At 43.5% G+C, this 144,179-nt stretch overlaps 1 protein-coding gene across 7 annotated transcripts; it reads left to right on the forward strand.

Moving 5' to 3' along the window:
- Positions 1-409: 409 nt before the first annotated feature.
- CYRIB (CYFIP related Rac1 interactor B) lies at positions 410-98,221 on the forward strand. 7 transcript variants are annotated; one of them, XM_075415551.1, is made up of 15 exons: positions 21,997-22,134; positions 23,150-23,289; positions 55,132-55,210; positions 67,994-68,030; positions 69,472-70,064; positions 80,312-80,394; positions 87,403-87,524; positions 89,224-89,329; positions 90,381-90,517; positions 91,160-91,237; positions 91,337-91,453; positions 92,554-92,633; positions 93,787-93,913; positions 94,725-94,795; positions 97,424-98,221. In XM_075415551.1, coding segments are annotated over exons 5-15 (987 nt in total). In that variant the 5' UTR covers positions 21,997-22,134; positions 23,150-23,289; positions 55,132-55,210; positions 67,994-68,030; positions 69,472-70,062; the 3' UTR covers positions 97,488-98,221. The 7 variants fall into 7 exon arrangements, with proteins under 7 accessions (XP_075271665.1, XP_075271666.1, XP_075271664.1 ...); XM_075415550.1 differs by lacking the exons at positions 21,997-22,134; positions 23,150-23,289 and adding an exon at positions 410-496; XM_075415549.1 differs by lacking the exon at positions 23,150-23,289.
- Positions 98,222-144,179: the final 45,958 nt, after the last annotated feature.

Below are 144,179 nucleotides of genomic sequence, written 5' to 3' on the forward strand. Positions count from 1 at the left end.
CCGCAGCCGGGCGGCTGTTGGAGCGGGTTGGTTTTGGTGTGCCCGCATTTAAAGCTCGCAAGGTACTCCCGCAGCTCGCTCAAGAACTTTCCTACTCCCGCACCTCGCTCAGGCTCTGCTCTGCCTGGGGGCAGGGGCATGGCCGGCTCCTCATGCGGGTGCCCCCTCACCCCCCGGGACGCGGCCCCGGGCGGGGGCTGAGGCACAGGCTCGGGCCCGCTCCCACCCTACCCGGGCCCGGCGGGCCCCCCTCGGCGGCCGCGGAGGGCAGCGCCCGCTCACCCCAGCGCCACCTGCCCCGCGGGGCTGCGGAACGGGGGCCGGGACCAGGCGCGGCGAAGGTGCTGGAGCCGCCTCTCCCTCCCCCCGCGCCGCTTCCTTTTATAGCGATGCGGCACCGCGCCCGCCGCCCGCAGCCAACCTGCGGCCGTGACGCCGCCGCCGCCCGGCAACCCGGAAGGCCAGGCTGCGCCCCGCGGGCCGCCCCGCCGCCCAGGTAGGCTGCCCGCGCCCCCCGCCGCGGGCGGAGCAGAGCCGAGCGGGGACGGGAGGGCGCGGCGGGAGCGGGGCGGGGGCTGCCGGCGGGCGGCCCCCAGCCTCGGCGCCTGCGGGGAGCAGGAGATCGCCTGCGGGGAGCGGGGCGTCTCCTGAGAGGAGCCGGGGGTGCGCGCCTGAGGGGAGCGGGGGATCGCCTGAGGGGAGCGGGGGATCGCCTGAGGGGAGCCGGGGGGGAGCCGGCGGCGTGCGGGGCTGAGGTGTGGCTCGCCCCCCGCCCGCCCCCCTGGCGCAGCCCCCCGGGCCCTGCGGAGGGTGCTCGCCGCCGTCCGGGGCAGCCCTGCCCCTTCCCGGCCCCCTGCCCGCGGCGCCGGGCCCGCGGTCAGGCCGCGGGCGGAGCCGATGAGGGCAGCCGGGGGGACCCCCGCGCCCAGCCCCGTGTCGGGCCGCAGGCCGGAGCCACCGCCTCGGCGTCCCTCAGCGTGTGGGGGCTGCGAGGTCGGCCGGTGCAGAGAGGGCTTCGCTCATGGCTGCGAGGGGCGCGGGGGTGACAGGGCTGGGGACAGGAGACCCTCTGTGCCCGGGGACCAGGGGACGGAGGCGACGGATCCAGCGAGCGGTGTAACGGTCCTCACACCAACCAGCACGATCTCCAGCAGCTGCCAGGTTGAAACTGAACAACAGTTGGCTGGGGTGGTTGGCATCGGGAGGAAGCCACGGCTTGGCGCTGCGTCCCGTGCACGATGGGTGCTGCTTTATGCTCCCTGGGTCGGGAGCCTCGGCAGCGATGTTAACCAGCTGCTGCTTGCACCGAGCTGGGTGCGTTGCGTTTGATTGTCCCCTGATGCTCGGACAGGTGCTGGGCTGGAGGCTTCCTAGTCCTCATTATTCATGTAAATCTTGCACCTGCTACCAACTAAACATCTAAAAGTTCAGCCCAGCAGCCAGAAACGCACTGGATGGGCAGGCAAGGCGGCGAGCGCTTCTGCTGTGGGGGCTCAGGTACTTCCTCACCTGGGTAGGGACAGTGGTGTGGTCGTGATCGTGACTGGGTGTGAAAACTACCCCTCTCTCTTAAGCAAGCTGTAGCATTTCAAAAGGATTCATGGTGAAATAGAGAGGAAATAGCACAGAGCAATCCCTAAACCACGAAGAGTAACTGGCTGTATGGTTTAGAGTGGTGTTACCCTTTTGCCATTTAAAAATGAACTCTTGTTCATTCTTTAATGTACATGACCCAGAAAGCCATTATATATATATATATACACACCAAACATATAGCTTTTGTTTGGTGTTTGTTAGGTGTGTGACTGAAACAGGAGAGAGCCCCTTTTTTTCATTAGACCAAAGCAAACCCCCACATCTGCACCCCAAACCGAGAAGTGTTTTGAAGAGATGCGGGATTTCGTCGGAAGTACAGCGTCGTCTTTGTTTCAGTGCTTGACTCAAACCAAGCCTGGCGAGAGGCTGCCGCCAGTTTGACGTCAAGGATGCAGGGAAGCATTTGAGGTGCCTGCATGAGCGCTGAGGGACCCTCCTGGCTCATTCTGGTGCTTGACCCTGCACGGAGGAGCTGCTTGGGGTGATCTTGTCTCTGTGAGAGGCTGCACTTGCATGGCTCCAGCTGCCTTCGCCGCTCGGCGGGGCCCGAGAGGCCCTGCCTGTCCGGGCAGCAGGATGGTCTCAAGCTGCTGTTGCAGGCAGCAGTTCCTACCTGCTGCTTGCCCTCGCTTGCTTCGAGCGCTGACCACACCCAGTGGGTTTTCCGACAGTTGTCACCGCTCGCTTTCCCAGGGCGCACCAAAGGCCGGCGGTGCGGTCCCTCCATGGCTCAGCAGGAGAAGCACCGCTTGCGTGATGGTGTTTCTGAGCAGGTCTGAGGCAGTGCTCTGCACAGAAGTGCTCGGATCCAGCAGGAACAGTTACCAGAGTGACTTTTAAAAAGGTTTCCAATAAAGCCTAGAGCATCCATTTCTCTAAGAGAGATCGATAGTTCAGGCTGCTTGGCAGGGAGCATGGGCGATGGATTTTCAATAATCTGCACGACACAGCTCAGGCTTGAGGAAAAAATAATTAGGCCTCATTCTGTGCCTCTAAATGTGAGTATGCCCAGTAAGAGCAGTGGAAGAAGCCGATGTGGTGAGGGTAGCTTAAAGCTTAATGCCACCTGTAGTGTGGGAGGGCACGGCCACTCTGAACTGCAGTATCTTTTCATTCAAAGGTGTCAGAGATAAATAGTGGCTCAGAAGAGTAAAGACTGCGTTTGACTGAGATACTTCCTGTGCTTGTTGGAGAAGAACAAGGCCAAAAGTATTTTGAAAGTAAAAGCTTATTTCCTGTGAAAAACTCTTGCTGAAGTGAAGGGCGAGATTGTTTTAGAGCTGGAGTCACAGCTGCAGTGATCCAGGCCAGCCACACTGGCACCTGGATGGGGCTGGCCGGCTTGGTCTGAGGCAGAGTGGAGGGCACCGAGCGCTGTCCTGTCTGAACCTGCAAATGGGGAACAGGCCCAGCATCATGTGCTCCTCTTGCTTCACTGGGAACAGGAAGAGAGGCTGGGTCCTCTGCCTGCAAACAGCCGTGAGAGCTTGATTAGAGTCTGCAGGTATAAACTGGCCCTGCTCTGGTTGACTACATGCATGCTCCAGAGGCTCAGCTGAGAGCCAGCGTGGGTCTCTTGGCCACCCAGGCAATGTAGATGCAGGAGTGCTGTCCCATCACGGGTATCGGGACTGGTGCTGTAAGCTGCGAGTCATTCCCGCAGTGCTCTCTCAACCCTGACTTAGGAGGGCTTGTCTTTGAGGTTAGCTCAGTCCAAGACCTATCCTCCCAATCATCCGGTTTAGGTTTTCCTTTCGTGCTTACCATGGCTGTGAGCTTGCTTATCTGCTGAATCACTGCCCTCGCGCAGACCTGCATGGTTCCACCGGGAGCCGAACCCGGCTGGCCGGCTCCCCGGCGCTGTCTGCCCGGCAGCAGCACAGCTCTGGGGGAGGAGGTGGCCGGGAGCGCTGGGAGCAGAGCGCAGCGCTGACAGTCTGCTGGAATACCGTTGCTGGAGCAGGGATTTCAAATCCGCAGTCAGGCCGTATCTCGCAGTGGCTAGAAAGCGCTTTGCGCAGTGTCTGCAGGTACTCAGCTGGTGGAAACCTTTGCTCTGCACTGCGCTTGGATTTTCTTTTGGTGCCCGAGTTCTATTACTCTCCTTGCTGGGTATGTTTTAAAACTCTTCCCCCCCAGTGTTGGGTTTTTTTGTTGGTTTTTGAATGCTGCACGCATGAATTTATTCCCTGAAGATCTTTCTACACCAGAGATGCTCAAACTGAGTGTATGTGTGACCTTGTGATATTAGGTGGGATAAGTCTAATAGGTAGCTTTGGTTTCCATTCCCAGCAGTTTTTGACATGGTGCAAGCTGCTTTTCTATCATCAAAAATGCAATTTTTATAAAATGCTGGGTTTGATATCTACTGTAAGATCTACTCCAGGCTATCTAGTGGACAAACTCTTTATTTCGCAAAGGCTTGCTGGACAGAAAGGGAAGAATACCAAATCTTCTGACTACAGCAGAAAACCAGGAATTGTATCTGAGTCTCGTTTAAACAGTGTTTGTCTCAGCCAGAATTAGGAAACCCTCCCTGCATCTGCCTTGTTCCCAATCTTGAGGTCAAACCTCCTGGCCACCTCCCTCTCTATTTAAGGAAAAAATATAGACGCTAGTTGTAATCTGCGCTGTGAAAATCTAATCTGTGACCTAATTTGTTGTGATACCATGAAGAACCTGTCAGTAGCAATCACTGTAACCTGTGGCACAGAGTCACTGCCTGCTTTCCAAGAGCACTCACTCGTCGTAGCCTCAGAGGGAGCGGTGTCACGCCGTGTGTACGTTTGGGCTCCTCCACTGCCACATTTGGGGAATAATATACAGACAAGTCTCAGATCACTTCTGTTACTCTTTTAAAATGAAAGTGGCACGGGCAGTCGAACTGTTGTGTGGAAGTGAACCTCTTCTGCAGGCGATCCCGGCGGAACAGGCCAGTTTGAAACGTGTGGGAAGGAAAATGAGGTGCAACCAAAACCAGACCATTTTCTCTGCACGGTGTAATAGCTGTTTACCTGTTAATCACTCGTTCACCTTGTCTGTGGCATCGACTTGGACACAACCAACTCACTGGGTGAGTGGTTAGAGGAGTGACTTGTCTAAATAGCTCGGCACCAGTGTGAGCTGAGGTTTCATGGGCTAATTTTCAGGGGGCAAAATTAGCCGGCTTTGGGTACAGCCCCTTTGAGTCAAGTTTGTTGGCCTTTAAGGAAAAAAAAATGTATCTTCTGTAGTGTGTTACTGAAACCATAGCACTGCCAATCTTGCTCTGCAAGGCTAGAGGAGGAAGGAAGGTTTTACAGGTTGGGAATGTGCAAATAATAGGCTGAGTAACTGGGAATCGTGTTCCTAGGTCCCTGCACTGCTACATCTGACAGAGAGAAATCTTAGCTGAGGAACCACTGCTCTATCAGAAACAGACAGCAGAGCTGGGCTTCCGGTTTGATTGTTCTAGAAACAACAGTTCCTTTTTTTAAAAAATATTATCTTTAAAGTGCTTTACTTGAAAGTCCTAAATTAAAACGTGTAGGGGTATGCAGTCTATTAATTACTGCTAAGTTCCATGTCCATGCTTAGTGAGACACCATCAGTCCGTCTGGACTTTGGGTTACCAGCTGGGCTTTTGGGATCCAGTAAGACGCATGTCCAAAACAAGGCTATAATCCATGATCTGACGCCTTCCCTGCTCCCCCTCGCAGGAGCTGCCTGTGCTGCTGTTAAGGCATTAGCTCTTACGCTTTTTGAGACTCTTCTTTATTTTCAGTACTTGTACACGTCTTGTTCCCTAGCATACATCTGGTGTACGTTAGCACAGAATACATGCATCTGTGTAGTGTTTTGTAAACTCGGTGTCCTTTTACCCATTCTGGGCACTCAGTGCTCAAGTTTCAATGTGTTATTTGTTGATTTTTGTTCACTCCAGGCTTTTCCCTCCACCCACTCACTTCCTCTCAGAAATGTTTCCTCACTTCACCACTTTCTCACACGTTTCTGGTGCAGCGTTGCCGCCCGTTGCGGGCAGGCTCAGCACTTCATCTGCTGCTCACCTCTGCGTGAGATGGGCGACAGATCGGTGTGCGAGCACAGGAGCAGCGGCAGGGAGAAGGTGCTTGCACGCATGGGGGAAAGGGTGTGGCAGCAGGGAGACAGGCTCCGGGTGGAGGTGTATTTTGGGGCAAGAGGAGCAAAGGCACGGTGGAGAGAGTGACGGGAGAAGAGGGTGGATGGTTACACGTGTGGTGAAGGGACCAGGCGCAGCTGGGAGACGGCAGGGCAGGTAGGTCTGGCACGTGTGCAGGGTTTGAGGAAGGTGCATGTTCCAGACGAGCATGCAGCCAGGCCAGCGGCTCCGCTCCCTTCCTCAGTCCAGCACGGGCAGGCTGGTCTGCCTCCAAGGCGGCTTCTTGGAGCTTAATAGCATGCTTCAGTGTGCAGTTTTTTTCCATCCGCTTCTTATTTCTAGCAAAGGTTTCCCTCCTCCCTTGGACAACACCAAATTCTTGACCGTGTGGGGTGCATCTGGCAGCTTACAACCTGAAGAGGAAAAAAACCGACCGTGAAAATAGCATGTCTGTAGGTTTAAATTAGGCAAGGGCTAAAATTAGTAAGAACAGGCCTGTCTGTGGCTGTGCAAACCATCAGAGAATTAATATTCATCTGATGCTGAGCAAGGCAGGCAGAGGTTTGCCTTTCATCGCCTTGTCCCACTCCTATCCTTGCAGCTTCTCTTCCCTGCAGGACTCGGTTGCTAGTCAGCAGAGAGCTGCACAGATGCCGCTAACCTTGTGCCAATACCAATGCTGCTTTCAATGTGAAATGTTATTTCAGTGTGAGATGTTAGCAATAGCAGAGTGTTTTTACCCCACTCCCTTAATTTCTTTGCTTGGCTGTTATAAATGCACCGTGCTAAGGCCACTTGTCAGAGCCCTGGATGTGGCCCGAATCCCACGCTGGGGCCCGGGTCCACCCACCATTTCCTCGGCGAGAAAGGTGCCCCCAAGACACTTGTTCTCGTTTCCTCTCCCCAGCTGTGGTTTACTTTCCTCTGCTGTAATTGTGTTGCTGTTAATGGGGCTGCAGTATAAACCAGCCGCTGAAATAACTGACATCAGAAGAATAATTCTAGATTGGTTTGGTTCTTTGCAGGTCTGTTTTTCATTTTACATCCTGGTATCGCTTTCATTTGCAGCATGACCCATGAAAACAGGTTTATTTGCGCAAGTTAAAATGGGCAACAGACTGGTGGGAAAGCATGGAAACTTGTTTGCGGAGGGGAAAATCAGAGGAAAAAAGGATTTTGAGTTGCTGGGGAAGGCAGTGGCGGGAGGGGTTGTTGAGTTGTTTGGCCCTGCTGGTACAGGTGACGTGTGGCTGCCGGTCTTTGGCCAGGGGGTGATGTGTTTGAGAGAGGGGAGAAGAGCAGGAGTCTTCACCTCTTTCCCCCTCCCCTGGGAACCGCAGAGCCGCTGCCGAAGATAAACTCCTGGGAGTGGATGTTCTCCCACCCCTAGCATATCCAGAGGAATTGGAGGTCACTTGGAAATCAAAATTAAACAATGCCTTAGTGCAGCTTTGAAAAGTTTACTCAAAGGGCTGGCGTTACTCCAGTGCGGTTAAACTGATGACCTCCCTCCCATAACAGTGGAAGAGAGAGGGCTCTGGCTGGGCTGTCAGCAGCCAGCGGTGACTGCAGAGCTCTGCGCTGGGCCGCAGGGCTGGATTCCCGCCCCTCTCACCGCGCTCCCATCGGAGCACACTGGGTGCGAAAGCAGGGAGGGCTGCACTGCGTCAGGCATGTTGCTGCCCAGCAGCCTCTGGCCAGGACCGTGCTGGGGGCTCGTGAAGCGCCTGGGCTGCTGCCGGCCAGGGGCAGCGCTGAGGGACCCTCCCGAAATGGGAACAGCCCTGTGGTTCATAGAATCATAGAGTGGTTTGGGTTGGAAGGGACCTTTAAAGGCCATATAGTCCACCCCTCCCCTGCAGTGAGCAGGGACATCTTCAACCAGATCAGGTTGCTCAGAATCCCATCCAACCTGACCTTGAATGCTTCCAGGGATGGGGCGTCTACCACCTCTCTGGGCAACCCATTCCAGTGCCTCACCACCCTTGTTGTAAAAAATTTCTTCCTTATGTCCAGTCTAAATCTCCCCTCTTTTAGTGTAAAACCATTTCCCCTTGTCCTGTCACTACAGGCCCTGCTAAAATGTCTGTCCCCATCTTTCTTATAAGCCCCCTGTAAGTCCTGAAAGGCCACAATAAGGTCTCCCCGGAGCCTTCTCTTTAACAACGCCAGCTCTCTCGACCTTTCCTCATAGCAGAGGTGCTCCAGCCCTCGGATCGTTTTTGTGGCCTCCTCTGGCCCTGCTTCAACAGTTCCATGTCTTTCCTGTGCTGAGGGCTCCGGAGCAGCGGCCCACAGAGGACCTGCAGTTGGCTTGTTTCCCTGGGCCGTGGCTTCTTTGAGCTGCCTCGCAGAGGGACGGTTGTCCCTCCGAGGGGCAGCTTGAAGGAGACGTGGTCCAGAGAAAGAAGGCCCCAGGGAGCCCACCTCTGTAGGCATCATCCAGCAGCATGCTGCTGACGGTGGACAGCTGTTGCCATCAGGGTAGAGTTATGTGATGGATGATTTATGTTCCCCCCCAAAGCTCAGTGTTTTGCCAGAGACACAGGGACAGGGAGTAGTGTGGCGGGGAGTACCTCTGCAGTCTGCAGTCTCCAGGGATGATCTGGGTTTTCATGGTGGTGGGTCTGGATTAGTCAACAAAATGTAAAGGGAAAAAATAGGAGCCCCATTCCCAAGACTGTTCTGCCAGTCCCAGAACTGAGGAGGGCAGATGCTGCTGCCTCTGAATCCTAACTCCCTCTGAAGGACTAGCCCTATGACCAAATATGACCTTCTGGGCATCTGGCATCCTGCTTACGTTGAAGCCTTAGGAAATATTTACTGTATGCGGCAGTGTTCTCGTGTTAGTGCGCTCTGGGTATCACAGATATCCACTGGCAATGGCCTACAGCAGTCTGTCAGATGAGAGCATTGGTAGGATTCCCCGTGAATGAAGAAGCTGCTCACATCTCTATTTAAGGATTGAGACCAAGTTTCTTTCCCAGGATTACCGCTTTGAAAGGAGATTATTTGTTTTAGGACTGGCTCTGAGTTGCAAAGCTTGTACCAGGACTTCTTGTGCCCAGGATCCACAGCTGGTCAGACATCCTGGTTATTGGTGTTACTGTCGCTGCATTTATGAGCAAAAAGTGCTTCAGGTCCACTTGCATCTGATCTAGATCTGCTGCTACCTAGCTGTATGCCTGGACGCAACATGAATCCTAACACCTCTAAAACACAGTTATGCATTGGAGGGATGATTACGCCTGGGACTTGTAGCTGCTGTTCACACCAAAATAGTGGGTTTTTAAACTGGTTGAGGGTCTGTTTGGTCTGTCACCTTTTTTTCTTAAAAATAAACTGCTTGATGTGAGAAGCAGTTGGTGGATGTACTCGGAACTCTTGGTCTGCAGGGCAGTGCCGCCCGGGTGGAGATTGCAAACCCTTGTGTGGGCCTCCCATGAGATCACGCAGCTGGTATGGGACCAGTAGCTTCTTCCCTCCCCAGACTCCTGCAGCACGTCAGTCAGTTGGAGGAAGCACGAGGGGGGAGTGGGGGCCCAGAAGGAAAATACTGTGCTTGAGGGAGCATGTGGAAAAGTACTGATCCTGATATCCTTGTGTGCCTGCTAATCCTGCTGGCAGGCTGGAGCGCTTATCCAGAGCCCTTGGAGAGGACCATCGGACACAAGGCCACCAAAAAGACTGTGGCTTATCAGCACGTTGCCCAACGCTGCGCGGGTGTGGAGCTGTTCCTGGGCAGTTGTTTTCATAGAGCTGAATATGGTCGTTTGCATATTGCATGGGGTTTGGGCTTTTCCTCTTCCTCTTAACTCTGTTGGGCACCGTTGTCCATGTGTCTGCGAGGGAAGTAGTGTTCTCAGTCAGCGCCCAAATTCGTGTAACTTCCCCTGGGCAGTGGCTCCCAGAAACGCACCCGCCTCTCCGCCGGCCCTGCCGGGGAAGGGCAGAGCAGAGGCCGCTCTGCATGGGGACCGCGGCGAGGAACTTCCCCTGCATTTGTTCTGCTCCCCTGGTTCCTCATGCATGACATGATCTGAGTCCTCACGCTCACCCTGTCATGGGACATTCACCATCTGGGGTTTCTGCAACAGGGGATGCTCGTGTCCACTTGAGAGGAGCCACCGGCTTCCTCGGAAATCCCCCTGTGAAATAATAGCACACACCCCATCCAAATTATTACCCACATGTCCAGCATGCCCCGGCTTCTCGTCAGCCCTGCCACTGGGGAGACTTTGGGGGGCTGCCAGAAGGTGTCCTTGCTGCTGGGGGAAACCAAAGCCAGCCCCCACTGGCCCTGCCTGCCATGGGGCAGCACAGGGGGTGGATGCCCATTTCGCTTCTCTCATAGGATCACAGAATAGTTTGGGCTGGCAGGGGCCTTAAAGATCATCCAGTTCTAACCCCACTGCCATGGACAGGGACACCTTCCACAAGACTACGCTGCTCAAAGCCTCGTCTAACCTGGCCTTGACCACTGCCATGGAGGGGGCAGCCACAGCTTCTCTGGGCAACCTGTGCCAGGGCCTCACCACCCTCACAGTAAAGAATATCTTTCTTATATCTAATCTAAATCTGCCCTCTTTCAGTTTAAAGCCCTTACCCCTTGCCCTGTCACTCAATGCCCTTGTAAAAAGTCTCTCTCCAGCTTTCTTGTAGGCCCCTTCTGGTACTGGAAGGCTTCTCTAAGGTCTCCCCGGATCCTTCTCCCCTCTGCTGGGAGCTGTACCACCTGCTGAAGTACTGGGGGGCAGGTGGAAGGTGAGCCTTGCTTCTGCCCCTGGTACCCTGCTTGCAGCCATGCCAGTGCATCCCAAGCCTTGCTCCGAGCGCAAGTGGTGGTAGTTAATGCCCAGCTGAGACCCAGCAACTTGCCAAGCTGGTCCTTCTCCGAAGCTGCTCTGGGCCTGCCCTACCCTCTTCTGCAGGATGGAGCCCAAACCAACACTCGGACTTACTGGGTTTTGTTAAGGTTTTACCTAGCAGGATCTCAGTATCTGTAAGGCAGTTGTAGATGTGTCCTAAACATTTGTTTAGATCGGCTTTCTCACAGAATAATTTCTGAGCTGGAAGAGTGGCCAGAGCCCCTGCCTGGGAACCAGGCAAGCTACCCCCTCTTGGTGTGTTTTGTTTCGTTTCCTGCGCTGTTTTGTTGGGCTGTAGTCCTACTGTGAATTTCACTGACATCAGTAGAACACTGGCAACTCCCCCAGGTGGGTCTCAGCAGGATCGGGGCTCTTCGGAGATGAAAGCATAACTGAGTGCAAAAGACGTGTGTTCAGAGGTCACTGCAACTTGGTCCCTTTATCCCAAAGCCTCCATTTGCCCTAGACACTGTTATTGCAAGTGCAATAGGTGAATTTAGGTTCCAGCCCCAGGAGAGGATGTACTGGTTAATACAGAGAACTTTAGAAATTGCCCTTCCTCTCTCTGATGTCGCTTTAATCCCTTGAGTGTACAGAGATTAGAAGATATTTGATGAATGCACAAAACATTCATTGCATTTCTCTTACATTTCATTGCATTCTCTTACATTTCTCTTCCAGTATCTAGCTGACCTTAAATCCTGAATGAAATGAATTTGCATTTGTTTCTAAAAATGTCTCATTTTGGGAATCAAAATGTCAACACATTTGAAAACGGTCCCACATGAGACGTTTGTATCTCCTGGAGTTTAAATTGCTGGATCAATTTCCCATTAATACTAAGGGTGTTTAAAGGACAAATTCTCTGCTTACTGCAGTGAAAATTTACCCCGAGGTATGACATTCCACCTGCCACTGAGTGTAAGATTGTTGAATAGAATGGACTGGAATAGCTAGATTTGCACATACTGGTAACAAAAGAGGGTGAGCAGCGGATCCGTTTACGGAAAACCTTTCCTCTTTTTTTTTCCCCTCCTCTCTTTTCAGCCATCAAAACTTGCATCCTCTTTGCAGTGTATATTACTGCACTATTCAGAAGCCCCTACCTGAATTTGGGCACAGTTTAATCATGTACCATACGAGTGGATAAAGAGAACCCTGAAGAGCTTCCACTCAAAAGGGTGTGAAGAAATGGGTGCACCAGGGTATATCCAAGGTCTCACAGCTGAGCAGGAGCCGCAAAGCCTGGCTCCAGCCTCACTGGCTCCTGCGCTGGACCACAGAGCTATGAGCCCCATCGCGTGCTCTTCTGGTTGCAGCTGTGCCGACTGACAGGGCTTTGCCACAGCTTGTCTCCACTCCTCAGTGTTGCTCTGTCCTGAGTGAGAAGAAAGGAGGAGGACAGTTGGCAAGCCTCGACCCCCTCCTCGTCAGATGAAATATGGGGGCAACTGGAACAAGCGAGCAGCAGGCTGAAGCAGACGGTATAGCTGCAAATAATTTGAACCCAAGGGCAAGGTGAACCTGAGCCTGTGTTAAGTTAACCCGAGGAAATGCCAACATAACCTAGGAGAACATACCATAAAATTGGACCATGCTGTCCTTCCCTTGCGCTGTCACGGAAACCAGATGCCAGGATGGAAAAGCACCAGGAGCTGAATCAAAAAGCTTCAAGTGTCAGAGAGGCCTGCTCAGCCCTACCTTCTGCTGCGGCCATCTACGCTTCCCGGCATTCCCTGATCTCTTGCCAATTCCCATCAACAGCTGTGGTTTGTGGTTGTAATGCTAAGCATTTGTCTCCTCTTTCTCCTAGCAGACCTGCATCAAAGCTAGATGTGGAGCATGTAGCAGTTTGGGAGTCCCAGGACTCCCAGAACTGGCCTCCAAGCATGAAATCAGACCCTTCTTTACTGCTTTATCTTCTCCAAGGTCTGAGACACCGCGAGTGTGGGTTTGTAAGCTGCCTTGGCCCATCTGATGGAGTTTGTGAGGAAAGGTTACAACAAAGTTCTTTGTAATACATTATTTTGTTTCTTTTAAAGAACAAGGAAATGCCAGTAGTCAATCTAAAGCTGGATTGCCAGCCCAGAAGCAGCCTACGTACTGCACAGAACATAAAATGTTCTTTGCTCTACCATGCTTATTCCCACTTTCTCTATGTATCACTGTTGAGACTGCAGTTTGAGTAGGAGCAGCTCCAAGATGTAAGCACGTGCCTGCTAGGAATCCCACTCCTTGTGGGAAAAGCCCCAGAAGTTCATTAGGTGTTTAATAGCTTCCAGTCGCTGCTGTGCTGGATGGACCTGAACTGGTGACTGAGAGGGGAAAGGTTCTCTCGCACATTTACAAACCCTGAGGCATCTGTTCCCTAGGCACAGATTTGTCTAATTTCCCTAAATCACTGCTGACCTGCCCTGAAATGATACTCTCATTCCCTTAGGAAATCCCTTGGGTTGATATCAAGTAGATACAGTTATTTTTGGGTTCTTTCCCAGCGAGAGTGCACTGTATTGCTCTGACCCCTACACACCAAATAAATATATCATTGGGCTGTAGTAAAGGTCCAAAAAGCTTTATTGAAGGGAAAACGGATTATTAATAATTAAGGGTAGTTCAGTGTATTGTTTTTGAGCCAAGTAAAGCTAACAGGGCTTTTTTGTAGCAGAGATGAAAGTGTAGAATATCGAGACTGAATTGACTGCAACGTTTAATGGCAACATAAAAGTCAATTAATGAATTGCAATGGTTAACTCTGCATTAAAGTGAAACATGCAGCTCACAAACAATGTATTAAGAAGTTTTAAAGAATACAAAAAGCAAACAGATAAAAAAACCTAACCCAAACCCCTTATTGACTAGTAAGTGCCTGTATTATATTTTTCCTGAGGGACAAACTCCTATTTTTAATTCTTTTATCCTGCAGCTCTGGATGCATATATGTATGTATGTGTGTGCTTTTCCCTTAGCACCTCTCAGAATTAAATAAAGCCTCTACAAGAAGTTGATCAGTAGTTAATAAAATTCTCTCAGGGCTTCCTGCGATTTCTCATGGCGGGAAGGACAGCAGTTCAGAGAGAACAGGCATCAGCAGATGCCTTTGTAAGAAAGGCTCTAAACAAGGAGTTCCAAACTGCTAGGTGTTTGAACCGCCCCATGTTATTTATCATCCACCCAATTACAGTTTCCTAATTTAAAAGTATAGTTTCTATTTCTCTGCAACAACAGAAGAACATAACATGGAAAAGAGAAAACTGAATCAGGGGATGGAATAGCTGTGCTTCTGGAGGATGAGGAAGGTTTTAAAATGTTCTGCATTGAACAAATGAAAGATTTATTGCAGAACAAACCTGCAGCCATTCCATCTCACCGACAGTCCCTATGTAATTCTGTCCCTTTGCAGCCTTTCCAAAACCACCCATTGCTTCTGAAACTATTGTCCAAGCCTCTGTCTGACATGAGGTCTTTTCCTGCACTGCGGTCTCCAGCCCTCTGCCTTATCCCATGGTAGCCGTTCAGTCTTACAGTGGGGACACATGCCCCCTCTTTGTCCTCTGGCCACATTCGGGTCCTCTGAGCACAGTCCCCTCGGTGCTAAACCCAAGCTTGTCACATTCGTCTGCAAAACCTTTCATAGGCTCAGGGCCAGAGTCTGTCATCTGAACGGTGGTGTGTTAGGCCTTAGGACAGAAGTGACCCCATTAAAACCAGTTAGAAGCATGCATACTTAGGGCTGTCTTGCTGCCCTTATGTTTCTCTCTGCTCTCACGTGGTTCCCCAGGCCTCCTCACATCCCTGCTTGAGCTGGTCTTCTTGGAGCAAACCACAGCAAGGTTATATTCTCTGCATCCACCCCTACCATCTTTTGAAAATAAAATTCAACAGATAGATAAGCAATTAAGATTAAAATAGTAATGGGAACGTAATGGGAGCATGAAGAAGCAGGTACCATTTGCCTTTTCTTGGAAGAGAAGAAGATATACCAGAAAAATAAAGCCCTGTGAAGTGTGTAACTAATGAATCCTAATTTTCTCCTGATTTGGGTTCTGTGTGCCCTGCATTTCCCACTGCAGCTTTCTCAGTGTGAAACCTCAGGGCTCCTCCCTGTTCCCAGCCCTCCTCTTCCTTGCTGTCCACTATTTTGCTTCTTTCCACTTTTTAGCTTGTTCATTGCCTGAGACGGGACTCATTTAGAATAAGGAGTAGTGTTATTGTTAAGGAGTATGATGCTGTATTTAAAAAACCGCACTGATTCGTGATGCATTCCTGTAGAGGCAGCGTGGTCAGGGTGGGAAGCTGCGTGTTCTAGTCTGATCATGAATACAATACGCACCTAAGCTCTGACCCCAGGAACCCAGATGTCTCAAATGGGACTGTATCCAGGGTGGTATAAATAGGCACAGAATGTTTCCCAGCTCATGCGTGGGGTTTATCAGCTGGACGTGAAAAAATACTAGCTTTCCATCAATTGAGTAGGCTCAGAATAAGTTTAAGTAATTGCAACATGCAATGTCAGCTTTACTCCCTTTTATTGCTAACTAAATATTAAACAGCTGCATCTGGTTCTTGATTTAGTCCTAGGTGCCATGTTCACGCTCAGGAAAAAGGAAGAGAAGGATGTCTGGTGTGTAGTGTTTCAGTTGCTCAGCAAAGGAAGTGTTTCAGTGCTTGCCAAAATGCTTTGTTTTATGGCAGCCCTCATCTGCACCCAGTCTGTCCCTCACAGATTACAGTATGGGAGAAGTCCTGGCTGGTCATTTCCTCTGCTAGCAAACTCTTTGCAGTTAGAGAGACTTGCTTATGGGAGCAGTAAGGACTCTGTTTCTGTCCTTCTAGCTCCCCAGGCTTCTTAAAATGATTGCTCTGAAAGGCTTTATTTCGGAAACCAAGTACACATACCATGTGGGTGATGGGTGACTGGGAATTTCTTATCCCACAGAAAAAGAGTGCTACCTACCCACTTCACATGGGGTCACTGGGTGGTCTACAGGAAGATGTGTGTACTGATGAGGAAAGGATTTCTTCAAAGTTCTTTACATTCAGCAATTGGGTGCGCTAAGATTATTTTAATGTCTGCTGCTCTTTGGAGCATATTGATGGAACTGCATGAAAGTAACAGTGTAATGGGATACAGCAAATGGCTGTATCGTAACAGCGTTGCTGTAAAGAGGTAGATACAGTTGGTGAGCCAATAACTAAATCATAGTCTTTTTTCTCTCATTATTCAGTAGCCTTGTACTCAGCATCACTTGGGTCACAAATGAAGATGAATTTGGTTTGTAGTAGCTCAAGTGAGTATTGCAAAACCAGTCCAGGTTTTGATCAGCTAAATTGAATCCTGCTTTTCAGACGGGAACAAACAGCCCGCTCCTTTCAAAACGAAGTAGAGGTGCAAGGACGGAACAGTGGCAACAGTGACGCTGCAGCCCCGCGGGGTGCTGAGCACCCCCAGCTCGCAGTCCTGCTGCCGGAGATGGAGGAGTGCGTCCGATGGGATGCAGCCCCAGGGCTCAGCTTGTCCTTGCTCTCGTCTCGCCCAGCGATGCCTAACACTGTTGTTCTGTGAAGTCCGTGTTTGTTCACTGGATTTTGAAATTGGCCCCTGAGACTGACACTCTCCGGAGCCCTTCCCTGAGGTGCTTTAATTAACTTACCTATTTCCCCACGGAAAGATTGCAACATCCCCCGCGATCTGAAGAGGAAACTAAGTACTGTTGTAGCAAAGGAAACAGCTGAGACAAAGTGAAATGGTCTCTTGACAGTGCCCTTGGCAACACCTAGACACAGCCCAAAAATCAGTTACAAGCCAAATGCTATTCTGAGGGTTTCTGATAACAAATGAATTAAGCACTCTGGGGAGAAAGGAAAAAAATAAACAATAAACAAAACCTCCAATGATTACATCACTACAAAGGATGGGACCAAAGTGAAATACCAGTCTCATGCTCCTGAGGTAGGCAGAATTCTCAACGAAATCAATGAATGTTTGTTTCTATCAGGGCACAATTGTGTTTGCTCAAAAAAAAAACCCCAAACCAAACAAAAAAATTGGGTTCTTTTCCAGAGAGTAATGAAACAGTCTAGCCCTCTTAAATATTGCCTTCCCTGTTCTCTGAAGCATTGATTCTGTCCATTAACTGGAATACTCTTACGCTGCTGATTGATGTGAAACATTTTGTGCGGGTGGGGGGAAAAAAGAGGCTGGTGAGAAAGTTCCAGTTCAGATACATGGTTTATTTCCTGCCGTGGTTCTGGTGGTTTACTTTGTTTTACAAACTGGCTTGACCAAGAGCTAATGGGAGGTCAAGGGAAACGCCTGCTGCCCCGCATCGCCCCCTGATTCAGCAGCCTTCCCTGACTTAGTGAAGCCCTTACTTAAGTGCACTAATTGCTACTCGGAGTGAGTAAATCCAGTGAGGCTGAGGAGCTGCTGGAGAAAGGTGCCCTTCATGCGAGCAGAGGGCGTGACCCAGCACCTGCTGAAGTGACGGTGGCTTTTCCGCTACGCTGAGCAAACCTCTGCCGAAGAACGGGTGTATCTCGGGTTTTTCCTCACCTGAGTGCCGTACATTCGGAAGCGCTGTCTGCGGCCATGGCCCCCTGCACTTGGTAATGCTGGATCGTCCCGCCCGCTCAGCAGGCCACTCCTCTCGCTGGCTAGCTCACCTCTTTGCTCGCAGCATAGGTTTTACCACTGTGGTTACTCAAAGTACTTCTCAGTGCAGTGGTGTCCATGTGGTGGTCGCTGAAGAAATTCTGTATTTCACAAACTTTAATTTCACAATCTTTAATTAAAGATCTCAGTGTCCAACACCATGTTCTGCTCAATTCTGTAACAGGTCTACTACTCTTAATTTATCTTTCTATTTTCCAGCAGAGATAAAAAATGATTAGAATAGCTGCAGTTCCTCTTTCCACCTTCCTGTATGCTTACTGGTCTACAGCCTTCTTTCTAATGCAGGCTTAGCACCTGCCATTTTCTCTTTATTCCTCTTTTTGCTTCCCTGTCTCATGCGGGTGAGCTGTACTGTTGAGGAAAGGCAGCAAAATGTGAAAACAAAAGAGCTTTACACTGTAAAATCACCATTATCTTCAATCAGAGTCCAACACTGAACCCTCCTGCATCATTTGACTTAAAGTTAAGTTTAATTTCATTAATGGAGAGTGTGCTGCATCTATTAGCTGAGGCTCCCCATATGAAGAGGCCGTGCTGATCGTTTGCATCAACTGATGAGCAGACTCGAAAATAATCTCAGACTTTGTAGTGGCAGAAGAGGAGATGACTAATGTGATTAGTCACGTGAAGGGACTGAGGCACAGCACGAGGAGACGACAGACTTCCACCAGGTCTGTCAAGAGTAAAAAGAATGAACTTCCGAAGCGCCTCGGTTCCCCCATTTTCCACCTAAATGTAAAAATGACCTTTGGGGTGGGAGGGAAAGGCATTTTGAGATTGGGACTGCCTGTCTCCATGCAAGTATAAAACATTGTGATTATTTGGCACTACAGTATCTGGAAGCACTTCAGGCATCCTTGTAAGGATCCAGGGATTTGACCTTGGCTTTTTGTTTTGTCTGCGCTTTTCGAAATTTATGTAGATCATTCATATTGTGTTGCAACTGTTTATATTTCTGAAGAGCTACATTTATATCAGAGGATTTGTACTATCCAAAACGAAAGCCCTAAAGGACACTGTAGTGTGAATGTGACTGCTGCTGCAATCCCTCATCTACTAGCCGTGCACTTGAGAAGGTGGAGAAATCTGGGAGGGGGAGGGCAAACCCCGATGTTAGCTTTATCCAAACTGAAAGGTGATGTAAACCACAACAGTGTGGCAAAGGATCTCCGCAAAGCTGCCTCTCTTCTCTGTTCTTGAAATTTTGCTGTAAGAAATCTCCTCTCTTTAAAAATTAAAAAATAATCTTTGGATATAGGATGTTTGCTTTCTGTTTTCATCCACGTATTGGAAAAGGTAGTGGAGTCCTCCCCCTTTACCCAGACAAGCAAGGCTGCTATCAGTGGACAGTGCGCCCTGATTGTCCCTGCTGGGTACAGATGGGAGAGGATGACGATGACTCCCTTGTCTCCTTTTGACTTTCTCCCCTAGGCTACCATTAAGCTTAAAAGTAGCCGAAGTATCCTAACTGTGCATGGCACCTAAGGGCAGGTTTCCTTCTGTGGCTTTACTTACCTGTCTGGCTGTCTATATATAAAATAAAGTCATCTTTGTCACTAGTATATATGCACATGTATACAGTACATATACATCCAGCAGCACATTTGGAGCTCAGTAATCTTTGCTCTGTGAAAATGCTCTGACCTGTTTTCTTTCCTAAGTGTCAGCTATTCCTACCTGGCAGCAACAGTCCTACTAACAAAACAATCCACTGGCATTTAGCAGCATAAAAGCAGTTATGTTCTGTTAGCATTCCTTTATTTTATGATACTAGCTGGCAAATATAATCTCTAATTTAATTTTTTTATATGTAATAACCAGGTGCCTAATACCAGGTAATAATGGTAAAATAATTTTCTATTCAGAAGAAGCAATTACGAAATTAAAAGTGAAGGCAAAACTAACAGAAAATTGGTGGGTTTTTTAGTCATGCAACATTTTCCAGAGTGTTCAATAATTTTTTATGCTTCAATTATTATGTGGGATGTGGGTGTCTTAGTATGCAGCTGCTGTTAAAGCTTCGGTGATTCTCAGGGTCTGGGCATTCTTACTTGTACTTCTGAAAGATGAGAGATTCAAATTAACAGTACCTTACAATTCTGGAGAGCTCTAAAGTGTAAATGTTGTTATAAACCTGCTTACAGAAATTTTCTTTGTCTCACCCCACCCTGCCAAGCCCCAAGCAGTTCATAATTTTACGAGCATCAAAAATCGTTCATCCCTGAGGCTGGTTGTATGGTTTCCTTAGCTCTGTGTAACAGGACGAAGTTCGGTGGTACGAGAGGTGAGAGCCCCCAGGTTTGTATGAAGCACGGTAAGGAGTCCAATGCAAACTCAGACCGTGGTTCTGCTTCCCTTGAATTCAGTTCAGCAGGACCTGGATCGCTTCCCGCTTGGCGCACAGACTGCCAAAGGTCTGTAGCTTCAGAGAAGGAGATGTGGTAGTGACCTGCCATCATCTCAGGAAGGAGGGTGCATTGATCCACACCTCAAAATTTGTATCCGTTAGTTGCAAAAAATCCTTCCCGTAGCAGAAGTGAAAAGTCATGTCAAGCACTCAGTTTAGCTTACCCACTTACACAAATTAAGCACAAGCAGAACTGGGACTTCTCCTCTTCTGCCATTCTGCCCATAAGCTGCTTCTGTGAAAATCTCATTTCACGTCTTCTTGGACATCTCCTGTTAGCTTCGATCTGCGCTAACCTCCAAGAGCCTCCAAGGCTTGCCTGAGCACTGGCCTTTCTGCGCTTCGGTGAAGGCAGCAGACAGGTACGTGGTGTACCAGCCCTGGTCTTGCCTGCATGTTACCCACAGACGGAATTTACAGTGCAGTGACTTCCTGAGTTCATCGAGCAGGTTTTGGAGCTGAACTGTACTCACAAATGGCTCCCTTTATATCCCAGGATACTCTTTTATCTAGAATACTTTGAAGTTACTAGTGTAGTGAATCCATGCATCTTGAATCCTACCACGTTACAAGAGGGACAAAGTTTAGCAGTTTTGGTCAACATACATACAGGTATGAAAATAAAAAGAAGAGAAATATGTTGACATATAAATAAAACTCTGAGGTCCTCTCCACTTTCGTTCTTTCTCAAAGTGGGTTTGGGGGAACTTTGTATTCACTAATATTTGGCAGTTACCAAACTGGTATTTGGCTTCTGAAGAGAAAGTAGCAGAAGTGGTTAGACTTTCAGGGGCTGTGTTTGCCTCTCTCAGATTGAATAATCACCTTTGCCAATGACAATGCTCTACTGTTTGAGGCTGCAAGGACTCTTGTCTTGCTGTATCCGTATGCTGCTGTCTGGCTGTCCCGCTCGGTCTCTGAACTGCTCCTGGCGCAGCCTCACCGCACGGGGTGTGAGCTGTCCCTTGGCTTCAGAAGAACCTATCAATGTGAAGGCCAGGTGAGACGTCATGGGAAAATTCTGAAAAATCATTGTCTAGACTCCAGGTTACTTTGAGAAAAAAGCAAGCAGAACTTTTAAGTTTTCTTTCTCTGTGTGTATATGTGTAATTTTACTAAAGAAGCAAGCCCTGAAACAGGGTGTTTGTGCTGTCCCTCTGCTTTGGCCAATTTATCCATACCAGAAGCAGAAGTAGTTCAGGGTGTGCGATGTGCCAGTGTAACGACACCAAAATCCGAGGGTTGCGATCCGGGCAAGGAAAGGTGAAACCTTCATCAATAGGATGTGTACATAGAGAGAAAAGTACCCAATTAAGTCCATGCAATGCCCTTAAAATGTGATTTTGTCTTTCTTAACACATTTTGCATATCTTTTACGTTTTAGGGGAGATGGGGAGCGGTACGGCATTGGCCATGAGAGCAGGGGAACATTGCTCCTGTGCGGAGCTCTGCAGCGCAGAGCTCACTGAGGGATCAGAGAATCATCGGATAGCTTGGGGTTGGACCTTTGAAGGCCGTCTAGTCCAAACCCCTTGCACGGGCAGGGACATCTTCAACTCGATCAGGCTGTTCACAGCCCCATCCAACCTGACCTTGAACATTTCCAGGGATGGGGCATCTACCATCTCTCTGGGCAACCTCATTGTAAAAAATTTCTTCTTTATATCCAGTCTAAATCTCCCCTCGGCCTTTCCTCACAGCAGAGGTGCTCCAGCCTTCGGATCACCTTTGTGGCCCTGCATCCCACCTGCAGAATGTAACTTTCAACTTCTTTTTTTTTTTTTTGCTGAGATCTTACAGCATGATCCACCTGGGGAGACATTAATGCGGGACTTTCAGCCCGCAGCCCTGCTCCTCACGAAGAAGCAGCCTTCTTGTCCTTCCCATCGCGGCCTTGCCAACAGCAGACGCTTAAACCCCCCAGCCAGGCCTGACAAATATCTCAAGACTCGCAGCGCTGGCTGAAGCCGCCACCCACACCGTCAGGCTCGTGGCTTTCAGGCGCTGCTGGCGGGCCCGGGGGGCTCAGCGCTGCGGGAAGATGGCTGCCCCTCCCCGCGCGGCCCCTTTAAGGGGGCTGACCCACCCCTCGTCTCGCCCGCCCGCCTCTCTTTCGCTCCCCCGCCCCTGCTCCAGACACTCGGCGTCGAAGCAGGTGCATGCGCAGTGCGCTGGCAGCCCGGCGCGCCTGCGCAGTCACCTGCTGGCCGCCCCCCCTTCCCGCCGGTACATCCGGGTCACTGTCCGCCCGCCCGCACGGCCGGTCCCCCGTGGCGCTGCGCCGTCCCCCGGCTCCCCCCCCCCCCCCCTCTCCCAGCGCGGGCGGCTCCGGCGCTGCCGCCATCCGCGCCCTCCCCTGCGCGGGGCTCCGGGCACGCCGCGCTCGCTGCCTCCGGCTGAGCAGGGGGAGGCGGCGGCGCCGGCGCCGGCTCCGGCTCCCGCATCGCCGTCCATCGAGCGGGGCGGCTCGGTGAGTGTCAGCGGCGCGGAGGGCGGAGGGCCGGGAGGGGCGCCTCGCTTCGTCCCCCGCCGCCCCGTCGGCCTTGGAGTGCGACCCGCTGCCCGCTGCGGCCGGGCCCGCTGCTGAGGGTCCGGGGCTCGTCGCGGCTCCCATCTGTTGCTCTCCCGCCTCTCCCCTCAGCAACTTCCCTGCCCTCCCGGGTCGGCTCCCTCCCGGCTGCCGGCGCGGGGCCGGGGCTGGCGGCGGCCCGGGGGGCGCGGGCGTAGGAGAGCGCTTGCGGGGCTGCGGCGGTGCGGGCGCGTCCCGCGGCGTGGCGAGCTGCGGGGCTGGGGCTGGGGTGGGTTCGGCAGCCGGGGCGGGAGGGTGTTGTTCTTGACCCGCTCACGAGGCAGCCGATAAAATCAAATTTCATTTGGGTTCTGGTTCTCCGCGGTGCGGTTCGGGAGCAAGGGCGCGTGCGTCTCTGTTCTGTTGTGTGACTGTGGAATCTGGTGTCGTGTCTGGCGTGGGAATGACATGCAAGAAGTTTCAGATATCAAAGAAATCAAGAGACTGTGCGTTGCGAAGTTGCTGGAAGGATGCTTCTTTTTTCTTTTTCTGTTCTGTTGCATCAAGATCCTGGATCCAAATGTCAGAGACGGTGTGACAGCTGTCTGTCTGCTGCAATAGCAGAGTCTTACTAACATTCGAAATCCGTCATTCTGAGTTCCTCAGAATGTGGTATGGAAGTGCAGGTGTTGATTAGCATGTATGTTAATTCTCAAACCAGTATAACATTTTCTAGATTGACTGAATAATCTGTGCTCTCACCTGTTACGGTTTCTGTTGTTATAAACTGCAGAGTCTGTTTTGGTTGAACTTTTTATTTTCCTATTTACACAGACAGTTTGCTGTCTTTGTTCTCTGACAGTGTGGACTTTAAATATACTTGTAAATTAATGATCATTTTGTATAGTAGGTTGCGATCGATAGGGGTATTGGACAGGAGATGTTTAGCAGTTAACCTGAGGTTTCTGTTGCCAAGGTTGGAACGTGAATCCAAACATAAAAGTTTCCCCTGAACAAACGTCTTCGTTTAGCAAGGTGCGCAGTTGGACTTCGCAAAGCATAACTTCAGCTCTGCGTGGCAAGCTTAACAGCGAAAACCTAGACTGCGTGAATAAGGTACTGCTCTTCCACGAAATAGGAGTGTTTGTTGTCTGGCGTACTGCGAGTGTTCCCTTGTTGAAAGAGAAGCTTTCAGGAGGAGAGTGGATAGCTTTTTATCCAAGTCGAACTGTCAGCTTACTTATTGTGTGTCTTAGCTGTCAGAGAGTAGTGGCCGTAGAAAGAAGTGATCCCATGATCTGTTTTAAAATGTCCCTGTCGACAAGTACCATGGTTGTATGAAAGTAAGGAATGAATGGATCCTGTCCGTTACACAACTTCCATTTGCCGTCAGGTGCTCTAGATTTTCTTTTTGCAGTTTAGCTGGGGCCACCTGAGGCTACAGATTATGGAAGACACTGTCGACTGAAATTCCCTGTCTCTGCCAATGAATCCTTTCCTGCAGGAACCTCGCTGACTGTAGAAACATGAGGATAGCCAGTTCTGTTCTTGCACACGTAGCTGTCCTGTGCCCTTATTGGAGTTCTGCGGGAGTCCTGATGTCTGTGTAAACAGAAAAAGGAAGCTATTTTTTGTTGTGACTTTCAGTAGTTGTATATCTTAGCAGAAAAATTAATTGAATGCGATAGCTAAAATAGTTTAGGGACAGTTATGTGGGGAACTTAAAGTGTCTGTCACCAGACTTCCAAAGGTGCTTACTAGACACCTGAAATTAATATTGTGAAGAGACAGGAGGGTGGGGAATCTTTGTATTGCTAACTGCTAAATTACCGAGTAACACAGTAACAGAAATTGGTTCTGTCATTTGGCAAGGCATATGCAGGGGCTACTTCAGATTCCTGTAGCTGCTTAAGCATGTAAAAGCAGGTTTTTTCCCCTTGCTGTGTATCTAGGAGAATACGGAAATACAAACAGCCTATAGTACCCCTGTTTTTTGTTACTGCTTGCCAGCTGAGGGTGTAGATGGAACGTACCCTGTAGCAGAGACAGGCAAAATTAAAGCTTAAGTACAAGAAGTCAGAATTGGTTTTTACGCAGTCAGGTTTGTGTGTGTTTGTTGAGGTGGTTTTGTTTTGGGGGTGTGTGTGGGTGTTTTTTAAGAAATAATGTTGCGAGTGTCAATCAAGATTATTACCTTTGCATACCCTTACTAGAAACTTTCTCTTCTATAATTACACCAAGAGTTTTAGTCATTGATGTAGATGGTCTTAAGCTGAGAAGAACGACTCCTGTCTCTTAAGGTAATGTTAAGTACCCTGAAGTATATTATAAATCAATTGTATGGGATTTAGTCATTGTAAAAATGTTTGAAAATACATCTTCAAAGCTGAAATATTTTGAGTGTTGTCAAATTGCATCTCATTGACTATCAGCTGTCAAGCAAATGTGCCACAGGCGAGGTGCCCAGCCTGAGTGAACATATGTGCTGAATCCACACAAGGTTGGAAAGTCAGCACCATGCTCCTGTGCTTGGTGCCAGGATGCAGGGAGTCATCCTGGTAGTCGCTTTGGTCCAGCTGAATCCCTCCAAGTCTATCAATGTGGCTGCAGAGCTGATGAGAGCAAGGGGCCGGAGGGTGTGAAGGAAGCTGTGCTTGCGCTGGAAAGAGTGAAGTGCTGGGGCATGTGAAACATTGGCACTACTTGCTAGCTGTGGCACCTGAAATAAGTGCATAAATTAGGCAGAGTAAGATTTATTTCAAAGTATTTTCTGACTGTAAATGAAGGCCAGTTGTATGTACTTTTTGATATCTTTTCTAATTCCATTCATTTGCATGTATCAAGAGCACTTATAAATAAATGGATGGTTCTCTTGCATACCTCATAAGTCTTCGTTTAATATTAATCTATGGATACATAGCCTTTACTTAAGAGTACTAATATTTCCTTCCTTGTGATTGTGGAAAATTTAACACCTCTAACTACCCAATGTGGAAAAGTCTGCTTTTCTCATCATACGTATGAAGGCAGGGGCTTATTTGATTGAGTTTAATTTCAGGATGTCTTACAAAGTCACCTCAGTTTCACCCTTTCTGTGATTCGGGAATGTTCTCCCGAGTGCCACAAGTCGGCTGCTGCACCTGGCAGAATGTTCAAACTGTCTAAAATTTGCTGAGGGTAATAGGCTCTCTTGTACAGTTTTACACTTGCAATTCCAGTGCTTACGGGAGGTATATGTATTGCAATTGTATAAACAGCAGAGCTTAACAGAAACCAACAACAAACAATGAGCAGTTTTAGAATTGACTAGGTAAAGCTGAAAGTATTTTTAGTTACAGCACTTTCTCCTGTGTTCCCCATCTCCTGTGGTTTTAATTGCGTTCTCCTTTTTAGAAACGGCATTTTGCCTTCTCTGTGACATGAAAGCCTGATGCATAGGGAATACCTTCACTGTGGAAATTGTGAAACCGGTTACAGACAAAGCATATTGAAAAGTGCAAGTAAAATGGTCCGTTCTTTTGCCTTTCACCCATGATAATTTGAATAGATGTGAGGTGAAGGCTCACAGTGTCCTGCTCAGTATGTGTATATGCGGCTTATGAACTCGGATCTGTTGTTACAACCTTTATCATTAAGTTATGCCACTGTCTTCGTTTGCTGTTGTTTACTGAATCAGATGGTCTTGGTGAAATGTAATTTATTTCTGGTTAACTGTGGAAATATTAATGCTAGCCATGAAATTGATTTGTAAAAGGACTTCTGGTACCAGGCTTATAATTTTTGAATGTTCTTTAACACTACTTTTTCAGCACCTAGAAGAATAATTTGTACATTTCTAGTCCCTAGACCAGTAGTGGCTGGTTTGTGTGTATCAGGTACGATTGCTTGCCTTACTTGCACTAGCCTAAAGTTCTAGCATTGCATTTGGGAAATGATGTATGACTGACCAAACCCAACATTTTTTTCTACTGCACAAAATTGTTGTGGAACTGTAGGAAAAACTGTAGACTAAGTACCTCTGAAACAAAGAGATTGTAGCTATGTACCATCTTCAAGTGTATAAAACTGGTTTTGTCTAATGTTTGTATGGGAGGATTGATTTTTATTCTTTCACTCCTGTTCGTTGGAAATTATCTATGGTTTGTGGTCTTGTTTACTAAGCGTTAGGCTGATTCTCTGGCTTGTATCTGTAGTAGTTGGGATTCCCAGATGGTCCCCGTGCAAATAGTGTAATTGGGACTGGGACAGCTTAGCTTGTGAGATGGAGTGCATTCAGTTTGGTGTGGCTGTAGCTACAAAAATAGCGTGCTTTGCAAAACAGGCCTTCTGTCTGCCACCCACACCAAAGCCCCAAAGCTTGATCCTGTAGGCAGTTCATACGTTTGTCTGGAAGGCTGATTCCCATCAGCAAATGCTTTACCTGAATCAGTGACCACCAGGCAAAAAAAAAAGTTTTGTAACAGTTATCATTTTTATGTAAAAGAAAGTGCAGCAGAAAACTGTCCTAGATACATTTTTAGAAGCACTTTTTGCTTCAGGCTGCGGGGCTTAACCGTTCCCCGGTAGCAGGAGGCTGTTCTGTGAGCGAGTTCTGTTTAACTGGCATAGTTCAGAAGACTCTCAAATTCAGCCGCGAGGCAGTTCTGGTTCTCCTTCAGTACTAGGTGATTAAATTAAATGGAGTGTTAGCGTGAGTAACTTTTTCTGGTGTACTGTACAAGGTAACAGATGAGTTCCTAGGAGCCCTAGTTGTAAATTAGCTGACTGGAAAGCCCTGTTTCTGTGACTGGTGGCTCTAGCAGTTGTGTAACTTCAAAAGTTAGATGTAATTGCATATGCTTCCAGTCAGGTGTGGCGCTGGATGGTGGCTGGTTCTCCTTTTTCTTACAGCAGTCTTGAGGGTAACTTCTTTACAGGGAAAGGGATTTCTTTCCTTTTTGTGTTGGACAGCAAAGGTGTGTTTTTCTGCTTCTGATGTACAAATCAGTTTGACCTTTCTACTGAAAAAAAAAAAAGTAGTTTTCTGAATTTTAGTCCTGCTAGTCAGGGGCGGGGGGGGGGGGGGGGAACCTGTGAGAATTAAGAAGAAATATATTCATAGCTTTTTTTTTTTTTTCTCTAAACAAAACCTTCCTGTTTAGTGTCCCCGAAAGTGAAACTTCTCAGGCAAAGTGCATTCTGGGCATGAACACCCAGTTAATTTCCTTTTGTTACATTTGCACCTTTTATATGCTGAGACATATGGTTATTTGAAACTGTTCCTTCTTAATGTGGAAGTGAAATATGTAACTACCAGACTTCATGAGGTTTCATCTCAAAGATAAAATTGCTGACCTTTTATATAAAAGAAGATCATATGGACAAGGCAGAGCATTATGTGAGGATTGCTTACAGATAGTAATTAATGGCTTTAGAGTTTAGATTTCCTGCTTGTGTGTAGAAGCTTATGTGGAGAGATGTGGATTTGTCAGCTGAGCAGGCAATGAATTATAATGATAGTTTTGAGACTTGTTGCTCTGAGTATTTCTTGAAGATTACTTGCTGCTTGTTGCCGTGTGAGCTGGCTAAAGTCATGTTTTCTCAAACACTGAAATAGTGCTTTAAATGCTTTAACTGTTCTTACCTTTGCATCTCAGAGTCCAGAGTTGAATTCAGTTCCTAGCAGTAGTAACAGAATAATGTGACCTAGTTGACATCTCCTACCTTGAATTTCGGGAGACGATCTTACAAAAGCTTTCAACGAGCCTAACAAACCTCAAGTTGTTTTCCTGTCTTATCTGAAGTTTCTGGTTTTAGCAACGTTCAGACTTCTTATGGAGAAACTATCTGTTGTTCTGTGACCATAATTTCTTCATAAACACGGGTAAAATCACGTCCCAGTAGGGAACTTACTGTAGGTGGGACTGGCAGTAAAGTCTAGTAAATGGCAGTGTAAGAGACTATTGATTAAGATCTAATACTTTGAGCAAAAAATGTTATATACTATTGATAATACTGTGTCAGGTTTTCAAAGGAATTTCTGTCAAACTGCTTCAGTAGCTGCCAAAAGTGAGGCTTGAGAACAGATGTTGTAACTGCAGTCTTAAACTTTTTTGACAGCTCTTCATATAGCTCTAGTGTGTCTCAGCTTTACAGCAGAGTGCTTTTGCAGGGCTTATGCCACTTGCTTTGCTTCACTCCCAGTCCCTAGTCCAGAAAGGGCCTCAATTCGACCCCGTTACAGTCCTATGAAAACTCATGCTCTAATAAACATGTATCCCAGCCAGGCAGCATGGGAGAAGAAGCAGGTTTAGATGGAGATGGCAGCTGAGGTGAGGAGTGATGGCAATTAACTAGCAGGAGGAGCAGCTTTGAGCTGAAAGCAGGGAGGAATATTAATTAGAATCTGGGACTGATTTGGGGACAAGCTGTTCAAAAACTAGTGGAGAGGTTGGGTTGGGAGCTTGTTGGCTGTGTGGAGAATAGCGGTCAGGTACCGAGGGAGCATATGGGAACAATGCTGCCTCTTGCCCAGCAGCTTGGGGACATCAAGGGCAATGGGGGCTTGCTGGACAAAAAAAAAAATACAGAAGAGAGAGGTGATGGGGAGGAGGCTGGACAGGAGAAGGAAGAATAGAAGCTGGGATTTTTTTAAAGAAGGCAGATAGGTCTGTTGGACAAGGAACTCGGGATGGTAAAAGTAGAGTCAGAAAAACTGTAAGAAAGGGACTACAGTAAAATAAAACATACTGAATTTTGTCCATTGCTGTTTGTAGCCATCATGTCTTCACCACTTCAGCTTAATACATATCTCTAAGTGGTAGAAGTTGGTGTTGTGAGCAAATGGTTCTGATTCTGGTGATGTGCCATGTAGCTATGAGGGTTAGTTGTCCAGGCTCATCTCCTAGCTGAGAGTTTATACTTGGCCTCTTCTGTTAGGCTGTGAAGCAGTGCTCAAAAGTAAAGTAACTGCAGGGGAAAAAAAAAAGCAGCCTTGAATGCATAATGTATGCTATTTCTCCCATTAAGTCCCTTGCTTTATCCCCAGGATGATGTGGCTGGTGCTAGTTTGGTAAGCAAGTGCTGAATAGTTTCATTGCCTAATACCTTACCATGTTCTTGCTAGATTGCTCCAGAGATGCAATTAATTTCCTCTTGGATAATCTGGTACTGCTTTCTGTACAGTTACTTATGAGAATGGTCTAGTGAGATGAGGAAGTGGTTTGCTTCCTATTTTACACAGGAGGAGCAGAGGCAAGAAGAAAAGTTCACCTAGTTTTGCATGATTAGAAATGACTGGAACCTGAGTCTTTTTAGACTAGTTTACATATTGCAGCCACGTACCCAGCGAACTCACTGCTTTTCTCTTGCTATGATTCCACTTTAATAATATATTCTAACTTCACAGCTGTTGCTGGTGTTGGTTTATAGTCTCTTTGGACATGTAGCTACTGTAACCCAACTGCAGAACATGGGAGCGCTCAAGGTTGTTCTGTTCACCGCAACAGCAGAACATGGCCATTTCATTTTTGTCAAACAGGCAAAGTTATTTCTTGTTTCTTCTTGTGTAAATATGTTGGTTGTTCAGAGAAATGAGGAAGTATTCATTCTGGTATTGTGTGACGCTCAAGAACTCTTACTCCGGTATTAGTAACTCCCACAAACTTTTGCTATTGATGCAGACGGTGGTGTTCCCTGCATTCCTTAGCTGTGCTGCATTCACGCAGCTTTAGGGCCAAACTTCCACGTGTTGTAAAAAACCACCTACTTTTAGTGTTGAAATGTTATGGAAAAGTTGAAGTGATGGTGCGGCTTTATTAACAGAGCTGTGGACAATGAATTCCTTTCTCTCTTTTATGGTGAAGGAGGGAGGAATGAGCTAATCTTTATTTTTCAGGTGGGACTCTCTCCATCGTCTGCATTGCTCTGCCTAGCTGTTTAGTTTGACAGGTAGTTCTGTCCTACTCTGGCCACTGGCAGGAGGAAGCGGAAGCTCTTTATGTTTTGTAGAGCCTTGTGGCTTCTCAGGTTTCTCTTTAGAAGGGAAATGTGTCAACTAATGTAAGAAGTATAAAGTGGCTGTTTCATGGGTTTTTTTGTTGTTGGTTTTTTTTTTTGATCCTCCTACTAGCTCATCACTCAAGGTTTTTCTTGGGAGCTGCTTTTTAAAGAGAAACAACTATGAATGGGGCTTATGCTGGTTAGAAAAATGTATAGTATTTAAAAAAAGAAAAAAGTGTTTACTCCTGAGTAAAGAAAAGAACAGCAGCCTCTGCTGATGGAGCTGTGTTTTTTTGCCTTTTCTTGCCAGGCCTACTGTGTTGGCTTGTGTTCAGTTAATATTTGGCTGATCAGCTTTGCAGCTAGCAGGAGTAGGAACGCAGTTGCTATAGATTAAATTTGGTGGAAACTTGCTTTCTCTTGAAAGCTTTGCATTCACTGGTAGCAAATCTCTTTTTTTGGGTCTTATGGTAGAGATTTTTTCTCCCCTGTTAGGGAGGGGAATGATTACAGGAGTGCTTTTGATCTGAAAACTCAGTCTGTATTCTGGGTTTCTTAGAAGCTGGCTTCTGATGTTACATCGGGTAGGTGACAAACATTACTGTTCAACCTTGAGTACTTTTATGTGGAAAAGGACACACAAAGATTTTAAACTAATTTTAAGCAGGTGCTGTTTTCTGGACTTGCGTAGGCTTTTTGTGTGTTTAGTTATGTGATCTGTCAGCTCTGCCCACCTTTACCTCTGTGGGTGGATTTACGCTATTTAAGTATCGTCAGTTCAGGTAAGAATTGTAGTGATGCCTTATAAAAGAACATGAAGTGCAACATGCTGAAGCATAGCTACGTGTGGGTGAGTCAGAGAGCTGGGAGCAGCAGTGCTAAAAAAGAAAAGGAAGTACAGTCATGATAAAACTTTGTTTGGAAAGGAGAGGAAAAAAAAAAGAAAAAAACCCAACAACCATCTGTCTCCAGAGGATGGGAACGCCATAAGGTGATATGGTTCGTATCTTATAGTTACCCCTGTGTGTATAGATTTTTTTATATGCATGCGTGCATATATGTATAAAAAACATGTGCACCAATGTACTTGCATATGTGTTCACACACTGTTCAGTATAGTTAGCTATATTATATCTCAATACAGTACTCAAGTAGGGCAATTTGTATCCCAAGCAAATCTGAGCTGATGTAGAATGCACATATACTTTTAGGAAACTAATATTTTAATTGCTGGCCAAAATTCTTAAGTGACTTTTGAGCCTCTATTTTGGTATACCAGTGATAAAGGCTTTCCTTATGCGCTTGTTCCATCTGTTTAGGGCAGATCCTCTCTGGACAGGGACAAGCATGCGTGCGCCCACTCATAAGGGCACGCTATGTGCCGCTGACAGTTGTCAGGAAATAAAAAATACCGAGTACAATATAGTTCAGTTTTCACAATGTGTTGGCTTTACAGCACTGCCAGAATGATTCAGTGCTGTTTAGTTTTGTGTTGTTGATATATATGCAACAGCTTCAGAAAAAGAACTAAAAATCACTTACTAACTTCAAGTACTTTGTGTTTAGCTTCCACATTGTATAGCTTTAGCTTCCTCAGAGAACATGTCGTCTTTGGTCTTCGTATTTTTGCATGTTAAAAAAAAGGTTGGAAGCCAAATGCTTTCTTTAAAATGAAGACCACAGTTGTTGCACTTAGAATTGGTCCATTTCCTAGTTCTGAATCAGTGTTAGAAAAAAACAACTAAATGTATTTAGTCCTAGTAAAATGTGTTTCTTGGCAAAAGGGTTGGGTGTTTCATCTTCATCAAGATGTTGTAAACGAGCACAGATTGGATTTAGCAGTTCAAGATATTTCTTAACATAATCATAAGAAAAATAAGCTATTTATGTTGGTACTTAAGTGTCTTTTTTCAAGGACAGTATTCAATCTTAATTTAAGCTAGTGTTACAACTCACCGTCGGAAGTTCAGAGAAAGAAAAAAATTTAAAAAGGAAGACAGTAAGCGAAAGCCTTGTTAGAGATGTCTGAGTAGTCATCTTAGTATTGTATAAATACCCTAATTCTTTAAAGTACATTTTGATGCTCGTGTAGTTTTTGTTTGATTTAAAGCTGGTTTAGTTAAGGTATTCCTTTTTCCCCTTGCCTGAGGAGGTCCCAGAGTACTGATTTCTGCACTTCATCTGCTGCCCTTCGCTGAAGGAGGGCACCTCATGAAAGTGTTTTTTCTCTTATCAACCAGTTACCGTGTGTAACATCATCTCTTCCTTACTGCTGTCAGCTGTGCTCTGCTTCGTAAACTGCTGAGACTGCTATTACAGGATGGGCTCGGAACGGAAACACGAAGGCTGTGTCCTGCCTGTGAACAGTGTAACAGAAGTAACTGGAAGGTAGGGTTCAGTGCTCTTGGTTTACGTCTGGTCAGATAGTTTCGCTTTTATTGCTCTGTCCTTTTTAATCCTCTTTTATTTGGCATTTATGTAGAAAGCTCTCCTTGCTTGTGCTTCAGGAAATATCTGACATAGGTAACATTCTTCATGTTTTCTTTTGCTTTGACCAACCACACTTTTCTCTGCTTTATTGTCCCCTGAATACTCATAAAAACAAAATATTTAGAGTAACTGCTACTGGTAGCATCTAATTCGGTAGTACAATAGCTCTTGTTGTTATCCTAGTGCTTCCTTCGTTTTGTGTCGTTAATACTTGTAATCATCTCTATAAAGATGAGGCTAGAACTGTCTGAAAAGGAAATGGTTTTAATTTTGTCTTTGAACTTCCCTTTTTTTCCCCCGTTCTCCTGACTGAGCAGGTTCAGGGACCCCGGAAGCGTGCTCGCTAGGGTCTGTTCTTCATCTCTGAATGCAGGGCCAGTTGGACCAGAAGTACGGACAGGTTTCGTTTGAACTGTGCTTTGGAATCAGGGAATCGGGGACAGGTTGTTGAATGGGACATGGTTTTGTTTTTTGGTGTTTTTTTTTTTTTTTTTTTCCCTTTATGCTGTGGTTCTCAGGGTTTCTCAGTACTTGTAACTGGGGCAGACTGTGTGCATGTAGTAGTCTGGTTTTCTGACAAATACTCCTTTTGGGTCTGAATAAAGTTTACTGTGCAGTAGCATACTTTTATTCTTTGTGAAGAGCCATCAGCACTATTCTTACCCATTCCAAAACAGTACTTCCAGAAAAAAAGGATAAAATACTCACTTTTGCAGTGAAACTGATCTGCAAGGTCAGTACTTTAAGCTTGTCTAGTGTCATTTGAACAGAACAAATTTAGCATTTCTGATTTTATTTGTTAACTGGGATGAGTATTGTTTGTCATAAGCTGCGATTAATACCTGTTGAAAGATGCAACTCTCATCTGTCAGTGCCTATTGTTGCCTGAGACTTTATAATGCCATAGATTTCTTAGTTATGAGAGTGATTCTGAAAATATGGCTGGGCTGTTTTAGTGTGTCTTCAACAAGTTTGGAAAAGGTGAGCTGCTTTTTTAGACAGGTGGGTTCCCTTTCCTCCCCCACTCCAAATTTTGTAGGCTAATTATGAAAAGAAAACCTTTTGGGGAAGTTTCTTTCTGACACAGTAGCCATATCTGCAGCCCGGAAACTTAGCAATTAATTCCTCCTTTGCAGTAGCATCTGTGCCGAATAGTTGACTCTGTGTACCTTGCAAAATGGCATTGATTTAATCCTTAAATGGAAATAGTGTGGTCATGTTTTTTAAATATGCTGCATTGTTGTTTTAATAGCTAGCTAGACTTTAAAGAAATTATTTTCGAATACATTTCTTAAAGCCATACCCCAGAACTGTCCCATGCTCAATGAGACCTTTTACAATGAGACCTTTTACAATTGACTTACATGTATTAGTTTTATCTAAACCTGTGCTTATAGAAAACCAAAGTACGTATTAAGATTGAAACAGTATATCGGGGCCTTTAGCCTATCCAGAGCAGGAAGGATGGAAATGTGTTGTCTAGTCTATTTGCCTGGTAAGAGGGGGGAAGTTCTGCCTGCTTATTGTATTTATAAGAAAATTTCTCAATTTGCATTTGTCTCATTGCCCAGCTTCTGACTCACTGGAAGGCGTGGATAATAATGCACAATCTAATGTGTAATACATAGAAATGTACTATTTATAATATATTGGTATATTATATATATTAAATGCACAATATTAAATACTATGTGATATGTGAGTAATTGTTGATTTCAGAATCTGATAGATGGAGTATGCAGTTGCACTGACAAAAAGAACTGTACCAGCAGAAATGGAGTGTTATTTCACTGTCTTTGACTGAGGTGCTCTACTCCCAATTGCTTAATTATTCTGATGATACAAGTGTGTAATCTAGAGGATTTGAAGAAGTCTGTCCATTTCAGTGTGATGAAATGAACTGTAATAGTACATTGCATGAATAGAAGTAGCCATCTAAAGCTTGAACTTACTTATTTTAAGTTTAGCTTTATTTGCCCCTGTGTGTGTACTGGTTGGGCTGTGCAAAACAGACTTGGGAAACTGGTCGAGACTTCAAGCAGTTTGTGGGGTTCCAGTAGCTTTAACCAGGAAACTTACCCACGTTAACCCAGTTGAGCTCGTGTTGCTACGATAGAGGAAGTAAGGGAAGAACTGTTTCTTCTGCTGACAGTCATGGCTTAAAATATAATAGGCTAAAAACTTTATTTGATTTGACGCGCTAGAGAGACCAAAGGATACAAATACAGATCTTAACGTTGTACTGAACTTGCTGTTTAGAAAGGCATTGTCTTTACAGGTAGTTGAACTTTCTGCTTTTTCCTGTATGTGAGGTTTGGGGGTTTTTTTATACAGTAATTTCAAGGAATTTGTTTGCACTGATTCACTCCTCTTAAATGCTAAAACCTTTCATTATCTCTGAAGTCCTTTGACAAAGTTGTCTGGCTGTGAAAAGCACCAGGCTTTCCTTCTAACAGGCAAAAAGGTGTGCAGTCACTGCAGAAAATGAGCCAAAGAATTGAACTGTGGCCTGTGTCAGTGCTGTATGTTCTCTTGAACGCGAGGCTTCTCTATTAAAGAATTTTTTTCTTTTTCTAATACGATTTGTCGGCTTTCTAGAAGGGAGACCTAAGGATGTGACTCAACCTTGCAGAAGGAAGGAAACATGAAATGTAGGATGTTCTCCTGTTCTGAATGTACAGCAAACCTCTGCAGAGGGCTCAGTATTGTTGTTAAATAAATGTACAACTGCTGTACTCTGCATGGAAAGTAGGGAAAGCATAGCTATGTCTGAGTATTGGCTTCATGAAAAAGACATTGCAGTTAATGATTTCTTGCATGGAAGCAGAACAAAAAAGCAACATACCCTCAAATTTAAATAACTTCAGTCCAAAGGAGTGAAGTCCCGTTCTTCCCTCTCCCACTTTGTTAGGACGTGGGAACAAAATGCTCTGTATCCTTGTTGGTATGAGATGGGAGTTTGAGTTGGTGGATTCTGGCTTGCTGACACTGGTATGCAAACAAGTAAAGTGTGGACAGGAGGACAATTATACTGCTAGTTTTTAATTTTTATAGATACTTGAATGATTTTGTCATTTATAAGTCTGAATATGATGATTCCTGTCATCTGTTGATCCAGAATGAATTTGTACTCCTTACAAATTTAGAAGCAAAAGTGTAGCAAGCTTCAATATTCATAGAATGGAAACATAGAATGGTAAGGGTTGGAATGGACCTTAAAGATCATCTACTTCCAAGCCGCCTGCCGTGAGCAGGGACATCTTCCACCAGACCAGGTTGCTCAGAGCTCCATCCAGCCTGGCCTTGCACACTGCCATGGAGGGGGCAGCCACAGCTTCTCTGGGCAACCTGTGCCAGTGCCTCACCACCCTCATGGTGAAGAATTTCTTCCTAATATCCAGTCTAAATCTGCCCTCTTTTAGTTTAGAGGCATTCCCCTTTGTCCGATCACTACACACCCTTGTGAAAAGTCCCTCTCCATCCCTTCTGTAGGCCCCCTTCAGGTACTGGAAGGACTATTAAACTTCTTGTTTTATAGTAGACTTTTTTTGTCTAGAAATAGTGTGCTGGCTAAGGAGTACAAGATTCGGCAGCCAAACATTTTGTCTTTTATTCCACTCATTATACAGATAGTGTTGAATGGACTTTCCATAGTCATAGGAACGATATCTTTTTCATGGTAATACTGTAAGGGTGTGGTCGTTTTTTCTTCCCCAGACTGGGGTATGGACTGTATACTGAAGTACAGTTTTATAAGAAGTAAAGAAACAACAGCAAACCCCCAAAACAAGTGCCCACCCAACAAAGCACAACTGGTGGTCCCTCTGAGCCAGGGGAAAGGCTTGCACAGCTAAACAAGTGGTTTTCCTGGTATTTATTGCGACTGAGGAGAGTGGAAATTCCCAATACTTTGGGGGTAGGAACAAAAGGGTGTGATGTGATTGATGGCTGATCCAGGCCTTCTGCACTGTATGCTTACTCTTGGTCTGTTGCACTGCTTGATCAATCTACAATTTGAGTCATAGGGTAAGTGAAGAAGGGGAGACTTTCAGGAAAGCAGAGATTGGGAGGAGAATACGTGGCAGAAGATGGACGTTGTTAAAGGTGCAGCCTTGTTGGCTTGATGTCGGATTAATGATCTGTTCAGATGCCACTCTCAAAGAGTACAGTCATCCAAGGTGCTAAACTTTAGCAAGAGATTAAAGAAAACCCATGAAGCCTCTGAAGAACAGAATAAATTCAAATAACTCAAAGGCTGAAGAATTGAAACCAGCCAAACAAAAATCCACCATATCATGATAGCCTTTTTCTGCTTGGTTGCCAAGATTGAATCTGCGTGAATTTCAGAAAATGGTTGACCTGGTTTCTTGGCTAGTAAATATACATGCCTGCTTTCTGCAAAATCTGGTCACAGACCGAACTAATGTTGAAGGTGATTGAAAATCCTAAGAGTATAAAGATAGGATATTAACCTAAACATTTTAGGCCTTGGTTTTAAGGAATTTAAAAGGCGATGTCATAAAGGTATATGAAATAAATGATACAGTACAGGCTCACAGGGAATGAGTAACTTCTCTTCATAGCACCTGAAGCTGGCACCCAGTTATCAGGCAATAAGTGTGAAAGAAGTCAGGCTTTTGTTTTATCCCCACACAGTACCTAATATGGACTGTGGCACCTGCTGTCAATATTGGTTGAGGAGGCTAAAGATGCGTGCAGATATAACTTCTAAGTTTAGGCAGTCTCTGCACTACTTTTGAAGTGATCCTGGGGAGATTTCCCTATATACCTGCTTTTGGACTAGGAGAGCATTTGGTGTAAATCGTTTTGACTGGTCATTCCTTGCCAAAAAACACCCATCTGGAGTCATTAAATGTGAGTGGTAGTGGGTGATGGTCTATGCTCAGTGTCAAGATCCTTTAACTTCTAAGGAGAAGGTTCTGGGCTTTTGTTTGTCCTTGGATTTTAGCAAGTATAAAGGCAAAGATAAGATATTCCAGGAAAAAAAGGTTTCTGTTACAAAGAGGACATTCAGCTTTAAGTAACGCTTGATTTTATAACTTCTGTAAAAATAGGAACATAGGTGTACTTACTCTTGTATCAGTGCTGAAAATCAGTGTGTTTAAAGTTAGTGGTAGTGCTGGTTGTGACATTGATTGCGATTTTTTGACACCAAAAAGTAGGGAAGCTAGTCTCCTTAGCTTGATAAAGGCCACTAGATATGAAATCCCATACCTCAAGAGCTGCTTTTGAAGTAGTCCTGAATCAGGATCTAATGTCCTTCCTGTGGTAGTCTGTTATTAAAGATGCTGAATGATTATTCATTTATCACTACTCTGTGTGGAAGGTGACTTTGTAAAGCTGCTGATGTGGGCTCTTAATCAACACAGGAACGCAACCCCCCCTCCCCTATTGCTTGCATACTTACATCAGCCTACTAGTTAGCATCTCTTCTCTGCAAATCCAAATTTTGTGACTTAAGATAAGCTTCAGTTAGAGTCTCTTTTGGCACTGTGTACAGCAGGAGAAACAGGGTAACCTGCTGAATGGAAAAGAAACAAGTTCTCGCTGGTTTTGTTTGTGTGAGGTTAAGAGTGCTAAACGGAGGGGGGGAGAGAAGGGCAGGAAGAATGTACTTGCCGATTAACGGCTACTGTAGTTTTTCGGAGCTGCACTTAACATTATTCACGGTTAGACAGTCCTGTTTATTGTGGAATTGTACAATTCTGCATAAAGATAATACTTTACTTACTGTGCAGTTACTTTTCCAAGACAGTTATGTTTTTCTTCCCTGTATGAGAAAACTGAAAAACCTGGATCGTTCATGCTGGTCTGCATGAAACTGGACTTGATGGATTTTGGTGCTTGAAAATGGGATTTCTCTGCTAGCGGGTGTAGTTCAGATTGGGGTTTTAGTTATAGTGATTCCTGTTTGTATTAAAATATTGTGTAAAGTGACTTTTTGTAGCTATTTTGGTGGCTTCACTTTTTCCTGAAGTTAATAGCCTATGTGTAGTTTAGCATACTACATGAAAAAACAAGGGCAAAGGTGTCATGAAAGCCATTATCACATAACCCTCCCCATCTCTGTTATCCCTGCTGTGGGTTTAGTCCCACCTTCCCACCCCAGTGCTGACTGGGAGAACCTTGCGCTTGCTGGGTAGGTTTGGAAAGGTGGTGTTCTGCTTTTCCCCTGGCTTTTCTGGCCTGCTGGGCTGGGACGGTGGCAGGTCTGTCTCTGCATCCCACCGCAGCTCCTGGGGCCTCATCCTGATGGTCCTGAAGTGTTGTAGGCTCAGGACTGCATTGGAGGTCTCAGGGACACTCTAGTCAGGGGTGAGCAGCTCAGCAGGCAGTAAAGAGTGAGCTGGTGTAGCAGTGGGAGACGGCTCCACCGCTGCCACCAGGGTCCCCAGGCATGGGGACGCTGCTGGGACCATTCTGGCTGACCAGGGAGCAATCCAGTAGTGTCTCTGTGGGCAGTGGAAGGTTGTCTGCTGGATGCCCGATGGCTTGGATGTAGGTGACAGCACAGTGGCTGAGGACATCACTGCCCAGGAGGCAGTTGCTGCCCCGGGGGTGACCATGTCAGAGAGGCTGAGCCATGTAAACTGCCTCACCGTGTCCTGGTCCCTGGGAAAGTGCTTAAAGGGTGCAGAGTGTCACGGTTGGCTCTGGGGGGTCCCAGGGGCTGCCCAGGCTGGAGGGGTCCCACAGTGCAGCACCCAGCAGAAGTGCAGCACTGTGGCTGAGCATGGAGGTGGGTGGAGGCAGGTTGATGCTCATCCACTAGATGCGGAAGACCCAGGGGTCGAAGACCCAGCCACGTGGAGCCATCTGCAGACCCGCATGGATGAGTGGGAGCTGTGCTGAGCCGGGAGACCCTCCAGGGGCACCGGCTGAGCTGGCCCTGATGGCCAGTGTACCATGATCACCAGTGTCCCCTGGCTCTGCGCCAGGCACATGGGGACCTTGTGTCTGAGGTGGTCCCCACGGAGTGAGCTGCTGTGCCAGTGGGATGGGGATTGCATACGTAGTGCTGGCAGTTAGCAGAACATCCTAAAGACCCGAGATTTTGCTGATGGATAGTTCATGTTAAACATAAGCCCTACCAAGAAGTTAAACAGTGTGTTGTTTCAGGTTCAGATGTGTTTCAAAGTGATGTTGTACTTATGGTCCTTTCAGAAATCTGTTCCAAGTATGACTTGTCTCTGCACCGTGGTCATTATTTAAGACCTTGCTTTATTAACCCCTTGTCTCAAAGCAAACTTGAGGTAAGTATTGGCCTGCCCAGATTGTTCTGACAAACTGTTTTGTTTAAAGATAACTGGGAGACTTATCTTTGTAGTGGCTTCATGTTCACAAAGAAACCCAAACCAGAACTCTAAACTCTTATCTTAGTATAAAACTGACATAAATTGTATATTTAACTGAAACAGTAATTTGGCAATGGAGTTTTGGTTACTGAGCAGCAGCCTATTGTGTATGTGGGTAAAGAGGAGCAGGAAAGGAGAGGTGGAAGGACCGACTGTGTGGGGGATTGTTGTGCTGGCTACTGTTAAAATAGCTGGCGTAGTGCTACAAATGATGTCTGGGGAAATGAAAGAAAACTTACATATTCCAGCAAATTCTTTTTGCTGTTATCTCCATTATACACTGAGAATGTTTTTTCTTTTATATCTCAGTATTCATTAAGCACCATTTGATTGGATCTGACTTTAGATGGCTACATGTAAAACTGTCTCGTGAGAGTGTTTCTTCCCATGCTATAGCTCGAAAATATGTTAAGTAGAAGGACTAGGCTCAGCTGTATGGAGGATAGGGTGGAAGGTTTAAAAAAAAAACAACAACAAAAAAAAAAAACCACACACCAAAACAAAAACAAAAAAAAACCTCGCTGATAATAAATCTCTGATCTGTAAACTCAGAAGATAAGATGGTCTAACTGCATAAGCATTGTGTTCCTGGTGACAGAACTGAGTTTTCTGGGGAACTTCCGAGTACTTAACAATCTTGGGGCTGTTTACAGTCTTTAAAGGATAAAGCAAATGGGAGAGAAATCTTTGTTTTTTCTTAGGAATTGGGAGGAGTTGTGCTGAATAAGCATGGAAAGTAAAACTGGAATGTGTTAGAGTACGTAACAGTAATGTGGTGATTGACTGTCGTGTGCTTTGAGTTGGGGGCTGTGTGTTCTGGGGACTGGAGTTACTCTGAAGTGTGGTCATTTGTAAGAATGGTAAAGCCTTTAGAATAAAAGAAGGTTGATGAAAAATTGTGGTTTTGACTCTAACCTGCCAACAAGAAAGCTGAGATTATTTTTAGTGGTTAGATGGAGGAAAGCTGTAAGTGTATGCAGATATTAAATCCTGCAAGTGCTTGACAGGCAAAACTCCTCTGTTGTAACACAGAAGTTGATGAAAGTTTGACTCCAGTAAAAAGACAGGCTGCTACCTAACCCGTAACTACTGCTGCTTGACTGGAACCAGTTACAGTTCTCTTCTCATTTGTAGTGTGGCTCTAACTGTGTTCCTGGCATGACAGCCTCTCCCCCTGCCCCCCCCTCAGTTTTTATAATCTTAGGGTTTTTTTAGCGGCTTGTTCTTTCTTGCAGCTAACCTTTTTTTGTTCTACAGCAAGAAAAAATGTCTTCCTGTCTCCCCTGGGAGATAATGGGGACAGGTGATAAAGTGGTTAATCCTGCCTCCTACCACTACCTCTGTCTAGTAGCTCCTTCTAAGCTTAAATAAATTTATAGCAGTTCTTGTGAATGTTTATGGTTCATTGTGTTCACTTTCAATTTCAGGTTTTAAAGTCTGTATATCTTGAGGATTTTGTTCTGATGGTGTCAGGCTTGTAAAGAAGTGGCAATAACTCTTACTACTTCAACTCTGATGAACTGCCATCACTGACAAGTTACTTATGGGGCACCTGGAAGGGTTATGTGTGTAAGTGTTAAGAAATTCCAGCATCCTTCCTGCTTTTCGATGGTCTCTAAGGAAAAAAAAGCTGATGATTCTGGCCAACTGATCTTTCTTTTGTGGAGAGGGGAAACAGGCATTTTCAGGTGTGATAACAAACCAGATCTTTAAGCTAGGAACCACTTACTGTCTTGTAAATACCTTTTGAAGGATGTCCTGCCATCTAAACTGTGAAGGCAAATGCTTTAAATAAGAGTTTGGCGATAAGTATAGTCCTGTGATCTTTGTCGCAAGCAATCTCTACTGTCAGTGTGAATTCAGGAGTAACATGGGATTGATTGCCTTGATGCCTGCCTTTGAATTCTGTGCATTTGTGCCAGTTTATTTAAAATTAGTTTTGTATGTACTGTAGGATATAATGGAAGACTCTTCTCACCTGCAAGGAGATGTTGCATTCACCCTTTTTCTTTGCAGATGCTTGTTTATATAGGTACAACAAGGTTGCGTTTACAGTTTGTGTGCTGTCTCAATACTGAAAGCATCCAGGAATGGCATTCCTTGATTTTGTCTCCTTTCTGCCATGGAAAGGAACAAACTGCCAAGACTTCTGTGCCAGTAAATAATACTTTTCTGTATTGCTTTGTGAGTATAGCTATATAGAGACAGTGTAAATTAAAGAATGCTTTAAAACCAGAAGTACATTATTCTGGACTGACAGAGAGGATACTAGGTCTTGCTTAACTTCCCTTTTTAGTCAAGTAACAGTGGTAGGCTGAAAGCCTGCCTGCACTTAACCTTAATACAATACAGCTGTAAAAATTAATGTTTTGAATAGTTCTGAGTTAAGAGTTTTATAAGAACAAGGCTGGTAGCTGCAGATACTTCATTATCCCTAGCACCTCAGGTAAGTTAAAAGTTGACCTCATATTTGAACAGTTTGCCCATGAAACTTTGGACAAGGACTTGCTTCCATATGCAGAGATTTCTTCCATTATTGTATTATTTTGGCCTGGTCTCTGTTCCTCAAATAATTGTAGGGCAGTTTTTTATGTCTTTCCTAACCAAGCATCTGGAACTGCTTCGTCTCTGCCTTCAAAAACGGAGAAAAAAAAATTATGCATGTGACAGGTTTTGGGTTCTGTAACTTCAAATAGTGTCTGTTTTAGTGTCTGAGCATTATTTTTTAAATAGGGAAACATAGACTCGGTTAGAATTTTTGAAAGCAGAAACAAAATCTTAGAGGTCAGTCACTTCAGAAGTGCTCATTTTTCCTTAAAATATCCAGTTAGGCGTGTTTGAAAACAGGGCAGAAATAAGTTTTTGTGCTTCGACACAGGGCTGCAGGCTAAGGAAAAGACTGGAAGCTGCGGATTTGCGTGCTGGGGTTGGTGTTTATAGTAGTGACTTTGAACTGTGTTGCAACACTTGAGTGCTTTACTGATTTGAGTATTTCTGATAACAGTACTTGCGTGTCAGAGAAACCTGTTGAGGGTGAGTGAGCGTGTGGCTTGATGGCAGGTGAAGCTCTCTGTCAACAAAGTCATGAACAGTGACACAAATAATATAACTTATTAAAAACGTTAATTCTTCAGCTTTCAAAACATGTTATTGTTAAAGCTATTGGGGAGCTCTGATTTCTGATCAGATGCAGTGATAAGTGCTGATTGAAATACTAAACTATTGTGTTCTCTGGTAGAACACATTTCTGACTGTCAGCTTGTGAAGGGTACTGATGTGACTGAGTGAAATTTAGAGTAATTTCTGTGTAGAGAGATGGAGTTGTTTAGGGTTCTTTGCTTCACTTTTTTTTTTTTCCATTGGAAATATCTGAAATGGTGTAAGATGTGAAATGCATGTCCTGTATTTAGGCATTTTATTTACTTTACTAGGACACACAACTGAACTTTGATACGCATAAAACTTGTAGCCTGAAATATTAATTCAATTTAAACCAGGAATTTTGGAGCTCTTTTTTATGTGTGTGTGAGACAGCAGCTTTCTGGGAGCCCTGGGTATTCTAGAGTACAGTGGCTCTAGGTGGGAACAGAATGCTTCAACAGAAGCATTCAGAAGAGGAGAACAGATCAGATGTCTCCATCAGGGGGGCCGTTGTTCTGCGTAAGTATGACTTAATTCTGCTGGAGTTTGTTTGCTAGGAAAGGATCCCGTTTGCCATTTGCCTGCTCTTACCAGTGACATAGATGTCTCAAAGGAGGGGGAGTAAGTATTTTGCCTGTGGCTTTATGGACTACAGGCTTGTGACAAAAAGTAGAAAGAGCTCCATTTGGAGGGAGGTTGAGAGTCACTGCCCTTAGGTAGTAACTTTTATTGGTGAGTGGAAAGGTTATAATTATGTTTTCTGAAATAAATGCATTTCAGTGGCTTGGCACTACCCCAGCGTACCTTTTCGGAACAGTGATCCTTGACATGAGTGAGTGCTGAACCTGCTCTTTCCTATTACAGGCAGAGTGCTCAATGGCAGAAACTAAATGTCTGTAAAATACTGTTTGATAATTCCTCATGATAATCAAAACTTGTTAGTACATGTACAGGGGTTTATGGTAATGAAGAAATGGCTTCCTCATAGTTTAATTTCCTACCATGCATTGCTTTTGTGGTGCTGTGTGTGTGCACAAAAGCAATGACTACCTGCCTTACAGATAGAGGGTTTCTCTCAACTGTCTCACAGCTAGCATGAATTAGTTCTTGTCGATGTCCTTCATGTCTGGTGCTGTCTTCCAGTATCAGTAGGATGTGATACCATCTGGGGAAATTTCTGTAAGTCTAAAGTTACAGGTTTTGAAGCCACTTCTTGTGGAAACGGTACATTTTATTTGCAGGGTTCAAAGTTGGCAAAGAAAGTGCAGCTGTTAATGGCCTCTGCTCTCTGAGGAATATGACGTGGAACCCAGAGTTAGAGAGATACCACCTTTCTGAACTAGACTGCTTTTCGTACCTAGTTTCTTGAGAACACTCTTTTTCCACGTTCTCGTGAACTACTCAGTTATTTCTCTGTTGTTGTATGTGTTCTCTGTGTCATTTAAGTGTGGTGTTCATGATCTTGGAGAATACTCTGACTGACCAACAAAACAGGAAGCTGGTTGTGCTTTTCCAGGGGTGGTTTATTCTTCAGACTCTTGGTGTATGAGGTAGGAGAGAATTTGTGGATCTTGTCAATGGTTTGAGTCTAGCTCTGCATCAAGACCACGAATTTACCTTTATCTAAGATTTCCCCATAGGAGTAGGTTTTTTTCTATAACATTTATTTAAGTACACCTAGTAGAATGCAAATTGTCATTTTTCATCTTAGAAGGTTGTCCTAATGTAAGTGCAGTGGTTTTTTTAACAAGTACATTCTAACTACGGGGCGTTTTATGACACTCCTCTGCCATAATCCAACAATTAACTAGTGTTGCAGTTGGTTGACCTGGATGAAACTTGTTGTTTTTTTTTTTTGTCAAGCGTGTTATGTTTAATATATGAATCTTTTTTTTTATTATGTTTGTTTGTAATATATCTGTGAAAAGATAGCTTGATCAGCAATTTGAGACACCTGCATGATGTTTTTTCCAACCAAAACAGTCTTAAAAGATTTTATGGGCAGAACTATAATCCACATATTGAAGTGAAGTTACAGTTTGTTATGTCTGGGATTAGACTGGACTGTCTCAAATGATTAGTTAACTTCCTTCTTACTACCTGTAAGGCCTAAGAAGCTTAAGTTTTCAGCAGTAGAACAATAACTTCCATTATTTTTCAGGTTGGCCCATGAGAGTTTAACATGAAAATCTTTGCCAGATAGGAATGCAATATCTGATGTTTGGAGACTGTACTGCTTCAGCAACTTCTGTTTCTATTGTGAAGCAGTGCAGAGGTTTTGGAGGTATTCTGCATGTGTGCTTCACCCAGTGTACCCTCACTGACTGCCTTGAGGGTCACTAAACAGCCTCTTCTGTGCTTATCCCCTTGAAGATTAATACAGTGCCACCGTTACCAGCTCTTGCTGTAGCAGAATGCAGAGACGACGCACCTGGGTGAAGTCCTGCTGTGCTTAGAGTTGCATCTTTTGCCCTGTTACAGATAACATTGTTGTACCTCAGCTTTTTAACTACCTGAAAGCAAATGGAAAGCTCGTAGTTAAAAACAAGGATCAAATGCAGGTTTCTCTAGTTACTGCGACATTAGACTGAGTTCCTGTCTTTGAATAACTCCTGATAAAACATGTTTATAACATGGAAGCAAGGTTAAAAATTCCCTGTGAAACTCCTTTAGTTTCTCTGTGATGATACATTGACTGAAAATATATCCAAGTGAAAACCGTTCATTCTTTCAGATCTGGTAGATCTCAATCATTGGTTCGTGTTTTTTTTTTAACTATTTTTGCTTATATTTGTATTTTCAAGTAAAGAACTGAATTCGACAAAAATACGGGAGACAGGCCCAGAAGGCCAACATCTGTTTCTAGGCTTGGTTGATAAGAAATTGAATAAGTTAGTACTTGTTACTAAATTTCTGAAAGCCAGATTAATTTTTATTGAAAGACAAAGAAGCTACTGAAAGCCTCTTGATCAGCCAAAGGGGTTTTGCGTTGCTCTTTATGAAGTTGGCTTGCCTATGGTAGTATGCTTCCTGTGATGCTCATGACAGTAGCAGAGGCAAAAGTAATTTTTTAGTGTAGCCACAGTGACAAGCGTATCTTTCGTTAATGAGATTTATCGTTATGTAAGTCTTCTCACTTCCTCCGTCTTGTTGTCGTATTCCAGTATTCAGAGATTACTGACAAGTGTCTGCTGTGTTGGAAAACTCCTGCTATAGGAGGTTCTGCTATAAGAACACCCATAAATCATCCAGTTCTTTGGCAGTGTATTTGCCACATGAGATGTCCCTGATTAAATTGCAGAAGTTAATGAATGGCAATGCAGGTAATTCCCTAGGAGGTAATGTTTGTTCTAGCCCATGCTAGGTATGATGAGCCTCGAACTAAACCCTGTGTATCGTGGAAGTTAACTAGCTTCGCTTCTTCTGGGACTCCGTACAATAGAGATGAGACAGAAGATTTCTGTAGTTGCACTGAGTAATTCTGAGGCCAAGAAGGCTTGAATCAGTCCTGTTACAGCAGATGATTTAACTTCTCTGAATGCTCTTAACTCTGTGTGTGTGTAGCCTTTTCCTGTCAGCAGCCAGACAGGTATGTGGTGTACAACTAATCTGTGCATCTGTACTACCTGCAACACACCCTGTAGGCACTGAATCATAGTTCTTGTACAGCTGTGTAGGCATGGAATCATAGTTCTTGAACAGATGAGTGCTGCAGTACCAGGTGACAGATCCAGTTTCTTCCCAGAAGGCATGCATCTACGGTGCATGGGCGCGCACTCCCCTTTGTACCTCTTGTCAAGCTGGAGCCTGCGCCTGGGCTTCTGTTACACAATTTGTGTAACGCTTTTCCAGATACTGTGTTTCTGAAGAGCTCAGGATTCTCTGCCTTTCATTTTGTTGAAAGTAAACCCTGCATGTGGCACAACCTGTGCTGTGGCTGCACGATGTGGTGAGGGCACTGTGGGTTTCTCATGAAGGAGCAGCCTAAAGCACGCTCCACCTGTAGAGCAGCTCTCTTGTCACATGGTTTGAAAGCACTTTGTGGATGGAGTCCTTGATGTAAATTTGGAGGTTGGAGAAGCTAGGCACCTTAATTTCAAGTCTGGTTACTCTTATTAGTACCATTTATCCTTGTTATTCTATTACTCTTGAAATTCATGGTCCTAGGACTTTGTCTCAGTGTCTGCAGGTATGTGCAGTGCTTGCACTGATGATACTCTTGTTGCGTGTGCTTGCGTCTGTTTGCAAATGTAGTGGTAGGTGGATGAAGGGAAGCTGCTAGGTGTGCATGTCCGTTGTCGCAGTTTTACTTATGTACAGTAACTTTGTGTCTACCGGAATTATGCTGGGCATGACTCTACAATGTGAATTTTTTTATGTGAATTTTATGTAGTACAGTGCCTTTGCTTCATGTGTGTATTTAACTTCAGTTTTCTGGCTGTATTTCTTCATGAAAAACGGTGCTTCAGAATCTGTTAGTCTTCAAGTAAGTCTTTCTAGCCTTACAGTAATAAAAAGCTTTGCAGTGTGACAAGTCTCTAAATAAAAGTAGGGTTTTTTCTGCTTGACTGCTGTTCCAGGGTAAAGTTTGATTTGAAAAGGATGAACTGACTCCCTTGTTACATTCTGTAGAACATGTATGTGACTATTTGAATGTTGGTGTTTGTTATTTCACTTCAGCAGAAAAATGTAAGACTTGTTCTTAAATGCTTCCTTTGTTACTCCAAATACAAGGTAATATAGAAAAATTGTTGTGCTCCTATTTTGTCTGAGGTTGTAATATGCACATTAAATGTAGGAAAAATGCCTCTGGAGATGATGGCATCTGCAAGTACACTGAACAAAGACCTTGTGCTCTCGATACAGACCTAAATGGGAGGATGTGGGAGTAAGAATGGCTTAAAGTTCATCAGATTTCCTGTGCTGAAAGAGGAGTCCAGTTGCCTGTAATCTCTCTAGTGAGAAGCAGATGCAAAAGCTGAGATAGTCTCACCCTGAGAAGGTTCTCTGTGGACTTTCCACTCAAGGTCTCAAACACAAGCTCTGCAGTATCTTGTTTTTTTAAGTAAATATTGGATCTTGAAAAGATCATTCAGCCTGTTTAAGCTAAGAGCTTAAACTATTTACACATCAGATAGAGAAAATTAGGTACTGTAAACATGGCTAAGAGCTGGAAGTAGTGCCTGCCATACTGTGGACTAGATAACAAGCTTGTCTAAATCCAGCTGATTAGGAAATGGGGGGGAAAGAGGGTATATTGACCAGCTGTCCAGGTCCAGGGCTGCATAGCATCTCCCCTGCCCCTGCAGAGTTTTCTAATGGCAGACTCTTTTGCATAACAACCTACCAATTGTAGAATAAGAGAAACCGAACTCGAGTCTCTATTTGAGGAGTCTTGAATTCAGCATCTACTTGTGAGCCAGACTGGGGCCTTGCTCAGCTGAAGCTGGAACACTTTAGGGGTTAAAGGGGTGGATCCAGGAAAGACTAAGAGCAGCAGAACCTGGTGAGAAGGAATTTTTATGGAGTAGGAAAGTCTTTGGGTTTAGTCTTTGCTTACAATAGATCTTTGTCCAGTGGAAATCTTAAACTATTCTTAGAGTTGGGAATGCAACTTCAATCCTTGCGTTACAAGCCTTAACTTATTGAAAAGTTCATGTAGATTGCTCATACCATTAACTGTTAAAGTAGGCTCTTTGAAAGCAGTCTGACTGGTCTGCTGGTTCTGGTCATGCAGGGACCTTCTTTTACTGTGCCTCTACAGAGAGTAGAAAAATTAGGACTAGTCTGATTCCCACTCCCTGGGTTAATTCCTGGTTTCTGCAGTGTGGTTCAATCCCTTGGTCAGGTCTTGTGTATCCAAGGAGTAAACATGTATGAACTGAGATCTAGGGTCAAAAGGTACGTGGCATCTGTACTTCAGAATGAAGATATCTTCCAGGTTTTGTCCATTTCTCTATATGGCTAAAAGCTTGAAAGTCAAAGCATACATATCAGTAACTCACTCCTGACATCTGATTGCCAGAATTATCAGAGCTTTTGAACGGATAGTGCGTTTCTGACCAACTTTTCATAAGTTATGTGATCTAAACTTAGTTGTCCTCCTCCTTTGTATTGTATCCTCTCACCAGGAGGAGGAAAAGATTACTTCTATTTCAGTCTGCATGTAACTGTACATACCTGCCCTTTTCACCCTGTTATGGAAACCTGTTCCATAACTAGTCTGGAGAACATGTCATCTGTGTCCTACTTCTTCGTCTCTGAGTTGAGTCACTCTAAGGACTTGAGTCATTCTTGAAGAAGTAGCTCTATTTTAAAAGGGAACTGAAGAAAATACTAGTTAAAGTTTTTCAAATACTGCCTCAAACACATTCTTGACTGCCCGTAGTCAAACAGTCTGTCTTATTTTAGAGTATTCAAATGATTGCAATCAGTACAATTACATTTGCACTTCCACATTTATCTTTGAAAGAGAGTAATATGGTTGTTATATGGTTTAATGGCATAGGTATTTAGCAGTTTCAGTTTTCTGTTTTACACAAGAGCTACATTCTTCCTACTGTTGCATTTACTGTAAACATAGGCATAGGTTCCTAAGCTCCAAGAAGCTGGGTGAGTGAGGACTTGAGGGTAAGAGGTGGTCTGCTGGTAGTTGGAACTTCTGAAGTGTGAGCAAACTCCTGGATCTGGAGCACACGCTATTCTCAATGGTAATTAATAAATGATAAAAAAAAGCACTGATAAGGGTAGTCATTTTCTAGGGTTCAGTCCCTCTGTAATACTTATGAGTTATTTATTTTGAAAACCTGTGTTTTTAAGGGAAGCTGTTAAACACTACTGGGCTCAACATACCAAGTCTAGTGTTTGAAAGCTGAGGTATGGCACTGAGAGGAGAAAACGTGTTCACAGTTGGAAATCCTTGCTATGACTTTGGAGTAATCAACAGAGGAGAAGTTGGTCAGTCTTCTGTTTGGTAGATTACACTTCAATGAATGCCCTGTGTTGGACTGATAAAACCTGTGCCAAAGGTTTGCTGTGTGGACAGGGGAAGATGATGTGTGAGTCTTTTCCATCTCTGTCTTTTCTAACTCGTAATTAACTGGGCAATTGTCATTTATGCACAAAATTAACTTCTAGTACACAAATATGTTTTGATGTTTTCCAGGTCAAACCTGTGAGGAAGGTGGTATTTAACGTCCCATAACTGATGTTCTGGGGAATGAAGAAAAGTAGTAATTTGATGTTGAAAATGGTCAGGGTATCTCTTGAGTGCTGTGGTGTTAAATGAAGCAGAGCTGGGCAATCATCTGGAAGCAAATAGTTTTAACTTTGTAATGTGTTGTAGCGTGATTGTTATTAACTGTATGCTGTACAGTTGAAGTTCAAACTGTGGAGTTTTAGTACCATTATTTTGATCTTAAACACTTGCTTTCATTGCTGTCCTGAAAATAAAGGCATGAGAACTTACTTTTTCCACTGTGTAGAAGAAAACTACTGGGGATTTTTTAATAGTTCTCTGACCATCAATTCCTCAAATGACAGGAGAATTTCCTGTTTCAACTGAAAATTAAAGCTTTGGCAATATATGTTGGTAAGGGGAAAAAGTAGTCTGTATCATTTTAGTGAGGGATAAAATTCTCAAACAAGTTTTATTTGCCATGGAGCTGTCTCTGAATTCTAGTATTTATAGGTTTTCCTGTTTCTGTAGGGCACTGGGTGTGTTGCTTTCTGCCTCTCATAGCTGCCTTACTATGAAGAGTAGCCTGTTAGAAGCTCTGCAGGGATTATCTTGACCGCTCAGTTTGGGTGCTGTTTTATGTCTAGCAACAGATTTCTTTAAAAGCTACCATAAGCCACCTGACAGTTATCTTTATAGGTCTTAGTGATTTTTTTTAACTCGTTTTGTATACTCTGCTTCTCAGATATGTCTTAACCTGTTGATGGGCTGTTGTCACTACCCATCTGCTGTGATCTGCATTGGGGAGGGTGCATCACCTCAAATCCCCGTTGCTGTCTTTTCTGTGCCTTCTTTGTTTTGGGCTAAGCAAAGTCAAGCACAGGCAAAGATGATGTGTGTAATGTGATTTTAAATGTGGTTTGCATCTATAGAAGAGTGTTGGGGTATGCAGGCTAGGTGGAGTTATTCCTAAGCGTACTTCAGACAAGACCTTGGAGTTGCAATAATCTGTGTGTTAAGCTGTGAAATCTACATTTCTCTGGGCTTTTGAAAATGCTGTGTCCAATGACAGAGGAAACAAAATGGCACCTCGCACCACCCCAGATGGTCACCTCAGTAGTGTCCTTGAGATGAGTGTCTGACTGGAGCAAGGCAGAGACCTGGAGTGTGGGTGATTGGGTCGGCAGTCAGTGGTTTGTGCGAAATTTAAGGAAATGCTTTGACCTCAGTTTCCGTCTGTGTCTCAGCCCTGGCTCATCCCTGTTACTTGTGTTTGAAGACTTACAGCCAGCTCTGCCACAGGGCTTACCTGGACTTGGAGTGGCAATCTTGCTTTAGTGGTGGCAAGGGCTGAAAAATTATTTGAGATAACTTTAAGCCTCTACCTAGAAACTGCTAATAACTAGTTGTTTTGCCAGTGTTTCAGCAGACTGTCTTGCACGGTGTCTCTCAGGAATACCTATTAACCCTTGTGTTACTGGCTTTACCATTCTCTCCTGAGAAGGTAGCCATTAGTAAATTTCTCGGAGGTGTTCTTCCTTGTAGCTCAAATACGTGCAGAACTTGGAGGCTTGGGAAGCAGTGGCCGTGATTATGCCTGTTGAAACATGAACAGCAGGGAGAATCACCATGCGATTCACAGAAGACTCTTTGCATCTTTACGGTTAATAGTTTTCTTGAGCATGAATTTTGTGTGGAGAACAAGATCTAATCAGCTGCTGTCCTTTAGAGTTTAATTCCCCCATCCCCTTAAATGACAAAACTAATGAAGTAAGGGATGGTTGCTTAAGTGAATAGGTGAAGTCTCCCTAATTTACCAGGAACAAGTTAAGTTTATTGTCTGCTTCCTTCTTTTGAACTTATCATCCCACAAAGCTATGCCAACACGGCGTGTGGAGGGCAAGCAAGGATATCTCCTGAGAATGAGCTTGCTCTTTTGTTCTTCACCTGCTATTCTCATTAGCCTGTCAAAGAAACAGTGTTAATTTACTCTACAAAGGTCTATTGAAGTAAAGAAAATTAATTTTTGAACAAACATCGACTGCAAACTAAGATGGCAGCTACTTAGTTTTTCTCAGCTGTGTAATTTATACCATAGGCTACAGTTTGGGGGTCAGTTATTTAAAAAGACAAAAAAATGAAAAAAATGCCTTTTCTTGTCAGGGTTTATCAGCTGAACCAGATTAATGTAGGTCATATATAAGGAATTGTTTCCTTGAAAGCTGGGGAGGTGCTTGAAAGGGACCACGTCTGCAACGTTCGCACCCCTCTGCTCCCGGCGTGGGGTGCTGCCCGGCTGCTCCTGGCCAGCCTGCCTGCGCAGCAGCCGCCTCCCCGCCAGTTCCTCCTCCCGCACCCGGCTTCATTCTGTGCCCAGCCCTGGCAGATCGCGTCATTCCTCTGCATGTGGATGTTTCCGTGATCCCCCCTGTCCACCGTACCTGCTGCTGCTTTGCCATGTTGACTTTTCCCATCCCCAATGGCTGCGCAGCTGTAGCTGCTGGCAATCGCTTGCCTTTCTCGCTTGAAGGCCAGTCTGCAGGGCTGGGTGGTGGTGGGGAGCCGTGGCACGGGAGGTGCTGAGCAGCCAGGGGAGTCAGCAGTGCAGAGCTGCGTGGGGCTGGAGGGGCTCCAGCAGGCTTAGATGCTGCTTTTGGTAAAACAAAATCCTGCGTGCTACTTCAGGTGGGTATGAGGAAGTTTAAACATTCAAATTTGGCAACGTGATATCTGCGTTTAGTCCAGTGGAAGCGTAACGCGATTTTTCTGTTTGAGATGATCGATCATGCTTGAAAAAAATCAGTTCCCTGATACGGAATAGGAAGCTTTTCATACTGTGATGTAGCAGGGTAGAAGGAAGTATTTTTGTTGGGTATGTTGAAGGGAATCGCACACGTTGCAACTGCATTAATGGTCACTCAGCCAGGAGAACTTTTGAATCCTGTTACCAGGCTGTGGACAGTGACAGTGCTGCTCTGCGACTTACCAGGCAGCGCGTGGGTATAAAACCTTACAGCTTCCAGTCAGAAGTTTGTAACTGAATTGTTAACTTTATACAGTTGCTTGCCAAGAGGACCATGAATGAAAGGGAGTGAAATAGCACAAAGCCTGTGCTTTACAAAGTGAATAAGGTGTCTTGGAAGTTTTTTAGATTTCCCTTTCTGCAAGAGACAGAAGTAGTGCTTCATACAACAACACTTGCAGAAAACAAAACAAAACCCCCATTATTTTGCTCTGCAGCTGCTTATCTTAGATGCTGCCTTCACACAAATTGGTAAATGTTATCATTGACTAACATCACTGTCTTTTAGTTTTTACTTTTGAACTGTCTGTTGCAATTCTTTGCTTCAGTGTAGCTGTGAGTAGGATCACTTGATTTTAATTTGCAATTAAATTTTTCATAGTAACTTGGAGTCCTTGGCTTCTCCTAGCTGTGCTGTTCAGGTCGCAAGTTTTTATTTTGTGGAAAGGGGAGGAGGGAATGAGTGGTATCTTTTGACGATAGTTCTCGCTGTGACTAAAATCATTCCCCAGCCTTGATACTGCATAGCTTTTTCCACCCTTCCGAAGCTGGGACAAATCAGTAATATTATGGCCTTTGTGATTAGAAATTTCACTGCAAAGCAGCATATTTTTGAAGTGCTTGTTAATCAGGATTATCTGATGTAAGAGGAGCTGCTGATAGCTGATTAAGTACAAATTAACGCTGAATATTTCATGCCTCTTCATCTGGATCTGCAAAGGTCATTAACATGACAGGGATTTTATATTTCTAAAACAAGTTTATGCTAAAAACAGATGCATTGCAGAATGTAGTTGACTTTGTAGAAGCAGAAAGAGAACTGTAGTACAGAATGGGAAGATCACTCTTTTAAAGAAACCTGGAGATGCGACATGTTGGTAGGGTGAATGCTGGTACCAGGAGCAGTATCTGAAGTGGGAGCAACAGTGGTTTTACTGGAGATGGGCTAGAGTGACAACACTCAAGTGTTTAAATTAGCCAGAATCCCTGAAACTGAAGCAGCCTACAAAACCCCAAGTAGAAAAGGCTTATGAACCTTTCACCACAACAGAAAGGTGCCAGGTTTTGGCCAGTTCATCATCCAGTTACTGAACTAAAGGTAGACTCTGCTGTGTAAACTGATTCCAAATGAACTTACAGACCCTTAGAATGCTTGCAATAGGTCTCGGTGCCACCTTTCTGTAGGAAATGCTGTTCTGACTATATAAATACTAGTTTTCTGAACCAGAAACTTAGTTTTGAAGCAGGAAATCTAAGTAATTCTACAGTAAGTTCAGAAAGGTAAAAACTACCATTGGTCAAATTTGTCTTTTAGCTGGTGAAAACTGTAGCAAAGAGGCATTTTTCCCTGTGCGCAGTATATGTGATGCGGTAGATAAAACTTGGACAGACACCTATTTTTTTCTGCTGCAACTATGTGTAACTTGGCTCAGGAGTGCAGAGATGTAATGCTCTGTCGCTTTGTGCTGTAACTCTGTGGAGCTTCCCTCAGTAATGCTGAGACGCAGTGCTCTGTTTCTGATGCTGGTGATCATGGGTAGCTAATTGCCTTGCTGACTCACAGAAGAGTTTGTAAGGACACTTCTCCGTTTGCTTGTAATGTCACTTCCGTAATATCACAAGTGTTTTTGAAATTGATGTGGTTTTTTTTCACATTCCTAAAGAATTAGGTAGGTTCTGCAGGATTAACTTTGATTTACCCTTGGCACTGGCTTATGTGATTGAAATGCTGTGTATTGTTTATGTTTAATGGGATTCTTCTGTTTGTTCAGATCCTGAAGACGAGCTGCTGCATCGATAATCTGAGGAGGGGAGTTCTCTGTTAAGACTGCAAGAAGATACTGCCAACTGGTAAACACTTCCTTAAGTGTTCGTCTTTGCCTGTAGAATGTTGTTTTGTTTTCCACAGTATTTTAGGCTAAGGGGTACAAAGTGTTTTGATGTATTGAAAGCAAGAAGTAGATCATGCTTTTTTTTTTTTTTTCCTTCGGTTAGCTGTAGCTTACCAGACAAAAGGCCCAGTAGCAGTGGATAACGTGTGGGTATTTAAAATGGAATACAAAGTGATTAAATTCCTGCTCTTACAGTAGGAGAAAAAAGATTAGCCTTTTTTCTGTAGTGGAATGTTAACCATTATCTGTTTGCCTTTTCCACTGAGGCTATTAAAATGTGTCTGTACCTCTTACTACTATATAAAGACTATTTGAAGTGTGACAGTGCAAACACTGAAACTTCAAATCTGATGCTTCAGAGCCTAGAGAGAGAGAAGAAAAGAAACTTTAAGGCAATCTGGTTTAGAATTTGAACATGGCTAAACATGCTAATGTGAGTGTCCAGATGCTTTGAAAGATGCCATTAGTGTGCTCTTAGTAGATGGGTGTTTGAGACATAATTTTCACTGGAAATAATACATGGTAATAACGCTAAAGATGTAGCATAATTCATAGGCATTTGAAGTCCTCTATAGGTTGCCTGTAGGTTCAGAATGGTGAAAGGGTCATCAGTGAAGAGCCATGACCATTTAGTAGCAGTTTGCCAGCCTGTAAGTTAAGATGTTGAGCTACGCTATTACAAGGCAACTTGAGAATTTAGGACACTTGAATATGTCTTGACATAGCTACATCATGTGCACGTTGATAGTAGGTACCGGATTTACAGTTCACTTACCAAACACTTGATGTTGTAAATGGAGTAGCAGTCTTCGGTATGGGGAAAGACATCCACAAAGTTGTAAACTAAACATGTATTCAGTTTTCCTCTGTCATTATACATTACTAGTTACCTTATATAAAGCTGGAATCCTACCCATCTGTTTACTGCTATCATTTGGGCTACAGGGCTCAGTGAACTCGTGTCAGGAGAGGGTTCTTAGCCTGGAATGGGGTGATGCAGCTGGGTCCAGTGATGAAGCTGGAAAGAAGCAGCATCCTAGCCAGTAAAGAAACATGAAGCTTTTATGACCCATATATTTACAGATGCTTTATTAATCTTTGCGTGCCAGTTAATTTGCCTAAATTTTCTAAGCAGTCGAGGACAACTTTATGTAGTTGTGTTGTGTAGCTGTTGCTAATATCCAGGGTCCACGGAGAATATTAAAATACTTTGTTCTGTTACTCTGCCATACCTTGATTATAGGAAAGTTTTGAAGGCTTATAATGGTCAATAATGTGCATCTGTCAGAACTGATGTAGTGAAAATAGTGTTTGACTTTATGTAGTCCTTTTTATGTAAAGATGACTTATATACTACAGCTATATAGTGAGCGATAAGAGCTTTGTTGCCTGGCTCTGTATAAAACAGCAGCTCCTGACACTAAAATGAGTATGAGAATCCTTCCCAAATACACAGTTTGAAAATGCACGTCCCTCAGTTTACAGGAGAAAGAGCCACTGACGTGTAGGGTGTCGCAATTGGAGGTACCAAGGCACTGAAGTACCAACACAAGTTTTGAGCCACATTGTAAATATCTGATAGTATTTTTTGGGTTAATGCTTTGGATTGTTCTGGTCATACATGATGTGAATAAATAATGTATGTCTGTCACTAAATTTGAGTGCATAGCTTGCCCCATACAGAAAGCTGAAAAACTCATTAGCCTAGCAGTGAGGGATCCTCTGTCCATTTCTCTTCTTTGGCTTCGCTTCCCACCCCATCATCCCTCCATCTCTCTCTGAGAGAAGTGTAACATGATTGCCATACCGAGTGAAGCTGGGAAATTGATTTCACTGTTTCCAGCATAAACTTTGGTCTCGGAAGACAGCAGCTGGGAGCTTACTGAGCTCTAACACATTTTAGACCTGACCCAGGTCTCAGCTCAGGCCCTCAGCTCTGGGAATATGCTGAAAAGAGAATGTGACACATGGATACCACATCCATTGGGGCAGTGTGTGCCTGGGTCTTGAACTTCATCATGAAGTTCAACAAGGCCAAGTGCAAGGTCCTGTATCTGGGTCAGGGCAATCCCAAGTATGAATATAGGCTGGGCAGAGAGTGGATTGAGAGCAGCCCTGAGGAGAAGGACTTGGGGGTGCTGGCTGACGAGAAGCTCAGCGTGACCCGACAGTGTGAGCTCGCAGCCCAGAAGGCCAACCGTATCCTGGGCTGCATCAAAAGCAGCGTGGCCAGCAGGTCGAGGGAGGGGATTCTGTCCCTCTGCTCCTCTCTGGTGAGACCTCACCTGGAGTCCTACATCCAGCTCTGGAGCCTTCGGCACAGGAAAGACATGGACCTGTTGGAGCGGGGCCAGAGGAGGCCACAAAAATGGTCAGAGGACTGGAGCACCTCTCCTACGAGGAAAGGCTGAGAAAGTTGGGGCTGTTCAGCCTGGAGAAGGGAAGGCTGCAGGGAGACCTTAGAGCAGCTTTCCAGTACCTGAAGGGGGCTGCAAGAAAGCTGGAGAGGGACTTCTAACAAGGATATGTAGGGATAGGACAAGGGGTAATGGCTTTAAACTGAAAGAGGATAGATTTAGACTGGATATAAGGAAGAAATTCTTTACTGTGAGAGTGGTGAGGCACTGGCAAAGGTTGCCCAGAGAAGCTGTGGCTGCCCCCTCCGTGGCAGTGTTCAAGGCCAGTTTGGATGGGGCTTTGAGCAGCATGGTCTGATGGAAGGTGTCCCTGCCCATGGCAGTGGGGTTGGAACTAGGTCATCTTTAAAGTCCCTTCCAGCCCAGACCATTTGATGATTCAGTGATGGCTGGTGCCAAGAAAAATATTAAGCCAGCTGGACCTTGGTGTGGTGCAGACTAGCCTGAATGGTTGTATAAGGCATGCATGCCTGTTTTATCTAGGTGGTATTTCTTTTGGTTATGGTGTTTCAGCTGTCCATTATCACAGATACTGAAGAACATACAACATTTTAGTGTTTGCCCTATTTTCCTTCTATTAGCTTTTCTTTTTTATTACCTTAACTTACTTGTATGGGATTATTTTTCCAGACTATCAGTCATTCAGAAAAGGTCTTCATAATTATCTCCTGCTTTTGTGTATAATCTCTGATAATTATTCATTCTTGTTTTATGGCTTTGTCATACACAGCTTGAACTTGTCTGCATGCTTGAAGATTTAAAATCTTTCCATGCAACTTAGAATTGTTTCCCTGTAATGATGATGAGGAGATGTTTTGAGCAAACTGATTAACGTGTTGTAGAGTCCCTGTTCCAGCACTGATACTGCAGTATTTGTGGATTAACAGGTTTTGTATTTTGTGCCATTTTTAATATATGAAAACACCTTCAGTATTATGTTTGCAAAGTGGAAGCAAATGCATACCTGTCATTTTCTTACTCATTTTGAGAAAGCTTTGTTGTGGCTTCCATAGCTCTTATAAGAGTAGCATTTGTCTGGCTGACACATCTTTAAATGTTCTGCTTCCTTGTGAGGACAATCTGTAAAATCTCTTCCATAATGATCTCAGTCTTTTAGTGCCAATCCCTCTAGTATGTGCTAAACTTAAAAAGAGCAGGAAAGTTTGTTTCTCGTTGTCCCTGTACCTGCGTGCCTACAAAAGGTTTGGAGTGAAGGACCTGATTCAGAAGAGATGCTGTGTTGAGTAAGGCCATATTGCACGTTATGGACTTCTGTATGGCTTTGTCTGGGACATCTATATAAAGCCAAATGTGCTACAAGAAATATAAAGCAAGGTTCTGTTTTGTTTGGCTCAATACTAAATGCTTCCTCTATTAAATGAGGAAATAGGTGTTAAAAAATGTGCAGCTTTTAATGTGTGCTTTCAGAAGGATTTTTTTCATTGGAAACCTGTGTAATCAGTGTAGAAAGTGGTGAAGTTACAAATGCTTCTGTGCAACTTGAAAAGCTTTTACCGCAGAGCCTACCGTATACCTACAGTAGGGTAGTGTGGGAACCATCAGGGATAAAAGAATAATCCATCACAATGAGGTTGTATACTGTAAATACATAAAGAAAAATTAATGTCTTTCTGACAGCTGAAACCACTTTCACTTCCCATTTGTGCCACAAGTTAAAACCAATCTCTTTGGGTAGTGTCACTCTAAATATATTGCTTGAAGTTTGCCCATAAATTCTATTTGCAATTTAGCAGAGCTGCTTGAATTGATTTGTCATCTGTGTGAAAGCGGGTTTGTTGAAGTGGTTCTTAGTATATGGAATTAAGTACGTTCTGTGTTTTCTACATTCACTATAAAATATTTTGGTAGAAATTCTGATCATGTTATTGATATTCTACCAACATGGATGTATTTGGTGTTAGTGCTGGTATCTAAGGCAAGAAAGAGGAATAGCTGACAGCTTTTTAGGCCAAACTGAACCATTTCCTATTTATTTTCTGTATGTTATCTTGGGGCTTCTTTAATGTGGCTGGCTGTGATAGCATGGGAATAGACTGAGGGGCTAAAAGGTTTTTGCAGTCCTGTGTTTTTTAAAGTCTAGTAGTACGTATTAGCAATGAATGTAAATAAACTACTGGTGCTGACACAGTGTAATGTGGTATCTTTTCTCCCACAATGGAAGTAAAATTAATTAAAACCTTGAATGAAGATCATTGTAATCTGCAAATGATCAGCGACAGGGTTTTCTAACTGTAATCAAGCAAAAATCAGTGTAGAGCTCTTCCAAAATATCCTTCCTTTACATGCAGTAGTCCTACTGCAACAGTTAGTAGAGTAAATTTAAAGAGAAATGAGCGTTGTGTCTCGTTTGGCTTATTCATAGTAGACTCTGTTCTGCTTGAGACATCAGCCGTGCCGATTTGTTTATGAAGGTGAAGCTGCTGTTTTTTTCCACCTGTAAATGATTCCTCAGGACAATGTGAACTATTTAATTCTGTTTGTCCAATGAGCCTTCAAATCAAAGACATTAATTTAAAGGTTGTTTTGACTTTTCGAAAAGTCACTTTTAAACAGACCAGCAAAATATGTAAACTTTTCTCATGAGAAGGACATTTGGTCTGAAAAGCTGTGCTTGTTGAGACAGGTGACTGGATTTTGTATTACTTTTTTTGTGGTCTGTTCTATTAGTTTAATGTCAGATGTTGCTGGTTTCACTTCCTGACTTAGAAAAGGACTCTTAAATGCTTGCTAAAGGACATTTCTACATTTTGTGGGAGGTGGGTTTTACTTTTGTTTAACTCTGTAGGGACTTGGGTTATTAACATGTAGTCCTTCAAATCTGGTTAATATGCAGCTTACTGCGTGACCGCATAACTGCAGTTGTATTATTTACAATCATAGCATATCTCAAGTTGGAAGGGACCCATAATGGTCATCACCTCCAACTCCTGCTCCTCACAGGACTGCCTAAAGCTAAGCCATATGGCTGAGAGCATCGTCCAGATGCTCCTTGAACTCTGACGCGTTTGGTGCTGTGACCACTTCCCTGGGGAGCCTGTTCAGTGACCGACCACCCTCTCAGTGGAGAACTTTTCTCTGGTGCCCCGTCTGAACTTCCCCCGATGCAGCTTGCCCCATTTTAGCTTATCGTGGAATTGATTTTGGGAGTTATTGAGCAGAAATAGCATGCAGCTCTTGAGATTCAGTATCTTTAAATTATAATGCAGGAATTTAAACCTTGTTGTATGGCTCCTGTTACTTTCTTTTTTCCAGAGTGCTGGACGAAGCTGTTGAATAAACACCATGGCCCCTAGGAGCTGGGCCCAGGCATTCCTGTGTTATATCTCTTGTGTTTGTTACACTGTGTTCTGTAACTTTGATGCATGCTTCCATCTTAGATGCTACCCCACAAACGTTTGAGGTTACAGGTTAAAATAACATGGTTAGATTTTTCCTTTCTCAACAGTGATTGATTAATATAATTGTTTTGGGTATTCTGCTTTACCATTTTTTCTGGCACCTAACCACCCATGTTGTCCTTTGGGTTAGAATAATTTCAGACTTCTATTACTGAAAGGTTACTGTTCAGCTGATCTGAAAATACGCCTTTTTTTTTTTCCCCTTCTCTCCCCTCCCCCCACTTCTTTTATTGATTTTAGCTGAAGCAGATAATACAAATCATTCCATGTAGGTGGAGCTCAAGGCCATCCTGGGCAAGCAGGAGGTGCTTTCAGGAGTCTCAGAGCTACAGGAGAGTTACTCTGGCTGGAGCAGAGCTCCTCTGATCCTTCTCGGCAGAAGTTACTGCTGTCCCAAGGCTCTGCCATGGAGTCGTCCTTGCACAGCGTTGCCTCCTGGCTTGCGCATGAATTGTGGCTACCGAGGAGCTGCCCCTGTGAGACTTGCTTAGTGGGGCAGTACTGGGGACCCTGGGGGCAAGGAGTTAAAGCCTGGGTACCCCCTGTAGCCTGCTCAGCCCTCCAGGCTGTGAGAAGCATGTGGCAAATCTTACTGCTGTTGGTTTCCCTAAGAAGGGCTTGCCAGGCTTTTTAAAAGCTAATCTGTGTTCTTTGAAATCAGAAATAAGCAAATCCATTGCCTTTGGGCAGCAAAGATGCTGTCTGTGATACTTCTGTAGCTGTAGTGATCTCATGTTAGGTCTGCGTTCAGCTTACAGTTTTACCTATCAGAGCATTAACTAGAGCTTCAGCTCTCAATTTCTGATACTGTTGAGGGACACTTCGTGGTTAGAACTCACTAAAACCAGTAAAAATATTATTTAGGTGGTAAGTTATGCTCTTCTCTGGTTGGTTTCCTTTCATGGCAGAAGTTCCTTTCTGTTCATATGACCTAGTATTGTCCCGGGGAAAGTGGTTTACCCTGAGCCTAGAAATTTAGATTATAAGAAATAAGGACTCCTCTGTTTAAGTGTTACTGAATAGGGCTGTGGGTCTTGGGGTTGCTCAGAGCTGATAAAACACTACTAATAATATTGAATGGGAAAGCCCTTTTGACCTTTTCTTGTCTTACTGTTTTTGTTACACAAGTGGGTGAGTATTGCCGCTCACTTCCTGAGACAGGGTATGGTTTTGTTTCTGTTATGCTGATATTGAGTCAGAACTCTGTCTTAAACTCTGCCATATTCCTAAGAAATTATGTCATTTGTATAGCTTAGATAAAAAAGCTGTTGAATCTCTTGGGTGGTATTCAAGAATGCTTCACAACTGGGTGTTTAACAACGTAACATCAAAGGAAGCATCGACTGCAGAAAAATGGCAACGCTGAGTATTCATGGGGAAGTTAAACATGCAACAGATGGCAAAAAGCGGTATCGTTTAATGTTGTAAAGGTATCCAGTATCTCTTGCTAGTTTAGGAACACTTTAAGTAATTTTTTGAGGAGTGAAAGCCTGAATGCTAGGGAGTTCTTCAAAATTCTGCTCATGTAATATACCCGGTACTAAATCACTTCAGGATTTAGATTTATGAAGGCTCAAAAGAAATACAGGAGTTAATATGCTACCAGAAATAGCAAATTTGGTTGTTTGAATAATTGACTATTAGACACAGGACTTGCTTCAATAGTTCTTGTAGGCTTTTTAATTTTTTTTTCTTGCAGTGAAACAGTTATGTGGCCTGAACTAAAATCTCAGTTTTACCCCCACCCCCCAAAAAGACAACCACTACAAACTAAAAAAAAAACAACCCCAAATTAAACAACCCAGGAAGTCCCATCTCTGTTTTCCTAAAAGTCCTTATTTGTCTTCTGGTTACCAAACATTTATTATTTAGACTTGCTTTGAGAAGTGAAAAAGTTTATTTTGAAATACTTAAATTAAGTATCTGATTTGGTTTAAAAAATCCCTTGTACTTGGTCTTCGAATTGAGGCTTTTTATTTTTACATAAAGCTTTGAAGAGATGCAAAAATGGGGATTACGACAGTTAATTTTACTGTTTCCACTAAGCCAAAGTAATGGTTTGTTGTGGAAAACATACCTGTAAGTGAATGAAATATAAATTTTCATGCTGAATGTTAGTCTTGTATATGTGTGAATATCCTCTTATGCCATACAAGCTTCTCAATTATCTGTGGTTTTCCCTCTTTTATTTGGTAAAAGAAGTATATGTATATAACCATGTCCCGCTCCTGTAGTCTGTAGTGCAACATCTAAACTACCTTGAAATATTTTCTGTAGAGCAATTCCTGATGGCCCTTTTCTACATTCTGCTTGAAGCCAGATTTTCAGACTAAGCTTTAGAGAAAGTGAAACAGTGCTTTGTGGACCTTATTTGCAGTTTGCAGAGTAATTAGTTGTGCTCTGAACATCGCACGTGGAACTGAGAGTGCCACCAGATGTCTGGGCGCACAGTATGAAGAGCTGTATGCCAATACAGCCGTGTAGAATATGAGTTATATGGGCACAAACGCATTTTAATCTGTGAATAAAGGAAAGAAAGCATAACTTGCTTTTGGCAGGTGTCTTAACACAGGTCAAGAACTGCCAAGAAATCTTTCATGTCAGATCACCATTTCTATCATTAAATTATAAACTTAGAAGGGATTGGAGTGTAGCAAGTAATATGAGATACTGTAAGACAACATTGGGAAATTATATAGGTTAGGGAAAGGCTTAATATAACACAGAGTTTTAAGGTACAATATTCCTTCAGAAGGATAAGTAAAAAAGGAGAAGAAGGGTTTGAGCTGAAGATTTCTGCAGCCAGAAGTCAAAAAGGTGTTTTTTATAGCAGGTAACCAGTGGATTTGCTTTCCTATGAAGAACTAAGGTCACTTTGCAGTAGTGCTAGACTACCTATGCATAGATTTAATGTTTGATTGTCATACAGATATAGCAGAATCTTCTTTTAGAATCACTGATGTTAATATTGGAGTTTGCATCCATTCCGCATTGAACCATGGGTTCATCTGCAGATGTCCTGAAACTTCCTTTGAAACATGATCTTAGCTATGATTTATTTTTTATAGCTTAGCCATCTGTTATTGTTACTTTAGTAACAATCAGGTTTTATTACTAAACATTTCTTGGTGTTCTTTTTTTATTACCCACAAGATGTGGGATGTATTTGGCTTGCGGTTCTGCCTTGGACCCGGCTCATTTTTTAATGTGTGCTTCTGAGAGTAACCAGTTCTTGGAGTGGTTTCCTCAAACTTAATTTCTAGTCTATAACTGAAGCAAGAGAGCAGGAGCGTCTAAAAATTGCCAGAACAGTGCAGTCTTTGAGCTGTTCTGTTCAGCAGCATGGAAAGGGCAGTTAAGATTCGCGGACTGAGAACATCGGTGCTGCAGTCCACCTCTGGCTGCAACAGAGCTCAAGCTGGTGATGCTTACCAAGGGAAATCCTGGTGCAAGCTTGAGCTTCAAACAAGTGATTTAAACATTTGCTCTATGAAAGCATGAGTGTGGATTGTTTTGAAGATGACTACAAGTGCTTGGGTGCCTAATACCTCATATGGAGTACGTGAATCCTGTGCAAGCTTTCTTTCTGAGGGTTGTAAGCTTCGTGAAGCAATGCTTTCTGAAGTTTCCTGATGAGCTGAGGTGCCAAGTGAGTACATAGAAAGTAATTTAGATTCTTGTTGCAAAGTAGTTGTCGATTCTTTCTTGCTACTCTGTTTTCCATTCTTAATAGGCAGAAAAACCTGAGTGTTGGAAAGCCTGCAAAATCACCATTCTCGTCAGCAACTGTCAGTCAAGATTTGCTAGAAGAGTGCTTGTGTGTAGAGGCTTAGTTCAGCCAGAGTTGGGCAGAAGACATTGGTTTCATACTGGAAGTTAATGGTTAGCTTTTTCTCTCCTGAAATGTGTTTTCATGTACTGCCCAGTTAAGAGCATCAGTTCCAATATGAGGTGGATACTAAGAAAATAAGGTTTATTCAGTGGTTAGCTGGTTATTAAATTTTTTGCAAGTTTCGTTATCCACAGTGATGCTAAGTTTATGTAGCACATCTTTTATGTTTGGGTACCGTCTGACTTCTGTCAGCCACGGGCCTTTCCTCTGACAAACTGAATGATGCTTGATTTTGTTTTCTTCTGAAAATGAATAGCTGCAGTTTGGATGATCCACTGTCCCTCTCTAATGGCTGTAGATGTTTTTGTGCATTTATTCTTCAATTGTTATGACAGTTTTTTGAATTCCTGTTGTAGCTGGCCTGAGATGTTAGCATATGCTTTGGCCTTTTTCTGCTGTGGTAGAGTTAGGCTGCAAGTCAAGGGGGGGGTGTGGTGTAATAGAGATTCCTAGGATGGGATTAGTCTTCCTGATGTTTGGCTTCATAAAATGGTATTAAAAAAGGCTAAACAAAATCTCTGAGCTGTTAACCCGTTGAATAAAAGGTAATTTTCCTGCCCAGAGCTGCTTCTGTCTGTAACATAACATTAAATACTTGCCTACCTCAGAATTGCAAGCAATTGAAAAAAAAAATGCTTAGTTCTGTATTATTCAATTTTCAATACCTATTAAATTATATAGTATACATGTCTCATCTTGTGCCTGTTGGTATTCTTTCTATATTAATCTGCAGATCGAAACCTTGAGAATCAGTCAGAAGAGCCTCTGTACTAACTGGGAGAGCCCAAGTGATGCCCTCTGCACCTGACAATAGGAGATTTTTATTTAGATACTCTTGTGTCTGAGTTAAGGTGCAAAAATTAATTGTGTAAAGAATCCATCAGACCATTAATTTCACATCTGGCCGTTTTAATGGATGTTCACTGCTTATTCCCCACTGACTGCCAAGATCTGCAAGTCAATTTCTCATTCGTTTAGACAGTGCTTCATTATGTTGCATAGTGCTAACCTCTAAATTTAAAATATCATGTGATGTGAAGTCACACCACACAAAAATCAAGTATCTATCAGCTTGCCAGTATAAACCAAGTGGATAGCATGATCTGAACTGTTCTGTGTGAAGGCATGCTCATCAGTACTAGAAGATAGGAATCCAGTTAATGGGTTCCTGTGCTGATGTCTCTGCCTGTTACTGATGATAGTCCAGCTGACCTGTAATTCCCAGCTTTCCTGGTTGTTTCCTTTTTGCGTAATGGCTCTACTAGGCCATTTGCTCATTCACTGAAGCCTTCAGGACAAGCTGCCAGAGCATCAGCACTCTTTTCTTGCAGGTGCAAAATGGTTGTGATTTTAAATGCAGTATTCTTGTCCAGGAAGTTGTAGAGAGCTGAGCAATTCTAGTTTATTTCTGATAATTCTGTCAGTTGGAAATTTGGATGTTTCTGTTCAGTAATGAACTAATACTGTTAGGAAACATTTTCTAAAACATCCTTAGCCTTAATGCTACAGTGGGTTTTTTTCTCTATTACTTTCATATTCATTTCTGTAGTCTGGTCATTCTAATGAATTTAGACTTCTCCTTTTTGTTTATAGCTCAGTGAATTAAGTTGGACTCTCACCTGAAATCATCTTAACCAGAACTCTTGACTACCCACTCCCCCCAAAAAATCTGGTTTTAGGTAGAATTTTTTAGTATTCTTAAATGTTTTGTCCTATTTGATTTTTCTTTCACTTTTCTCAGGCAGTTAACTTTCCGAGGTAATGTTGGGTCTAACTTTGGTTTCGGTTTCTCTGTTCGCTGTATCAGTTATGTTCATCCCTGACCTGCAGGGGACTGACGCTTTCCGGTCAGCGTTCGATTTGTGTTGCTTTGTCTCAAAGCATTAATTAGGCGGTCTGCAGTGGTGGGGAGGGGAAAAAACACCCCACATTTAAAATATGCCTAGTGAGGGTTGGGTAAGTTTTAGGGAAATTGCAACAGCTTTTACGAAGATAGGGCTGTTAACCATCCTTTTGTCCTGTGAAGTAGTTGTTGTGCTGAATTACTAGCTGTTGGTTATTACTGAGAAAGCAAAGGGAAGCTGGAGCTAACTGGCAAAGGAAGAAGCAGATGCTTACTCACACTTAAATCCTAGTCAAGGGGAAAGTGTCTTTAAGAGATGCATACACTGGAAATAATGGAGCAATGAATTTCTACAGTTAAAATGGTGTCTGACAGTCATCTTTTTGCTGATGTTCAGTTCTGTGGGCTGTGAAGAGTTGTTCTTGCTAGGGTCTCCGCTCTGCTTCTTGCCTGTGGTGCTGTAGATCTCCAGAGCCTTCCCTGGCTCACGTTACACTGTTACTTCCTGTGAAGCTTAATGAGATACTCTAGGACTCCGTATCTTCTCCTTTATACTGTACTACTAACATAGTTATTTCACCAGCCGTAAGATGGTGGTTACTAATGCGTGCAGCAGACTGAGGCTGCCTAAGAATGCTAGTGTTCTGTAAGCAAATGGTTTCCAACGGTGTCTTGAAAGTACCTTCTTGGAGATCAGCACGCAAGGCATGAATTTTTTCAAGACAATTTGTGTGGTTGAGTTGAGAATCTTGTGTTATTCTTTCTTTTTAAAGTTTGTGTCTGCGATATGAAATCCAAGGGGAACAATTTGCCACTGGTATTTTATTGCAACTTTGACTCTTTAGTAATTAAATTTATTACGGGATATGTGTTCTTACGGATTATCAGCAGCCTTTTCCCCTAGGAACACATTTGCTGCCAAATAATTGTGTTTTCTATTTATTTATATGCCTAGAGATAAAACACAGTTCTACATTCTACTTTTTAAATGTATCTTTCAAAAGTCACAGTGGCATGTAGATCCAGAACTATGTTTATGAAGTAGATCCAGAAAAGTAGTACAATGTGTGGAACAGATGCGTATTTGCTTTTATAAGGTCATATAGCATTAGATTTAAGAATTTTGGTGCAAAGGAATGAATTTTCATAATCTCTTTTTCTTTTGAAACAGACTGGAGGCCAAGAACAGGGTGCAGCACTGGCTGTAGGTAAGAATTTAAACTTAACCCGCCTGAAAACTCTCCTGACATATAAGAAGCAAAAATTATAATATGCTAAAGGACAGAAACTAGGACTGTTCTGAATATTAGCAATTTTCTCTTCAAGAACTCCTTTTGCCCTGTTCCCTTATACAACTTTGAAAATTTCTAGTGTTCACTAGGAAGTCCTGATCTATAACCTGATTTTTTTATGCCTCTCCCTAGTTAAAGATGGCAATAAGGTTAGAAGTGGTGGGCTTTTTTCTTGCATAGTAGCTCACCACACAGCCTGGTAATGATTTTGAAAATTCTCTACTGGAGTGATGAGAAGAAGCCCCATTGTTTCAATAAAGATGATTTTCCTGTGCATAGAGTATAGTAGTTTGGCCACGTTTATCCTGGAAGATTGTGCTTAAACTTCTTGGAAGATTTGAATGAAGAGATGATGATTCTGTGGTTTTTCTTTCTCAGTCTCTTTAGTAAAGTTACTGTGTAACTTCAGATTTTTGCTGAACCAGATGCCTTATGCCAGAAACTAGTGTTCTGAACCGGCTCATAAGACTAAAGAAGAGGTAGCAGATGCTCATGTGAAGGTTTTAGCTTTGGTTTTGTAACCTGCTACTTGTCATCTAAGCTACTGCATAGATCTGCGTGTGTTATCCTTCATGTTTATCGTGCTGTGCCAGCATAGCTGTCTTCTGTCAGATTGGGAAGGTAATGCTATCAAAAGATTTATTTTTCTTCCAGTTCTGATTCATCATCAAAAAGCTCTTTGAATTCTGGGGAGCTGATTAAATTAATTTGTCATCAGTTTTGTTGACAACAGCAGAAAAGATTTCCAAATGCTGTGTGTAAAATTATTTGAATACTCCGTTCAAGAATTAAGTGTATGTGGCATTAGAAATGTTTCACTAAAGCAAATGTCCGTTATTTTAGTGCATGATTGATGTATTAAAATACTTGTTTTGCAGAGTGGCTGGTTTTGATGAGATTTGTATCAAATTCCTGTAGTTCTTAGGAGAGCTTATGGCAATGTTAGGTCACACCAACAGTCCTTCTAGCCTACTGTCTTGCCTCTCTGCGATTATGGAATGAGTCTAGGAACTGGGCAGGCATACAGCAGTATTTTCCAAATCTACAACAAACTAATGGAAAAACATCCCATGCCAGCAGTAGTAGTATTTTTTTTTTTATTTGGTAGCTTTACTTCTGAAGTCATGGATAAGTATATTAGCAAAGTTGCAATTTGAACTGGGGTGAACTTTTATTGATAGCACCATGTGCGTTTGCAAAGGATACATTGCAAGAGTTACTGAGTCAGACCATGGGTCCCTCTAGCCAAGTACAGTCTCCAGGAATCAGTCTCCAGGAATCACCATCTTACTTCCTTCTGCATGTGTGCACTTGGTTTTGCTTGTATTTTCATAACCCCCACTTACTCCTCTACTAGAACAGTGCTGCTTCTGCCCAGGAAGGTGAGAGTCATCCAGAAAAGCTAACAAAACTCTCAAGGGGCATCGCTGGGAATGGTACTGCCTGCAGAAGGAGGAAGGCTGTCCAGTAAACTGCTACAGCACGTGGCAAGAAACTTCTGTTTTCTTTGAAGAAACTGTGAATCAACAATATTTCGGGTATTGAATGGGAAATGTTTAAAAACCAAGGTGATCTTGTCCACTTCAGCAGCCCTAAAGTTCAGGTGTCTGACTGCCGATACTTTCGCCTTCTCCAGCTGTGCTGAGACAAAGTAGCTGATGCGTTACAGCATCATAAACCATCTGGGAATCACCAGTGTGAAGGGTTTGAGGGGACTGACAGAAACCATACTTCAGCAACACTTTCAATAGGAAAACACTGGTAAAGATCTGGAGACTATTGAAAACTTGCTTCAAAGAATGGGGCAAACTTAACTTAATGTCACTTTCTGAATGAGGTTAAAACTTGAAAAAAGCTTAAAATCCAGTAAAACCTGAACCTCTAAACGTAAGCAGATGCCTATGGAAGAGCAAGAACAGAGAGAGCATATATTGATGGTTCTTCTAGCATGTAAGTATTTTTAGCTCAAGTATTATTAAGCGAGATGTGATTATTGAATGTATTCAGTATTCTTTAATGGCTTTCTGTTCTGCACATGTACCTGGTTTTCTCCAAGACTGCTGCAGACTCCTTATGAGACAAGATGAGATGAACTTGTAGGGTTCACAGATGGACTGGTGCAGGAAATCGTGACCCTGCAGGAGATTCTGCGTACTCGCTACTGATCTTAACAGCTTGCAGATTGTATAGTGTCATTGGAGAGTAGCAAATGTTCCTCCATATTTCCAATATGTGGATGGAAATAAATTGTCTTATGACATCTTACACTTAATGGGACACATTTAGTTTGGTTTCAGGATTAAAAGAAAATTTGGGGTATGTTGGGAGGGATGGAAAATGAGATAAAAGATGATCAGTTTTTGCACGCCTAGAGGAATCTAGACCAATGTGGTCTGGTTTTCTTTGGGGTTTTTTAATACTTGCTTGCTAAGAAGAAAAACTATCTGGACTTAATACAAGTAGTTGATACTGTGCCTTATGAGGCTATCTGAAGAAGTAACTGGAAATAACGAAGAAGTCTGTAGAACCTTGATCTTGCGAGAAATCACTTGTGAACCCTTAAAGAAGCAAACAACTGCGGAGAGACCAATTTTATCTCCCCTCACACCCCACCTGATGCCTGTCTGTTATGTTACTGTTTCTGAAAACAGATGGGATGGGAAGGAGCATTGTTCTGCTAGTCATCTTCTGTGGTACCACCACTTCATGTGTTTCATTAGCCTTCTACATTCTGCAAACATACTTTGACTGGTGTCTTAGAAAAACAAAACTCCACAGAATAATCAGCAAGCTAAAAGCTATCCTGAAGTACGGAAATCTGCCCTTCCAGCCATGTGATTTGGAAGGCCATAGGACTTTCCTTCCTTCTTGGGAGCTCAGAGCTGGTGTGTCACTGAACTGAATTTGCAGATGGACGATCAGTGTCAGGTTCCTACGCAGAAGGTTTGCGGTTTAGTACTATGACATTCAAAAAAAAAAAATCCATTGAGATAGAATATGTCAATGAATATTTATATCCATCAACTTGATGACTAGGTAACTAATTATATTGTTAGAGTAGGATTTGCAAGCCAAGACACTAAAGCAGTGCAATAGTGTGGAGCCAAACTACAAGAAAACATTTTATTTGAGTATGAAAGAGCAATGCAGACAATTGTGCTCCTTGTCCTAGTACATTAGATGGCAGTGTTAGCAAGGCTCTCTGTCGGAGCCTCTGCGCAACTTCATCCAACTTGGGTGCTGAAACGGGTGGGAGTCTGCTGCTTATAGATGGGAATTCATATTATAGATGGGAATTCAGCTATTCACAAGTGAAATACCAGCTAAGAGCTGGCCGATCACTTGGACTAGACACTCTAGTGAAATGAGGGATTGAAAATTTTTTTTTTTTTTTCCTAGCAGTTAGATAAAACTGGCAGGTTTGGAGGGGTTTTTTTGTTGTTTTTTGTTTGCACTGAGTTGAAAAGCTGGCAGGAGGAGGGTTTACCATACAAGTAATTGTTGGGTTGTTTTTTTCAGAGACGAGCTTAACAGCCGTTAAATTACAGTCTGACATCCTTGAAATGTGAAACGTTCACAGTCACATAGTAGTGTAGCACAGTTTTAATAGTCATAGCATCTCTTGTAGAGTAAGAAGTTTTTCTGTAAAATAATAAAGCAGCAATCTGTAAATCCACCGCATCTCTTGTTAAATGCTTTTTTTGCTGGTGAGACTCCACCGGGAGTCCTGCATCCAGCTCTGGAGCCCCCAGCACAAGAAGGACATGGACCTGTTGGAGTCGTGCCAGAGGAGGCCTCAATGGTGATCTGAGGGGTGGAACAGCTCTCCTATGAGGAGAGGCTGAGAGAGTTGGGGCGGTTGAGCCTGGAGAAGGGAAAGCTCCAGGGACACCTTACTGAGGCCCTTTTAATACTTAAGGGGAGCTTATAAGACAGAAGGGAATAAACTTTTAGCAGAGCCTGTTGCGATAGGACAAGGGATAATGGTTTTAAACTGGAAGAGGGTAGATTTAGATTAGCTATAAGGAAGAAATTCCTTACTGTAAGGGTGGTGAGGCCCTGGCACAGGTTTACCAGAGAAGCTGTGGCTGCCCCCTCCCTGGAAGTGTTCAGGGCCAGGTTGGATGGGGCTTTGAGCAACCTGGTCTGATGGAAGGTGTCCCTGCCCACGGCAGGGGAGTTGGACTTGACAACCTTTAAAAGTCCTTTCTACACCAAACCATTCTGCGATATGATTCTGTGATCGTTACGTACCTGATAAAAATAGAAAGTTCTTAGCTTACTCTGAAAAAAGACGGACTTCAAGATCAGGCACTGTTTCCATGATAATATCGCAGCATCATGGATTAAATGCAGTGTTTGAGCTGGAAGGAAACTGCCGGCTCTCGGAGTTGTAAGGCACTAAGATTGTATGAATGCATTTGTTAAAAAGCTTCCCTTTCTCTGGCAGATCAAACCGTGAGGTAGTGACCTCTGATGGAGGAGTTTCAGCACTGCAAAAGGCTTGGAAGATTTCAAACTTAGAAGGAGAAGGCAAAAGTGTACATTGCATTCAAATGTAAATGTCCTTAAACTAAAATACTTTTTCTGATGGTTGCAATGTAGTTGAATGAGAAGAGCATTATGCAGAATTCAGTTAGAAAGCATGTTGAGCTTGTATCATTTTGTAAGAGGAAAGCATATCTAACAGTTTTTATGGAAGAGTCGTGCAGTTACTCATGGAAGGGTAAATCAGGGCAGATTTTTGGAGCAGAGTCTCTCCCCTTTTCAATACAAGTTCTGTTTGAAAAGTAAGAGTAATCCTTACAGAGAAATCGGGGTTTTTTTCCAGACTTGTATGGGCAGGCTTAGTTATTTTTTTGTCGCTCCTGTCAAGTAAGTTACTCAGTGTCAGCTGTGCCACTAAAATATTCCTGAATTAACAAGGCTTTAAGACTGCCTCTTCTAAAGGAACTGTGGATTCTTCAGTGTCTTTCCCTTGATTTCCTTTAAGTAGAAAAATGGGCTGAATAAACACTGACCTGACCGTACTTCACAATTCTGGTTTTGAGGAATGTGAGCCTTTTTTCACTAGACTATTTTCCCTGAGAGGCCTCCATTTTCCTGATGTGACAAGTTTTAAATTTGGTTTTGTTCAAAAAGGAGACTTTATTGATGATGTGTGGTCTCAAAAAGAAAAAACACCAAAAAACACCAAAACAAAACCAAAAAACAAAAAACCCACATCGGTTTCAACTAAAACATCTTATTGTATCAGTCAGTTTATCCAAAATGACTGACATCAGAGGCTCTGAACAGCTTGTAAGTAGCCCGAAGACTGACTTTCTTACACAAAAACATTTTCTATCTGTTGGTATAAATATGTTAACTGAACAGCAGAAAAACCTGTTCATGATTGAAGCCCCAGGAATTCAGTGGAGAATTTTTAATTTTTTTTGGCTTGCATATCTTTTATTCTTCTCGTTATGGCTGATTTGCAATTAGTGCTTTGTGGAAGGAGTACCGCTAGGTGTCAGGAGCAGAGAGCAGTGCGCAGAGCTCTGCATTGGTTTAGGCTGTGAAGTAAAAGCATATAGAAAAACTGATGAAATCCCACATTTTCTAGAACAAATTGTCAAGCAATGAATGCAGTTGTGTGTTTTACACACAGCTGGTGACTGGTGTGGCACTTCGTGTATGTGTTTGATTCAGCAGTGTCTGAACTGATACCTTTAATATTAATAATGTTACTATAGCTATGATGAGTCCTGAAAATGAGACCAGCTTATCCATACGCTATCTTGTTTTAAGCTAATAGCACCAAGCTTCTCCTTCCTAAATCTAAAGCTGATAGTTTCCATGTGTTGGTCTCTTTTTCTAGACTGAGGGATAACTACTATTTTTTTACTATTACCGCAACAATTATTTCTTGTCTGGACGATGTATTTTATGACTTTGGGATTTTGTTTAATGACACTTCTTTATTACTTTAAACATCACTAATATCAGTAGTAGGAATTAGAATGTGTCAGAGGGCACCTGTGCTTCTCCAGCACTATTCAGAAGAGAAATAAATGTGCATTAGACTAGGAAAAACATGTTTGGATCCAAGGGAAATATTATGACTTTCTGAAAAAGTGATTCCCACAGTGTAGTTTAGAAGCCTCTTTCCATCTCTGCAGAGCTCTCAAGCTTTTAAGGTTGAGGGCAGATACATTCTTGCTGCCTGTGAAGCTTAACTGCTTCATCAGGAGAGGAGGCGACCCTCGCTCCTGTAGGCTGTTGCTCTGTGATACCATGTGTTGCGAAGGGCGGCCGTGGGTTCAGCTGCTGTGGGCAGCTGCCTGTTCACTGACTTCCCCCCCCCCCCCCCCCTCCCTGTTCATGGCTAGATAACATAGGCAGAAAATGTTCTGTAAGCCTTGAAACAATTGCCAGGCTGATAGGGTTATCATTCTGGAAAAACAGTATCGGGAGACATTCAGCTAGGTTTTTGTTTATGTAGTAGCACTGTAACTGTTATAACACTGTAGTGTTACACTATAATGTAAGACTTCCAGTGCTATAAGTGCTTTTGACATACTGTTTTACCAAAACATCTCTGAATCAGAGGTTTATGCCACACATATGTGACCAATTGAAAGTGTAAAACTCAGTCCCTGGAGGAAAATGTTTGCTTTCCATGTAGTCTTGTGCTTAACTTGCTCCTCCAGACTCCAGAGCGTGGATGTGAGGTGTTTGTGGAGTACAGTTTTTATACTCTGGATGTTCCTGTTCAGTCTAAAGTTTCATTAACAGTAGTCTAGGGAATAGTGTGTGCTTTTCCAAAAGGTGAGCTGATGTTTTCAGGAATTCATCAATGGTCACAAACACTTTTTTTTTTTCATCTATTTATTTATTTGGGTTCTTTTAACTAGTTTGAAAGCATGCTGTTTTTCCAGTAGAGCAAAGCAAAACTTAAAATGTCACTTACAGATGTCTTTGTAGTATTTTACCTCTATCAAGAGTAAGTTTTCTATCTGCTAACCAGTTGCAAGCAAAATCCTTGTTAATGTACAGTTTTTCTTTCAGGTACAAGAGGGGGAAATTTCTTTGGTGCTGGACTGAATTTAGTTGCATCATGTATTTCTATTAAATTTCCCCGGGGCTTAGCTTAGGAAAAAAAAAAAAACTGAAATGTGTCAGGGATGTTTTCAGCATGAAGGGCATGCGTGCAAGACTTGTTTTGAAAATATGCCTTGGCTTTCCGCTTGTCTGATCATGACACTACACGCAACATCATACAACCCCATAAGGCCGTAATGGGCCAAATCATTGTAATCAAATGTGGCATTCCGTATGCCTTCCTCTGCAAGTAGGTCAAGTTTAAACCATGTTCTTGGCTCGCGCTCTGATTTCCCATAACCTGCTCCACGTGGCTCGGGTGTTGTGCTGGAGTACAGAGCGTGCCAGGAGGCATTCCGGGCAGCTTCGCAGGGACAGTCAGTTTTGGATAGGGACTAGCGGGCTTTTTTCTGATCTGATTTTATGATGTTGGATTCATGGCAAGAGAAAACTGCAGTGGTCTACAGTGTGCTTTTACCGAGTCTTACACTGTCAGCTTAGCTAATGAGTTACCTTTGGACACTGCACTATAAAATCTTAAAATCCATAAGACCCCTGGGAGAAAAAACAGTTTGCAAGTTTTGAAGTGTACTATATTCTGAATAAGCATACCAAATAAAACTGGACAGAGATTGTTGATTTGAAGCTGTGTAAGAACAGATAAGTAGTGACCTAAACTGCTTGAGGCTGGGCATGTGAATATTTTGATGCTGGTGATTGCAATATGCAAAATTCTTCTTGATACAACTTCAGTGTAGATTTTGTTTCAGTTGCACTGAAACAATTGTGGGTCAAAAGGTGTGCTACTACCCACAAGAGCAATCTCCAGTCAGTGTTCTGAGTCAGCTTTTTGGCTCTGGGACAAAGCCCAGCTGCAGGATGTAAAACTCAGTAGTGGTACTTGCTCTTGGCTTTGGTCTTTATGCAGGCTCAGATCTTTCTTGAATTGGGGCTGATGTGGCAGTGTGCTCAAGAATCACAGAATCACAGAATAGTAGGGGTTGGAAGGGACCTCTGTGGGTCATCTAGTCCAACCCCCCTGCCGAAGCAGGGTCACCTACAGCAGGCTGCACAGGATCTTGTCCAGGCGGGTCTTGAATATCTCCAGAGAAGGAGACTCCACAACCTCCCTGGGCAGCCTGTTCCAGTGCTCCGTCACCCTCAGAGGGAAGAAGTTCCTCCTCATGTTCAGACGGAACTTCCTGTAATGCTGGAAAATGTCCTTGACAATGATAGCTCAACGACAGAGCTAGTAAAGTGGAACCACATCTGACTTTATAAAACAGTAATTCTACTTCAGCTGAAGTTGTGGACTTTCAAGGAAATTGAAAGAGTGCTTGGTAAATCGGTACTAACTGGGCATGCAACTACTGGTGGGTGAATTACCAAGTCTTCATAGAACTACCAATATCTTCTGTGGTGGTGGTGCTTTTAAAGGACCTCAAATAGCATAAGAGGTCACTGAAGGTAACTGTCATGGCTAGTTTTGTAGACTGTTTCTTTTACTACATGCAGTTTGTCATTGTCTTTAATAGTAGAGCCAGTAGTGGACCTTCTTTCATGTGTTCTGGGCCCAGCAGAAATGCAAATGATGAACTGTCTGGAATAAAACAAGAATCTCTAGTAAATCTCTATCTGTCAGGAGCCTGAGACATCTCTGAGCTAGGTGGCTTTGTTCTCACTTGTTTCTGCTGGTGTAACAGCCTCTCGGAAAAATCAGTTTTCATTTTCCCCTCTGTAGGGTTTCACCTGAGTGCAACAGGTTGGCTCTTCTTGCTGCTTAGCTATACCTTTTGAAGCAAATCAACATACAGAAGTATAGAGCCATCTAACCTGAGCTGTGACATAAGGATCTGCAGCTGTTTCCATGCATCTGAGATGTTCCACGCTGTGACACCATGGTCTCATTTCTAGAAGGCCATTTCAGAGCTCAAGAAATGGGTGCTTAGCCTCGCTGGACGAGTAGGTTCCAGTCTGTTGAATTGCGCATTTGTTTCCTTGAATGCTGAGGAGAGAGAAAGTGTCCTCCCAAGAAATGCTAGATCAATTATATCTTAACTTTTGTCTGAATGGAGTTTTCAAGCTCTCTTTCTAGCTTCCTAAAGTCTTTTTTGGATTACAACCTGGAGGAATGGTCATTTTCACAGTTCTTACAACACAGCAAATCTTCCAGTATTGAGGAATACTTGAGATCCTTTAGTAACTGTTGGAACTCGGCTTGATAGAAGTTTCAAAAATATTGTATTCGTCCAGCTTCTGCTACATTTCCACTCACTTCATAAAAGCTGTATATATGGCGAGTACTTTGCTGCTAGGAAAGCAAAAGTGATGGCGTACCTTGTATGTTAAACTGTGATGTGACTTAGGTTTGTCAGGATTTTTTTCAGTGTGCTGGATGCACGAGGGAAGTTCTGTTCTGAACTTTATTAGAACAAGTGTTCATGCAGCTTTGTACTCCTGTAAATTGTAATGTATTCCTCTGTTGCCTGTTGCCATCTTGTTGCTGTTATAGTGGAATTTCTCTGTTCTCGTCTTCAATTTCTCTCCTTTTCTGAGAGAGGCTGTTCACTGAACTGTTACCATTAGGTCAGTTGCATCTTCTGCTTGAATTTCTTTCACATCTACTGTTTTGTTGTGGTGCCAAACCTTTTATGTGCTTCTCTATTTCTTAAACATGCTCCCAGAAAAGAAACTGTATATTCTTATTGGCAAACTTTTGAGGGATGAAGATATTTGTATTGTAAAACTGAGTCCCTGACCCCTTACTCATTTTGGGAAGTGGCAGGGTTTCAATTAAGTGATCAGTTCTGCAGTAGCTATATGCTCTTCTGTAAACTTACCTGCAAAATACTGCAGTCCTAAAAGCATGCCTTACTCTGACCTTCAGAAGCAAGGTCATCCAGTATTTAAACCACATGCATGACCCTGTAAACTCTTAGGGGACAGGTTAATATCCAAACAAAGGCAAAACCTACATAGAGACGTTAAGGTGAGGTATTGAAAATATTTTGGTGGAGGAGGGGATGGTGCAGGTGGAAAGCTGAAGCAGGGCAGTAATTGTAGGTATAGCTAGTGTTCTCTTTAGGCAGTTAACACCATTCACTGCCATGTATTTGCTACTTGCTTGTTAACATTGGAATTGAAATATGTAATACACAGTTCTGAGATTGAGGTTTGGTTTTTAAGTCTGAATCTACAGGCTCAGTCAGCGTTAGGCAGCTTGCACTTCCAGCTTTCTGTTGCTCCTGTTGAAGACACTTGTTTAAGAATGGCTCTGTATGTCAGCTTTATCCAGATTATCAATGTTCTTGTTTTCGGTGAATGGACCAAGTTGCTTTTTCAGTCCCGTGTTACAGAACGTGCTTGCGAGATATGGGAATGTAATTTCTCTGCTTGCCCATGTTGCTTGTTTACACAGCATTGGTGCGGGTGTAGCATTTGAAGAGTTCACTAAGCTGTGGAGTAGAAAGCTCTGGAAAAGCTGCCTCTTTGAAGAAACACACTTTGATGGATTGATTTTGAAGTGTCTAAAATGGGCACCCTAATTTAAAACTTCCTTAAATAAAGGGTGTTTCACACAAACTCGGAAATCTGAGGTGACTTTCCAGAGAACTAAGTGCACATGTTTGGAAAACAGGACTTGCGTTTGCTGAAGTTTCAAGGAGAAAGTTGAATGTACAAAAAAGCAAGTATACACCTAGTGCTGAGGTTCTGTGTGCAGAGTCCACTGTGAACAGTTGGACTACACTCAAGAGTTGCTTTTCTAAAAAAATCTAGATTTTTAGCTGTTGGTTGGTCATTCTACAGAAAATTGTTGGAGCAAAGACTGAGTAAATTTTAACAGTTTTGGTTGTATTCCCTCTTCCTTCTCTAGCTTTTGTTGATTGCATGAGTTACTGTTGAATCTTGTGCATCCTGAAAAATAAATCGCGTGCAGTTCTTAGTTTGCTTTTCTCTCATGCACCAGTTACATTTTTCTTATGGCACTCAAGAAATCCGGCAACACAGGTTCTGAAAATTCATTTTGCCAGACAATTTGTTTTGACTTGGCGTTGCTTCAGTTTTCTTGATTCCTAATAAATTAATGATTCTTACTGTTGTGCTGCCTGCTTCCAAGTGAACATCAGTCTTCAGTAACAATAAAAATCAGGAGGAAAAAAACATAAAAGGGCATACACTGGTAGGTTGGTATAGTTACGCTATTTAGAAACTTGTTTTTTAGATCTTATGCTTTAATTCAAATGTCAGACTGTTGATGGCTTATTCTTAAGTATTTTGAAATCAGATTTTGGGGTAGTGTCTTCTGTTTGTCTTGCAGCAGCACTCCAGTGAACTCCTGGTGTTTCAGGGCAGTGGCTGTTAAGTATGTTCTCAGCCTCTGCGAAACGTGGGAGGGTCCTTGAAAAGGCTGCCTTGTTATCAAATGCGGGTTTCATAGTCCTACTGAAGGTATTGATTTCTGAAACTTAGGGTAACTTTTGAAATTGTTCAATTAATTTGTCTGACCTCAAGTAATCTAATGACTATTTAATTTTTCTTCCACTTTTCATTTCTTTTAGCTGGGATGTGACAGCAAACGTAAGATGAACTGTTGAAACTTGATTATCTTCTGGTTTTGGAATAGTCTAATTTGCATTTATCTTGTCACTTTACATGATTTGATGGGGAAAAACTGTTCATTGGCCACAGATGACTACTGCTAAGAGGCTTTCTGAAATTCGTTTTGTATTATGGATAGTAAAAATCATGTTTATGATGACACTGGTTTAATTTGAGGTTGCTGTTGTCCTAAGCAATAGTGGATTCAACAATTGCTCATTCATCATAGGTAACGTAATTCTTTAAATGTATTAAACAAAGATGAAAGAGAGCCCGTAATCCAAATATTTATTTTTGTCGAAGCTATAACTTAGTTTTTTCAATAATCACCTCTCCTTAAGAAGAAGGGAAGTGGAAACGCACTGCACAGTGCACGTTTTCTACTTCCGACCACAAGGTGATGAATCCACAGCGTTCAAAACCCAGCAGGAGCCTTGCTCCGGTGAGCCTCAGGCCTGTACTTAAAATAGGAAATGGTTACTGGAACTAAATTATTTTGCCATTTTTATTTTTAGGTTTGCTGGCATGGGTAATCTCATTAAGGTGCTAACCAGGGACATAGACCACAATGCAGCACATTTTTTCTTGGATTTTGAAAGTAAGTCTCGTGGCCCTTCACAGCTGGTGCATTTGAAATGGTAACAGTAGGGTTGCTTATACCTGCTGCAGTGAAGGCTAGGGGACTCAGTTGCAAATCTGCGGTTTGAAAGAGTTGCATGGTGTTTTTCCATTCCTCTTTTTTTCTTTTTTTTTTTTTTACTTCTTCCAGTAGTCACCAAGCCACCATCACGCTACTGTGTAAATTTTCTTTTCTTGTGCTTAGTCATTTGGGTTTCTGTGGTCAGTGATGTCCATCCATCTGCCTGCAAATCAAGTAATCATAAATCAAAAAATTCTGTCAGTATGCCATAGTAATCTGTGCTGAGCAGTTGTTCACTGTAATCCTATCTTATACAAGAGTGAGTACTGAATCATTCCTGATCCTGGTTTGGTCATTTGTGGTGCAGTTAATGTGCATTTATTACATCCAAAAGTCCAAAGTGGAATTGTTTGAACTTCACAGATGTCTTGGGCACCTTGTGTGAAAGATCTGTGACATACCTGTGCTAGCATTTTCTGCACACTGAAATGATGTACTTTGGTGGGGTTTTCTAGAATGGCTTTCTGACAAAATTAGAAGGACTGACAAAATTAAAGCTCTTTCCTTCTGTTGTCCCATCAGGTAAAAATCTGTAGCATGGCTCCCATGTCAGTGTTGGCAAATGTGGTACTTAGCCCTCAGTGTGGTACTCCTGCTCAGGACACTGCTGCTAGGGTGTACCGGAACAGAAGTAGTCACCGACGATGCCTGCAGTTGGAGTTCTGCCCTTTCCTTGAATGGGCAGCTGTGAAGATGTTGGTGATGTAGTCACTTCTTACAGGAAAGCTGCATTGCATCTCTGGGATCACCAGCTGTACGTCCTCGGGGTGGGGGTCTCCCCCCACCCATCAGAGTGGCAGCCTGAAGGACGGGTTCATGCCTGATGGAACTCTCTGGTCTCCTTTCCCCCACTGCTTCAATCAACTATGTTTGGGCTGTTCCTTCTTATAAAAAGAAAATTTTCTTTTCTCTCATTCTTGTCTTGGCAGGTACCTTAACATGGGGAACCTTCTAAAAGTTTTGACATGCACAGACCTTGAGCAGGGGCCAAATTTTTTCCTTGATTTTGAAAGTGAGAAGATGATTTTATATATCTATTACTCTTTGCCTGCAGTAGACTGCGTTTGTCATGTACTAAATGTATGTTTTCACTTTGCCATCCTTCTAACAGCTTTGCATGCCTGAGCTATGGATAGTTGTTCAGCAAACTTTTGTAGAAAGCAATAATCTGTTTTAAAATAACCTCCGTTTCTAGAATGTAAAATCTTTATTTCAGGGAGGGCTTTCAGATTATATTTTACTGTTGAAATGTGGTATGGTTCTTGTTTTAAACCACAATACTGTCTGCTTTTAATCAAAGCTTTAGAAAGAATTTGAATTATGTGAAGACTTATTGAAATTGCAAGGAGATGCGTGCATCTCAAAGGAAGGAGTGAATATGAAACCTGATTCTCCTTTCTTCCCTTCCAGTGTGCTACTGAATAATGCTGCATATACAGATTGGCTCACAACAGCTATTCATGGCTCTCCAACATCATCACGTTAAACTTGTATATGTGAACCTTATTTGATTTGGCATTGAAGTTTGACAGTTAACCTCATCCCTCCTTAAAAGGGGGGCTGAGAGAGTATAGAGACGAAATTGCTTTTGAAAAGAAGAGACATATAGCTTGTCTGATCAATGCCAAGCGTTCTGGAAGGTTCACATATTGTTAGTATTTCTACTTTTGGTTTCTGTTGCATGATGTAATATAGTCTAAGAATGGCAGGTAAGTGTTGTTGGCTGCTGCTTTGCATGTTTAATTACTTTCTTTTGGGATATGCTATTGCTTTACCCAGCTGCACATCAGCAAGCGTAAAATAAGAAAACTAATGTTCAAATGCATATTGACCAGGTAATAAAATACAATGGAATAACATAACAAAAAATTGATGAAGTGCTGTAATATGGTTACTTTGAGATTCATTGTATCTTCTTTTCTTCCCCCAAATTAATTTTCAGTTGTGTTTGATGAAACAGTAGCAATTGATTATTAGTTCTAATATGAAAGCGAATGCTTGGAGAAATATTTTCTTGCTTTAATGATGTTTAAAGTTAAAACTTTACTAAACCCTTATCCTGTACTGTTGATTTTATCAATTGTCTCTTCTGAATATATTGTTATTGGAAGATGGTAACCGTACAAATTATTCATGAAGGGAAGTTAATCAGGGGCTGTGTTAAAAGCTCAGAATGCAAAATTGTGGTTTAAACTACTGCAGATCTCACATATCATCAGAATAGGTATGACTTGGTGAAATAGGGAGAACTGGTATGGGAGATTATTGGACTTGTGAAGCTTCAGCTTTATCTGCAAATGCTGACCATTTAATTGGACTAAATTAAATTCAAGTTAGCTGGATATAAGAGGCATAATTCTAAAATCAATTGCAATAAGAATTGCTGCTATTTTTTAAAAAAGCCATCAGTTCGGTTTGAAAGTGCATGTTTTGAGCATGAACAAGATTTGGCATGAGAGTAAGCAGGTTACTGACATGAAATGTTTACATACGCAGTCAAATGAAGTGACTTGTATTATGGCTGAATTGTTAGACTGTTCTTTATTCATTTTGGACCATGTCCTGCGTTTGTTTCTGCTGCTATAGTGTGTACCCGTGCTTCTTTCTACTCTGTTTCAGATAGCTTGCCTTGACAGGATCTTGGCTTTGACACAGTCAAGATTTTTCTTCAAGACTTGGCACTTAATATTGTGATACTTAGTGTTGTGTTTTCTTGTGTTTACAGAGCAAGTAAGCTCTGTATTAAAAACAAATTTGTCAATTCTCTGTTACACCTGGCCCAATAATACACAGTTTGAAGTCTGTCTGTTCTTAAATCCATATGTGCCTTTGGAGTGAGGAGGCTAGTTAAATGTAGAGCTAAAAATCTAATGTCAATAAAGCTTTATAGGGATACAGACTCCAAATTTAAAAAGGTTTTAGACTGGTTTCTAAGAGAATGTTTTTCAGATATTATCTTGGTGCTAGACTACAGTGATTTGTGTGACTATGAGAATACATGCAGAAAATGTTCTGATAAATTATATAAAGGGCTGTTGACTTTTCCTTGCCTTAGCACTGGTTAAGCTTGTGTTTTCTTTGGTCATTCACCTTACCTATTTGAAACAAATAGTTGTCTTAAGTATTCTGCTGAAGTCTCTGCAGTGCCACTGTAACACGAGCAGAGGAAAATGCACAGCTTTGGAAGGGCAATGTTGTTAGCGTAAAACAGCCACCCACAACGTGGGAAACTTAAATCTCAACTTTTACATTGGTGTCATTACTGTCACAGTGCAAATCCTTTCCAAATTTTCTGATTTGAATAGTAGCTACAATACAGAGTACTTTTGGTTGCAGATGGTGATCTCAAGCTAGCGCTGAAAGCGTTCTGCATTACCTCCAGAGAACTTGGCTAGGTTTCGGAGGAGCCACAAAGATAGCCTTCTATATAGTAATGATGATAGAGATGAATAAATTATTTCATCTCTAGCAGTCTGGGATTTTTCTTTCCCTTGCTTGTGAGTTTTCTCACAGCCAGTTTCAGATGACTTGATGTGTTCTTCCCTGGGAAAAATCACAGTTTAAATAGTGTTTATTGCGCAGTATAAACTTTTAACCCAAAACTTCTCTCCTTCCTAGTTCTGTAGGCTAGCCAAATTTTTTATTTAATAGTCACTAAATGTGTGTGTTCCCCTCATACAATATGTTGTCATATTTCCGTAGTGTTTAGTTCGCATAACAGCGTTTGTATATTGTTTCAAGTCTTCTCTTTTGTCTTTAATACTTTATCGTGTGAGCTTTCTGAACTCTAAATGTGTATTGCATCTAGTGCAGTAACATTCTGATTAAATTTAAAAATAGTTTAAAGATGAACTCCCCATTTAATTGAGGGACCTCAGTCTTCACTTTTCTTACTATTGGATTAAAAATGGGAAAGTTACCCTGAATAACCAGGGTTCGGCTCCCTTGGCAACAATATCAAACCTCAGAACACTTCAGTGAGCTGTGCTGTGCTTACTGTATTTTTCTTTCTATGGAAAACATTGCCAGCAAAGGTAAAGCCTTGTCATAAAGTTGTAGCAGGAGCTTAGATGTGTGGAAGGGGAAAAGGGAAATCCCTGGAATTGTATGCCGCCTCCATCCTGCTGTGTGGGATGCCTGGCAGCGCTGGGTGCTTTTGCTTAGTTGTCAAGACTGACTTCAGAAGTACAATCCCTTTCCTGCTCTGTGCACTGCACATCACGGAAAACGAGTTCCACAGTTAGCAATGCTCAAGTGAAAGCCCTGTAGCTTGAGTCCTCAGGTACTTACTGATACATGGGAATGCCACCTCCATCTAGTCAAGATTACAGCAGTGCTTAGGAAGAGGAACCTTTCCCTCTTGCTCCATCTGTGACGGGCTTTCAGCATACAGTGCCCTAGCAAGCACTGAGAAACTAGTAAACCAATTGCTCTGAGCCAGCCAGCACTAGGGCTTGAAGATTTTCTATACTGTGCCTTTGAAATATATCCTAATACGTCCTAAATGTATTAGGAAGTGAATATAAAAGAATTTAGGTTTTTAAATTTGAGCTCTTTTCTAGGTGCAGAAGAATTACAGATAGGAGAGGAACTTAGTTGAGACAAATCAGTTTTACAGCTTTCTTCCATTGGAAAGGACTAGGTGCACCAAAATGTAATACATACCAAAAGAAATAATCCAGCGCCTATTGGATTTTAAAACCTGTATATTTTTAAGTTTGATACAATCAAAATAAACAAGCAAAACCCGAAAAAATCCTCACCAACCCAGCAAAGTAAGTCTAGACCATTGGTTTAGGTTTCCTGGAACATTTTAGGGAAATGAAATACAGTAGTTGGCTGATTACATCCAGAGTGAACCACACTGACAGAGGTGTAGAAGGTGCTGACTTGTGTAGCCAGCTGTTCAGTGAGTACCACTTAGTTTGTATCTGGAAGATGATTTTAATTTCTAAACTTGGAAGGTCATAGTACTACATCTGTTTGGCTTGTCGGTGGATTTTGAAATGAGGAGGAGTTGTTCTCATGGGCCCTTCTGCTGTGCCCTCCTGCCCCCCACTGAAAAATGAATTCTCCTTACTAGAAGAGGGTAAAGAAAAAACGGCATGAAAAGTTAAATACGCAAGAGATGTGCTCAGTGTGAGATGATGCAAGTGGCAAGTCTTGATTGCATTATTTAACAACACAATCTGGAATGCTACAGACCTTCATGTTTCTGTATTTCACTATAGCATTTCGTGTTTGTGCATGAACTACCGCCAGTCAACTGATGCTTACCTGTCTGCTCTTTTCCCTCATTTTTTTGTCTTCATTTCTTACAGCAGTCTTCAGCAGCTTTCAAAATTAGAAATGTGACCTTTGTGATGATCTGAAAAGCACTGGGCACTTTTACTTGATGCCTAATCAATGTGATGCTCTTAACACTTTTTTTAAATGGAGTGACCAGCTATTTTCTACCCGTGCTAATTCTTGATGGTTCTCAAAATATCCCAGTTAAACGGTTGCAAGGTCTATATATAGACATATTCGCTAATAATGCCTACTCTCTATGCATTAAACCACGAAAATAAGAAGTATTATGCAAAAATTGCAGCAAAATCCAGACAGGCAATGCACGTGAAACTTATTTTCTCTTAATACAAACTTCATTTTCTCATGTTTTTTCTAGTGTGTAACACAAGGGTATTGTGATTTTTATTTTTTTACTTTTTAATGTAAGTATATACCAAAATTCCATCACATTAGTTGGACTTATACATATGGATCATGGAAGAAGCATTTTTTAAAAGACATTTTGCAGACTCTTTAAGCTGCACGAAATCATGGGGATATATTGTTCATAGACAGCTTTTGTTTGTCCCTATAGAAAAGAATCAGTTGTTAATACCCTGACTTTTTGGAATTGGAAATCCTGCATAAAAATATCCTGATATTTATTTCTTAATGTATTTTGCCCACATAAACAGATAAGTGGGGTATTTTTTGTAAGACCTTTAGTAACAGCTTCTGTAACTAATGACACTTTTTGTTTTTATATCAATCTAAAAGGAAATAAATTTATAGCTTCCATCAGAATTTTAAAAGAAAAAGTAATCTCATAGCAGATAAACCAGGTCTGAGATATTTGTACCAGGTGATTATTTTTAAAGGGTAAAGCCTTTTGTTGATTCCTCTCATAATATGCTTCTTACTGAATGACACTTCTTTAAACAGGTGTGTGTAGCTTTTTTGAAATGATGATCAAATATACTTTTGGAAAGTCTTTAGCTACTTATAGAAAAACTGGAAGACAACATAGAGCCTTTAAGAGTGGGGGGGGGGGGAGAAAAAGAGAACAAGTTTACTCTAGATCTTTTTGTTCTCAACTCTGATTTTTACAATTAGTGCAATAAAGAGTATGTTTTCAGAATTAAAATTTAGAAGTAAAAGAACGTGGTTTCTTTCCAAACCAGTAAAAAGGGAGACAGGGAAGATGGAAAATAATCTGATGCAGCATTTCTAGATAGCAGTAGACATGAACACCACCTGTAATATCTGCAGTGAGTGTGTCTTTTGAGTGCTTACCTAAGGTTCCTTCATGGAGCTTCTGCTGCACTCTAAGGTGAGATTGATATGATAGTCATGAAGATGACTTGTCAGGATTTCTTCTTCTAACCCAATTTTAAATAAGTCAGGAAGGATAGATTCCAGGTGGATTTTTGGGATGGTAAATGAACCTAAGAGTCTACTAAAACAAATACAGTTACTCTCTCTTGGAGTTCCTCATACATTGTAGCAGCTCCTCAGAAAATGAAAATTCTTGATGAGTTGCTGTGTGAAGAATTTGTCCTGTAGGTGATGGTGTGGCTATTGAATTCCATATTGTTGTTAAAAATATATATATATTTAATATGTTCTGCTGTTTAGATGCCCAACCTACAGAATCTGAAAAGGAAATTTATAATCAGGTGAATGTAGTGTTAAAGGATGCAGAAGGAATACTGGAAGACTTGCAGTCATATAGAGGAGCTGGCCATGAAATACGAGAGGTGAGCTAGAGCGTTATGATTGCACACAAGCTGTGATTGTTCATTGTCTGATCCTAACCAGATACTGCTGGATTTTAACTCTGCTTGCAGGAGCTGTTTTGGCAGAGCATGTTCTCTATTAAAATTGCTGTCTTGAATTTCTGCTCTGGAATGTTCCTTTTTAACAGTGAAACGGATGTTTCTTGTTTCAATAATATTAATGCACATATGTAATAGCAAATTATGCTTCTCAAGCTTTTCATGGAATTGTTGTTGCTGATTTTTCTTTGTATTCCCATGTAAGTTCTTGTTGAGTTAGTGACGAATTTGGAAAGAGGGTGGCATGACTATAATGCAGTGTTGAGTAGTGTTGACATCTTTTTGTACGCTAATTGGACAAGTCTGATGTGGGGTAATCCTAACACAAAAGACATCTCATTTTCAATCTCTTTTAATTGGCTTTTATTTACTAATGGAGATGTTTGGAAAAGAAGCAAAGTTTCTTTACAGTGTGTCACTCCATTGTTCCTTTACCTTTAAGAAAGGGTTGAATAAATACTCTCTCTCAGCCCTCTTCCCTTCTTCTTCAGATGCAGCAGTGGGGTTACTTTGTTTCTAAAATGAGGAGTTACTGTAACGTACTCGTAAGAAATGCTAGTACATAGGAGGAGTGTCTGCTCACTCTAGATGAATTTGAGGTACTGGGAGACATTCAGCTTTAAAGCACCATCAGTTTTTATTCAGTCTCTGTTGAATTCATAAGGTAGGTTTAAGCAGGGTAGCTGTCACACAAAGCCCGGAGGAGAGGAGATAGCTTATTTGTTCTTCGAGGAAGGAGCAGGTTCAGGGAGAGGCTGTAGGATCTGGCAGGAATGTGTGTCTCGGCAACGAAGCCTGCAGGTCTCACGGAGAAGGGAGATGCACCCAAGAGGAGGTAGACATCGCAGGAAGGAAGCTTCCTAGGGACTAGAGAGGAGTGTGCTGCACCTCACAGCCCAGGGTTGACTGAAACAGATTTTGGAATCAAGGAGTTGGCTGTGAAGATGCAGCAGGAGCATTATAAGTGTTTTTATTTGTTTTCTTAGTAATTTTCAGTTGCGAAGTAGTCTAGTTTCTATCTTAAAAACCTGGAGAGACTGAATTGAAGGCTTTATCTGTGTGGGAAGCTTACTGCAAAGACAGGGTCTACGCATGCATACCTCAAAGCTCTGGTATACACCTTGGTGGTGCTTTATGTTGTTGATTATACTTATATGTTCCTACTATAATATTTAGCCTGAATTTCACAACAGATTTGTTTTTTCTTCACAAATTTAGACATTGGTGATAAATGCCAACATTACGCTGAGGCTTTGATCACTAAACTTTTTTGCTTGGAAGTGTTGCAATGAAGTTATTGATTTTAATTAACTAGGTCTGGTTATGTAAATGTTCTTATTTAAGTAGCTTTATTTTTAACAATTTCTTTATACTCTCTACAAGTTGTTTTCCTATTCAGGATACTTACTTTAAACACAAGTACTTAGAGCTTTTTGGAAGAGACGTGGGTTAGTACAGGCTTGTCTTTCAACTGGAAATTTCTCAGTAGGTAGAATTTTTAATTACTAGCTCCTCCAACAATTGCCCTGCATAGTGTTTTTTGGTTTTTGTTTTTTTTTTCTTTCCAGCAATGTATCAGTTAATCTAAACATGCTTTTTTCCTCTTTTTTCCTAATTTAAGGCAATACAGCATCCTAATGATGAGAAGCTGCAAGAGAAGGCATGGGGTGCAGTTGTTCCACTAGTAGGCAAACTGAAGAAATTCTATGAATTTTCTCAAAGACTAGGTAAGTGAAATAGTATTAGCTCGGGGTTTTTTGTCTTCATTAATAAATACATTTGGCATTTTCAGATGTGATCACATGTAGGTCAATCCCCAAAGCTGACATTGCATAGATTCCTTACACACACTGGTTTGGATCTTCTTTATATCTGCATACTAACTGCTTGGATGTAGAAACAAACTTGCTTCAGTTGATACCTGAGAGGAGAAATAGAATGGGAGCGTACTTGTCATCCTCTTTCTCTACCCCTTTAGTAATTCTGGAAAGCACTAACGAGCTGATTGTTTTGAAAACTAGTGGACTAATTCATTGGGAATTAATTCTGTTAATGTTTCTGATACCAAGAGTAATTAAAAGTGACTGTATTTATTATTCCTGCGCAAACACACTAGAAATAGTTTGGTTCGTGGAAAGGCCTGATCTAGGTTCATGAAGGTGGAATACTTAAGATAGCACTTCATGCCTCTTGCCTACTTGACTGATGTTGTGTCTAAGCTGATAAAACCTGTTAGACATGATTTGTTTTTGCACAAACTATCTGTTGTTACCTCACGTTTTGACACTCATTAGCGCATGGCTCATGAAAAAATGAACTCAAAAAATGGAAGCTTTTTCCAGACGAGTTCCGCTTTGTTAGTGGTGAGGTGTTTTTCTCAAGAAGGTGAGCAAGTTGGATTGTAAGTTTATCTTAAAAACAAATAAAACATGTTTTGTCCTGATAGGTGTGTACTTCTTGAATTGTGTGTTATCTTAAAGGCTGCTAACACCAGTTATTGAAATACGTTTTAACAAATGTTATAGACAAAGCTTCAACAAAACTTTCCAAGAAGTTTTTTCATGGCTGTCAGTGCTGATTAGACCTGCTCTTTACAGCAGTTTATAAGTAAATGCGACAACAGTGGCACATAGGAGCAATTCATCAAGCTCCATTATTATGAACTACCATGTATTTTGGCAGATGTCTATTTTAAGTCTAGCATGCAGAATATCAGTCAACAGAGATGCAAGAAGCAGGTGCAGTTGTATATTGAAAAATACTCTCCTTTCATTTAAGAGGCAGGATTGCGAGGTCTGTTGGGAGCCCTGACAAGCACTCCATATTCACCAACACAACACCTGGAGCGAGAGCAGGCTCTTGCTAAGCAGTTTGCAGAAATTCTTCACTTTACACTCCGGTTTGATGAGCTCAAGGTAAGAACTTCTTGTAATTTTGTAAGCATAAATGCTAGCAAAAATAAAACAAATGTATTCACTGAAGCAGTCTGGGTTGTGTTCTGTTCCAGAATACAGCATGCGGTAGATGCTCAAATATCTGCTATGCTCGGCTTGTTTGCATGATTTAGAGTTAGATTAAACTGGAAAGCAGATGAAATATCGTATTAGCTTTAGGCAATTGTTATATTTCAGTGCGTATTAATCATGTTTCTTTGTCTGAATTTGGCATATCTCTTGGGATAATGCTGCTGCTGCTTTTAGTATGTGCACATCCATAGTCCAGCTATTTTCATGCTAATGTGCAAAGAACTAAGCTGAAATGATATTAATTTACTGGTCTGATCCTTGGTATCAGACTAGCAAAGCCATTTTTTTCAGTCTACTAATTTCAAACTCCTATTTAGGAGACTGCTCGTTTTCTTGTTAGATCTTGTTCTGAAAAATCTGAGAATTTAAGTAGAAAGCTTCATGTTCTACATATCACTTCCCAACATGTCACAAGCCTTTTTACTTCAGAAGGGTGAATATTCACTTACTCTTGGTGTTAGATTTTATGAAAACTTTTCCTTATATTTTTCTTGAGTTTTTCACAGCTCTTTTGTTTCCGTATGTATATAGATGACAAATCCTGCTATACAGAATGACTTCAGCTACTACAGAAGAACTCTGAGCCGTATGAGGATTAACAATGTCCCAGTAGGTAACCCTTGGATGAGAACAAATGTAATCTTATACTACCACCTATCTTTTTCATGTATAGAACACCAACATTCTTGTTTTCCTTCTGCTTTATAGGCAGAGGGAGAAAATGAAGTAAATAATGAGTTGGCAAACAGAATGTCTTTATTTTATGCTGAAGCAACACCAATGTTGAAAACCTTAAGTGATGCTACAACAAAGTTTGTGTCGGAGGTAAGAGTATAGACTTATGGCTTGGATAGCATACTTCAAAGCACTGCAGGGCCAGACATCATTTTGGAACACAAAACTCTTCTACCAGGCTTAATGTGGCATCGGGAAATCCAACTTATTTTTTGAAGCCTCAAGAAACATAAAGTATCTTTCTCAGATGCTGTAGAGGTTAGAGTAAGTTCAGCTAGCCACTTGGTGGATGAGTCGCAGAAAGTTAATGGGATAGCAGTATGACACTGGTAGTGGTGGCTTTCCTCGAGGAGGGAGAGGCGAGTATGTTGCCTGCATTTTTGGTGGTGATTTAGAGCAAAAAAATGAAGGGGAAACAGCTTGATCTGTATGCTTGAAATAACAAAGACAATTGAAATGTAGCTTCCTTTCCTCCTTCCCAAGACACTTTTGGTTTGCTTTGTAAAGTCTAGTGTACGTACATTATTGCAGAAGAGGGAAGGAACCTGAACTGGAAAAGTATTCCAAGACTGACACATCTCTATTTGTCCTTAACTACCTAAGTAAATACTAGTAATAAAATCCAGTCACTGCAAATATTGTGCTTGATTTCTGATAACTGTAATAATTTCTTATATGCAAAGAATGCACACTATTTCTTATTAAAAAGTAATTGTAGATTACATGATTTCATACAAAGATACATTTGGTTTTTAGCATTTTTTGTAAGTTTTGCTTTTAACTTGAAATGCATTGAGAAAAATGGCCTCTTACTTTACATTTCTTTGAGGTGTTTGTCTGCCACAATTTTAAGTGTTATTATTGCAGCAGTATTTAGCTATAGAAATTTCTGTCTTTAAAGAGCGGGTGAGGTGATGCCTGTAAAACTTACCAGAAGTCCATAGTGTCGGTGTATTTCTGTAATTACAAACAAGCAGGCAAAACCGATGTGGTAGACTTTGTTCTTTAAGTTGCTAATCTTTATTGTGACGTTATTAAAATCCAGTGTAAGGCTACCTGACTTACCATAATTGTGTTGATGTTTTCAATTCCTCCACATTGCCATGCTAGCAGATCACTGATTCAATTTAGGTTTTGTAGTATAATATTTCACAAGAATTGAATTGCAGACTGTTTATCTTCTTCCACAGAATAAAAATTTACCGATAGAGAATACTACAGATTGCTTAAGCACCATGGCTAGTGTGTGCAGGGTCATGCTGGAAACCCCGTGAGTATGAACAGTGCTTGTATTGTGTGTGAATTATCTCTGTGTTTAAAACATGCCTTGTGATGCATAAGGTGAAAGAAATATAATTGGAGTAATTAGGAGCTGTGTGTTTTCTTTTTTACCAACTTAGTTTTCAGCCTCAACATGAAACTAACTTGTCTCAATTTGCTAGCCATTCAAATCATGTGGTCTACTTTTCTGAACATATTAATATTTAAAAATAGAATGGCTATGAAAGCTAGACAACTTCTTCGCACTCTTTATAAATGGTTTTCTCATGTATAATTCAGGAAAATACACTATTTGAACATGATTGCCTAGGGTCTCCTGAAGGAGTGGGTATAGACAATGCGTTGGATGGTGCCTCCTTGCAAGCTGGCTTGACTGATGGCTGCAGCAAAATTACAGTGCCCCTGTCTGGGGAATTATGAGATGACTTTTAGACATGAAGGCAGTCTGTTGTCTGCTGTAAATTTGAGAGGCACTGGGACTATGAACAAAAAGTCAAACTAAACTTTGGGGTTTTCATCTGTTTCTTCTGGGATCTAAATGGTTTCCCATGGGTAAAATTACTCAGGCAGGCGGTATGTCTTATTTAAAAAAGTTTCTGTCCAAATACACAGTACACTTGTGTTGGAGCACATTAAGAGCTCCGAACTTTTATATTCTTACCCTGCTTAGGAATGGTGTGTGTATTCAAGAAAGCAGTTAAGTGTTGTTCATTAAGCTTGCTTCTTTTTTGCCTTTTTTTTTTTCTCCCCTGAGTCAGAAGTTTGGGTTGCGTGTATATTAGAGGGTGGCAAGCACTGAAAGCAATGTTAGTATGTCTTGGTTTAATCTTCTTTTTTTTCCCCCTGAAAAAAAACCCAAACAAACCTGAAATGGTGTAGCAGCAGGGTGCCATTTTAGGTTTGGGAATCTTTTGTTAATCTCCAGATGACTCTAAGCAGTGGTCTGACTGATATGTAGGTTGTTGAAAGGAAAAAGGATAACTCTTGGAAGTTTGTAGGGTTGGTGGGTTTTTGGGGTTTGGTTTGTTTTTTTTTTCTCTGAGGATTTTTGGTAGGATTTTTCTCTTTAATCTTATTTCAGGCATTACTAGTGTCATCTTGTTTTTGATAGATAATACTCTGTATTTTTTTTTTAATTACAGTGAATATAGAAGCAGGTTTACAAATGAGGAAACAGTATCATTCTGTCTGAGGGTAATGGTGGGTGTCATCATACTCTATGACCACGTGCATCCGGTGGGCGCTTTTGCCAAAACTTCAAAAATCGATGTAAGTTTATTGTTACTAAATAATCTTTTGGATGTTTAGATTGTGTATAGGCTCCTTTTCTGTCCTCCAGGTTCTAGTGGCAGATGTACACTTTCGATTGATGCTAAATGGATAGTGGTAGCTGTTGGCAAACTATATACATAAATAGCAAGAAATACAAACTAGGTCTTCAGACAAGTAAACGGTCTTTGTTAGGTCATGAAAAATCTATTTTAATGGAATCCAGGTACTGTCTTGAAATACTTGAACAGTGGTGATATTGAAAGATCCAGATCAGAATGACTAGAAATAACAACATTATCTAGCTTGTTCCTGGCTATCTGGTGAAAAGCTAGGTTTGCCATCCACCAATCTTCAAAGTCTTCAACTTTGTGCTGCTGTTCAGTAGTAAGTCTACAGATGATACATGCTGTTACTGTATGCTGCTTCGTGGTTGTGTCAAATGGACTATTATACCACTGTATTAGCTACAGAGTTTGTTGTTATTTCACTGGCTGACTGTAATCATGCTTATTAGACTTATGATAAAGACAGACTTGTGTTTACAGTTCCTTTTTTAAGGTCAGTAAAGCAGAGCTTGGCATCAAAGTTGCATTGTCTGAAGATACGCAGATTTTTAGGTAGCTAAGCCATTCTGTCATAAGGAAAATGTAATACTGAAAGCCTAATTCCTTTTTAATATCAAGAAAATATCTTTACGCTGCTGCAATTCTTAAATATTTTTTTTCTCTGACAAATTGAATGTGAAACACTTCTGTAAACTTAGAAAGTATTAGCATGAAAGAAACTGTATCATTTTTTTAACTCCTAGATGAAAGGATGCATCAAAGTTCTTAAAGACCAGCCTCCTAACAGTGTAGAAGGCCTTCTAAATGCTCTCAGGTACTCTTGTTCTTTTATCTGAAATATTTTTATGTGAATTTTCATGAACTGTCCAGCAGGAAGGTATTTGGTCAGTGTTACAGGTGAAAGGTGAATATGGTTATTTCAGGCTTCTTTTCCAATGCGCCTTGACAGGGATGCACGAAGAAGCTACTGTGTTTTAAGAGGTAGTTTTTAATCTGGTAGTTGTTTATTCAAAGGTAGTTTTTTGCATACTTTAACTGCATGCAGGTTAAGAATGAGTCTGTAGAGGTAAGCATGATGGAGTAGACGTTGTACCTCAGTTAAAACTGATGACAAAGTATGATACATACTAAAAGCTGACTAGAAGCTAACCGTGATCACAGCCACCGACTGAACTAGCAAGCAAGGAAAGGAGCAGCTGCAGCCTGCGCACCGTGCCTTGGGCCAGCTTCCCGAAGAAGTGGCTGCTTCAGTTTGCATTGGCCATGTCCTCAGCTGCGTGTGGTTTGACCGTGGCTGAACGATGTTGTCAGTAGTAGGATGTAAGAGTAGCTTCATGTGATTTTTTTGTTGTTGTTGTTGTTGTTTCACAGATAGCTTCAGACATACAAGGCAGATAGTTTTCTGGTATGTAACTAGAAATTATTCCTCTTTCACAAAGTATTTATAGGGAGGTGCTCAAGGCAAGAGTCTCTGTGTTTTTTTCTGTAGAATAGACAAGAAGTTGCCACAATTGGAGAGGTAAAGAAAAATTAATAATTCTGTACAGGAACCTAAAAAATGTTAGTTTGTCTCAAAACTGTGTCTGTAGTCAGTAACGTGTTCTGCACGTGGGTGTCCAGCATCAGAGGAGTGACCAGAAGTGCCAGAATGTGACAGACAGATGAAGGCTCCATTCTCGTCCTTACTTGAAAAAATATTAAATTACTTTGGTTACAGTTAACTGTAACTGGGTATTGGTATTCACACACTAACTTTGAAATGTGGAAGCTTTAGTTTGTCTTGCCTGAAAGTATGCAGTCATACTTTTTTTTTCTTATCTGTAGTGATAAACTGTTTTAATTTCGTTTTCCCTCTTTTCTGTGATAGGATGTTGTAGGAGGTGAAGCAACGTGGTACTATAAGTGGTTTCACTTACAAAGTTGTTTCAGATTATTAGCTACATTAAAAAAAAAATAAATCTGGGCTTAATTTGAGACTCCATGTGAGTATTTTCATGCCTAAATTATTTTCTTACTCATCTCTGAACCTCCTCTAGATGATCAGTCTTTGAGATAGTGATCAGTAATAACACAAACTTCCAGAAAGAAAATGCTGCATTAGCATTTATTTTCTGACTAATTTAGTATGGTTGCAGCTCCAAATGAACACCCATCTTTACTGGTACGCCATTTTTCCCCATCATGGTCAACACTGTTAGTAAAGTACTTGGAAAGCGTAGTTCAGGTTCTCACTCCGTTGTGTGTTAGTTTGTGGTTAGTAGTGTAAACTCAGTCTGTGCTCTCATGCTGTCTTTTCACCACGCCAACCCGTATCATGCATGTACTTTAACAGTCCTGGTTTCGTACATTTGATGGCTCATTTGGGTAGGATATTTAAATCTTTTTAAAATCGCACTTGGAATTGTTAGGAAGAGAGGCAGAGGTGAGCTGTTATTGTGTGTGCGTGGTGAAAGCAGATGCAAGATGATGTCGTGAGAAATTAAGTCCAAATCTATGTCTTTGATTCTGGAGGGCTGTTAGAAGTGCTCATGTTTTCTCAAGAGATAAATAATGTGTCTTAAAAGCAAATGGAAGGTGATATGCATTTTGGAGGCAGATCACTACTGTAATTATGTTCAGCTTTTTCACATGGGCAGAATACCAAACACGATAACTTTTCAGGATTTTAGAAAACCTGAGTGCCTCTTATCTGTGGAAAGTATAAATTACCAAAAAGTGCTGAGATCTACATTGATATTAATTTCTAAAACAAAAAGTCATTCTATGTTCTTCAGGTGAACAGCTAAAATATCACTGCAGTTGTGGATCACAATCAAAGTGCTAATTTAACATGTTAAATCTAAATTACAGAATCAGTTTCTACTTGCTTTTAGATAATAGTCAGGGCAGGAAAATGAGGGAGAGGAATTGTGCAAAGAAGCCAACACTGAGGATATACAGTACTTTTAAAAATAAGAGGTGACCAGGTTTTTTGTAGTGATTTGAAAATATTTTAATGCACTGAAGAATTTGAAGAGGGGAGAATAGACACAAGCATGTACTCTAGTTTTAGCAGAACAGTTACTTAAGTGAACAGGAGATTAGATTGGAAAGTGATTGAATTCATTCTGTCCATCCCATCGAGGGATCTTAGAAAGGTTTGGTCACTGGAAGTTCTGAAGAAAAGTTCCTGAAGCTCTGTTGGAGTTGAAGATGCTGCCTGTGGACAGAGACCTCAGAGTTAGTCTTATTCATCGTTAGCTATCACAGCCGGCAACAGGAGTTTGCTATGAAATGGCCTGTGAGGACACAAGCAGACCGTGGAGTGGGTGATCATCAGTTACTGAGGGCTTTACTCTGGCTTAACAAATATGTAATTTCTTTGTTTATAGCTCATCCTATCTGTACCCAAGTAAAACAGCATCTGTGCGCTTCTCAACTTGATGTTTATTTCTGTGTTTAGGTACACAACAAAGCATTTGAATGATGAGACTACCTCCAAGCAAATTAAATCCATGTTGCAATAACAGTTACCTGGAATTCGCACCTGCTGTAGACAGACAGTATTCTGCAATGACTGAGATGCACAGAGGTTTTTTTTTTTTTAGTGATTGCAACTACTATCTTGTTCATCCTGGCTTTTTATTTTCTCTCTTCCTGTTTACCCCTTTTTTTAATCACTTTCTTGTTCTTAAGTAAGCTCAGACTTCTTTTCTGTGCCAAATCAATGAAAATTATCAATTCTGGAAAGTATTTCTACTTTTCAGAATAGCCATCCTGAGTGGCAGCTAATTATGCGTTGCATTTGGATTTCTCTGTACTGGGGAAAGATTTGTGACTTGAACTAAATATTTTTAAACTTGTGGTTTTTTCTTTTTTTGAAAAACTAATATTTAATATTGCTTCTTCTGCATGGCAAGACTGCCTACTTCTGCTATTTAAAAATCCCTTGATGACTTCATTTTCTATTGCAGCTTATTTTCATGTGCGACCATGAGGAAACTAAAAGCAGATTTGTTTAAATTAACTGTGTTTGTACAAAATGGTACCCAACACAAAGTTTTTTTTAAATGAGTAAAAACTGTTTTGTTTAAAAGTTACATTTGCATTTTGACTCATTTTTGTAAGGATGTATGTTGTATGTTTAACCTTTAATAACTAACGTTAAACTGTGGTGTGTGCGTAGCAAAATTACGTATGCATGTTCATGTCAAATGATTGGCTGTGGATAAGATAATAAAATCAGCTTTCATTTTTCTAAGTGTGGTTTGATTTACCAGTATTTTGAGTGAGATGTCTTCGTGCTCTTTGGATTTTTACAAAAAAAATAAATTTATAAGTTTTATATAGTGAAAACTCTGCTGTTTCATTACCAGTAACCACTAGTCTAACCCACTGATTGACACCGAACGTGCTGCAGGGTGCTGGCTCTTCACTCTCTGCCGCTTCCCTGGCCCCAGGAACAGTGCTCGTACAGGGCCTGGGGGGAAGAGCTTTGTGCAATCCATGTAGGTCGACCCCGGTGGACGCTGCTGAAGAACCTGCATCCTGGTGACCCAGGTTGACGTCTCAGTACTGTCATCAGAAACAGCGTTCTGGATAAGGCTGCCAGTTTGGCTCTTTCCGTGCCAGTGGCGGGGAGATGAACTTCCCCCTCTCTGCACGGGTGTATGCTCTTGTGGATCTAGGTGTCTTGAACTGTGTCTCAAATCTGAACAATCTTAGCATACTAAGTGATGTTTCCTGTTTGGCTGGCATTTTATCACAACAAGTGTTAAGCTTGGGTAGCTTGATAACAAGAATTGAGGATTACTGGAAGGAACATCTCTGGGAAATAGCAGGTTTGGCACTGATGGGCAAACATTAGTGCACGCCATGTGTCTGGTGCTGTTCTGATGACACCTAAAATGAGTTGTCAGCCTTCTGGAAAGGAGATCTGAAACCTGCAGGCAGGCATGAGCACCCTCAGCTTTATTTGCTGGACAAATAATATTTTGTAACTAGCTCCAAATACAACGTAGCAGTGTGGCCAGGCTGGATTTCTTGCAGACACTGCTTCTGCGCAATCAGGAAAGATTCTCCTTTTAATCTTCTGCTTGTTTGTTTTTTGAAAATAAGACATCTGCAAAATTTTCAATAATGACACTTCAGGAAGAGTTTGAAGGACGTGCAAGTGTGTTCTGCTGGTACCTGTACCACCTCTTCTGTTAGGGTAATAACATTTTTTTTTTTTTTTTTTTTTTCCCCCCCCCGACGAAGATGCTCAGCAGAGGTCCCTGCTACAGCAAAGGCAAACCCTGTGCTCTGCTGGCTGCAGGACTAAAATACTCTTGTTTCAACATGATACTTCTTTCTAGTCCTTTTGGCAGCATCACAGAGGAATCCAGCTGAGAAAGGACAAAACTTCATTTGTGTTTAGTGATTTTTTTTTTTTTTTTAAAGGAAAAATAAAAAAAATCCCAGAATTGTATGAGTGCCACAAACTGTACAACCAGCCATTCTGGAGATATCTGAAAGGGTAACTGTGCTCAGGGGAAAAGATTAATTTCATCTTAGCCTTGTTACTGTGAATACAGCTATTGAATAACAATAACAACGCTCCTGCCCAGTGTTATTTTTTGGAAATAAAGCTTTCCAGAGGAAACCTAATTTACAGTGAATAGGTTTTTGGCAGAGCTTGGGTATTTGACAGTTTTTATTTCTGATCTCGTTAGAAAACAATTGAACCAGTAAATCCAGCCTGGGTGCCATTGTGGAAGAACAGTACCTGAAGGGGCCTACAGGAGGGATGGAGAGGGACTTTTCACAAGGGTGTGTAGTGGTAGAACAAGGGGGAATGGCTCTAAACTAAAAGAGCGCAGATTTAGATTGGATATTAGGAAGAAATTCTTCACCATGAGGGTGGTGAGGCACTGGCACAGGTTGCCCAGAGAAGCTGTGGCTGCCCCTTCCCTGGCAGTGTTCAAGGCCAGGTTGGATGGAGCTCTGAGCAACCTGGTCTGGTGGAAGGTGTCCCTGCTCACAGCAGAGGGGTTGGAACCAGATGATATATAAGGTCCCTTCCAACCCAAACCATTCTGTGATTCTATGAAGTTATCTTAGTAAGACATCTTCAAAAACACTTTGGGTGAAGTCCTGGTTTGCTACAGAAGTGGCTTGAAAAATTCCCCAGTCTTCAGTGGGACAGGATATAACCCTATTTGTGACGAGATCCTTCTGAAACGTTTAGCCTTCTACAACTTACCAGGTCTAAATTTCTCTCTTTAGAACAGCTAAGGCATGAAGAAAATAGGTCATGTAGGGACTATTGCAAGGTATATGATACAAATCTTCTCTTTTTTTCCATTTCCTATCAAGAAAGAATTCAACAATACATCATGAGCCACAAACAACACATAGTGCAGGTTACTGCAGCAGAGTTTCTTTCAAAACGGTGTGCTAGAATATCACTTTCCCACAGTAGCTGAATTTCAGATAATCGCTTCCCTGAACTTAATCAAGGCCTGGATGGTCTCAGTACTCGCCCATGATGTAGTTTACGGTCTGTAGTGGTGCATTTATAAAACACCCAGATCAGATTTGGGACCCATTTGTTGGGGCTTAACTCAGACAGGAAAAGAACACAGGCATGCACTTGGTTACTCTGGTAATGAGCATCTTTGTGGTATAAATAGCAAAATATAAATTATTACCTAGGGTAGTATTTTGTTTCTAAACAAGTCTTACCTCCATATTATCAAAGCACTCATATTCACGTATTTCATGTTTCACTCTGAGCATCCTTTCTTAAACATTGCATAACTGATTATTTCTAAAACAAAGATATTCTAGAGCAACACAGGAATTGAATGCTGTACAAAAAAAAGGATAAATAGTTCTGCAAGTCTTATGATTAGGGCTGTCTGTTCTTGGTTCCTTCATCATTGCTCTGACTGTAAAATTTGCTGAGCTGTGATTGTTCTTGATTTCAAAGACACAGATGCTCAGCTTTTCATTAAAAAGTCTGTGGTTAACCTGTTTGCACCTTCATTTCCACCTTTGAAAAATGAAGGCCGTTAAGGATCTCTACTTTGCAATAATTCATTTTTGCAAAGCTAAATTACTTAATTACTGTAAAATATGCTGAGATCCTGATGTAGAAGGTGCTATGACATGCAAGCTGCAAAGCGGTATTATAGTGTGGACAAATGCAGGGAACAGGGAATGGGAACAAAATCAGCAGTTTGGGTGACAGGTCATTTGCAAACAGAATGTGAGGGAGAAGGAAGTCACTGGGGAGGAATTTAATTCTTTGTCTGAAGATTCGTACCTGCTGGTGATGCCAGCTGAATAGCTTTGTTCCATACAAAAATAGGAGTTGTTCAACTTGAAGATCTATAAGATTATTGAGTTCTTTCAAGTCATTATTTCAGAGATGTGATCTCATTAATGTACATGCTGCTGTAGCAGGGTGGGGTTGTGCATTTGGAATATGCCAGTTTAGGGCAATTGCATCATTAGTGTGAAAGATTATTGTGACAGGCACATTACTGTGGCACCATTTGTCACGCTTGTCACAAAAACGTGCATTGTTTTTGTGTGAACCATAGGGTCTGGAACTGGATGTCATGCTAGGGCTACTACGGAAGACAATAATCCAAACCAAGAGGAAGTCTGGAAGAGGTTGCTTGTGGGTGACTTGATCTGTCTCGGAATGCTGGCATTCTTACTGTACTGGCAGATTTTCATGATCATTCTAATGGTTCTGAAACAACTTTCCAAATTATCTTAGTGGTCTGATAATAAAGTATTTAAACAGGATTTTTTCCTCCTGTCATGCAATACTTTTTCTCCAGCCGTTGGTAACAATATTAGACTGAAGATACAAACCTTGTGTGGTTTTTTTGTACATTTCAATGTTTAACATTGTATGAAATATGCTCTCCAATAAATCAGGCAGGTAATGTGTCTTCTTATAATATAAACACCTACAGCAAGGGCTGCGCGGTCAGCCGGCCCCGACGGGAGGCGAGCGGGCGGCGGGGAGCGCAGGGAGGGGAGGGCAGCGCTGCTGGGCCCGCCACGCAGGCAGGGCTTGCCTGGCCGCCACAGGTGCCGGCTGCTCCTCCTTTGTCTTCCAGAGCTGGAGGCTCACACGGGGACAGGACCAGACCATGGCGCGCTCCTGTCCTCAGCCACACAGACACAGCTTCGCTGCCTTCTAGAAGGACTCTGACACAAAGCTAAGGAATCAAAATTCTGTCCAAGCCCTGGGCAGGAGTTGCCCATGGTGGGCCAGGGTGGCTGCTCGCGTTGTTTGTTATCCTGCCTTTTACAGCCGCTGGGCCAGACAGGGACAGGACCAGACCACTCTGCACTCCTGTCCTCAGCCACACAGACAGACAGACAGATTTGCTGCCTTCTACAAGGACCCTGACACAAAGTTAAGCAATCAAAAGGGACACCAGCTCTTGGCACCAACCTAGCGATGCAGTGGCACTGCCACCGTGGGCGGTTGGCTGGTGGTGGCTCATGCCACCATGGGATGGGTGTCTCCTGCTGCCAGGGACAGCTGGGACTCACAGCCTTGGCCTGAGGCTGGCAGAACATGGGCAGGGGATGACCATGGGGAGCAAGGGCGGCTGCTCCTGGTCTTTGTTCTCCTGCCTTTTACAGCCACAGGCCCTGACAGGGACAGGACCAGACCATGGCGTGCTCCTGTCCTCTCCTTCCACGGCCACTCAGCCAGAGTTTTCTGCGGCTTTCTACAAAGCCACTGACCTGAGGACCACACAGCACACACAGCCCCACTCTGCACCACGCTGTGGTCCCACAGGCAGCTGGAGGCTCCCCCCAGACAGCAACGAGGGGAGCTCCACGCCACCCGCCCTCTCTCTCCCAAACTCACCTCCAAATAAAATTTTCTGATTCTTGAGCCGTTGACTGGTTCTCTGTTTTCTGTGGTCTTTTGGGGGAAACCCCCGGGGCCTTTTCATTATTGTCCTTCTTACATTGAATCTCTACATATTTATATATGCGTAAAGGTATAGATATATATCTTTATATATATATGTATAGAAAGTCTATCTGTATCTTCCTCATGTGAAGGAAGTGAGGAGCCAATCAGGCCTCGAACCTGATCTACTCCTACAGCAATCAGTTCTTCATTCTCCCAGTCCATTCCTTTGCCTTCTGCAACTTGGGCGGTGTGGCTGGAGCACTTACAAAGGAAGGGTGTTATAAAAAGATTGTCATGCTAAATATTAGTCATGTTGCACCATATGTCACTTGGAGGTGTTGAAGTAATGCTGGGACAGGTGCAGTGTAGGGCTCAGTGGATTAGACTGGACTGTGCTAAACTGAAAGCTGCCTTGCCCCAGTCTGTCACCCAAGGATGAAAACAGTGCATAAACGAGAGTTTTGAATTCACTTAGCAATAAAGTCCTTCCTCAGTTGAAACCTGATTCAGATCCCATACAATTTAGGGTTCAGGTACCTCTCATGAGCAATCATTTACTGACCTGTGATGCATAAAGTATCAAAACCACTCAAATCATGTTTTGACTCAATTACCTTTTAAAAACCATGAAGTCAGGTCACTCAATCACATTAGGAATGCCTTATCAGTCGAATTTCAATTCCGGTATGGTCTGCAAAGTCGCTGTCTTGTATTTCTGTGGTACCAACCGGGGTTTCTCAGTCCTTGTGTGATTTCTGAATGTGTTCTTCCTTACCGCTGATCAATACTTTCATATTTTCCTATCCTACTTGTACTCCAAAGGTACACAGGCCATTGAGTGAGTCAAATGATAAACTCTGAAGACTGGGTTTTTCTGCAAAACATTTTAGTAGACCAAATCTTTTATGACATAGCATAGTACAAATGCTCATTTTCATAGATTGTGCTAAAGGCCCTGAATGTATTGCGTTATGCAACTGTTAGAATTATTGGTAAACCAGCACAGAATGGACCAAGCAGTCTCTAGAGGTGAGACTCATCTCATCTCTGATATGTACGATGCAAATTTCTCACCTTCTGAAGTAGGCTTCCTTTTTAGCCAGTGGAGAGAAACAGCTGCTTTTAGAGGTCATTCGTTTGACCTGCTTCGAACATTGATCTAGGATGAGATGAATTGTATCTCAGAAGAGCTTTTTTTTCGCTACTGACTATGAAATGAGTCTTGGGCATAACTCGGCTGTAAGCGTGGAAGGGTGAAGTTCAGTGAAATGTGTATTATCCTAGCAGACTGGGAGCAATATAAATGACTGTATGTCACACATGCTTACGCCATCTTTAGTTGTTCTGTGTTTCTGTTACAGTTCAGACTAACACTTTCCCTGTTTTATATTGAACTAGAGCTGATTTTAGTGAAAGCCATTGACCAATCCAAGGCACTTAACTCCATTAAAAAAGCCACTGATCAGAATTGGCTACAATTGTCCTGTATATACCGTCTTCAAAAAGTGGTGCAGGTAATAAATGCTATGCTGCTGTAGAATATTTCTTTTTTTATTGTAGGGCCTATGGCTTGGCCACAACAGTCATGAATAAGGTTTAGAAACCAAGAGCCATATGCACAGTTGCAGTGGGTTAACCTTGGCTAAGGGCCAAACTCCAACCCAGCTGCTTGCTCACTCACCTGCTGGACAGGAAGGGGGAAGAAAATAGGATGAAAAAGATCACGGGTTGAGATAAAGACAGATAAAACTGTTACCAGTTACTGTCATGGAAAAAAAAGGACTCAAACTGGGGAAAATTAGTTTAATTTATTGCCAGTTGAAAATAGAGTGGGATGGTGAGAAACAAAGACAATACTAAAAACATCTCTCCCTTTTTCCCAAGGTCAACTTCACTCTGATGCTTCTGTCTTCTCCCCATCCTGAGCAGTACAGGCGGATGAGGAATGGGGATTGTGATCTGTCCATAACAGCTTCTCTTTGCTGCTTTTTCCTCCACTTACTTTTTCCTTGTTTCTGCATGAGTCCTTCCCAGGCTGCAATTCCTTCAGGATAAACCTGCTCCGTTGTGAGATCTCCATGGGCCATAGTTCCTTCAGGATATATACAGAATCACGGAATCACAGAATGGTAGGGGTTGGAAGGGACCTCTGTGGGTCATCTAGTCCAACCCCCCTGCCGAAGCAGGGTCACCTACAGTAGGCTGTAGAGGACCTTGTCCAGGCGGGTCTTGAATATCTCCAGAGAAGGAGACTCCACAACCTCCCTGGGCAGCCTGTTCCAGTGCTCCGTCACCCTCAGAGGGAAGAAGTTCTTCCTCATGTTCAGACGGAACTTCCTGTGCTTCAGTTTGTGCCCATTGCCCCTTGTCCTGTCGCTGGGCACTACTGAAAAGAGCTTGGCCCCATCCTCCTGACACCCACCCTTCAGATATTTGTAAGTATATATACATCTTCTCCAGGGTGTGCAGTCCTCCATGAGCTGCAGTGTGGATATCTGCTGCAGTATGTTCCTCCATGGGCTGTAGGGAGCTATCTACCTGGAGCACCCGCTGTTCCTCCTCCTTCTCTGATGTTGTTGTTCACACTGCTCTTTCTCATTCTTTCTTTCTTTCTTTGCCCTCCTTCCTTGCCTGTGCGGTGTTTTGCCCTTTCTTAAATACGTTTTCCCAGAGGTAGTGTCTTGTGGTTGATCGTTTGGAGCCAGCTGGGACAGGCTGTGTCTGGCACGGGGAAGCCCCTGAAGTCTCACAGAGGCCACCTCTGAAGCCCTCCACTGCCAGCACCTTGTCATGAACACCCAATACAGACAGCAGTGTATATGTTTAGTACTTTCAATAACGGTCAGAAGGCAAAGGCAGAATGGGAATTGAACTCAACATTTCTTGGAGAAGGGCTCACGCAGAAGATCACATTTACCCTATGGTCACATTTGGGACAAAGGGTTCTCTTGCCCCCATCATCAGTGCTGCCATATGTCCTGCTCTGGTCCTGGGAAGACTTATTCCTGGATATGATAGTTCTTTGTTGTCAGGCTTACAGTTTTGGAAGACCTGGACCTCCAGAATGGAACAAGCCAGGCAAGAAGGAGCATTTTCAGCTATAGACTGCAGTGGAATGAGGTTTGTGACTAGTTAAAGTGGGAGGAAATATCTGGGACCATGGCAGGGAGTATAGATAAATGTGACTCTAGTTGGAGGCCTGTAACTAGTGGTGTCCCCCAGGGGTCAGTACTGGGCCCAGCCTTGTTCAACTTCTTCATCAATGACCTGGATGAAGAGTTAGAGTGTACCCAGCAAGTTTGCTGATGACACAAAACTGGGAGGAGTGGTGAATACACTAGCAGGTTGTGCTGCCATTCAGCGTGACCTGGACAGGCTGGAAAGTTGGGCAGAGAGGAACCTGATGAAGTTCAACAAAGGCAAGTGCAGGGTCCTGCACCTGGGAAGGAACAACCCCATGCATCAGTACAGGCTTGGGGCGGACCTGCTGGAGAGCAGCTTGCGGAGAGGGACCTGGGAGTGCTGGTGGACAACAAGTTGACCATGAGCCGGCAGTGTGCCCTGGCTGCCAAGAAGGCCAATGGGATCCTGGAGTGCATTAAGAAGAATGTGGCCAGCAGGTTGAGGGAGGTTCTCCTTCCCCTCTACTCTACCCTAGTGAGGCCCCATCTGGAGTACTGTGTCCAGTTCTGGGCTCCCCACTTCAAGAAAGATGAGGAGCTACTGGAGAGAGTTCAGCAGAGGGCTACGAGGATGGTGAGGGGACTGGAGCATCTGTCCTATGAGGAGAGGCTGAGGGAGCTGGGCTTGTTCAGCCTGAAGAAGAGAAGGCTGAGAGGGGATCTTATAAATGCTTATAAATATCTGAAGGATGGTGTCAAGAGGATGGGGCCAGACTCTTTTCAGTGGTGCCCAGCGACAGGACAAGGGGCAATGGGCACAAACTGAAGCATAAGAAGTTCCGTCTGAACATGAGGAAGAACTTCTTCCCTCTGAGGGTGACAGAGCACTGGAACAGGCTGCCCAGGGAGGTTGTGGAGTCTCCTTCTCTGGAGATATTCAAGACCCGCCTGGATGCGGTCCTGTGCAGCCTGCTGTAGGTGACCCTACTGTGGCAGGGGGGTTGTTGGACTAGATGACCCACGGAGGTGCCTTCCAACCCCTAACATTCTGTGATTCTGTGATTCTGTGATTGCTGCCTGCTTTCTAGTAGTTTCACTGTGGCTGGTGTGGGTCTGGAGAGGGAGATCCTGACATGGCTTGGTGGAGGTGGACTTGAAGTGTTCCCAGGCAAACATAGCATTCTGGACATACCATCCTCTGCCTGCTGTCTCCTGGCTCGCAAAGCCAGTGCCAGCGTGTCTTCTGCGGCAGGGATGTGGTGGCTCTGCAGGCTGTTGCTTCACTAGAAGGGTTTTCTAAACTTAGTGCTGTCTTTCTTTCCTTGAAAATACTTACACCTGTGAAATGTAAATAATTGACAAGGAGTAGTTTATGCAGTTGCTGTGAATTCAGAGTCTGTTGTGGCATTTCAAAAGCGCGTCTGTGTGGAAAATCACTGCGACATTTGCTGGGCGCTGCAGGCGCCTGTGCTGAAGCCCTGTGTGTGGTGGGAAGCATCCCTCAGGTGCCCTTTCTGGCTGTGGTGATGGGGCTGCTTGGTTCTCAAGATCTTGAGAAACGCCTCTTTGTGAAGCAACTTCTCATATCAGAATAGACGACTACCCCTGAATTGCCAGGCTGTTTGCTCTTGCTGTTTTGGTCTCTTTACTGGCCTAAGCGAAGTTTTCTTCCTCCTTTTCCCAAGTCATGTGTAGTATCTGCTGGCTGATCAGCAGGAGCAGCTCTCCATCTGGGGGGAGTGATGCAAGGACTAAATCAGTCCTGGCGTAAAGTTCATGCTATCACTTTGCACATGAATTTTGTAAAGAGTTGATGTCACATGAGGTATTTAAAAACTGGATGATTGCATCAGGCTCAGTGCCCTGGATCTGTGACAGTGCTTTGCTTCCCCACGCTTCGGTACTGATGATCCTTTCAAGTTGTTCTCATCCTTCTAGACTTATTAGGCTAGATATAGGTCTAGTCTTCGACTAGATATAAGGAAGAATATTTTTACCGTAAGGGTGGTGAAACACTGGAACGGGTTGCCCAGAGAGGCAGTGGAAGCCCCATTCCTGGAAACATTCAAGGCCAGGCTGGACGGGGCTCTAAGCAGCGTGATCTAGTTGACGATGTCCCTGCTCACTGCAGGGGGGTTGGGCTAGATGACCCCTAAACATCCCTTCGAGCCCAAAGCATTCTATGGTTCTGTTTCATCTCCGTGATGATACGAAGGTGCCTGGGCAGGGTAATTGCTTCTGTGCAAGTTTCGACAGAAGAAGGGCCATACCTGGTGAGCAAATCTAGACAGGTATAGTCTGACCCTGTCTCTTGAATGTGAGTAATGTTCTGGTCCCTTTTTGTCACAGCTGTAGCAATGTGAAGTGGGTGTTTGTGGAGTTGTATGGGGCAGAGATGAAGTCAACTAGTTACTGGGAGGATGCTCTACAAGACTTGGGCAAGCGGTAGAACAAAAATTTCTAAGTGCTGTAATTATTTCACCTGCAAATGCTGGAGCGTGTGGTAGGCTGGTAGCAAGTTGCACAGGTTTGGTGTGTTACAAACATGGTTACTGAGGTCTCCCGTGTGTGTGAATGGTCCTGGAGCTCTTGGGGCCACGCTCACCTGCAGCCTTCCTGTGGTTGCCCTGCTCATGTCTGCGTGTCTCATAGTTAGATCTACGGCTTCATCCAAGACCCTTCATCTTCCTTTTGGTAAAGGCTAGAAAAGCATTCATCTGATACATATGGAAATGTTTTGGTACTGTCTGTCATCTTCAATGTGCTGCTGTGATTAAGAATCACAGAATCATTTAGATTGGAAAAGACTTTTAAGATCATCAAGTCTAACCATAAATCTAACATTGCCAAGTCCACCACTACACCATGTCCCTGAGCTCTGAATCTACATGTCTGCTAAATACATCCAGGGATGGTGACATAGCCTGTTTAGTGCCTGACAACACTTTCGGTGCAGAAATTTTTCCTAATATCCAATCTAAACCTCCCCTGATGCAACTTGAGGCCATTTCTCCTTGTCCTATCTCTAGTTACTTGGGAGACAAGACTGACACCCACCTCGCTACAACCTCCTTTCAGGTAGTCGTAGAGAGCAGTAAGATCCCCCCTCAGTCTCCTTTTCTCCACACTAAACAGCCCCAGCTCCCTCAGCCACTCCTCATAAGTCTTGTTCTCTAGACCCCTCACCAGCCTTGTTGCCCTTCTCTGGACACACTCCAGCAACTCAATGTCCTTCTTGTATTGAGGGGCCCAAAACTGAACACAGTACTCCAGGTGCGGCCTCACCAGTAGCGAGTACAGGGGCACAATCACCTCCCTGCTCCTGCTGGACACGTAATTTCTGATTCAAAACTGGATGCTGCTGGCTGCATTGGATGGCTCCTGGGACCTCAGTTTGTGTAACAGGAGTTGGAGAAACTCAGAAGGTGTATTTGTCTTCTCCCACAAAGCAGTCTGCTGTGAACTATGGCAATCTACTCCCTGCAGGCTCTTGCCCTGGGGACCTACATTCTCTGCTCATGCTTGAGCCTTATCCAGAAGCCAACATATTGCTGCAGGGGTCAGAAGTGTCAGGTAAATAAGGTGAGGAGTTACAAGCAGCTGGTGGCCAGTGATGATGGGACGGGACACTGGCAAGCTGTGCCTTCTCCTGGCTCCTGCCATGGGGTTCCTCATTAGTGACAGCAAATCCCTTTTGGTCCACAGGTCTCCTCAGATACCTCTCTGTGTGCTTCTCCCCTTCCTCACCATTCAGGGTGTATTGCTGATGTCCCTGTCTGCGGAAGGATGGAGAGCTCCTGCTGTAGGTGACATCTATGGAGTCTCCTTCTCTGGAGATATTCAAAACCCGCCTGGACAAGGTCCTGTGCAGCCTGCTTCAGGTGACCCTGCTTCGGCAGAGGGGTTGGACTGGATGATCCCCAGAGGTCCCTTCCAACCCCTACCATTCTGCAGTTCTTGCAGATAACCGTGTACTCCATGAACTGACAGGCAGAGAAGAAGTGACTTCCATAGCCGTGGGAGTCAAAGACAGCTCCAGGTCAAAGCTGGCCCGGCAAGAGCATGTGTGTGGTCTGATCTGTGGCTCATCTTTTCCTTGGATGCAGGCAAGGGAAAAACAGAGCTGCTTATTTTATCCTGGCTTCCCGTCTTCCCTCATTGCATGATTTCACATGGGCCCATTGTGTCAAAGTGATGCTCAAACGTTGGCCAAATGATGGGCCCGTGTCCAGGCTTGGGAAAGGAGCATGTGCACACATCCAGCTCATCCCATGTGGCTGGAAACCCACCCACCATGTGAAGGGGCACGAGACACACATTCAATTGCAGGGAGGAGGGGCATGTAGCAGTGTAAAGCTGATGTCCCCATAACCAGCTACATGACCCCTGATCAGCATTGGGATAATTAAAATCAGCGTGGGAGTGTGTTTGCTGAAAGACTTGAGTTTAAGTGATGTGGAAGTCTTAACTGTGCTATTTCCTAGCTTTTAAGCAATTGCCTTTATCATGTTCAGTATCGTTACTGTTGTTTTTAAGGGGATATACTCTGCATTCAGCACTCTGTGTCTTTGAAATGGCTTGTAGTGCCTGAGAGTGAAATGCCACCGAGGACCCGGGCTAGAGGTGCTTTCTGCATTTATCAGCTGATTGACTGCTCTCTGGCTAGAAGAATGATGATCTAATGCCATGGGAAGGAAAGTTGGCTGATGTCACGAGGAGTTTCCTAACACATCTCTTATGCTAACGTAAACATCTGACAAGAGATGTGGATGAGGCTCCGTGGAGACGTTTAAGCTAGACTGAATAAAGGGCGAGAGGTGTCTGTTAGGAAATGCTGCTGCACTGAGGTGGGCCGGGCTGACCGATGGGTCTTTTCCATCTTGAACTAAAGTTTGCCTTGGAAATTTTGCTTATGGAATGTTCCTGTGTAGACAGTCTGAGGTGTCAAAATTCAGCAGCTGGAGGCATTGGACCAAACCATCAACTGCAGAACGCCAATAATAACTGAAAATGTAACTGTGGCCGGAGTCACAGAAAACGCTTTATTTTGCATTGCATAAACTAAAGAATGCTGCCAGGAACGCTGCCGCCTGGCAGGAGGGAGAAGCGGACTCTCCTGAAGATGGCAGTGATGCTCTTCTCAAGCGAGCCGTGTTTACTGGCGCAATGACGCTGCTCGTTGGGAGCCACTGTCCCACCCACAAACTCTCCCTTCTATAAATTACTGCAATATTACTTTTCCCTTCAAAGATTAGGTGATCTATTGCTCTCTTTATTTCTCCCCTCATTTGGACACATTAACACAACTTGCTTCACGCTCTGGCTTTGCAAATGAGGAACAATTGATACCGTGGCGTAATTGCATGTCTGCTCTCAAGCAGGGAACTCGTCTAAAAACGAACGGCCCCAGATCCCGCAGCTGTGCCTCTGCCGATCTTCAAGTCTCTAAAGAATTTTGAAATATGCTGTTAATCAAAAACTAATTAAACATTTTAATCAGCTCTTACAGGGTGAGTTTGGTTATGGAAGGCACTGTCTAGGTCTTTTTGGCACGGGAAGCCCTTGCTTGGGCAGCAGAGCAGTGGGGTTTCAATCAGTTGCTTTGCTGAAGGACCTTCAGCTTCGAAGGCACCATCATCTTCAGTGTCTGTCCCCTTCCCTTTTAGAAGAGATAGCTGTCTCTGATCAGCAAGGCTTTGGGGATGATGCCGTTTGCGGGGCCGGCACCACCTGCTTTCATCCAGACCAACGGCTGCTCCATGCTCAGCAAATGCACGACCCCTTCCCATGGTTTGGACTCATATTTACTCCTTGGGTCTGAGCCCTGGTCTCTGCAGCCCCAAGCAGCTCCCAGGCGCATATATGGCTCATCTGAGGCTTGGATCTGGAAATCCTTAAAAGACACATCCGATGGAAGACCAAGCCCACCCCATCGGCACCGGGGTTAGATTTATTCTGGAGTCTGGGGGAGCTGGAGATCAGACCATGGGAAATTTCTGTGGTCTGAACCTCGATCAGCATTTACAGCTGTTGCTATGAGAAGTGCTCTGGGCGTCTCTGTGTGCAGATATGTATCTCTCAAATAGCCTACTGTATTGCTATGTAAATGCTATAAATTTAGAATAAAACCTCTGTTGCAGGTAAGGAAGGAGCTGATATTGTGCACTGCAGTGATTTCCTCAGTCTGCTACATCTCACCCCCACTCCTGGGCTGGGACGTTGGCTGCACTCTTTCCCAAAACTGTGTTCTTTTTCTTTTCCTTTTTTTTTTTTTTTAATAGCATCAATAACAACAGAAGCAGCTTGAGACTACATCCAATGCAGAGATGTTTCTAGGGTCTGGTTAGCCCAAGGTTAGGAATATCCCACACTCATCTCTTCTTGTAAATGAATAGTTTGGCGCTCTGAATCCTTGCTGCGTTTTCGGATTGAGCAAGCAGCTGAGGGCTGCGTCGAGCTGCTCAGGGAGCGGCTCCGAGGGGCTGTGTAAGGGGATCGGAATTTGGTCAGTCTGCGCTGCTTCCTCTTCAGGAAGGCGCTGGAGATGGAGGAGGGCTGCCCGGAGCCGAGTGCTGGGCTGGTTTCTGGGAACGTGCTGGAGGAGCGGCGATGGGTGGTAGGCCACCGCTTCAGGTGCAGCCTGATGCTTTGATAAAACAAGCAACACGTGAATGTCAAGGAGCGGGGCTCTGGAACTCAAACATCTGTGTGAGCGAGTCACTGATTTGGGTCACCCTCTTTAAGGTGATTTTTGTGAAAGGATAACGTGTGCTGACAAACACAAGGTGGGCTGCAAATGGGGAAAGGAGACAAACTCGCATTGTGGAAGTTTCTGGGGATGCCCATTGAATAGGATCTGGAGGCAGAATCTTCCTTTTCTTCTTCAGGAGTGATTCAGCCACTCAGCAGTCCTGTCACCTCTTCTAACCAACAGCCCATTGCCAAAAATGCTCATTCCTCAGCAGGCAAACAGCATCAGTGTTCACTGAACCTCACGTTTCAAACACAGGCTTTGGGTTCAGGCACAACTGGAAGACCATCACCTATCAGGACTCAGAGCAAACGCTGCTTCCCATCCCATCAATGTCTATTAGTGTGACTGTTAGGTGCCACCTCGCTGAGGAGGAGCATTCCAGGAAAATGCACAAGAATAATTTGAATTTTTCATAGAGGGGTTCGCTAAGTGACCAGCAATAGCAGACTGCCCAGGACTGGTGTTGCTGAACTTGCCAAGTCCCACAGTAATCAACCTCCTCCTGCTTATTTCTTCGATGTCTGCACGCAGCCAGTACTGAAACTCAGTCCTAGTGGAGACGCTGCGTGCTTGCAAACTGCGTTGCATGCGATGTACCAAAGACAGACCATCCCTCCCAGCATGCTGGCTTGGGAGTTGGTGTGCACAGCCCCAATGGGCCAACACTGCTGGTTTGGAGATAATGGGGCCCCTCAAGGTACCATCCTCAGTGTTAGCCAGTGCTGCCATTCCATCTCCTCATCTGCTGGTCATGGCACTGACTGGTCTGCATCGGAGTGCTCATGCTTCCCATGGTTGTATTGACTCCACGGGCTCGGCAGATCCCAGAGAAACCTGTTTGCCTCTGTTTTCCTCCAGTTCAGCCACGGCTCAGCAGGGCCCCAGAAGGAGCCCAGACAGGCCCATTGACTGGGCGTCTCTGCTGAGGCTCGCCTGCTCCCTGGATCAGAGCTAGCTGACCTAGCTGGCTGGGGTATTTCTGCATCTCCTCCTGGCAGAAAGCACAGATTTACCCTTGGTGAGACTATGGCTGTAGGGTAAATCTGGCACAGCCTGCAGCACGTAAATGGCTTTCACTGGTACAAAACCCTGCCCTGTGTCACTGGACCAGCGCCGACTGCCCCAGCATATCTATTCCAACTCTGTGTGCCACTTTCCCGTGGCATTCCCCTTTTTCCAGGGGATTTGTGGATGTGAGCCACATCACTAGATGTTGGGGACAGAAGTTTGGGCTTGACCATTTAATCCTTTGGTGACCTGCTACAGCAGAAGAAAACACACTTGGGCAGGAGGTGAAACATTCTTGCATTGAGGTTGTGGATCTGAGGACCACCATCAACCTTCCAGGTCCAAGAAGTTTCTTTTGGCCCTCCTTTGTATAAGCCTTGCCCAAACCCAGCTGCTTCCACAACCAGCCATTCCACACATTCCTGCCTTGGCAGATCGAGAGCAGAAAGGATGGTAACCTGGGTACGTATAGCTACATACATATGTTGTGAGACATTTGTATTAAACTACCCAGTCAAGTTTGGAGAGCCATTGCTTGGGCCATTACAAAATGGGTCGTAAAAATATTTTTCCCAAAAGGTTAGAATTAAACAATAAATGCATCCAAAACTATATGGAGGAAAGAGAAGTAAAACAGGCTGTATACAATAATCAGAAGTTTCAGTGAATGGAACAGATTGTGTTGTAAATCCGTAAGTATTATCGTCTTTACACAGTTTATCTGTAAAGGTGTTTGAGCTCAGGTCTCCTGTGCTGGGAAACTGTTTTATTATTCTGACTTTCTCATATGCTAGAAAAGCACTTTAGCAAACAGTTTGCAGCATCTAATTTTTGTGTGTATAGATATACATATAACGTATATATTATAAAAATAAAAACCAGATGTTTGTAATGGACAAACTATTAATTGCAGCTTCTGGGGGAAAAAAAAAAGAGGTAGCTATGGTAATGGTTTTCCTGCAACAAAACATCTGATTTTATGTAATAATATATTTCTATAATGTCTGTAGGAAATCAAATGTTTATAGGAAGCAAAGTAGAAGTTAAAACTGCTTTTCTAGGAATTTTGGAGCTGCTAAGCTTGCTTAGACCTGCAAGCCTTCTAGCCCAGGATTTTGACAATGACCAGAATGGGGCAGACCGAGGGTGTTCCAAGAAATCCTGCAACAAGCAGTTAGGTTATCCCTTATCTCAGAAAAGTTTCCATTCCTCCCTTCCCTCTGTAATTAGAGGTTAGCTAATGCCTCAAATCAGGAGAGTTTACATCTTTCCCGAGACTTCATTTCAAAAATAACTTTAAATATTTACTGCTGTAGCTCTGGTCATGCTTGTTATTCATCAAAATGTCTGATGGTGGTTGGAGACTTGCCAAGGTTTTGTTATCTTTCAGCTTTACCCCATTTTCCTGCTGCATGATGAGCTAAGGATGAGTGAGAGCAGGGATTTCTAGAATGACCAAATAAAGAACAGTAAGAGTTTGTGGACATTACTAGAAAGCAACCAAGTTTTCCTATATATAGTTTTTCTGTTTCATGTAACTTACTGTAGCAGGAGCAAAAAAGCACCATGGCAGGCTTTGACACAACATTTTGGGATTATTTTCCACCCTGCTAACTCTATCCTGATGGCAATCCCGAAGCGTGCTGCACAGACTGGTCCCCTCCCGACAGGAGCTTCGATGTGCTGCTGACTCAGAGCCCTCTCAGGTGCCGGGGTCCACGACCTCGGCTGGACCAATCCCTTCCCCATTGCCTTCCCTCTCCTTTTTGTGCCCTAAGGGAGGGTCATGAAGGCAGAACTGCAAGCATTACCCCGCAGGGAACAGGCAAGAGGACCGCTGACGACACAGGCACAGAGATTTTGGAGAGCCTGGGCACAGTGCGGTGGGGAACCTGAGCTGTCTGAGGCAGGTAAGTCATGCCAGCATGGAGGCAGATGTGGCCCTGGTGCGTGCCTTAGCTACAGCTGGCACGGGGGTGATGCACTCAGACACGGAGGTCAGCTTCGTGGAGAGGCACAGCGGGCTGGACACGACCCGTGTGCCTGGGGATGTGGGATTTATCTGCATGTGTGCATCCAGCAGTTGCTTTTCTGGTAACTCAGTAGCCAAATGTCATGTTAGTGCTGATGCGTGGTGCCAGAAAAGCCCTTGGCCATGTCTGTATTCCCTGTGACCCATAGGCTGTGGCACTACGTAGCAGATATCTGAGAGCAGCCTTGTTAAAGGGTCAAGGTATGAAGTGATGGCGGTTCATGTGCAAGAGAAAACAGTAGCTGGCAGCCCCTCAGAGCACAGAGCTTGTCTGAGACACCTTGGTCCCTCTGGGATTGGCCTTGTGGGGTCCGGACTGGTCTCTCTGCCAGGCATGCTGTTACTCAGATGAAAGCAAGGCACTGGGGAAATGAAACAGGGTTCTGTTGGGATGATAGCCGCATCACAGACTCCCTGTCTGGAGGTAGTGACGGATGAGATCCTGCTGATAAACTCTCTGCCGTGATATTATCAGCATGGATCTCAGTGTTAAAAGCTGGTTTGATGTAGTGGAGTTTGGTTTCCTTCTCGCTCCTATCGCAGTGATAAGACGGTGATGTTGAGCTGGGATAAATACTCTGCTCTATTCCACAGCTTGGCTTTTTTTTTTTCCCCTCATTTGTATTAATAGCAGACATTATTAATGTATTATTGTGTTCAGGAGGGAACTGTGAAATTGGCAGTTGAGGGGCTCGCTTGGAAGAGACAGGCAGCTTCTGAGCTCTTCTCCAGCTGAGTGAATATTTAATCTTGGATCTATCCTTTCCCGTATCTCCCCCCATGGTCAAAGCTGCTGAATAGAAGGGAAAAGAAATTAATTCTGACTTTGAAAGTTTAGTGAATATTCAGTAAATAATCAATTCACTACGGAGGAGGACTTGCATTTGCTTGACAAATTCATAGGCTCTTTCCGGTGTTGATGGGTGGATCTTCAGAAAGCAAGGCATCTTTCTAAAAAACTGCTAGCAATATCAGTGTGTTTATTTGTATACAAGTACAAATCAAGGTACCTCAGGACTTTTGATTTCAATATTGAGCCCTCGTAGTGCTAGGAGCTGTAGAAAGAAAGAAGTTAGTGAGTTGCTGCTCTGGTGGTCAGATCAATGTGATTAGTGATTTAATTTTGGGATGCAAAGTGGAATGAAAGAGACATATTAACTGGAAGAACTGACTGGTCGTAAAATGAAGGAAGTTTTTGAGAAAGACAATATCCTAATTCACCTAGTTGTTGTCTTCTGGGCATGACTTAGTGGTCCCCGGGTGAAACAGGCACTGTGGGGTGATTTAAAGTAGGGCAATGTGGCCATGTTGCAAATTTTGATGGGAAGTTTGCCAAAAAGTGGGAAAAAGCTGCGTGATTCAGAAAAGTAGAATCTCACAGCTCCCACAGGTGAGGAATGATCTCCCAGATGCCTTGTGACCTCCTGGGCTGCCTCCCCAAAGACCTGGAAGGTAAAGGCAGACATCTCAGGTCAGCGCTGGAGGGGATGCTCAAGAGTGAAGCTGAGACTCTTCAGGGTGTTGTTCTTTATCCCATCTTAACTATTGCTTAAAATCACGCTTGTTCTTCAGGCTTTGGTTGTTGCTCTAGCAGGCAATTTGTCCAAACGAGCAAATAACACCACGCTCTTTTCCTTCAGCTACAGTGGATTCAGAGCCTATTAGTGTCTCTGACTACTTGAAATTGCTCTTTGTCGGATGCATTGCCTGGTGCTTTCCTGCACGCCAGTGTAGGAGCTGATGCGGTTGAAGTACCAGACTTTGGCCTCCATCCCCAGCGTTCCTGACAGAGAGGATGAGGTAGCACATAAACCCGTCCTCATGCATTTAGATGTCTTCATCAGCGGAGAGCACTGTTTGGGAAAGAGACATTTAAAAATCTCTTTGTTGGGTTTATAGGTTCTTTAAAGCCATTTAGTCATTTCATAGCAGGTTAAAATTAGTCCATACAAGATGAGGCATCAACACAGTCTTTTCCCAAAGCTCCTTATTAGCATTGATTTTTCAATCAGGAGAAGAGTCGAGTAGTGGAAGATAATTTAATGGTACTGCGGTCTCTCCGGTTTGCCTGGAAATGCCTGGCATCTTGTGCAGGGACCTTATCACATGGCTTTCCATGATATAAAACCTGAAGTTTCAGCAACAAGAACACAAAAAGGTCTTTCCTGGTTTTAGGGTTTTACTTTCACTGGGAAGAAAACAATTTTTTCCCTGTCTTTCATTTCACTAATAGTCGGTGGTTGCCATGAAATGACCCTCGTTATTCAGAACTCTGTTTAGATAATCTCCTGGTGATCGAATCCCTAGTCTTTGAATTCACGAGTGTACTTAGAAACAGTACATTGATTCTTTCAGAAAAATCCAGTAAGAATTATATTTTTGTTGTTGTTTTTGCTTTTTTTTAAAAAAAAGCCACATGTGAGGGAATGCTCTGGAAGGATGGGATGGGATGCATTCCTAGTCCTTGTGTCTCACTGCTAGGCTGCTGCAGACAAAAGAGCTGATGCAACATCTGTTGAAATTAAGGGGACTTTTTCCGCTGGAGTCTGTGGGCAGCGCAGCAGTGTGACGGGCGGAGGCAGCCTGGCCGAGGCCGAAGCACACCCTGTACTCCTTTTGCTCTTGGACAGGCAAGGATCCATGCGTTGGCACCCTGCAGTATACGCAGGAAAGAGTTACTTGTTAAAGAGATGAAGATAGCAGGATCTAGAGGTTAAGGGCCTCCCCCAAGCACCTTTATTTCTGGCAAGTCTTTTTGCCTTGGGCTAGTCAAACCTACCTGGAATGATGCTGAGGCAGGTGTCCCATCTAAGCTCTCTCAATAGTGAAAAAGAGACAAGCGTGTCTCCAGCTTGATTCATCTTGTCCTAACATCATTAGACAGACATGATTGATATCTTTCTGAAGGTATCTCTCTCTCTTCCTTTGACTACAGGGAGAACCTAGATGGCTGTGTTTATTCCTTAGATAATTCAAGTTGTGTCAGATCAATCCTATTTTATATTGTTCTGAATATAATATATTCTGAAGGGCCACACTTGAACCAGCACAGGTATGGAGTGTTTTAGGCCAGGCTGGACAGGGCTTTGAGCAACCTGGTCTAGTGGAAGGTGTCCCTGCCCATGGCAGGCACATTGGAGCTGGATGATCTGTAAGGTCCTTTCCAACCCAAACCATTCTATGATTCTATGATTCTGTGATTCCATGTAGTATATACTCGTGGTACGGACGCATGAGTTGTAAGGTATCTGCAAGACCAAGGAAGTCACAAAACTCTGGCACAAAAATATCCTGACATTATGCATTTTTTTTTTTCTGCTTTGGAAGCAGCAGGGACTGGACAGCCTGAAACAGTTGTACTGGTGATGTTAGGTGGTTTGACCATTAGATCTTTCTTGAGAAAAATCTGCAGACCAGCTTGTTTTGCACCAGTGAAATAACCAGAACTGTAGTCTTGTGCAAAGCTGTAATTACAAACTTCTTAAATGAGAAACAGTGATGACAAAAAATTAATCATGAGCTTTGTCTGGCAATTGACCAGTCACCAGCATTCTCTATAGTTGTTTCCAAATACCTGTTGATACATGAAAAGTCCTTTTTTGGTTAGTTTTCCCTTGAAGCATTTCATGGACCCATTCACAGTTCCTTGCAGCCCATCACTGCTTGGCCCATACCTTGCAGGCTGCAAACCACTGTGTTTGCAGACATTTGGGGATGGGACCTGTGCATCCCTTGGGAGGAGGATCTCAGAGCCTGTGGAAGAACTGAGGTCACTGCTTAGAAGGAGCAGGCCTGAAGGTGACTATGGAGGAGCCGCAGTAAGGAGCCAGCAGTGTTTATTAACTGTCAGTGGGGCAATCGTGTGCTGAGCCCAGTAGAGGTGGTGGCCACTGGAGAGAAGGGACAGCACCTAAGGGAGTTAAAAGGAAGGAGGAACTGGAGGTAATGACTGCATCTCCCCTTTTACTTATTTATTTCTGCCTCCAGGCTCTCTCTTAGAGGGATTGTGCAAGTATACAAGCCCAAATTTAGTCTTGTGTAAAGTGTTCCAAATGCTCTTTGTTGGGATGTTAATGTGCCGTGCTGGAGCTCTTGAGGAAGATGTAACCCCCTGTCTCTGCAGCTTCATTAGCTCTCCTTCTGCCTCTTGCCAAAACCATGTGTTCGAGCACTGCAGGAACATCATGTCATCGACACTGTAGCAGCCGATTACTTTATCCTATTTGACACCATCATTTCATAAATCAGATCAGAAGACAACACTGGGTCATTCTGACCTGACTGAAGTGCTTAAGTAGACCTGTGCTATTAACTGAAGCTATCTTCTGAAGATGTCAGACTGCCTGCCAAGATCTTGCCATGAGTTAAATAAGCATCTGCTGGCTGAGGACTCAGACTCCGGAGTGGAGGCAATCGTACATAACTGCAAAATGAAAGCCTACGGATCGAGCAGCCACCTCGGAGCGCTGAATCCTGCATCTTGCTGCTCCTCGGTATTGTGGCTCCGCACGGAAAACTCACGTGCCCAGCAGTGATGTCCCAGCTCTATGGATTTTGTCCAACTGAGAGATTGTGGAGCTGAGAGCTGTTCCTCAGGATGGGGGCAGGAGGGACTGGGGGAAGAAGTTTTGAGGAAATTAAATGTTACTTTAAAAAGACAGGACTTTTTCTGTGTATTCACTGTATTAATTCAGTGGTTCCCCCAGACATCTGACAAGTATTGTGACTATGTCTGAAAGATTTTGGAGAAGGAGCCTTGGCACTGACATTAAATGCTGTATGACAAAACTGAGAAGAGAAGAAATTGCTGCTTTAAGGAGGGAGCATCTTTGCAGCATTGCAAAATGGCATGGGGAGCTTTTACTGCAGGCTGAGATGGGATTAACATCCCTGCAGCAGTGTTTTGAATTACCTCCTGGTTGTCTGGAGGTCGTTCAGGACCTGCCGCCCCCCCGCCGCGGCAGTGCCAGCCGTTAGCATTCTTCATCCACAAATGGATGCTGGCTCACATGTCGGCTCTTTAATAGTTCCCTTTAGGAACCGAGGACATAAAGCATTAGGGAACTTGCAGTGTTGTAATAAAAGGCACTGGGGATGCTTGGTAAGACAAACTATTAGAGCCTTCCTTCTGCATAAGTAGTGTATATGTGTATATATGTATATATATATATACGCACATGTACATACATATATATACACACGTTTGCTTCAGGTTAGTGCATAGATAGAAACTCAGGTTTTACCACCTTTTCCTAGGTTAGGGAAAGACCATTGATGTTCCTAACACATGAAAACACAACTGATGATGAATTGTGTGTATCGTTTTTTATTGTTTTCTTAGGATTGCTTTGCAGCCATATGAGGACACTGCAGAAGTGTAAATGAAGAGACTTTAGAACAGAAAATCCTTTTACATTGACAGTGAGAAGGCAGGAGTCCCAGGTTTTATTTCTCTTGGACTTTTAAATGTTATCGTCTTGCCTATTGCACTAAACCTCTCCTGACCTCCAGTTAACTTTGTCGCTAAAACGGGAATTTCCCTGGTGCTGTGGGGCTGCAGGAAGCGGACCAGAGTGGTGGGACAGTAGGAGAAGGATGATTGTGTTGTTTGGCCGGTGCCTCTGTCCTAGCCTGTCACTGTCCCAGGACGTTTGCTATATTTACAGTTAGCTTTGCTTTCAGTGGAAGGATTCAAAATTGAGGATTCAAAAAGATTCAAAATTGGGAGAGCATGTTCACTTGCAGGTGGTTAAAGAAATGGCAGAAGTCCATGGTCACTCTGTTTCTGAACGTGATTTAATGGCAAGGTTCAGCTTGGTTTGCTGGATTCAACTTCTTGCGTATAAAGGTGTCTGCCTCAGCAAAGAAAGAGCCTCTCTAGGAGCATCACACTAAGAGCGCCTCAGCTTTAGAAGAAGGAGTGACCATGGGACCTGGGAAGGATGGGGACGACAGCTCCTCCAGCCCACATTGTGTTATCGGGGGTCTCCCACACGAGTCCTACAGGATGAACCCATTTCTTCAGGCGAGGAATTTTCATTTTGTGAAGGTAACAGTATCGAGCTGTGCGGGACACATTTCTTTTCTGCTAATTCAGTGCTGTGCCGGGAGAATTGGCCCCTTGTGGGCTGGTGTCAGCGGCTGCAGGCATTTCCCCTCTCGGCATGCTGCAGCCATATGGACACAAGGACACACGCCGCTTTCACAGCCGGTGGTTTTGCTGCAGCTGACTTTTTCCCTTTAAAGTTTTGATTGCCTGAGATAATACTCCAGCTCAGAAGCAGTGTGGCAGTGCTTGTTGGCCGTAAGAATTTATTTGCTTGTTTATCACCCACTCTTCTAATACCTTAAGTGCAAGGCCAGGAGAAGAAAAGATTAAAAAGCCTATTTTAAAGCCTTATGTAAGTATTAATGCCATCAACAGTGTTATCACAACAGGATGTTAGACGTCAAATTCTTCTATGGAGTTGTGAAATAGTTTTCCAAAATAGGACATAGTTTAAAATCAGTTAATATTCAAATGCATTTTATTGAATTTTTGCATAACTTTGTCGACATTGACAGGGAGTGGAAACTGTTGTGCCACATCCTCAGTTGCTGCAAACTGGCACAATGCCATTGAAACCAAAGGGGGAGCAAGAATTTCCATCAATTGAGGTTTTTGGCATCGTGAAGCAGTGAAGAAGGGACACAAATGGTTTCCCCACATGTCCCATAGTGAGTGACCCACTGTGTCCACCTTCTGCATGGCAGGTTTATCATTTTCTTTTCCTACTTGGCAGTTTCAGTCTGACCCCTCTTCCCACTTCTTCCTGCCAAAAGCGAAATACGAGAAATGAGTCAGGTCTCCCTTGCTCTGGATGCATCTCAAAATCCCTTGGAAATAATGTTACTGCATTCTAGTAATAGCTGGCGTGGATTTTTTCCATCCACGGCATATGGCTACTAATTATGGGCCTTTTCAGGCAGTTGCAGAGGGCTGTCAGTGGGAGTCAAGAGTACTGAGCATCTTCAAGAAAGTAATTCATCTCCATCACAGTTTGGGGTGACAGATGTTGTTTTGTGAAATGTTACGAAGAACCCCAAAGTTCACTGGGTGATGGGGGCACCCTTCTTGCATTAGGGGTGTGCATATATATATATATATATATATATATAAAAAAATAAATCTAATTTTTAAAAAAATTATTTTCCTCTTTCTCTGGTTTACCATGTACATATTGTCTCCCTTAAAGAAGTTAAGAAAAAGTTAAGAAACAAGAAGTTAAGAAAAACTTATTTCTTGACCATGGAATTACTTTTAACCATGTAGTTATTTCCTTAAAGTCATCCACCTGTCAATTATTTTTTACTGCTTCCTCCCCTCAAGGTTTTTGCTTGCCACAACCAGACTCATTCCCAACCTCTAATATTAGTGATATCCAAGAGTAAGTGTGAATTTGGTGCAAATTTACCAGATTCTCACTGATTTGTCTGGGGATGAGGAATGGAGAACATTATACATGAGCTGTGAGTGTCCTTTAGCCTCTTGCATGAGTAAAAGTACTTCATGTGGGCCCAGGCAGTGATGAAGCAATGATGAGGCTTGGGCACGTAGGTATGGAGCAGGGAGCAACGGGGGCTTGGATGCCAGGACCCTGTGCTTTACTTGTGAGGCTGTATTGCACCTCAATTCAGTGACAAGTTCTCAACTCTTTCATACCAAAATGTGTGCTGTTAAAGGAAAGAGCAAAGCAGCCTCCATTTGCTTTTAGCAAGCTGCCAGTGTCCCACATGTGGGACTTCACAAGGCTGGGAAGAGCAGATGCCCTCAGATGAGGCCAGCTAGAGGGTGAGGCCAAGGGAAATCTGCTTTACTTCAGCCTCTCCCACCTGGCTGATCTGAGCCACCTCTATTTCAACTGTTTGAGGGTTTGTGACATAGTGAAATGTAGCGTGAGAGCTGGAAGCCCTCCAGGTATCTCTGGTAAGGAAAAGCTGCAGTGCTTACATCTCCAAGCTGAGGCTGACTTGGGGACGCACCGGAGTTACAGGCGTGCTCAGCTTGGTTTGCATGATGTAATGAGCTATTTTGCTGCATTCAAATCACGTGTACACCATACGCTGTGGATGAAGAGAAGGCAGGTCACACTGGATTAAAGAATAGCCTTTTCACATGCTTTCTTCCCTCCTCCTGTCCTTCCTCCAGACCAGGAGTCTTTTTCACTCTCCTGTCTTTAACTTGAGCTCTGTAGGACACCAGCTAAGGGAATATACCTACTTTGTATGGTGAATTAATGAGTTCAAATGGTCACCTTACAGAGAAGAGATGTGTGGGAAAGAAAACCTGTGTCAATGTGAAACATGTGTGCACCTGTCCAAAGGACAAGGCATCCGATTCATAAATCAGTGGCAGTGAGGTAAGGAGAGATGTGTGGGTTTGGTAACAACTGTCAGACTTAAATGGTGCATTTTACTCTTTTTCATCTTCGGTCTCTCAAGAAGATCATATTTTTGACTTATACGTTTTCTCTCTGGTGCTGACCAGAGTTTAAAGCATCCAGGTCAACATGTTCCCGTTTCATATCATCTTGTGATTCCCGGTGATGCTCTGTCCATAACAGCACTGTCAGGACCTGCAGGGTATGTGTTTGGGGGAAAGAAGGAGGACTGTAAAAGCTATCTGAGGGCTGTGTTGTGCTTGGCCCTTCGGGCTGTTTGGCTTCTTGGAGCATGTTAATGCTGCAGTGAGTAGGGCGTGAGGAAATTAAAAAACTGCTTATCTATGCTTGAAGAATTTCCAACAAAGACACGTGAATGTGTCTTAGGGGAGGACACAAAGAATATATTGTTCTGCTTATACCAATTGGCCCTTTAAAAAAGACTCAGACTGAATTCACAGTAGCCCTAGACGTCAGCCAGGGAGTTGTCCCATTCCAGTGAAATCTGCAACCCACCAAGAAGCTGCCTGCGTGCCAAGGTGGAGGCAGCTCTTGGGCATGGGGTTAATGTGGGTCTGAGATCCAAAAATAGCTTTGTGACAGAGCCTGTAGTTCGCAGGATTTCCTCTTCCATAGTGTAATTTAATGTTAGTTATCGCAGCTGTAGCAGGTGTTGAGGCTGAGGAGACCCCAGACCTGGGGTGCTGGTCTTGCCCATGGAACCAGGCTAAGACAGGAAGAGCTGGTCTAGGTAAGAGAGAAAATAGGTGGAAAGAAACCTGCCCATTTTGCCAGAAGATGTCAGTTCCATCTGATATTTTATAAATGCCTCCTTTTTTACTCTTGTGCTCTCTGCATTAGCAGTCTCTGAGCATTGACTTCTGGGCAGAGGGAGAGCAAGACTGTGCTAAAGCAAGCTGCGCCATGTCTTCTCTCACACTGCAAAAATCAAACAGGTCCTGCCGACGCTCTGCAGGTCCTGTTTACGCCATACATGACGTTCCCAGTCCCTTCAGCACTCGTGGTAGTTTCTGCAGTGCTTTCTCGATAACGAACTCCAACTGCAACAGCTGAGACATCAGCAAGATGAATTCTTGGAGTGCAGCCAGCTCTTGCTTTAATTTTGCACTTGTGTTGCTGATGTCAAGCCTTGAAACGAGGCCTCAGGCCCCTGTTACAGTGTGGGGCAGAGGAATACAAAGAGATGGTTCTTGTCTTGTGAGGATGACGAGACTCACAAGATTTCCAACAGGATGCCAGACTGCAAGCGTTTGTTGTGGTCCAAGCCACTGCTTATTTCTTCCAGTGACGCAAATTTGTGTCACTCTTCTTTGGTGGCTGAGCATGTGCGAAGGGAGATGCTAACCTCCCTGGCATTTCTCTGCTTGTACATGCACACGTGTTTGCGCAAACCCAGAAATGACAGGCTTGATTCAAAGATGACTGGGTGGGGTTGTTTGGTCTGTGGGCTGCTGGAGGTCTGAACCAGGCGCTGACGGGCTGGAAACATCTGGATGAAGATCTGGAAGAAGCATGGGGTGTGTAGCACCTCACGTTGTTGAGATTAGCAGAGGCTGGATCTTAAACTTCTAAAGCTGCAAGTAAGAGCTTCCCGGCAAGAGCTAAACATTTGCCATAGACATCTGTAACAGATGTGGGAAAGAAATAACATACTCTTAACTAGCCTATGATAATAATCATAGCTTTGGAGATAAGTACCCTCTTGCCAGTGGTTTCCAATGCAATCATTTACAGTGTGGTCAAAGCAGATATTAGGCTTCATGATTGCATGACGTTAAATTTGCCTCCTGCTCTGCTAGGAGAAAAGAAAACTCTTCATACTGAATGATGCCTATAACCTGAGGACCTGTAAGCTGTCTGCTTGTTTGTTAAGATGAATGATTTAGTCTTCAACACCTCAGCAGCCTCTTTCACATTCAATAACAACACTCCTCTCTGATCTCTGATTTTGCTATAGTTTGTTGCATGTTTTTGAGGGGTGCAGCCAGGGCAGGACTATGTGTGAGAGCAGCAGTGCAATGTCATTGTTGTTGACTTGCAACACCTTACTGAATGTTAATAGTTGAAAATGCACCTGCATTGCACATGCAAAATGATTTCTCATTTCCAGAGTATTCTGTAGAATTTACTGTATTCCAGGTGACGCTGACCCATGCCTTCCCATCCTTGACATTGTACAGCTCCTTGAAAGCATCACCCTGTTCCTGTAAATAAAAGCAATTCCCACTGATTCAGCTGCTGCAGGAGTAACAACTTATACAGAAAACCTTTCTGGTCTGGAATGAAAAAGTCCATTTGGTTTGTGGAAATGAGACATATAAGTACATTTATGTTCACAGTACATATATGTTCTTCCAAAGGAAGTTGATTTCTTTAATTTTATAAATTTTTCCTATCTTTCCACATAATTTCAACTTACCTAATGTGTTCCTGGCTTATGATGAGGATTTATAGATATTACAGCAGTAATGAGATTTCCTTCATTTTATTCTGTTCTATACAGGCAGGTGCACACAAACTGAAGTTCTTTCTTGATGTCCTCAGAAAGACATGGGACAACTTCAGAAGCGTGTACCTAAGCTAAAATACTTGCCTGAGATATCTGGCCATGCCACCTGCAGCTGTGAGGCTCCTGCACAGAAGGTCTCCACGACACTAAAGTGGATGTGGCTGTGTCTCAAATGGCTTTTCCAGTAGGAACCTTTGCTCTTATATTGGGAGAAAATGTTTCTACAGACTTAAAGCACCATGTGCTTTGATTTCCCCTGATGTGAGCTGGAAAATATGAGTAAAATTACTGTAAACATTTTCTTGCCTGATAGATTTTTTTCCCTCCCATTTAAGAATATTGTCTTTTTATTTCTGTAAGTCTCAGATCTAGTGCTTGAAATATTTTTTTTTGGTCTGATTCCCAGAGGGTATAAAAAAAAAAAGATTGTCTGTTATTATAAATTAATTAAATTAATCAGATCAGACTAAACTGTTACTACAGGTGCAGAAAGCTTTTCTCTCTCTTCCTAACTTCTCCTGTCTTATTATCTGGCATGACAAATTTCCTACAATTGACCTACCAGCTTTCTAGCAGCTAAGTATATGGCCAGTCATTCTTAGCGAAAATCAGCCAATCCTTTTATAAGACGGAATTAATGAAGTGATGAAAATTTACATCAGCAGAGGATTTATCACAGTATTTTACACACAGCCTTACTACTGAATTAAAGACATAGAATGGTTCCATAAATATTAAGTGTTGTTGATAATCCAAGACTTGAGGTCTTAATTCTGCCACTTTGTAGTTAAGCTAGTAGAGAATAAGTACAAAAGAGAGAGAGTTTTTCCACCTTTAGTTCAAAATATGCTTATTTTGTTGCTCCACTAAAGAGAAACGATTACTTGCAGCAAAACTTATGATCGTGCTAATTGGTGATCTAAGAAACGTAGGTTTTTTAGGCAGAAGGTTTTCACTGTATGCAAAGAGAAGATATTCTAGTATCCCTGAAGCCTTCCTCTTTTACCTTTGCATCTGCTATACAGAGGAGTCAAGTGTCAAATGCCGATATGCATATGGCCAAAAGGGGCCAATGAGTCCTTCCCTTGTCTTCCACACTGACCCTGAAGTCTTTATTTCACTTTAATGAGTGGAAGCTGGAAGTAATTCGTATAGCCTGACACCTGGCTATACGAGGTGGATCATCTATAGCTTAAATGAGACCTTGAAGAACTTAAGTGTTTGGAATGAAAGAATCTGCATGGTCATTGTGAACCTACTCAGGAAAACTTGACAGTCCCAGAAATAGCATTCATGAAATATATACCCAGCAATTATTCATCTTTACAATAGGATGGGTGGGTCCTGTGTGGTGTTGCTATTGCACGCTATTCTCAATTCTTTCCTAGCATGTTTAAAAAACCAACACTTGGGTTTGTGCTCTTGCCATTGGATGTAGGCTGTGTCTGTGTAAAGTAATCACTGGAAGAAAGTGAGAGCACACAGGCCAGCAGTGAAATAAAGACCATGTGCTGCCTGGGCTCTGATGAAACCAGATCAGGACACAGTGAATGCTTCTGCACTAATAAGCAAAGCCAAGTCCCAAAAGTCACAACTAATCTCTTTCCTCTTGTCTTCTGCCAGGCAGAGAGGTCGTATCCAAACAGTCCCAAGAAAATACTGTTCCCTGAAGCGTGCCCAAATGTCACCTGGGAGGAAGATGGTTGGCACAGCTGAAACCACGTAAGGGAGCTCACCAGCGCTTCCATGGTGAGGGCAGTTGTGGTTCAGTGCTCAAGCATCTGCCCTGACCAGGGTTCATCTGCCGCTATGGATGTAAGGTTGCTAACCGTGAATACTGAGTTTGAGGAGAAGACAAGATTGTTGGGCATTGTATTCGTCGAGAATTTGTGCATATCTTCAAGGGCTTGCTTAAGAATATACTTAGATTTGATGACATATGTTTCTGTGTCCCTAGAAAGTCTTCATTGATGGTCCAGATATGGACAATTTCTTGGTTCCACAATGATGCTGATGTGATGCCTAAACATACTATACCAAAAAAGATCAAGTTGTTAATATTCAGAACAACTGAAGGATTCAAGATTTTTGTTCTTGTTTTGGGTCAGTGGTTTAAAAGACAGATGGACTGAGAATCGATGGCCTCTGCCTTGGTGTAAAATCAGTCCACACTGACCCCCTGTCTCAGACTCTTCATCTCTGAAATAGACATGAAAGCCGCCCCCGTGCTTCAACAGGTAACTGGAAGTGATATAGGGGTGAAACTGCTTATTGCAGGCTCCTTCTCAACCCCCCCATCCTGGCTCCTGAATTTGTAGACTTACTTTCTGTTGGAAAATCATTATTCATCATGATTTCTTAGGAAAACAGGAGATGGGATAGCTTTTTCATGTGTTTTTTATCTTTCTAACTACATAGGAGCAATCAAAAGTAGGATCTATTCAAAAGGGCTGCTGTTAACTTCTCTTGGAGAAGTGGTCCCAATGCTGGGTTTTTACTATGTGCATGTGCAAATCCCCCCCCCCCAGTAAATGGCAGAAATGATAGATTTGGGACAAGAGCAACTAGATCTGTTATAAAAGTGGGTGTTGGCTGCAGTTTCAGCCCAAAGCCACATCCTTCTGGTGCTCCTTAGTACCTAGATCTGACCTTGATCTGAATTGAGCATAACTGTCCCATGCTCTGGGCCCCTGGTGTCAGCACAAGGTATTTCCACAGCACAGTGATAGCTACATGCAGTTGTGTAATCTTTCCAAGTCAACAGCACCATCCACCTTGTGCTTTTGATGACTGCTATACTCTTAAAAACAAAAAAGCTTGCTGCAGACAAATTCTGAATGGCACGATCCATCACATCTGCTGCTGGTCCTGTGCAGACTGGCTGTTCAGTGCAAACAGGGCTTGTATGAAGAAGAACTCATGACTTCTTGTTGCTAGTAATACTCTGAAATAGTGGATTAAGGCCTCAGGAGTCTGTTCGGGCATATTGTCAAGAGAAGCCTGCAGTGGATTTATTGAGCTCAGTCATGCTGTCACAAAACAGTAACACTGAATGTTGGTCTCTTGTGACTGGGGCACAAGGAACAAGGGTTAGCTCACGAAGAACCATTTTGGGGCCATTTTGGGGTTTTGCAAAGGAGAAATGTGAGCATAGATTTGTCCCTTTGCAGAACGTGAAGGGCAACCTGCACTCTTGCATGACCTAGTGCTGCAGGGCAGTTCCTGGATGTCCCAGTGAGGAGAGGCCATGGCTGCCAGAGCAATGAGTTTGGGGTAACAGGCTGTGGTGTGCTCTGAAACTAGGAGGATCGCTGGGAGAGCAGGCTAGAGCATTTTTGCCTTGGCCTTGTGGTCAGCTTGGCTTGTACCCCAGAATCAGTGGTGTGCTGGGTGTTGCTGCAGTTCTGTGTTCATGTTTTGCTGTTGGTTTTGTCTCTTGGAGCTGGAGGGGGAACATGCACAAGGTTTTTGTTTTTGGATCTAACAAACACTGGTATGCAGGCACCTAACTCATAAGGCAGTGTACCGAGTCTTTTGGCAGCAGTCGTCTTACTAGGCTTTCTCCACAGAAGGTTCCAGGTTCAGCCCCTGAGATTCAAGGATTCAAAGACAAAATCCCAGACTGCAGATCTCCCTCCATGGTGAAGCAGCTATAGTAACATGGACTCTCTTTTGAAAGCTGTCTTGTTCTCTCTAAATGCTGATGTTCCTTACTTGTAATTCTGTGCTGCCATAAAGTTACTCAATGTTAAATATCCTATTTGTTTTCCTTTACCTTGAATTCTCCAGCTTCTTTAGCCATGCCTCAGCCTTGTTTGGCTGACGTGGGTCTCCTCAGGCCAGCTCAGTAGTGGTGGTGCTAGGTGGTGTGGTGTGGTGATTTGTGTCGGTGGTGGTCAGGCTCTGAGGCAGGTGCAGTGAAGGGCACTGGTGTTAATTCACACAACCAGCACTTGGTGTGTCCTTTGAAACACACACACTTTGCAATGGCATCCACAGAAAACACTCACTTGCCCTCTCTCCATATCACTAAGACACTAGAAACTCCTCCTTTCCAAAAGTGAGAAACTCCTGCTGGCACCTGAGAGACCAAAATGAACAAGATGGAGTTTGTCGGATCAGATGGAGATGAATGCCTTCTTGACTGCCGTAAAGAAAGCCTGGGAGGGCCTGGTAAGAAATTCCCCTCCTCTTTTTTTGTTCAGTGGAAGAAAGACAGACGTGACCAAATGCCGGGATCCAGAGCCCAGCTTGCGCCAAATCAAGGCAATGGTTGAGTTCAGACCCAAATTGTTATTACTTGGGCTTGGCTGCCAGAGGTGGAGATCTCCCAAAATCCAATGGTTGCATGAGACTTTTGTAGTCTTGGCTGGAGATCTAGGGGAGACTGTTCAGCTTCACGCTGGTGAAACAGGCCCTTTCTGAAGTGAGAGTATAGAAAGCGCTTTTTCGAAGTGTAGACACAGGTTTGGAGGAGTAAGGCAGGTGGACATTTTAATTCAGTGACCAGTCTGGAGTAGTAACACGTGATGCAAATAGCCCAAGACAAAGCTTAGGCTGGAAATCAGAATGTTTGTTTCTATCAGCAAAAGCTGCTCTAGAAGAGATTTCCTAGAGGGAACAATGAGCTCATGGGCAGATTTTCCCAGAGGAGGCTGTGGGTCACAGAATCACAGAATCACAGAATAGTAGGGGTTGGAAGGGACCTCTGTGGGTCATCTAGTCCAACCCTCCTGCTGAAGCAGGGTCGCCTACAGCAGGCTGCACAGGACCGCATCCAGGCGGGTCTTGAATATCTCCAGAGAAGGAGACTCCACAACCTCCCTGGGCAGCCTGTTCCAGTGCTCTGTCACCCTCAGAGGGAAGAAGTTCTTCCTCATGTTCAGACGGAACTTCCTGTGCTTCAGTTTGTGCCCATTGCCCCTTGTCCTGTCACTGGACACCACTGAAAAGAGCTTGGCCCCATCCTCCTGACACCCACCCTTCAGATATTTATAAGTATTTATTAGGTCCCCTCGCAGCCTTCTCTTCTTCAGGCTGAACAAGCCCAGTTCCCTCAGCCTCTCCTCGTAGGGGAGATGTTCCAGTCCCCTCATCATCTTCGTAGCCCTCCGCTGGACTCTCTCCAGTAGCTCTTCATCTTTCTTGAACTGGGGAGCCCAGAACTGGACACAGTACTCCAGATGGGGCCTCACTAGGGCAGTGTAGAGGGGAAGGAGAACCTCCCTCGTCCTGCTGGCCACACTCTTCTTGATGCACCCCAGGATTCCATTGGCTTTCTTGGCAGCCAGGGCACACTGCTGCCTCATGGTTAATCTGTCATCCACCAGGACACCCAGGTCCCTCTCCACAGAGCTGCTCTCCAGCAGGTCCACCCCAAGCCTGGACTGGTGCATGAGGTTGTTCCTCCCCAGGTGCAGGACCCTGCATTTGCCTGTTTTTTAAACAAAAGCCTTTGTAAAGGGATATCCCAGTGGGGACAGCTATGACAGCAGTGGATGATTACCGTGAGCCAGTGGAGATACAGTCATGTTGGGATGGAGTCTAGGCAATCAGGTAGGACCATGCAAATGTGAGGTATCCTGCAGCAAAGTAACCATCAGTAACATAAAAAATGTAGTGTTTTGCAAAGGGAGAGCATTTGCTTTTTTTGTCCATTTGCTTTGTGCTGGGGGAGAGGCCTGTACCCAAACTCAGATGTCCCCAAGTGCACTGCTGGGCTGAATTTTGTTGGCTTTTCTGTGTGTTCCAAGACCTACACAGTTTGCTGAGTTTTGTCCCTCAGAGGTATGCTTTTATTTCCCCCCCCTCATTCTGGCTTCATTTTCCTTCAGATTATTGGCCTTCGCCTTAACTCAGTACTGCACAGTGGCACATAGCTCTCACCTTATTTCTAGCAATGGGTCAGAAATAAACAAAACCTGTTGGCACTTCAATTGACACGGTAAAGCTCTGATGACTGTGGGGATTTGGGACAATGTTATTAGGGCAGGTTGGGTTCATTTCATGCTGTAGGTATCAGTGACCTGCAAACTCCTCCCTCTCTACCATACACTTACCTGTTTGGTTTTACATTTCTTCAGCATGACTTTGGGTTAGCTATGGTTGCATGTACCTGGCGGATATAGTTTCTTGAGCTGTCTTGTTCAATTTGCTTCCTAAATGAGTTCATCTTTGCAGAGCTTTCATGACAAGTTCTCCAAAATCCTCACGTGGTGCAGTTACTGAAAACACTGTTCATGCAGTTGGGATCTAAAGCCGCTTTGAGTACACAGGGATCCTCATGTGAAGAGATTTTGTGACTCTGTGACTAACTGTGGGATTTTTTTTCACCAGGTTGATGCAGTCCTATGATGTGATCAAGAACTTGAAATCACAGAATATTAGAACCATAGAATGGTAAGGGTGGGAAGGGAGCTTAAAGATCATCTGGTTCCAACCCCCTGCCGTGAGCAGGGACATTTTCCACTAGACCAGGTTGCTCAGAGCTCCATCCAATCTGGCCATGTCTTGACATGTGCCAGTCTTGAGCTGTGTTTGAATGCTGTAGGCTATGCTGAGAATCTCAGGGCATAGAGATGTAGCGACACGATTTTTTTCACCTCTAATTTGTGCTGATGCCCAAATTAATTAGGCAAGGCTCATCCACAAAAAGGGAAGAAGATGGAGGAAAAAGGGGAAAGGAAAGGAGAAAGGAAAGGGGAAAGGAGAAGAGGGGAGGAAAAGAAAGAGGAAAGGAAAAATGTTTGAAAAAGATGGAATGTTTTTTACTGAAAAGAGAAATTTATCTTGACTTCTTATTTACTGTCCGAACATACCAGTAGCTTTGCTAATCTTATCCTGATACTTTTATAGTGTGTACTGTTAAAGTGCATGCATTTGTTTTACAAAGTGATATCGCTTATTATGTAAAAATTAACTTTAGATTAAGGTTAAATTTCTAAGTTTTCCATTTATGCCTGTGCATATCAAGAGAGATGGGAGCACATATCTCCTAGTACCTCGACACCAGGCTCATCTCTGCATGGGTGCTGTTACTGCAGAGATGAAGTCCAGCCTCTAGTTTAATCTTGCGGGGTCCTCTAGACTCCTGCCCCTTTGTATCCAGGTAGGGTGATATTTGCTGCCACCCTGGGACACATGGATACCTACTTGGAAAGTCCCTTCTGTAGGAGTTCATATTTCTTGTTATGTTTATGTGGGGGTGGTGCAGTGACAAGATGCTGCTGGGTACTGAGGAAATGGAGGATGATGTGGGAAGAATAATTTGGAGTATTACATGGGGAGGCCCGGTCTTGACCATGCAGGGTCTCATGCAAGCTCCCACTGCCTCAGTTTCTCCTTCTTCCCCAAATAACAACAATCATTCTGCCTACGAATGCATGGGATTAGAGGTGAGCATTTAGCAGCATTAATTCACAGTCTTTGCAAGAACTCCTTCCTTCTTCGCTCCACCCCAGGGCGGTTAAACCTTCTGTCTGCCAAAATATAATAAATTGCAGGTCTGGCCCCTAACCCTCGTCCGGGAAGCTAAGGATGCGGGCGATTTATCTCCGAATGATTAAACCAGCAGACAAAAAAGGGCGAATTGCCTGAACTAAATTACTGCCCATGCATTATTCAGCCGGCTGTGGGGAGCTCTGTGGGGGGGACTGGCAGACGCCAGCAATCGGCATCGGCCTCGGCGGGGTTCCCGTGGGGTGTGTACCCCACGCCGGTCCCCATCCCGTCGCCCCCGGGGAGCCGTGGGGCTGTAGATGGCAGCAAAGGCTGAGGGATGGGAAGGCACAGTCAGGGCTCGTTTCACCAGCTCACGGACGATGGCCCGAGCTTTGCAAAGCAATGGGGAGAGAAAGGGTATTCACCCCACTGTTGGGGCTGAGAAGAAGATTTGCCCTCTGGACAGAAGGGAGGTGACCACGAAGAGGAGATACTCTGCGTTTGTGTGTGTTTAACCCTGTGTTTGACTGGAAAGCCGACAGCCCTGTCCAGATTATCCAAATCCCATCTTTGCCTTTGCTGCTGTCAGCCCCTCTGTTGGCTCATGTACAAGGCTGGTGCTGCACGGAGTGGCCCGGAGGTCTTTGCCTCCTCCCCTGGTGCAGAGGTACCGGTCCTCTGCTCAGGGACAGGAGGGGACAGTGGAGGAGGTGCGGCAAATCTCCTCTGATGCTCTGTTTTGATGGTTGCTAAATGATTTTTTTTCCCCAGCTTCAATTACAGTGCCCAACAGCATACGCAGATGTTAAGCTTTTGGTTTTAGATGCAAGTTATGAGGTGTCCTCTAATCTGTGTCTGCAGTGCCTTAGCCTCTGTGGCTGTTTGACCCTTATGTCCTCAGTTAAACAGAGAGTCAATGGGTGGGACATAGTGCTCTGCAGTTAACTCCCTGATATTTGCTTCTAGAGATGATGCGGGTTCTAACTGATCTGGGGCTAGTCATCAGTGTGTCACATCTGGCACAGGAGGCTGCATAAGTCTTCAGGGAGCATCGGTAATGCCCGTCCTGGTTTAGGGGTGAGCTCTGCTGACCCTCCTGACTGATGGGGCAGTTTGGTTCATTAACCCTATACTACCCTTTTTACTGCAGAGTAACCAAGATGAGAGCCATCTTATTCTTTAAACTCATAGGGCTGAGAGATGCAGGTACGGGGTTCTACACCCAGCCAAAGGCTCTTCAGTGAGCTCAGACACTGGCCTTTGCTCCTGGCCCTGACCATGGTGTCCCTGGCACTGCTGCTGGAGAGCAGAGGGAATTTACCAACTCGTCTGCTCCTTTCCTAACTCTTCCCTGATCTCTCGGTTGCAATGCCCTAGAAAAACTGATCAGGGGCCAACAAGTGTATTTGGTAACATAAACCCCTCTATTTTCTTCTTGGACAATCCAATGAGTGATCCACATTCAGGCAAAATCACCTTAAATCTTTTCCTTTAGGCTCCTAGCTTTGCATGATGTAACACTAGGGCAGGGGGTGTGCACAGCTGCTGAGGAGTGAGCACTGCAGCGCAGTTCACTGAAATAACGTTACTTGGCAGGCTAAAAATCTGAGTGCAAGCCACCTTCAAACTGTGCCAAATGGCTATTTTAAGTCTGGGAAATAGGCAATACCTCTAGGGTGCTAAATGTTCAGGAATTCTCTTTATTTTGATTGCACATACATAATAGAGAAACCAATACCCTTTGCTCCAGAGAGACGTAAGCAAGTGTTGAAAAGTAGCAGGGTCCTGGCTGATACCTCTCCACAGTGAAATGCATCTTCTACTTTCCAGTCTCAAAGTATGGGAAAGGGTTTTGGCCAGTGATCAGGATCAGGAACAGTTTTTCATCCCAGAGCAGTGAGGAAAATTGTCTGGCAGTGGGTGAACGTACAACGACAGCACAGTATGAAGTAGGTCGGCGCCTCTGTGCCAGGGATGGATAGCAATCCCAAATGGCTGCTCCAGTGCAATGTGTAGCCTCATCCCCAATGAGTCAGACCTGCCTCATACCCGACGCCTCATACCCAAATGACTTCTTTCCCTTGGGCAACTCTTACGTGGCATATCATCTCACCGAGGTTCATGCAGTTACAAAAAACAGCCTACATGAAAATGGGCAAGAAGCACTTTAGAGGGTGTCATTAACATCTCTTCTATAACAGCTTGGGGACTTCCATGACACGGTCTGGAGTTGGTCTCATTTACATCAGTATCTGTCCAGACTTACTGGAATTGGTTGAACTGAGGGCAATGTGAGGGCTGGTGAAACTGGATGGATGCAATTGTAATGTGAGAACAAAAAGAAACAGTACTTCACCCATCAGCTTTGGTCCGTGAATAATAGAGATTTCTGGTTTGCAGGAAGTGGGGAAATTGTTTAATTATCTCAGGGTTTGCTGGTGTTATTTTTCCTTTTTCATAGAATTACAGAATCATTTTTGTCACTTCTTTTAAAGCAGCATGTTTAAAAACAGGGTTGCAGGAGATGGGGTGAGTCGTTCAGCCCTTATGTCCCCTCCTGGGGTATGGACCTCCACCGACAGTGGCTCTCGAGAGCCATTCCCCAGGGAGATCACTCTTCCCATCTCCATGGCCCAAAGGCTCCGTGGGATTCATGTGCTTCTACTCAAAGGGCCTTTGAAGGAGACAGTGAGCACTAAGGGAGAGCTAACAAATGATTCCTCCTGCTCCTTCTTGCCCTCCTGGCAGCCAGGGGGCCACGTGGCTTTAATTAATCAGTCGGCTCATGCAGCGACACTGACACAAATGCCACCTGCTGTCGGCCTCTCCCATGTAAGTGCTGGTGATAAACGGCACGGGGTGTGCTGGCCAGTGGTTCCAGTGGGCCGAGCGGAGATGGATGCTTGTGTCCCTCTCTGCGACAGAGTTGTTAATCATAATGAAGAGTGAACATGTAGGGCAAGCGGCTCCAGCCTGTTCTTCCAAGGAGGGTGCTCTGGGCTAGTTCACAGAGAGCCTTTGTCAGTGGTTTCTAAAGGCACAGAGGGGACCTTGCTCTCCCTTGTGTGCCAGCAGTTGGGTTTGAGGCAGATTATTCACATTTTAGAGGATATTTTACGTACGTGTGTATGGGAGGCTGGTAGCTGCTCCTCATCCTTAGCCCTACTTGGATGCAACGTGCTCTGCCCCAGCAGAAATGTCCTAGCTGGTGCCACCAGGACTGAAGTTCTGCTCCAGCCTTTGGGAGGTGGAGGCACTTCTTCTGCCATACCCATGTCTGCCAGGCAGGGCTTCAAGATGGGTCTAGGTTCCACAGAAGAAATGGACACTAGGTATGTCTTCAGATCCTACTCACCCAGCACGATTTTCATGGCTCTTTAGGTATATCCAGAAGGAGGAGTCTCTGTTTTCCAAGTACCCTGAAAACCGCATCGCTCCTCTCCTTGCCAGCACTGTCTCACTGTGAAATCCTAAGGCCCTGTCCACCATGCATGTACCTTCTAGGACAGGAGATCCTATGAACAGAAGTATGACCCACCACAAAGCACGCTGTGAGGTGACACGGCAAGGACTGTCTCTATGCCTGGAGTATCAGAAAAATGGACAATGCCGTCTGAGGGCTACGTACTCCTCCACACATCTAGCCAAGGAGATATACAGCAGGTCTGTGTCAAGCATCTAGGTGGCTCTTGGTGCAATTCTTCCCCCAGCACCTGAGCTCAGCCAGTGAACTCAGTGACGGTGACCAGTAACAGCAAAAATGTTTTGAAAGGAGCCAGGACAGAGGGCACTTAATGCATATGTCCAACTCTCCTTTCGCAGAATTGTTTCACAGGTATCAAAGATACTCAGATAATGGGGTACCTGGTGGTGGAAACGACATGGGGGCTGGAGGCTGAGCATAGTGGTGGGGCCAAGAGTGAGTCCAGTTTACCACGGTTGAGATTCATGGGATTGGTCCTGTCTATGGTGTAAGGGACTGGATGGGGACTGCGAAGTCTGGAGCACAAAGCCTTGCTCTCTGGTGCTCAGGCTGCCTGCACACAGACTGCAAAATCTCTTGGGTCTCTCTCAGGCCTTGCTTACCAGATCGAAAGACCATGAACAACTTCTACGAAGGGATTCACTGGAGCTTTCTCCAGCAGACAAGGAGAGAGCTTTTAGTGTCTGCAGTGTTTTGTTGACTATGCTACGTGACTGAAAAATTGATAGTTGTATTGTTATTGACTTCTCTGGGATGATTTCAGCAACCCTTATTAAGGATCTCCTTCTTGAAGTAATTCTGTAGTTATTAAGAATAATCTTTATAAATGATGCTATGCTTCTGCATAATCTCATCCAATTAATCTTACTGTATCAGCTATGCTGTATTTTTTTTTTTGCCATGGGGGAATTGGTGCAGAGTTCCTCGTGGTTTTACTAAAAGAAGACCCCTGAAAAGCCTTCTGAGCGCCAGCTTTTTTCTGTCTGTGAGCAGTGTGATTGAAGACTGAAAATACATGTTTCTGTCTGAAGTTTTTGACAGTGTCATTTGAATGTGAAGAAGTGTCCAGCCTTTCCACCTCTGACAGCTCATTGTACAGGTCTGTGTGTCAGTGCACCATATGGGGACATTACCCAGACTGGGGTCACCAGGCTGACCTTTACTCATCACTCTGCCACTGAGCTGGACATGCGGGGAACTGGAGATGCCATCTGCATGCCAAATGAGATCAGTGTTCCTGATCTTCTCTTTCCTCCGCTTCAAGACCCATTGATCACTGTCAGTGTGTGTCTGCTGAGCCTCCTGTGAAATAAAGCCGTTTTCTGTTGCTTGCTGTCCAGATCCCATCAAGGGCTGAACACTCCTTTTGGTTTCAGTGGTATTTGGATCTTTTTCTTTCAAAAAGAAAATAAAAGACATGATTAACTGTGCTCCAAATCCCCTGAAGAATTAGAAATAATATCAATAAAAAAGGTGGAGTTGACTCAAAAACAACCTGTGCTGCTCTAGGCGCACAGGACATGTTTTGATTTGCAATGCAGTCATCATTGGAAAGCAGAGGACTGTGTGATCTGCAGGTGGCATGTTAGTCCACATCCATGGATCAGCCTGGTTCTCTTGCCTTCTCCTCAGACTCCAGCTTCTGGCTGCTTTCCAATATGGGACACAAGATCCCCATCCATGTGAAACAGAGAAAGCCCTTTCTTTCCTTTTAGTGATCCAGAATGCAAGTTGTTGAAACTCAAAGTGCTGGGTCGGGGCTGCCCAGAGTTTTACTGTTAACCTTCTTTGTGCTGATGAGAGCTTTGGAGATATGTGGGGATGCACGCTCCAGGGCATTCCAGAGCTTTGTTACAATGAACTTTGTTACAATTGCTCAAGTTTCTATTCTCTCTTGCTGCACAGGGCTGCTGGTCCTCCTGGAGCACTGCTCCTGGTTGATGCTGGTGTCTGTGAGTGCAGAGATGGCCCTGCATCTCACAGATGGCTGCTGAGAAAGCTGACACAAGGGATGGGAGTTGGATAGACACCTCTCATTTCCAGCCTGCACCAGCCCCTTTCAGACACTGGTCAAATTTTCCCTTGGAAAGTGGAAATGGAAGGTGGAATGAGATGGTGGGGTTTGCTCACTTTTCAGTGATCACACATGTTTTCATCCTAGAGTACACCAGTCCTGAGGAGCTACATTAGCAGCATTCCTTGTGTTTTCAGCAGAGACAGCTTGATGTGACTTAACTGTGGAAGCTGAACTCCTCCTTCAAGCTCTGTGGTGTGCCTGGGGGCAAGAATTAAATGACTGCTGATGCAGTTTTATTGCACTAGTTTTGTGGGTAATTGACACTCTTCATGAGCTACATGGGTGAAAAGTTTAAGGCATATTTAATCCGTAAGTAGCTAAGCTTTCTACATTTTCCAGAAAAACCTCAGAACACTTAGGATTGACAGAGCACATGAGTGTAACTAGACTTTACCAGGGTATTCCCTGGATCTTTGGTTCCCACAAGGCACATTCTGGTCTGGTTTGGACCACTTCTGAAGTGCGAGCCCACTGTAAAGACCCTTTATAAATTCACCCTTATGCCCGCAGAAAGATAATTTAGTGGCACACTAACCATTTTGTTCAGGCACTGCCATCAGAGCCCGCTTGATGAGCTAATGGAAAATTCTCCACAGGAAAAGTAAAAAGTTTGGAGAATTCAAATAACTTGAGCAGATTATTTCCTTGGTCAATATGGCCATGAGTCGCAGTGAGAGGAGAGATACTGCCAAGACTTCCTTTCAGCTAGTGCTTCCTGACAGCTCAGGTGTTTCTTCTCCTTCAGATACTTTCTTGTTCCTTCCAGGGATGTGATCAAAGAATCATAGAATCATAAGTTGGAAAAGACCTCTAAGAACAAGTCCACCTATCCACCCAACACCACCATGCCTACTAAACCATATCCCAAAGTGCCACATCTACATGTTTTTTAAAAACCTCCAGGGATGGGCACTCAACCACCTCCCTGGGCAGCCTATTCCAATGTCTGACTACTCTTTCAGTAAAGAATTTTTTACTAATATCTAGACTAAACCTCTCCTGATGCAACTTGAGGCCATCACCTCTCATCCCATCGCTACTTACCTGGGAGAAGAGACCATCACCCGCCTCACTACAGCCTCCTTTCGGGTAGATGTAAAGAGCAATAAGGTCCCCCCTCAGCCTCCTCTTCTCCAGACTAAACAGCCCCAGCTCCCTTAGTCGCTCCTCGCAAAACTTGCTCTCTAGACTCCTCACCAGCCTCGTTGCTCTTCTCTGGACACGCTTCAGCACCTCAGTGTCTTTCTTGTAGTGAGGGACCCAAAACTGAACACAGTATTTGAGATGTGGCTTCACTAGTGCCGAGTACAGGGGCATGATCGACTCCCTACTCCTGCTGGCCATCCAGTGATGAATGTTTTGGAGATCAGAAGAAATGAAGAACTGGCACATGGCTGCCTTTGCTGTCATCTCCTGAGCTGTACACGGCGTGGGAGTGAAACCTGAGTGTAGAAATATTACTGATTTAAACTGGGAACACTTACAGAGCTCTGGATTTCACCTCTGTGCAAATCCTTGTGGCTATGTCAAGTCCCAGGCAGCAAACTATCTGTGCTTGTCTTCAAGGAGTCTCAGTTTTTGTGTTCCTCCATTTTAAGTTCCCTATTTAAGACACTTGGGCTTGATTTCCCTGGAAGTGTTCAAGGTCAGGATGGACAGGGCTTTGAGCAACCCAATCTAGTGGAAGATGTCCCTGACTGTGGCTGGGGGGGTAGGACCAAATGACCCTTAAAAGTCCTTTCTAACCCAAATCATTCTACGATTCTATGATTTTCAGTGAGTCTAAGCATCCACAGGTTTTGATACTGCTTAGCCATGTACTTATATCCAAAACCCCCTTTACAACATGTTCTGCCCGACTTCAAACTTTGGTAGAACTGTGATTTGGCACTGCTTAAAAAAAACCTACTATAAATATACGGCCTCTCCCCAGTATTTTTACTTTATTATATTTCCCAGACGCATACATTTTAAAATCCCTTGTCACGTTACCATCAGACACAGGGGAAAGTACAGACTGCTGCATTAAATCACATAGCAGCAATGAGCCCAAGAAATACTCAGTGATGCATGGATATGCCAATTAAGAATGCATCCTACTTGCACAGTCTGGACACTTTTCTCCTTCAGAGGGGTCTGATTGTTTGCTTGCAGTTATTTGCTAAGTCTAATGAGGCTGAAAAGAGATCAGATCACCTGTAAATGTCTTAGAAGTGTGGAAGCAGATGTGAATCTATGTCTGTAAAATTTAATGTTCCGAAGGCTTTAAAGTAAAATAAAACAATTTCCCTGGAGTCTTAAGTCTGCAGACTGAATATAAAAATAGTTGTCTTCTAGTCTGCATAACTTTCAGGACTTTGGAAAGAAACTGCCTGCCAGAATCAAAGACTTGTTGCCTTCAGTCTGTCACTTGTCAAACCCAATGCTGTCATTTCAGAATAAATACTAATATGCTGACATTTCTGTTCATCATGCCCTGGCTGTAGACATCACCGCTGGAAAAACCCCACAAGGCTAATGATATTTTACTTTGGCCACAGGTGGTTTCTTGCTGGGATTAGTGCAAATCTTCCATTGATTCTCCTAGAAGGACCAGGACTCTTGAATGTGTTTATCAATCACAGTAAACTGTACTTTACACAAAACTGAGGTTACAGAAATTGTGGCTTTCTATGGTTTGTCCTGGGAAGTGCTCCTATCCCTGAGAGATAAGGAGACATGTATGAACCTTAATCCTTCTTTGAATCGGGCCTTCTTTCACCTTGGGTAATTTGTGGTGACCTGAGCTGGAGAACAGGCATAGTTAAGTTGAGTTGGCCCCTTTAAAGATTAAAAAGGACTTGCCTTTTTAAGATTGTCTCTTGTTATTACATTACTAGCAATTCTTTATAGCATTGTTATTCCTTTGTGAATTTTTTTTAGGCATGGAATAAACATGTGGGTTATTGACTGTCTGTGCTCCAAAACTCTTAGCTCCTAAACAGACAAGTGAATGAGAAGACAGTATTGGCAACTCTAGTTTGCAAAGAAAGACCTAAGCACAAGCTTAGCAAGACCTGAGACTGGCATATGTATACTGGCATGCGTATAGTCTCCCAGACAAATCATCAGTGTCAGATTCAAGAGGTGTCAGAGGGGTTTTTTTCCTCCAAAGATTCCTGAAAAGATTTTACACTAACTCCCCATAAAATCAATAAACTCCAGCTATGGAGCACTTGAAGATCTGGCTGAGTAACCACATTTGAAAAAAACCCGCTTTGAATTTTGACCTGAAATAGCTTTCTTAATATCATGTTGGTTATTTCTGGCACAGGAGTCCAAATTCCTGCAGTCTCATTCCAGTACCTTACCCTTACTTTACACAAATATTAAATAAGGACAATTGTACCCATTCTGTGGACTTCTTGGAGCCTTGCAGAACTATGTTGCACAATGTTTGAAGAGTGCCTGGAAGCTTTTTAGTTGAAAAAAGCATAGTAATGGAACTAACACCTTTTTTTTCTTTCTTCCGCTTTCTTTTTCTTTTAAGAGTTATAAATCTACTTGCAAATGTTACATCCTTCTGTGGCTTGGTCGTTGGTCAGTTCCACATCAATGTGTTCATTATATAATATGCAGATGTGGAAATTGCCGGAAATTATTGCTTCCTATTACATAACTGTTGCTGTATCTGATGTGTTTTCTGATGCTCAGGGGAACAGAAACAGCGGTAACTCTAATTGCTGTTCTACGTTTTGCAGACCTTTGACTATAGATCGTCATTAGCTTTTAACAGTTGCAAAATATCATTTTGTTGGGATGTCCCAAGTTTTTGTTGAAATGTCTTTGTGTTTACAGGTTTCTTTACTGTCCCTATAAAATCAAAGCTGTTTTTTGTATTCTTGCATAGGTATACTGGAAGTTGTGGAGATCTAGATCCCCGTATTTCACAGGGATCTCAGGAAATGGGATCAAGCAGAGTAAATCAAGCATACATAGGGCTCAAACATGCAATGGAGACATGGAAACTGAAACCACCGAAGTACAGGAGCTGAGCTGCTGTAGCTCTCCACAACCATCAGAGCACATACTCTTGACCTGACGATGAGATCAAGTCTCTTATCTTAAACTTTGATAAAGAACATTGAAGTTACATTATATTTCCACATATCTGGAGATGAGCAATCATATGGACAGTCTCCACAATTCAGCTGATCACAGATAACTAATGCAGCCTCTGTTTCTGAGATGTGTGCACCAAGCCTTTGGCAATATTAGTACCCGATAGGGCTACTGGCTTCTGTGAAGTGGTATAATGTCAAGGTTGTCAGAGTTAGAGCCCATGTTCTCTCTTTTAGTGTACTGCAGAATGATTATACAGTAGCAGCAGACTAACCTGTGCCAGTGGAAACGACGACAGTTTCACATTTCAGCA

This window comes from Opisthocomus hoazin, chromosome 3 (assembly GCF_030867145.1).
Source record: "Opisthocomus hoazin isolate bOpiHoa1 chromosome 3, bOpiHoa1.hap1, whole genome shotgun sequence".
Lineage (NCBI taxonomy): Eukaryota > Metazoa > Chordata > Aves > Opisthocomiformes > Opisthocomidae > Opisthocomus > Opisthocomus hoazin.

Excerpts from the sequence above, each read along its gene's own strand:
- CYRIB (XM_075415550.1), top strand. Across the intron at positions 90,518-91,159 it reads TCCGGTTTGATGAGCTCAAG|ATGACAAATCCTGCTATACA; the intron begins GTAAGAACTTCT and ends GTATGTATATAG. Across the intron at positions 93,914-94,724 it reads CCAAAACTTCAAAAATCGAT|ATGAAAGGATGCATCAAAGT; the intron begins GTAAGTTTATTG and ends TTTAACTCCTAG.